Below are 144,179 nucleotides of genomic sequence, written 5' to 3' on the forward strand. Positions count from 1 at the left end.
GCCGAAAGGGGCGGAGCTGTGTTCACATTCAGAAAAAAAAAAAAAAAACTACATATAACTGAATAGGATAACTGAAGTGAGCACTAATATATATATATATATGAGTGCAAGCCAAAAATACATACTATATATAAGAATAAGGCTGCACATCAAACTTAGATAATGGTATAATGCCTCAAGCATATGGAAAAATATTGGAATATACAATGAAAAATGCTACTTGCTAATTTGAACATGTGAATAATGAATTGCATACCTGCTATGAATATTAGGAAAAAGGAGATATTTAGCAATCGCATTGATCAATGTAACTGAGCCCCAAAACCTCGTCAAGGTATATATTAGTGCTCACTTCAGTTATCCTATTCAGTTATATGTTGTTTGGGGTCATTGCCCTGTTGAAAAATAAATGATGGTCCAACTAAACGCAAACCAGATGGAATAGCACGCCGCTGCAAGATGCTGTGGTAGCCATGCTGGTTCAGTATGCCTTCAATTTTGAATAAATCCCCAACAGTGTCACCAGCAAAATACCCCCACACCATCACTCCTCCTCCATGTTTCACGGTGGGAACCAGGCATGTAGAGTCCATCCGTTCCCCTTTTCTACAAAGACACGGTGGTTGGATCCAAAGATCTCAAATTTTGGACTCATCAGACCAAAGCACAGATTTCCACTAATCTAATGTCCATTCCTTGTGTTCTTTAGCCCAAACAAGTCTCTTCTGCTTGCTGCCTGTCCTTAGCAGTGGTTTCCTAGCAGCTATTTTACCATGAAGGCTGCTGCACAAAGTCTCCTCTTAACACTTGTCCTAGAGATGTGTCTGCTGCTAGAACTGTGTGACATTGACCTGGTCTCTAATCTGAGCTGCTGTTAACCTGCGATTTCTGAGGCTGGTGACTCGGATAAACTTATCCTCCGCAGCAAAGGTGACTCTTGGTCTTCCTTTCCTGGGGCGGTCCTCATGTGAGCCAGTTTCTTTGTAGCGTTTTCAAAAAATTTACACAACAGCGAATATAAACTTGAAAGATTTATGGGTAATATAAAACACATAAAAACAGGTTTTAACAAATAATTAATTTAGTGGCCCTGCAGTTGGGCTGCCATAAACTGTTAGCATCTCCCCATGTTGACGGATGGCTTCAGATAAATGCCGGTGTGATGTCAGCATCCGCCTGTGTGAGTCCACCAGGTCCTGTCGTGTGGGGATTTCTGTGGAGGGAATGGGAAAAGTTAACCAGGCTTGTTCAAACATTGAACTGACATGTATGTGTTTGTTGTTTACCACTTACGGTTTTGGGGTTCATCAGCTTCATCCTCGGAGGGGTTGACGACCCAACCAGATCCTGAGGCTAGGGAACACACATTTATTAATATTACATGACAGCCCTCCATTTTAACACCCATGTATACTTTACAACTTTTAGGGACACCATGTTATGTGCTAAAATTACAGGAAGGGTAGCCTGCACCAAACTCACAAACTGATGCGGGGGAGAAGGCCACATCGGGAGACTGGGAATTCGGAGGAGACAGGGTATAAGATGGCGATGGGGTAGAATGTGGAGATGGGGTTGCAGCAGGTGATGGTGTAGGAGGAGGAGAGGGTGCCTCAGCAGGAGATGGTGCAGCAGGTGGAGGTGGGGGATCCGCAGCAGATGCTGGACCATGAGATGGTGGAGCAGGTTGCGGTGGTGGTGCAGCTGGAGGTGGTCCTAGGTATAGGAGAAAATGTCTATTGAGCGGATAACTCCAGGCCTCCATGACTTAAGCCTGCTTTACACCATACAATTCTGCATACGATATCGTATGCGATGTGACACGCCCCCATCGTATGTGCAACAAGTTAAATTTGTTGACCATGTCGCACCAACGTTTAGTTCCTGTCACAAGTACTTACCCTTTCATACGACCTCGATGTGGTCGTCTAACATAGACTTCCTGGAGTGGGAGGGACGTTCGGCGTCACCGCAACATCACACGGCAGCCGGCCAATAGAAGCGGAGGGGCGGAGATGAGCGGGACGTAAACATCCCGCCAACATCCTTCCCTCCGCCTAGCCGGCGGGAGCCACGGGACGCAGGTAAGCTGCAGTTCATCGTTCCCGGGGTGTCACACACTGCAATGTGTGCTGCCTCGGGAACATTGAACAACCAGACGTTCAATTTTTAGTAATTGAATGATGTATATGCGATGAACGGTTATTCATTCAATCGCAATCGCATGTAGGTTTCACGCTCTACAATATCCCTAACGATGCTGGATGTGCGTCACTTACAACGTGACCCCGCCGACACATCGGTAGATATATTGTAGCGTGTAAAGCCCGTGTAAAGCCAGCTTTTTTTTTCTGTATGTTTTAGCAAATCTTTTCTCATGGGGTACCAGACACATGGGGACTCCTTGCCTCAAAGCAGCAGACATGCTGAATTCATTGAAAAAACAAGGCACAAAAATTAATAACCAATCACTAAAATTCTTATATTTTATTCTGTTATCTAAATAGTACAACATATGGCTTGGACACAAGTCTTCTAATGTCACTCTGATATGCACCTAGATAACAACGATAGTCAGGTCAATGGACAATACTCCAAACGCGATTACACAGCATGGTTTTTGCAAAGACTTGCACAGTGTTGATCAAATGCTAATATATGCAAAGAGAAAATAATCCTATTATACCCCAGGAGCATTGAAGTTTTTAGGTAGCAGAAATTTACGTATAATCAATACCATGCATACCATACTTTACAAAGGGTAATTATCCCTTTTCTCTCACATGTAGGCTTTTTCGCCACCTTGTCCCTCTGATATGCACACTAGATATCTTGGTATAATGTGATTATTTTCTTTGGAATATATTAGCATTTTATCTACACTGTGCCTTCCAAACAACCTTGCTGTAATCGCGTTTGGAGCATTGTCCAGTTATCTGACTATCCTTGTTATCTCGGTGAAATCTGAGTGACCTAGGAGCATGTTTGGCCTGTGTAGAAGCCATATGTGTGTGTATTTCTAGTGCCTATCTTTCTGAAATCAACCCCCTCCTTTGTGTCCTCGCCAAACTACCTCATATTTTACACCATTGTATTATTATTGTTTGTACTTTTTATATAAATGAATAAAATATAGGAATTTTAGTGATTGGTCATTGGCATTTTGTGCCTTTTTTCAATTGTAATCACTGGGTCATCAGTGTCGGGGATGAATATCCCCGGTAATGTCCATGTTAGGAAAGTATGTATGCTGCATTCAATGCTGCACTTATGCATGGGTGTGGAGTGGGTGACAGGTCCTCGTTAACCCGTTCGGCACCCGGGCGTTCTACGATTTCTTTTTTGTTTTGTTTTTTCCCTTTCATTTTTTTCAACAGACATAACTTTCTGATTTTTCAGTCAATCTTCCCATATGTTTTCTGCGGGACTAGTTGTACTTTTAAAGGGAACCTGTCACCACTTTTTTGGGCTGTAAGCTGCGGCCACCACCATAGGGTCATTATATACAGCATTGTAACATGCTGTATATAAGAGCCCAGGCCGCTGTGACTACATAAAAAACACTTTTATATAACTTGCCTAACGGTCGCGCTGCAGTGGAATAGGAGGATGAAGATGGTCGAAAGAGGCAGCGCCGGCACCGAACAACGGAGACACCTTCGTGACCCTATTCCACCGCAGCGCGACCGTTAGGTAAGTTATATAAATTGTTTTTTATTTGCTCACAGCGGCCTAGGCTCTTATATACAGCATTCCAACATGCTGTATATAAGAGCCCTGTGGTGGTGGTGGCCACAGCTTACAGCCATAAAAAGTGGTGACAGGTTCCCTTTAAATGAAACCATAAGTTTAACCATATAGTGTTCTGGAAAACGGAAAAAATAAATACCTAGTGTGAAAAAGCGGGAAAAAAGTGTGATCCTACAATAGTTTTTTTTTTTTTGGGATATATTTACCATGTTCACTAAATGGTAACACCGATGTATCAGTGTGATGCCCCAGGTCGGTGTGAGTTTGGAGACACCAAACATGTATTGTTTACTTGGGGGGCCGTGACCTCCGATGGGGGCGGGGGAAGTTATCCTAATGGCGATGCGCATATAGCTCTTGCTGCCAGATTTTGTCAGAATAAAATATAAGGGGTTAATAGTCGTGGGTGGAACCCAATTCCACCCGCGACTACACATCAGTTGTTGAAATTAGCTTATATCAGTACGGATTGCCGCGTCATGCTCACGGCAGGAGGTGGCGATTTAACCACACACGATCCATGATGTACCCACTAAGTCATGGGTCGTTCAGGGGTTAAAAAAACAGAACCTTGCCAGAGCCGCCAAACAGCACTCACCACGATGCCTCTGGATCTGTGCCTGGATGCTGGCGACTAGCTCACTGGACCTGTAGCGCAGGTCCGCCAGCTTCTTCCTAATTTGGGTAATGGAGCGCTCCACCCCAAATCTTCGTGCCAGGCCCCGGCTTATCCTCTACAGCACTACCTGTTTGTGCAGCATTGGATGGTCATGATGTCCCTCACAGAAATAATCTCTGCTGTCCATGATTTTTATCAAATAACGGACCTCAGCAGGCCCCCAGGGTGAACAGCGTCTCCTGGCCGCCATGTTTCTGCCTCTGAGCACAACATAACCTGAACGCCGCCCACCAGACTTCAAAGACAACGGGAGAAACGTCCTGACGTCACGTCGCACGAGCGTCCGCAAAGCGGTCTGAACCGTGTCACAGCAGCATTCCCATGCTAGCGGTCTGAATGTCTCCTAACCCGCTTGAACAGAGTCACAGCAGTGTTCCCGTTTTCACCGCTAGCGGTCTGAATGTCTCCTAACCCACTTGAACCAAATCGCAGCAGCGTTCCTGTCAGCAAACTTAGCGGTCTGAATGCTAACTATCCTGCCTGAAACAGTCACAGCAGCGTTCTTAAAGCACCGGTTCCATGCTATAGCGTCTCCGGTCAGACTGGAGCGCTGGTGTGTGCATGGTCTATTTTAAATGTATGGATTTATGTTTATTGGATTTCTGTGTTATGGGTTTTGCGGTTGATATGCAGTCCCATATCATTACAGACTGTGGAAATGTGTGTGTTCTTTTCAGCCTGTTATATTTTTAAATGTCATTGTTATGACACCAAATAAAAGTTCCAGCATCATCACTTTGAAATGTAAAAAGGGGGTATTTACAGGGGATTAATGTTTTTGACGCGACACGTGGTTCGGGGTAAGGGGAGTACCGCCGCTGCCGATGGGAGTATCCGGGAGAGATGGAGTGGGGGCAGCTGTATGGTGTTCCCCTCCCCACGGGTAGGGGATTGGTGTCCCAGGACGTTGATAGGGTGGTTGTGCACAGTTTACTTTGTGGATTGGACCATGGAGGATTGGCGTACTCAGTATGGTTGTCGCAGATAAGGAAGACGACACCCTGACAACATTTTGCCATGGCGTCGCACTACTCTGTGATCTATGGTCCAGTACCCCCTTCCAACTCAAGTGACCAAGTCCCTCCAACCAGTCTGCCTGACCCTGCCCTGTGACACCCTGAATAGGTGAGGGGCGTCTCACAAACACATTATATCAATGCATCTGTATAGATGTGTGGCACCCCAGGGTTGCCACAGTAACAACACAAAGGGTTAACTCCCCACACACAACACCAAGACCTCCTGGCCAGAAGGGGGAGACCAAGCTGCTTCCCTGTATATTCTGGTGGGGGGAGGAAATGGTCAGTAGTTTCAGTTTGTTTGTGCAGAGAGTGCAGTTCAGTGCAGAGAACTGAGGAGACAGGATCTCTGCAGGTTGGAAGCTGGCTTTAGCTCACCTCAGGATCCACTGACCAATTCCAGGCCTAGCTGAGGGCCTGAAGAAAGGAGAAAGAGTACACAGAGGAACATTCCTGGGAGTCAGAGCATTGCTGAGTTCACCCCTGTGGAGCACACAGAACGGATGCTGGATCCGAGACTGCAGGTTACATACTGCAGTTACCACCAGAGAAGTGAAGATTCCAGATCTTTCACCTGTACCACAGACACAAGCAACATAGGAGAGTTCAGGAACATACTAGGAAGGACTCGAGTTGCCTGTCAGGTCGGTACCTAGGAGCAAAGCAGAGCCGGCTGCATAGTTCACACAGCAGCAGGGCCACAGACACACAGTGCAGGCAAGGAAGCCAAAACGGCCCGGCTGGGTGGGAGAAACCCTGAACCCCTCACAGACTCCGTGGACAGTACTCTGCTGAATACCATCATCAGTAAAAGACAAAGAAACTGCAAAACCGTGAGTCTGCCTGTTTATTGTGCTCGTGTCCTGCACCCCCCCATAAACTAACACCCTGCCCCGGGGAAAAGGCTCTACCCATGGGGAGCCGTCCCATCTCAAGCTGCCTTCCATCACCCCCGGAGGTTCTGCAGCAGCGGTGGTCATCTCTGATCACATTCCATGGGTGGCGCCACGAACATAACCCCCCTTTTTATTGTGGAACCAGGGAGCACAGACCGGGTCACGACGCCGTGATCCCCTTTCCAGAAGCAACCCCTTGGCCCGGTTCTGGGTATCCCCTTAACCCCTGGCGACACAACTTTGGCGTCACGAACAGGATCCCCCTTTTTATTGTGGAACCAGGGAGCACAGATCGGGTCACGACGCCGTGATCCCCTTTCCAGAAGCAACCCCTTGGCCCGGTTCTGGGTATCCCCTTAACCCCTGGCGACACAACTTTGGCGTCACGAACAGGATCCCCCTTTTTATTGTGGAACCAGGGAGCACAGACCGGGTCACGACGCTGTGATCCCCTTTCCAGAAGCAACCCCTTGGCCCGGTTCTGGGTATCCCCTTAACCCCTGGCGACACAACTTTGGCGTCACGAACAGGATGCGGACTGGACCCGGCTGCAACCCGGGTGACTTGTGCCTGTAAAGACTTATTGAATCGCATAAAAGACGTGCACTGTGAATTGTTGCAACAAAGAACGTACTTTAAACTTTGCAAAGATACCTGGAAAAATCCAAAAACATCATTGGTAAAATTTTCCAGGCGCCATCTTTAATCGCGCCATTTGCTGCTACGTGCGGGAAAACATCGCGCCTAAACTAAGACTCCGCCCACCGCTTGGAGAGGAGGTGCGCTCGGTGCTGCGACCCGAACGAAAACGTGGAAAAGTGTCCCAGGCTTACTGTCAAGAAGGCTGGTGAAATTAACTAAGGGGGCGCAAAGATGTCGCAGCAGGGAGACGCTGTTGTACCCGGCGGTGCAGCGGCACCAATCATGCCGTTCCTGATGCCGTACACCCCGGGTGCAGTGTGGCTGCCGCAGTACTCAGGTGAGCCCAACACACTTAATGACTTTATCGGAAAGCTAAAAATCTACTATAGCATGTACCCCCTGACAGAAGCCCAGCGTGTTGGTATGCTTATGGGACAGTTAACTGGCAATGCCCAGCGGGAGGCTACATCCTGGCCGGATGATGCAAAGGACACTGTAGAGCACATAATAGCTGGACTAAAAGCAGCTTTTGAATCCACTGCTGGCAGCCGGGCTAAAATGAGGTTCTTTGGATGCAAGCAAAAACCTAGAGAGAGCGCAAGAGACTTTGCCTTTTAAACTTGCAGGAGGCGCTCAGAGCACTTAAATTAGCAGAACCTGCCTTAGCCCCCGGAGCAGATAAGCTGCTGAAAGACCAATTCCTGGATGGACTCTCATCCCCTTCCCACCGGGGACAACTCAGCATGATGGTGATCCAGGATCCAGGACTAATATTTGCCCAGCTAAAGGATAAAGCCATCCGCCTCCAGCAGGTGGAGGAGCCGCAGGATATAGACTCTGTTCAACACCTTACAGTGGCACCCCAGCAACCAGTAGTGCCGGTGACATCGGCCATGTCAGCGGCTGCTGCTAACCACCTGGAGCCGATCACTAATGAGGCTCTCCATCAAAGGCTTGATGCCCTGACAGACACTGTTGCTTCCATGGCTAGAATCGTCCAGGAGCTGCGTGGATCCAAGTCTGCACCCAAGATTGAGCTGGCGACCAGCAAGGAGGATGTCCCGTGGATGAGGCCTAGGAGATACCAAGCGATGAGAGGACGACCCAGCGACCGCCACCAGCCGGATGGACAGCCCATTTGCCGCCGTTGCAAAGAGCCAGGTCACTTTGCCCGTGAATGTGCTTTAAATGGGGATCCCCTGGGGAGGTGGGCCGCTCCTCAGGAATGAACTCTCAAGGTCCCTCACCCTGGCATGACAAGTATGTGGGGGGACGTCCAGTCATCCCCATCGTGCTGGATGGCATTCCGCTCAACGCCTTGCTGGACACTGGTTCCCAAATAACATCCATTCCGCATGTCCTTTTATAAGAGGTACTGGGCTGATTCAGACGTTAGCAGTGGTCCATCTAATGTTGCATTGAATATTTGGGCTACCAATGGTGAATTAGTACCACAGGTTGGTTTCAGAGAAATGACCATTAAGATTGGGAGAGTAGAATTGCAGAACCAAGGTATTGTCATTGTTGATGTTGACCGGCGAGAACGTGAACCAACTATGCTGCTAGGAATGAATGTAATTGAAAATTGTTTTGCAGAGGTAATTACTGTCTTGCAGCAGATGGCCGAGACTGCCAAACCCAGGCAACAGACTCCTGCAGAAGGAAATTAAAGCCTTGATGCTGAAGCAGCAGGTAGAAATGTCAGGAGGTGAAATTGGCAGTGCAAGGGTAAGTGACCCAATACCTATTGTAATTCCTCCCAAAACAGAAATGCTGGTCTGGTGTAGAGCCGCAATAGGCATCAGAGGGCGAGACTATCAGGCCCTGGTAGAACCCGTGTACTCAGACAGTAGGCCCACTGTACTGACGGCCAGAGGAATAGTTGAGGTACATCGGGGAAGAGTGCCAATACGCCTTCTAAATTGTGGGGAAGATGAGGTCACCCTACCAAAGTATGCTACCATTGCTAAGCTATATACGGTTGATAACAATGCCATCACCACCGTTGAGCCCTTGAAGCCGTCAAGTCAGGCGGAAGACGATGGCTCAGAGGGAAAGCTGGAGGATTGGTGCCAAAAGCTACATGTAGGTACCGATTCTACACCCTCCCATCAAAAGCATGGAGTATACAGGGTAGTGAAAGAATATGAACAAATCTTCAGCAAACACCCATTAGACTTTGGGCAGATCAAAGGGGTAGAGCACACTATACCCACAGGTAACCATCCACCCATAAAGGAGAGGTATAGACCAGTACCACCAGCTCACTACCAATGCGCCAAAGACATGCTCAAAGAAATGAAAGAAGCATTCGTAATAGACAGTTGTAGCCCCTGGGCAGCCCCACTAGTGCTAGTTAGAAAAAAAGATGGGACCATGAGGATGTGCGTAGACTACTGAAAGATCAACCGCATTACACACAAGGATGCATACCCATTACCTAGGATAGAAGAGTCATTGGCTGCATTAAAATCCGCTACTTACTTTTCCACTCTAGATCTGACTAGTGGGTATTGGCAAGTTCCTGTGGCAGAGGCTGATAAGGAGAAGACAGCATTCACCATGCCGATGGGCCTCTGTGAGTTCAATTGTATGCCGTTTGGACTCTGCAATGCACCTGGAACCTTCCAGCGACTGATGGAGTGCTGTCTAGGACATAAGAACTTCGAAACTGTCCTCCTGTACCTGGATGACGTCATAGTCTACTCCAAGACCTATGAACAGCATCTACAAGACCTGGCAGAGGTGTTTTGAAGCCTTATCCGGATACGGCATGAAAATCAAGCCATCCAAGTGTCACCTTCTAAAGCCAAGGGTACAGTACCTGGGACATGTCATGAGCTCAGAAGGAGTAGCACCAGATCCTGAAAAAGTTACTGTGATAAGAGATTGGCCAAGACCCACCAGCGTGAAAGAGGTGAGGCAATTCCTGGGACTGGTGGGCTACTATAGAAGATTTATAAAAGGGTTCACGAAGCTAGCAGCACCCCTACAAGACATCCTGGTAGGACAGTCAAAGAAGTCTGCAGCCCGGAATCCTCCTTTCCAGTGGAGTGATGAGAGAGAAGAGTCCTTTAAGAAGTTGAAGTGGGCACTGACAGGAGAAGAGATCCTGGCATATCCAGATTACCATCAACCCTTCATTTTGTACACGGATGCCAGCAACGTAGGACTGGGAGCAGTATTGTCTCAAAAGCAGGAAGGCAATGAGAAAGTTACTGCCTTTGCAAGCAGGAAGCTCTGGCCTACAGAAAGAAACCCTGAGAATTACAGCTCCTTGAAGTTAGAACTACTGGCAGTAGTTTGGGCTGTAACAGAGCGTTTCAAACACTACCTGGCAGCTGCAGAATTTACCATCTTTACTGACAACAATCCGTTGACCCACCTGGACTCTGCAAAATTAGGTGCACTGGAACAGCGATGGATAGCCCGACTGTCAAACTACAACTTTGTCATCAAGTACAGGGCAGGCCACAAGAATGGGAATGCAGATGCCTTATCCCGGATGCCACACTCGGGGGACGTGGAAGAGGAACCGGAGGGTCTGGAAGAAATTGAGCTGCCGGCCTTTCACCATCCTAAGATGGGACAGTATCAACCGAGTGTCTACCAAAAACAACAGCAGGCAACTCTCAACCCATTAGCACACCACAGATGGGCTGACACACAAGACAGCGATCCAGCTGTGAAGCTAGTGAAAGAACTGCTTACACAACAAGGTGCATACCCTAATCAGAATGCCCCAGCTGAGACACAACATCTCTGGAAAGAGAGGTAAATTGTTCCTGTACCAAGGGAAGCTCTGTAGAAGGCACACCAATCCAAAAACACAAGAGTTGGTCTGGCAGATCATCGTGCCCAAGAGAGACGTCAAGATGGTTCTGGAAGCTTACCACAACGGTGCTGGTCATTTTGGTTGGAAAAAGTTGGAAGTGCTCTTAAGAGAGATTCTACTGGGTTGGCATGAGAAAATCAATTGAAGATTGGTGTAGAAAATGCGGACCGTGCAACCTCAGAAGAAAGGATCAACAGAACCAGAGAGCTCCACTCCAGTCCATAGTAACCAAGCAACCACTCGAGCTAGTCGCATTAGACCACGTCAAGTTGTCACCAAGCCGGTCCGGCTATGTTTATGCCTTAACCATCGTGGACCATTACTCACGCTTCTTAGTGGTGGTACCCGTGAAAGACCTTACAGCTAGAACAGCAGCTAAAGCATTCCAGATGTACTTTTGCAGACCCCATGGTTACCCAGAACAAGTTCTTGCAGATCAAGGTCCAGCTTTCGAATCACAGATCTTCCAAGAATTCTGCAACATGTATGGCTGTAAAAAAGATCCGCACTACAGCATACCATCCCCAAACAAATGGCTTATGTGAGAAGATGAACCATATTGTGATTGACCTGTTGAAGACCTTACCAGAGTCAGAAAGAAATCAATGGCCAGAGAAATTGCCAGACTTGGTGGACTTGTACAATCATGTCCCAGTGAGTTCTACAAACTGCACCCCCGCTTACCTCATGCGTGCAAGGCCCGGTAAACTGCCAATTGATTTAGATATGGGAATTCTGAAGCCAGATGCAGAAATTCAAGAATCCAATTGGGATACCCTACGTCAGCAACAGTATCGCCAAGTACAAGCGTGCGTAGAAAAGTCTCCAACAAGCTAGGGGAAGACAGGAGAGCACCTTCAACCGGCATGCTCTAGCAACCCTATTGCAACCTGGTGACCAAGTTCTCAAGAGGAAGCGACGCACGAACAAATTGGATAATCAGTGGGAAACTACCCCATATACAGTCTTACCATCAAGTATGGATAATCCTAAAGTGTGTCTCATCAGTAAGGATGAAGGAAGGACATCAGCTGTCGTGTCAAGAGATCAACTCAAACCGTGTCCTGAAACCATGAAGACACAAAAAGTCACCTTACCCATACAGGTACAACCTGTCAAGGAGGAAGATGTGTTCCATACAGTCTTAGAAGATTTCCCAAAAACATAGCCAAATTACTATGGAGCAGTAGTAGTCCCAATGATCGCCTTCCCTCAAGTGGTGGAACCAACATCAGAACTTGTACCACAAGAAGTCTCAAGACAAGAAGAACTGGAAGTCGAAACCGTAGAGGAAGAACAGATTCCTGGTCCCAGTGAGCTTGCCAGTCCTACAGTCAGCCCCCCATCTTCACAATTACCAGAAACACCAAATAGGTACACTTCCACCCACACCATTATGCTAAGTATACCAGCAGTACGCAGGTCACAGCGTAGTACTCAGGGTCAGATACCAGCAAGATATAAAGACTAATGTGGAATTGCATATAAAATGTACATATGTTATAATGTTTATATGAAAAACCGTAACAGTTTAGTGTACAGAAAAGGTGAGAGAAGAGTGGTGTAAGGTGGCAGCACGGAGAGTTACAACTTGATCACATTGTTGGTGGCCCGAGGGCCGTGAGGCCTACTGCACTTACGACCAGAGTAGAGACACCTGTAAGAAGCGCTTGGTTGTTTAAATGTTTATATAATTGCAACGTTAAGACCAAAAGCCCAGTACCTACAGAGACTATACTGTATGAACACTTACATATTTTTGAACATTTTGGACTCTTTTTGAGCTTTAAGGTTTTTGTATTTTTTCCTTTCGAAACTCTGTATATATATAATTGTTGTGATAACTTGTTTGTTTGTTTCACAGTCCCGGAGTACTGATCTTCACTAAGGGGGAATGTGGCACCCCAGGGTTGCCACAGTAACAACACAAAAGGGTTAACTCCCCACACACAACACCAAGACCTCCTGGCCAGAAGGGGGAGACCAAGCTGCTTCCCTGTATATTCTGGTGGGGGGGAGGAAATGGTCAGTAGTTTCAGTTTGTTTGTTTGTGCAGAGAGTGCAGTTCAGTGCAGAGAACTGAGGAGAAAGGATCTCTGCAGGTTGTAAGCTGGCTTTAGCTCACCTCAGGATCCACTGACCAATTCCAGGCCTAGCTGAGGGCCTGAGGAAAGGAGAAAGAGTACACAGAGGAACATTCCTGGGAGACAGAGCATTGCACAGCTCACCCCAGTGGAGCACACAGAACGGATGCTGGATCCGAGACTGCAGGTTACATACTGTACAGTTACCACCAGAGAAGTGAAGATTCCAGATCTTTCACCTGTACCACAGACACAAGCAACATAGGAGAGTTCAGGAACATACTAGGAAGGACTCGAGTTGCCTGTCAGGTCGGTACCTAGGAGCAGAGCAGAGCCGGCTGCATAGTTCACACAGCAGCAGGGCCACAGACACACAGTGCAGGCAAGGAAGCCAAAACGGCCCGGCTGGGTGGGAGAAACCCTGAACCCCTCACAGACTCCGTGGACAGTACTCTGCTGAATACCATCATCAGTAAAGGACAAAGAAACTGCAAAACCGTGAGTCTGCCTGTTTATTGTGCTCGTGTCCTGCACTTCCCCCATAGACTATCACACTGCCCTGGGGAAAAGGCTCTACCCGTGGGGAGCCGTCCCATCTCAAGCTGCCTTCCATCACCACCGGAGGTTCTGCAGCAGCGGTGGTCATCTCTGATCACATTCCACGGGTGGCGTCACGAACATAACCCCCCTTTTTATTGTGGAACCAGGGAACACAGACCGGGTCACAACGCCGTGATCCCCTTTCCAGAGGCAACCCCTTTGGCCCGGTTCTGGGTACCCCCTTAACCCCTGGTGACACACATGAACAACAGGAAACTCCCCAGTGACATCACACACAGAGCTAGACATGAGCAACAGGGAACTCCCCAGTGACATCACACACAGAGCTAGACATGACCAACAGAGAACTCCCCAGTGACATCACACACAGAGCTAGACATGAGCAACAGGGAACTCCCCAGTGACATCACACACAGAGCTAGACATGATCAACAGAGAACTCCCCAGTGACATCACACACAGAGCTAGACATGAGCAACAGGGAACTCCCCAGTGACATCACACACAGAGCTAGACATGAGCAACAGGGAACTCCCCAGTGACATCACACACAGAGCTAGACATGAGCAACAGGGAACTCCCCAGTGACATCACACACAGAGCTAGACATGATCAACAGGTAACTCCCCAGTGACATCACACACAGAGCTAGACATGAACAACAGAGAACTCCCCAGTGACATCACACACAGAGCTAGACATGAACAACAGAGAACTCCCCAGTGACATCACACACAGAGCTAGACATGAGCAACAGAGAACTCCCCAGTGACATCACACACAGAGCTAGACATGAGCAACAGGGAACTCCTCAGTGACATCCCACACAGAGCTAGACATGAGCAACAGGGAACTCCCCAGTGACATCACACACAGAGCTAGACATGAGCAACAGGGAACTCCCCAGTGACATCACACACAGAGCTAGACATGAGCAACAGGGAACTCCCCAGTGACATCACACACAGAGCTAGACATGAACAACAGAGAAATCCCCAGTGACATCACACACAGAGCTAGACATGAACAACAGAGAAATCCCCAGTGACATCACACACAGAGCTAGACATGAGCAACAGGGAACTCCCCAGTGACATCACACACAGAGCTAGACATGAGCAACAGAGAACTCCCCAGTGACATCACACACAGAGCTAGACATGAACAACAGAGAACTCCCCAGTGACATCACACACAGAGCAAGACATGATCAACAGGAAACTCCCCAGTGACATCACACACAGAACTAGACATGAGTAACAGGAATCTCCCCAGTGACATCACACACAGAGCTAGACATGAGCAACAGAGAACTCCCCAGTGACATCACACACAGAGCTAGACATGAACAACAGAGAACTCCCCAGTGACATCACACACAGAGCAAGACATGATCAACAGGAAACTCCCCAGTGACATCACACACAGAACAAGACATGAGTAACAGGAATCTCCCCAGTGACATCACACACAGAGCTAGACATGAGTAACAGGAATCTCCCCAGTGACATCACACACAGAGCTAGACATGAGTAACAGGAATCTCCCCAGTGACATCACACACAGAGCTAGACATGAGCAACAGAGAACTCCCCAGTGACATCACACACAGAGCTAGACATGAGCAACAGAGAACTCCCCAGTGACATCACACACAGAGCTAGACATGACCAACAGAGAACTCCCCAGTGACATCACACACAGAGCTAGACATGAGTAACAGGAATCTCCCCAGTGACATCACACACAGAGCTAGACATGAGCAACAGGGAACTCCCCAGTGACATCACACACAGAGCTAGACATGAGCAACAGAGAACTCCCCAGTGACATCACACACAGAGCTAGACATGATCAACAGAGAACTCCCCAGTGACATCACACACAGAGCTAGACATGAGCAACAGAGAACTCCCCAGTGACATCACACACAGAGCTAGACATGACCAACAGAGAACTCCCCAGTGACATCACACACAGAGCTAGACATGATCAACAGAAAACTCCCCAGTGACATCACACACAGAGCTAGACATGACCAACAGAGAACTCCCCAGTGACATCACACACAGAGCTAGACATGATCAACAGAAAACTCCCCAGTGACATCACACACAGAGCTAGACATGACCAACAGGGAACTCCCCAGTGACATCACACACAGAGCTAGACATGAACAACAGAGAACTCCCCAGTGACATCACACACAGAGCTAGACATGACCAACAGAGAACTCCCCAGTGACATCACACACAGAGCTAGACATGAACAACAGGGAACTCCCCAGTGACATCACACACAGAGCTAGACATGAACAACAGAGAACTCCCCAGTGACATCACACACAGAGCTAGACATGAGCAACAGGGAACTCCCCAGTGACATCACACACAGAGCTAGACATAAACAACAGAGAACTCCCCAGTGACATCACACACAGAGCTAGACATGACCAACAGAGAACTCCCCAGTGACATCACACACAGAGCTAGACATGAGCAACAGGGAACTCCCCAGTGACATCACACACAGAGCTAGACATGATCAACAGAGAACTCCCCAGTGACATCACACACAGAGCTAGACATGATCAACAGAGAACTCCCCAGTGACATCACACACAGAGCTAGACATGAACAACAGGGAACTCCCCAGTGACATCACACACAGAGCTAGACATGACCAACAGAGAACTCCCCAGTGACATCACACACAGAGCTAGACATGAGTAACAGGAATCTCCCCAGTGACATCACACACAGAGCTAGACATGAGCAACAGGGAACTCCCCAGTGACATCACACACAGAGCTAGACATGACCAACAGAGAACTCCCCAGTGACATCACACACAGAGCTAGACATGAACAACAGAGAACTCCCCAGTGACATCACACACAGAGCTAGACATGAGCAACAGGGAACTCCCCAGTGACATCACACACAGAGCTAGACATGAACAACAGAGAACTCCCCAGTGACATCACACACAGAGCTAGACATGATCAACAGAGAACTCCCCAGTGACATCACACACAGAGCTAGACATGATCAACAGAGAACTCCCCAGTGACATCACACACAGAGCTAGACATGATCAACAGGGAACTCCCCAGTGACATCACACACAGAGCTAGACATGACCAACAGAGAACTCCCCAGTGACATCACACACAGAGCTAGACATGATCAACAGAGAACTCCCCAGTGACATCACACACAGAGCTAGACATGAACAACAGAGAACTCCCCAGTGACATCACACACAGAGCTAGACATGAGCAACAGAGAACTCCCCAGTGACATCACACACAGAGCTAGACATGAACAACAGAGAACTCCCCAGTGACATCACACACAGAGCTAGACATGAGCAACAGGGAACTCCCCAGTGACATCACACACAGAGCTAGACATGAGCAACAGAAAACTCCCCAGTGACATCACACACAGAGCTAGACATGAACAACAGAGAACTCCCCAGTGACATCACACACAGAGCTAGACATGAGCAACAGAGAACTCCCCAGTGACATCACACACAGAGCTAGACATGAACAACAGAGAACTCCCCAGTGACATCACACACAGAGCTAGACATGAGCAACAGAGAACTCCCCAGTGACATCACACACAGAGCTAGACATGAGCAACAGGGAACTCCCCAGTGACATCACACACAGAGCTAGACATGAACAACAGAGAACTCCCCAGTGACATCACACACAGAGCTAGACATGAACAACAGGGAACTCCCCAGTGACATCACACACAGAGCTAGACATGACCAACAGGGAACTCCCCAGTGACATCACACACAGAGCTAGACATGAGCAACAGAGAACTCCCCAGTGACATCACACACAGAGCTAGACATGATCAACAGAGAACTCCCCAGTGACATCACACACAGAGCTAGACATGACCAACAGAGAACTCCCCAGTGACATCACACACAGAGCTAGACATGAGCAACAGGGAACTCCCCAGTGACATCACACACAGAGCTAGACATGACCAACAGAGAACTCCCCAGTGACATCACACACAGAGCTAGACATGAACAACAGAGAACTCCCCAGTGACATCACACACAGAGCTAGACATGATCAACAGGAAACTCCCCAGTGACATCACACACAGAGCTAGACATGATCACAGAGTACTCCCCAGTGACATCACACACAGAGCTAGACATGAACAACAGGGAACTCCCCAGTGACATCACACACAGAGCTAGACATGACCAACAGGGAACTCCCCAGTGACATCACACACAGAGCTAGACATGAGCAACAGAGAACTCCCCAGTGACATCACACACAGAGCTAGACATGACCAACAGAGAACTCCCCAGTGACATCACACACAGAGCTAGACATGAGCAACAGAGAACTCCCCAGTGACATCACACACAGAGCTAGACATGACCAACAGAGAACTCCCCAGTGACATCACACACAGAGCTAGACATGAACAACAGAGAACTCCCCAGTGACATCACACACAGAGCTAGACATGAGCAACAGAGAACTCCCCAGTGACATCACACACAGAGCTAGACATGAACAACAGAGAACTCCCCAGTGACATCACACACAGAGCTAGACATGAACAACAGGGAACTCCCCAGTGACATCACACACAGAGCTAGACATGAACAACAGGGAACTCCCCAGTGACATCACACACAGAGCTAGATATGATCAACAGGGAACTCCCCAGTGACATCACACACAGAGCTAGACATGATCAACAGAGAACTCCCCAGTGACATCACACACAGAGCTAGACATGAGCAACAGAGAACTCCCCAGTGACATCACACACAGAGCTAGACATGATCAACAGAGAACTCCCCAGTGACATCACACACAGAACTAGACATGAGCAACAGGGAACTCCCCAGTGACATCACACACAGAGCTAGACATGAGCAACAGGGAACTCTCCAGTGACATCACACACAGAGCTAGACATGAACAACAGAGAACTCCCCAGTGACATCACACACAGAGCTAGACATGAGCAACAGGGAACTCCCCAGTGACATCACACACAGAGCTAGACATGAGCAACAGAGAACTCCCCAGTGACATCACACACAGAGCTAGACATGAGCAACAGGGAACTCCCCAGTGACATCACACACAGAACTAGACATGAGCAACAGAGAACTCCCCAGTGACATCACACACAGAGCTAGACATGAGCAACAGAGAACTCCCCAGTGACATCACACACAGAGCTAGACATGAGCAACAGGGAACTCCCCAGTGACATCACACACAGAACTAGACATGAGCAACAGGGAACTCCCCAGTGACATCACACACAGAGCTAGACATGAGCAACAGAGAACTCCCCAGTGATATCACACACAGAGCTAGACATGAACAACAGGGAACTCCCCAGTGACATCACACACAGAGCTAGACATGAGCAACAGAGAACTCCCCAGTGACATCACACACAGAGCTAGACATGAACAACAGAGAACTCCCCAGTGACATCACACACAGAGCTAGACATGATCAACAGAAAACTCCCCAGTGACATCACACACAGAGCTAGACATGAACAACAGGGAACTCCCCAGTGACATCACACACAGAGCTAGACATGAACAACAGAGAACTCCCCAGTGATATCACACACAGAGCTAGACATGAACAACAGGGAACTCCCCAGTGACATCACACACAGAGCTAGACATGAGCAACAGAGAACTCCCCAGTGACATCACACACAGAGCTAGACATGACCAACAGGGAACTCCCCAGTGACATCACACACAGAGCTAGACATGAACAACAGGGAACTCCCCAGTGATATCACACACAGAGCTAGACATGAACAACAGGGAACTCCCCAGTGACATCACACACAGAGCTAGACATGAGCAACAGGGAACTCTCCAGAGACATCACACACAGAGCTAGACATGACCAACAGGGAACTCCCCAGTGACATCACACACAGAGCTAGACATGAACAACAGGGAACTCCCCAGTGACATCACACACAGAGCTAGACATGAGCAACAGGGAACTCCCCAGTGACATCACACACAGAGCTAGACATGAACAACAGGGAACTCCCCAGTGACATCACACACAGAGCTAGACATGACCAACAGGAAACTCCCCAGTGACATCACACACAGAGCTAGACATGACCAACAGAGAACTCCCCAGTGACATCACACACAGAGCTAGACATGAGCAACAGGGAACTCCCCAGTGACATCACACACAGAGCTAGACATGAGCAACAGAGAACTCCCCAGTGACATCACACACAGAGCTAGACATGACCAACAGAGAACTCCCCAGTGACATCACACACAGAGCTAGACATGAACAACAGGAAACTCCCCAGTGACATCACACACAGAGCTAGACATGAGCAACAGAGAACTCCCCAGTGACATCACACACAGAGCTAGACATGATCAACAGAGAACTCCTCAGTGACATCACACACAGAGCTAGACATGAACAACAGGAAACTCCCCAGTGACATCACACACAGAGCTAGACATGACCAACAGAGAACTCCCCAGTGACATCACACACAGAGCTAGACATGAGGAATATATATATCTCTAAATGGCTTATATGCATGTAGGTGTTTTTTCCACAGATTTGTGCCCTGCAGTTAGTGACCTGTTATAATGATTTTTCTTTTCTATGTAGATTTTTTCCCTGTCTCTTGTTCCTGTTCAATGGACTGTGGATTTTGCGTCATCGAAAATCAGAACAGCTGCCACTGCCAGTGTGATAACATCGACTGGACATCAGCCAAATGCTGCAAGATGATTTCTTTTTAATGATGTATCCGTTCTTCACGCTACGAGTCATCCAACTTTGTATAAATATATGGCTGACGTCTGTGTACATTAATTGTGATGTGGTGAGCTCATGACATTCTTCATAGAAATGGTGGTGGTCATACGAGGTCTGTCTACAAGTTAAGATTATGTCTGGCTGTCATTGTGAAGTAATTCTGCCATTGCTGATTAAAAAGGTTTCCTATTTGATAAATATTCATTGGTTTATAAAGAAAATGTTCCATTGGTGATCTGTCCAGAAATTATCAGGGTGAGGTAGTCTGTACGCTGCAGAATAGCATTGCCATCAAGAGTGGTGACCAAAAGAGGATGACAAGCTATGCACTGTAGGGCTGGACCAGGACTAACATTTTGCTATAACATGTGACAGTACATAGACCCATGAGCCCCAACCCCTCTTCCGTAGAAAGGGGTCTCTGTAACACCCCACCTACTGTCTCCTCCCCAAAATCCTATAGAATGTAAGCCCGCAAGGGCGGGGCCCTCTTCCTTCTGTACTAGTCTGTCTACTGTAACTTGTATGTATATTCTGTATGTAACCCCTTCTCATGTACAGCACCATGGAATCAATGGTGCTCTATAAATAAATAATAATAATAATAATCACTCTCTGGAGGAAATCAATATGTACAATACCAATATAATTGTACCGCCCCGCGGGCTCGGCTGCGACCGCCGAGCCGCTCGGATCCGTGCTCGTATGCTGGGTGGTGGCTCGAGCTCCTCACGGACCCGGGGGTCACGTCGCTCTGCAAGGGGGTTGGCGCTACACGCAGGGACTTCGGTGGGGATTTTTACGGCCGGGGCTGCGGTGATTTGGAAGGGATGTAAGTTCGTGACGCCACCCACGGGTTGTGGTGAATAGATGGACACCACCGCTGCCGTTAACTAGGCCTCTCGGGGATGGTGTTGCTCAGCTTGGTGTTGACCCCTCCGTGAATAGGGGCGTTATGGTCCCAGGGGCCCGAGGGAGGTGCTGAGGCGTGGGAACGGGTGCGGGCGTATTCTCGTGTGGTGCGGCGCAGTGCACGGCCCGAAGGCACTAATGTACTCACTATGACACAATACATGGGAGTCTCTGGTAAACCAAGCGGGATGATGAACTGGGCCCGCAGCCAGCTGCAGCTTCTCCCTTGTCAGGTTGGTGGTTTCCGCCTTTCTCCTGCACCTTTTTTATATGAATGTTTGACTCCTATGCCTAAGCAACGGTAGTCCGCTCCCCGGCTTGCTGGTTGTCGGAAGAGCCCTATTTGCCCGCAGACGCTGGCCCCTTGGGTCTCTATGCCTTGGCGGTGGCTTTACCCTAATGGTTGGGCTGTTGTCTTCTAATGTGTCTTGTGTGAAATAGGTCCTAAAGTCCAGTCCTCAATCAGTTGTTTTGACTCTGCCCTGTCGGTTCAGGGCCTCGTACTGGGTCGGAGTACCCCTCCTGGTGCTCCGGTCTCCAATCGGCTCCCTGGTTCGGCACCGGCGGGCCACCGCCCGACCCCGGTCCCTACGGTTCCACTGGCTGTAATCCCAGCTCCTGCAGGCGTCCACCACAGTCTGCCTCCTTGCCAGAGGTGACTGGGCTTCGACCTAGTCACCTGAGTAGATCATTGGCAGGCCTGGTCACAGGTCTGCCCTTGAACTCAACACCTCTCCTTCACTGTCAAGACTACTCTCTTTTCACTACTCCCAGAACTCTACTGCTTTTTCCCGCCTCCAGGCCTGTGAACTCCTCGGTGGGTGGAGCCATATGCCTGGCTCCGGCCCCCTGGTGTGGACATCTGGAGGGTGGTGACAAGGGTTTCTTGGTTGGCTGCTGTTACCTTTTTAGGGAGGGGGTGTGTGTGCATGGGACTACCTGGGGCGACCTGACTAGTCCAGGGCGTCACATAATCATTTTCTGGCTTCATATCTTACTAACACCACTATTGTCCTGCTGCACCATCTTGTTCCCAAAACGTCTGACTGGCTGGAGGTCAGATATTACATCACAACTGCTCAATGCAAGTCTAACAACCAGAACAAGACCAGGACGAGGTTGTAGCAGGGCCAGAATGAGGCTCTCGTACAGATATATTGGAAAGTGACTTCCAGCTCCTCCACGAAACACTAGAGCTGCCGGATGATCAGTTTCACTGCAGACCAAACTGAGCGCTGCTAGAAAATGATGAAAGCAGTGGACAATAAGTATCAGATCTCAGGGGAATTGTATTTAAAGCATCACCACAGTAGTGCAATAAAAAAAAGTGCTACAGGGGTGCTATAAATATGACCCCATACCTCCTTATTATAGATGAGTGAACCTTTCAAGGTTCGGTTTACCTAGCCCAACTGAATGAGTGGTACGTTCGTCGAACCGAACTTTGAACCTTTATCAAATGTTTCCGAACCATATTGAATTCAATGGGAGGCCAAACATATGGCAGAGGTCTGATGGTGGAATATGGGGGGTTGTATATAATTTTCTGTAGGTTTGTATTTTAGGCATGGTGCTCTGTTCACTCTGTGTATATCTTGTGTGACATTGTCCTATTTGCTGGTTAATCACCCCCTGTCTGGCTTTTGTCCCTAAGTCTGGGGTAGGGGAGCCTGGGATCTACCTAAACTCTGTTTACCTGGGGGATTATTCAGTTTCGCTGGGAAGGACAAGAGACAAGCAGGAAGATTTATCATCTGGGGGAGAAGCTGTGGCTACAGGTAGCGCTCGGAGAGCCGTTAAGAAACCCCGATTTCCCTGGAAAAGGACTGCTGGAGGATTGTGACTGATCCCCAGGACATGTGTGGTGGATTATTTTTATGAACCTGCTGACTTGCTTGGAATAAATGTTCTTTGGATTTTTCACTCCTCTCTCGCTCTGTTCATTGTGTGATATCGGAGAAGGATGCCGTGACAAGAGGAAACACCTTTGGGCTGTTTGAAAAACTTCTGAAACAGCAAAAATACATTTTATAGTGCAGCAACACTGTTTTGGCCTAGCTATTAACTTCCTAGGCTAATGACAGAAGAAATCTAGAGGTGGATGAGAGACAGGGGAATGGGAGCATCAGCCCTATTCCTATCAGGGCAGACAAAACACAACTTTGAGACCCATTTTGAAGTCTATAAATTTAAAAACATTTCAGGCAGACAGCAGGACAGGGGCATTAATGAGTGATCACACAGTGACTGTGCCTTCTGCATCAGCGCATCTAGGCAGGAAGTGTCCTAGAAATTTCTGTACAACCAGGTTGAGCTTGTGAGTCATGCAATGCACATGTGATGTCGCCCAGGCATAGTGTCGTCACCAGGTTTACACAATTATCACACACCGCCTTCCCAAGATCCTGGTTCAGTGGAGACAGCTATTTATCAAACTGGGCCTGGATAGTGGTCCACAACTTTGCAGCTGTGTGACTGCATTCTCCAATGCATATTAATTTTAAGCACTGCCTGATTGTGTTGACTTACATACAGGATGTGGCCTGGCATTTTCATTTGAAAAAAACAAATAGATGCATGAGTGACAGTAGTAGGGCTGGTGCTCCCATACCCCTGGTACTACAGACAAAAGCCATCTTAGAGACCCTAATTGGAGTCTCCAAATTTCCAAAAGGTCAGGTAATAGGAAATGTGGCAACAATTTGCACGCACTACAAATAGGCCAAATAAGCAACATGGCTGTGTGGGAACGGCCAGGAACAAGGCCTGAACGATCATGTCTACTTTCCCCAGAGACAGCAAGATAAAAGACAGGCATAGGGCTGGTGCTCCCAAACCAGTGAAACTGCAGTCAAGAGAATGTTGAAAACAGACTTAGGTTTTTAAATCTCAATACTCTTTCAGGCTTAAGACACATATCTGTGCCTCCGGTACGTGTTTGGCAGTTTTTTCACGTACCGGCACGGAGACACGTGGACCTATGTTTTCATTATTGTTTTAACACACGTAAGTATTTTGGAACGGAACGTGTGTCCGTTCCGTACTTGCGTGTGTCCGTGATTTTCTCACGCTGACATGGCCATGTATTCTCCGGCAGCATGGGTGTCACACGGTCCCACACCCGTACCACACGGATGTAGTGTGGTTGCGGTTTCGTGTGACACGTGCCGAAGAACACGTGTCATTAATTTAAAAATAAAAACACATACTCACCTCCACCAGCCCCACAGATTCTTCTGCTGCAAAATATTCCTGCCGGCCGCCACTCATTATGAGCGTGTAAAGGAGGTGGGCGTGCTGTCATGGTCGCTAATCTCCGCCCCTCTGCTCAGCGGGGAGTGGGCGGGTCTGGAGCCAAAGATCAGAACCCTGGACAGCAGCGCGGACCACGTGAGTCTGCAAATTACCGGTTCTCCATGTGCTATCGCGGATAGCACACGGAGAACACACCTGGACCACACGTACCCGAGACAAGTACTTGCCACACGCAACACGCAGGGAAAATACATGTCTCGTGGCACGTGCATGTTTTTAACGGAAGTGTGTTGAAGGCCTCAGGCAGACAGCAGTACAGTAGCATCAATTGCCCCCCTCCCCATAGGGCTTTAAAAGAGCTGGGCAAAACGGTCCATGCAATGCACAGGTTGTGGCCCGGCATTTTAATCTTAAAAAGTGAGCACTCCGCGACTGTGCCTTTTGCAGCAGGACATATTGCCCTAGAAATTGCTATACAACCAGGTTGGTCCATGCAGTGCATAAGTGATGTTGCCAAGCCGTAGTGCCGCCATAAGGGTGGCATCCTACTCGCACATGATCTTCCCTAGCTCCAGGTTCAGTGGAGACAATCTTTAATCAAACTCTGCCTGGATAGTGGTCCACAACTCTGCAGCTGTGTGACAGCGTTCTCTGATGCATATTAATGTAAGCAATGCTTAATTGAGTTGACTTAACCCTTTAACGACCACGGGCAGTAAATTTACGTTCTAATGGTCGTGTTAAGCCCCGCTGGCTGCTGCAGGCAGCCTGCAGTGATCCGCATCCATGTCAGCTGATTTGTACAGCAGACATATGTGCCTTGCAAATGTGACGCCCTGGCGCTGCCAGGTGGTCACCGAGAAACAGTACGCCCCACACAACACCATCCCACATCAGGTACCATCTGCCACAAAACCCTGACGACCCCCCTCAGGGTAGGAAGGACACACCAGTGGGCGGGACCAGGCGGATTGGGAGCGCCCACCTAGGGGTCTTGAGGATCCGGGGGTGAAAACCAGTTAGTTCAAGTTAGAGTTCAAGTGAGAGTTCAAGTAAAATGGAGTGAAGTCTGAGCCTAGTGAAGGGTAGCCAGGTTAGTGGCCCTGGTCTACTGGCTAGGTGGCAAGCAGTGGACCGTGTCCAAAGGCGACGGGAGTCCGGTCGCGGGAGATCCAAAGTGGAACGGGACAGGGTTGGAGCCCACCGATAGTCAGCGGAGATCCGGTCCGATAACTGTGCACAGGCGGGGTACCTGGATCCTAGTTAGAAGATGGGTGCAAGCCCCTTCTCTAATTAACCAGGCCAGGGACAAGGTTCCAGACTATGTTCCAGTGTGTTAGCCCAGAGAGCGCGAAACGGCAGCCCTACGCGGGGGATAGGGTATCCGCAACAACCCATTGAGATCCCACGGGTCAGTTTTCGTGGGCACATCTCCCAACCAAAACAGAACCGGGAGAGGACTTCCCCGTTACACATGAGGTTGTCCAAAGGAGAAGAAAAGTACATAGTGCCGGAGGAAGGGACATCGGTACACCAGCCGGGTGTGGGACCTGTATGCACCCGGACGCGGAAGCCGGCCTCTGACACCTTGGTTTACCAGCGGACTTGTGTGCAATCATTTAATCAGATCCGTCACCGTCCGTTGTTTGGTATAATAGCCTATGGGCGCAGGATCCGTCGTAATCCGTCAATTGACGGAATCAGGCGACAGATTTCATTTTTTTTAACTGAGCATGCTCAGATGGGGTGTAAAAACACTGTTGAGCTGAAAAAACTGATGCGACGGATCCGTTTTTCAATACCACAGGGAATGTGATGTAGATAATTCCACTGTGCTGCAAAAATATTTATGATCTTTATGTACAAATGACAAAAATAGATTTCTCCTGTCATGTGACTGAAATATAAAATCACCAGATATGGTAGAAACCATCACCCTAACAAAATACAATGATGATAGACCCGAATGTAGGATATAAATAGCAGGACATCATTTATAAGTGAATACTGCCACCTAGTGGAGACAAAAGTGCTGTAGTGATTAAAAATGATCTCACAACTATGTCCTTCTGCTATTTATATCCTACATTCGGGTTTATCATCATTGCATTTTGTTAGGTGTGAGGATTTCTACCATCTGCGTCATTTGGGGACTTTATATTTCAGTCACATGACAGAAGAAATCTATTTATTGCCATTTATACATAAAGATCATAGTAAATATTTTGCAGCACAGCAGATTATCTATATCAAATTCCCTGTGGTGTTTTGGATGGAATAAAGAAAATATATATATTTATATATATATATATATATATATATATATATATATATATATATATATATATATATATATATATATATATATATATATATATATATATATATATATATATATATATATATATATATATATATATATATATATATATATATATATATATATATATATATATATATATATATATATATATATATATATATATACACACACATATGTATGTATATGTGTATATATGTGTGTATGGTTAGGTCCAGAAATATTTGGACAGTGACACAAGTTTTGTTATTTTAGCTGTTTACAAAAACATGTTCAGAAATATATATATATATATATATATATATATATATATATATATATATATATATATATATATATATATATAATAATATGGGCTGAAAGTGCACACTCCCAGCTGCAATATGAGTTTTCACATCCAAATCGGAGAAAGGGTTTAGGAATCATAGCTCTGTAATGCATAGCCTCCTCTTTTTCAAGGGACCAAAAGTAATTGGACAAGGGACTCTGAGGGCTGCAATTAACTCTGAAGGCGTCTCCCTCGTTAACCTGTAATCAATGAAGTAGTTAAAAGGTCTGGGGTTGATTACAGGTGTGTGGTTTTGCATTTGGAAGCTGTTGCTGTGACCAGACAACATGCGGTCTAAGGAACTCTCAATTGAGGTGAAGCAGAACATCCTGAGGCTGAAAAAAAAGAAAAAATCCATCAGAGAGATAGCAGACATGCTTGGAGTAGCAAAATCAACAGTCGGGTACATTCTGAGAAAAAAGGAATTGACTGGTGAGCTTGGGAACTCAAAAAGGCTTGGGCGTCCACGGATGACAACAGTGGTGGATGATCGCCGCATACTTTCTTTGGTGAAGAAGAACCCGTTCACAACATCAACTGAAGTCCAGAACACTCTCAGTGAAGTAGGTGTATCTGTCTCTAAGTCAACAGTAAACAGAAGACTCCATGAAAGTAAATACAAAGGGTTCACATCTAGATGCAAACCATTCATCAATTCCAAAAATAGACAGGCCAGAGTTAAATTTGCTGAAAAACACCTCATGAAGCCAGCTCAGTTCTGGAAAAGTATTCTATGGACAGATGAGACCAAGATCAACCTGTACCAGAATGATGGGAAGAAAAAAGTTTGGAGAAGAAAGGGAACGGCACATGATCCAAGGCACACTACATCCTCTGTAAAACATGGTGGAGGCAACGTGATGGCATGGGCATGCATGGCTTTCAATGGCACTGGGTCACTTGTGTTTATTGATGACATAACAGCAGACAAGAGTAGCCGGATGAATTCTGAAGTGTACAGGGATATACTTTCAGCCCAGATTCATCCAAATGCCGCAAAGTTGATCGGACGGCGCTTCATAGTGCAGATGGACAATGACCCCAAGCATACAGCCAAAGCTACCCAGGAGTTCATGAGTGCAAAAAAGTGGAACATTCTGCAATGGCCAAGTCAATCACCAGATCTTAACCCAATTGAGCATGCATTTCACTTGCTCAAATCCAGACTTAAGACGGAAAGACCCACAAACAAGCAAGACCTGAAGGCTGCGGCTGTAAAGGCCTGGCAAAGCATTAAGAAGGAGGAAACCCAGCGTTTGGTGATGTCCATGGATTCCAGACTTAAGGCAGTGATTGCCTCCAAAGGATTCGCAACAAAATATTGAAACTAAAAATTTTTGTTTGGGTTTGGTTTATTTGTCCAATTACTTTTGACCTCCTAAAATGTGGAGTGTTTGTAAAGAAATGTGACAATTCCTACAATTTCTATCAGATATTTTTGTTCAAACCTTCAAATTAAACGTTACAATCTGCACTTGAATTCTGTTGTAGAGATTTCATTTCAAATCCAATGTGGTGGCATGCAGAGCCCAACTCGCCAAAATTGTGTCACTGTCCAAATATTTCTGGACCTAACTGTATATATGTATATATGTATATATGTACAATTATAGTTTCAGTTTTTCTTTTTGGAATAGTCATAAGAATAGTGAAAGGGAACGACAGAATCCGCATCATGGAACGAAGTGAGATAAGCGAGAAGGAAAGAAGATACAACATGAAAAAGTGTATGAGAAGGAAAGCCACATTCAGAAGAAAGGAGACTCCGCTGTCACCAGCCCCTCAGGGATCCAGAGTGCGGAGAAAATGGAACTTTTATTTACATTTTACAATATTTTTTTTACTTATAAAATAGTCCCAATGTTTGTATTCTGATCGGAGGGGACTCATACTCAATTTTTAGTCCTTATGTAAATGCTGAACAGGGTTGTATGATTTGTGTATATATATTGTAAGGATGCAAACGGCAGTGTGGCAGATGGCCGGTATGTGTCAGAGGTGGAAATCCTCTGCGATCTGAACCTGGAATGTTTCTCTGGAACTTGTAGTTCCATGAGGATTGTTGTACACATTCAGGGCTGGGTTCATGGGATGGTCAGAAGTGATGGGCGGGACTGACCATCCACGTACCTCCCATACGTAGGTGTGTCTCATTGGATTTAATGGAGTTGTCGTTTGTCACATGGTCTCTGTGTGCTGGTGGCAGCCATCTTGGTTGGAGCACATGTTCAGGAGATCCTGTGCATACAGAGCTAGTGAGGGCTCTGAAATGTCAGGGAGCTGCAGAATTCACTGAGGCTTTGAGGAATTGGAGCGTGTACAAGGGCCGGGATGGTGAGTCCAGTGTGAGAGTCTCCCTGGACTGGATGGAGGCAGACTGACAGCCTGCAAACCTACTGGCAGGTAACACCCCAGAAAGGGGACTATACTGACTGATGCCAGAGAATGAACTGTATGAACAATCGGCAGTTTAAACAGACGGTGAGACGTTGTCCTGCGGGAAAGTGGCTGTGGCCCATTACACTGCGTGGTTTATGAGGATGTGAATAAATCACCGAGATTGTTTAAGTGACAAAGTGCTCGTGTGTGTCTTGATCCCGCTGCCAGACGTGTGCCCCAAGACGTTCAGGGCCCAGGTCGTCACAAATATATATATATATATATAAATATATATATATATATATATATATATATATATATATATATATATATATATATATAATATATATATATATATATATATATAATATAATGTATATAACTACCACACCAAAGGCTGTCGCAAAGTCCTAAGTGTTGGGCAGGCGGAACTGGAAGTAACTCGTGTTACACATATAGTGTGCATCGTTGGTAACATATAGTAGTCAGGGACGCACTTCCCAGGTGATCGCTGCACCGGAAGTTGTCACGGGTCAGAAGAGGTTCAGCCTCCCATATCCAATGGTGAGATACGATGGATGATGCGCGCCGCCACCAGTTACAACCTGTGTTTAGTGACGTAAGTATACCGCGATGCGCCACCAGGCCGGAGGGCCCCACATGATTCAGGGGATGCGTCAGCCCCGTAACCACGCCCCGCCACTCCTAGTCAGGCTGGGTAGAGGGCGTGCAAAGGGAAAACACACCCCATCCCACGTGCCATATGACGCAGGCGTGCCCACATGACCCGAGGGACGCGTTGCCCCGGGAACAATGCGGGCGCACACAGCGACACAGTCACAGGCGCAGGAGGTAGTAAACTAATCATAGCGTCAGATCAGGCATCAGAGGAAGTGGCACAGACTACTCAAGGGCATCCCAATCAATAAAACTGCCATATCTAAATAAATCGCACAAATAAGAATACTAAAGGCTAAATCAGCATGGGAGATGGTGCTGTTACAGCCATCAATAAGACGGCAAAAAAGTGCTCATAATTGACAACACCCAATTAGGGAATCCAATAATTTAGCATATAATATAATCATAAATTAACAGTCCAAGGAAAAAAGGAGAGGAAGGCTTCATCCAGATCTTCAAAATTATGTTGAAGGTATGCCGAGGGTCTCCATCAGTATGGTAAGACGCAGTTCCGGAGAGTCACAGAAAGGGGCCACACCAATAGTAAACTAATATAAAAAAAGGAGGGAGTTAGTATGCAAGGAAGACAGCCGGTCTATGATCACCACCAATGAGCTAGAGGGTTAATAGTGGTGGTACCAGCAACAGAGGATGCAATACAACACAATCAATTTAAAAAAAAAAAAAAAACAACTTATTAAAAAAAGGAGTATGCCAAGGAGTAATACAAGAAAAAGTGGAGGAATCAGTGCGCAAGTTACAAAAAGGAAACAAAACTGATGTTCTCATTAAGCCCCTTAGGGGCTAAAGTGTCCAAAACAGAAATCCATCTGGCCTCGACCTGAGCCAGTCGCTTTTTTAAATCTCCTCCACGGGATCCACCGCGAACAATGTCGATCCCTCGTATCTTTAAGCCAGATGGATTGCTACCATGGAATTTCAAAAAGTGCCGAGGGAGTGTCTTGAGTAATGTTACATCCACGGCATCCCTGGCGGCGCTTATATCCCGCACATGCTCCCTCGTGCGCACTCGCAGCTCACGCGAGGTGAGGCCGATGTACACGAGGGAGCACGGGCAGGTGGCATAATAGATCACGTGTGTCGTGGCATGTGTGATATGGCATCGGATGTTTAGAGTCCTGGTTCCGTCAGAGGAGGTAAAAGAAGAGGCACGAAGAATGTTCGGACAGGCCAGGCATCGGCCACAAGGAAAGCAACCCACCAGTGGACCACGAGTACTGAAGGGATTATGAATTGGCGGTACGTAGTGACTTCTTACCAGAATGTCGCGGAGATTTTTGGAACGACGGGCCGTCATGAGAGGACCAGGGGGAAGCATATCCGCCAGGATCGGGTCTGATCGAAGAACAGGCCAGCGCCTCATCAGAATCTGTCGCATGGTTTGAAAATGGCTGTTGTACGTGCCTATAAAGCAGACAGGAGGATCAGATTGTTGGTGTTTAGGAATATAATGCAATAGTTGTTGACGTGGGGTCCGCTTTGCACGTAAGTACCCCCTCCTAATGCACCGTTTACTATAGCCCTGATCTCTAAAGCGGCATCCAAGATCGGCCGATTGCTGTTCAAAAGAATCGTTGGAGGAACAAATCCGCCTTGTCCTCAAGAATTAGCCGGTCGGGATGGCGCGTATCGTAGATGGTGTATGGGCCGATAAAGCATGCAGCAGGGCATTGACAGAGGTGGATTTCCGATGGATATTCGTGTGTAAAGTTGACATAGAATCTACCTCAATGTTAATATCTAGAAAGTCAATGCACCTGCTGCTATGCTTATAAGTCAATTTGATGTTCAAATTGTTAGTATTCAAATGTCCCATAAATTCGTCAAGCTGCTCCACTGTGCCCTGCCAAAAGAAAAGAACATCGGCAATGTATCTGAGCCAACACTGCACATGGGAGCTAAGCCCACTGCCACCCTCGCCGAAAACCAACCTCTCCCACATACCGAGGAAGAGGTTGGCGTATGAGGGGGCACACGCCGCTCCCATGGCAGTGCCACGTTGCTGCAGATAAAATTGATCCTTGAAAATAAATTATGAGTAAAGGCAAAGTGGAGCAGCTCAAGGATAAATCTATTGAGTTCACCATCCCGACCGCCCATCTCGAGGAAAAGGCGGGTAGCCTCCAACCCATCAGTGTGGGAGATACAGGTATACAGGCTCTCCACATCGGCCGTAACAATCAGCATGTCCTGGTCCATAATGATGCCGTCAATCCGCCGGAGCACATCAGTCGTGTCGCGGACATAGGAGGGCAAGGTTTCCACTAATGGTTTGAGATGGTAGTCGATAAATTTACAAATAGGGTCACACAAGCCTCCCATGCCTGACACGATGGGGCGCCCCGGAGGACTGAGAGCATCTTTATGGATCTTGGGTAGTAAATAAAAGGTAGGTACCTTGGGATATTTGGTGTAGAGCCCTTCTACCATCTTGTTGTTAATCACGCCAATCTCAGATGCCACCTCCAAGATCTTTGACAAACCATGCGAGAAAGTCTGTACAGGTGATTGGTGGCGGCGCGCATCATCCATCGTATCTCACCATTGGAAATGGGAGGTTGAACCTCTTCTGACCCGTGACAACTTCCGGTGCAGCGATCACCTGGTAAGTGCGTCCCTGACTACCATATCTATGTTACCAACGATGCACACTATATGTGTAACACGAGTTACTTCCGGTTCCGCCTGCCCGACACTTAGGACTTTGCGACAGCCTTCGGTGTGGTGGTGGTTACCAGGGAAATGCGTCCCTGACTACCACACTGATGTTGTTAGTAATGTTTATCTACTTTCCACATGGTATGTGTCACTTCCGGTTTCGGCGGTTCTGGCCGCTGTAAAATGATTAAAATTAATACATCTAGTTATCAAATATTTCATAGTAAGACATATACGTTCATAGTTCTGTTTATGTTGGAGGGCATAGGTTATTAATAAAGTTTATAAGGGTAAATATGCCCATATTGAATATACTTGAGTGCTGTGCATGGAGGGATATATTTAAATCCTTCCCGAAGCTTTTCGAAGTTTCCAGAAGGTTACGTAATATGGAACTATATTCAACTGTGTTACACTAGAATGCCCTATATGGTTTGAACAGCTGGTATATAATGCACGATGGAGGGGGCTACTGTTCGCTCTCCACACTGCCTGCTGTGAGAAGACTCCAGTGCTGCAAGATATGACACGCTGAGATGACATCCCCTGCATTGCCGTTCAGGAGCCAAAGAGAGATGGGTAAAGACTTCCCATTGTTCAGTATGGACTAAATGAACTCTTTTTACATAAGCTATCAAAGTATATTATTTTTTTCCTTTCTGTAACTGAACCCTGGCAACCATTTTTAAATAGATAAAATACATTTATTTTTTACATTTTTGAGGTCTTTTCATTCATGCGCCTTTACGTATTTGAAGGAAAATATATTTAAGAGTATATTTTTTAACATTTTGGTGAGCCACCCATTCGTAATTTTTTGCATTTTTTTGTTGTTCCTTCACTTTGCATAAGGGGGGTATCTCAAGTACGCAAGTATCTCCTGCAAAGGATCAGGAATCGACAATTTATAAAAAAATCACGCAGAACCTAGGAAATACGTATAAGTCAAGTAGCATGAATGTTTTTTTAAATGAACTTTAAAGACTTTATAAAGCCACAGAAGTTAACTTTTGACGCATTTTTGAGCAAGAAAGATGGTGTCAGTCCATAAGAAGTATTGGACGGGTTGAACAAGGTGAATCAAGTCTTACAGGATCATCCATCAGATCATCTGATCATTTCAGGTAAGAAAATGGATTTTATCTCTTCATATGTTAAGCAAAGTAAACTTCAGTTCACTTATCCAGATATTTCTAATGTAGAAGAGATTTGGTTACGCTTATATGAGGAGTGTGAACTTGAGAATTCACGTATAGAATGTGTAAGGTCTTTTAATAGAGAGAAACAGAAAATCAGAAATGTCTGTCATTTAGTCTATGATTTTCACAGGTTAATCGTAGAAAAGTGTAAAAATGGTGGAAATAGACAACCTGAATTGTCAGGAGAGTTAGTGACAGAGAAATCCAAAGACTGCTTAGAACTTGGAATGTCAGTCAGTAATATTGTGAATTCTGACTGTAATGTTGTAAATGATCAGTCAGATGATTTAGACTGTAATTTTGTAAATCAGAATTTTGATAATGGCGACAGACACGTGTTACCTAATCAAGGTGCCTTTCAAGATACTGAGAAAGAAGCAGGAAATGACGTAGTGAAGCCAGAAGGGGGAGGAGCCAGAATGGGACACAGGCAGAAAGCCGTCAGAGAAGGACACGTGGAGAGAGAAAATGGCGACGATCAGTTTCTAAAAATAGAACAGGCTAAGTTAGGGATTACACTTAGAAAAAATTTATTGGACATATGCAAATTAATTCCCGCATATAATCCTAAAATACATGTTTGCAGAAATTCAGAGATATTTGAAAGTTCCATCGAGAGGTTAAATTTAACCAATAGTGAGACGAATCAGTTATTCCGTATGTGGTTACCTCAGCATTTCTTTAGACAATTGGCATTAAAAAAGTCTTCTGACAATGAGACATTTGATTGTTCAAATGATAACGATCTCATAAGGCTGAAATATCTCATCTTCTGTGCAAGGAATGAATCTGATCCAAACTACGAGATGTTGAAGGAATTACAATTTGAACAGAATGAGAGTACGTTCTCATTTATGTCCGTTTTTGAACGTTTGTATAGGGCGGTCATTCCAAATGTCAGATTGGATGGAATGATACGTTTATTTATCAAGAAATTTAATTTCCTTGATAATGCCGCCTGTGCGGTGGCATTAAATAAAAAGTCCCTATTCGAATGTACGACATTTATCAATTTTGTTAGAAGTCGCCAAAGTCAATCAAGACAGAAATTAATTAATTCTGAAAAACCAACACGGAAAAGGGAGAGTTTCCGTGAAAAACCAACAGTGTCTCCCAGATCCAGATATTTCTGTGACAGGGTATATGCAATTCGGAGGAAGATGCATACGTGTTACAAACCATACAATCCACCCCAATTTTTATCATCTAAAAGTCTTTTTTCACAGGAAAAACCCCTGTCACCAGTGGCGGGATCGATCACTGGGATTGAGGATCCCAGACAAATGATGAGTAAAAGCTTTGAAAGACAGAAACAGGTGTCTTGTGCAGACTCTTTCCCTGGATTAGGGTTTGATAGTCAGCAACAGCTGGGTGGTTTTTCAGAGAGAGACATTCTCTCAAATAAGAGAAAACCTTGAATTACATAAGTTCCGAGATTCCGATAAGTTCAAAGGGAATCTAATAAATCGAATCTTTGAAGAAAAAATTAGGTATGGTCTTCAGTTAAATAAAGTGGATTTCTGGGTAAATTCATTTTATTGTTTGATAAATATGTTTATTCATATACAGTGAATCTATGCATATATATATATATATATATATATATATATATATATATATATATATATATATATATATATATATATATATATATATATATATATATATATATATATATATATATATATATATATTAAAGGTAGTGATAGTAAACCAAGGTCATATTTTCATTTAGTCAAATGATAGTTTAATGTTATAAATTAATAATTTGATCTCTGTATATGAATAATAATATTTAAAATAAAATAATAAGAGAAAGTAACGGATTTTAAGTGTTTCATTTTTATCATAAATATGATAATAATTTTATTCTTTTATTTCCCTCAGAATTTATCAGTAAAACAGATTGATGAAGTATTAACTTTTTATTTTTACATATGTTCTTGTCCTCAATCAGGTAACATATATTTTCTTGTGTAAGGTTAATTCGCGAAAGCATGATTGGATAATAATTATTATTTTCTCAGGTACCAATGGTCAGAGAAGTATACTTGAACGTTTTTTTTTATGAATATATATATCTCCTTTAGAGTTATTAGAAATGTAATCTGAGCTTTGGAAGTGTAGTAAAACTGCTTGCTGTTTTGGAATGGTGTTCCTGGCACGTAACCAGAGCATGACTTGGTACTAAAGCTAAAAATAAATGTTTGTTCCATGGTCATATGTACAGTGTGTAATACATTGGAATTTGTTTTTTCGAGAAGTACTTCAAATTAGTAACATAATCTTTGAAATGCGCATAGAATAATTGGGAATACAGGGATTTGTGTCCGTCAATGTTTTTATGTGAAAGTATATGTTACAGTCTTGTGTGCATAGATGTGTCTATGAATGATTGATTGTTTGAGCAGCTGCAAATGCTAAAGTCAGAGTACTTGGATCCAGAAAAAAAAAAAAAAAAAAAAAAAGGGGAATTTTTGTTTTAACTTAGAAGTTATAAGATATATATGTATATTATCTAGAATAAATAAGTTATAGTACATAAGTATTAATAATGAAGGAAGTTATACAAGATATATATTTTAAATTCTTAGACATATGTCTTTAGTATAGAGATATTAGGATTTTTTTTTTATTATTAAGGGTTTATTCTGAAGAGTTACATTCTAGAATAAGGTTATAACGTTTTGATTTTCTTATCTTTTTGTGTTAGTCACTTCTTTTACTGATACACAGATTGGTAATCATTTTTTCTTTTCAAATATGGAAGTGATATTTATAATATGGTCTTGAAGATATACCACACAAATTTTAATTTAATTTAATCTAAACATATTAATTTTTATAATATCATATTTCATGATATTGAAAGGGGGAGGTTTGGTCTCAATCACACACATTTATATTTGATAAATATATGTGTTTACAGGATACTTTAATAATTAATATTTCAAGTACAAAGGAAGAATTGGGAATAAAAAAATATATTTGAAGCATATCATAATGCATTTATATACTAAGAGAAGTGTATTATTTGCAAGGTTACATGACTTAATTATTTTTATTGGTTATTGATAGGTTTGGTAATTTTATAAGATACTGGTAATATTAAGGTTATCTGGTAACATTAAGGTTATGTATTATTAAAGACATAGGTGTTATATACATAGAAGGCCTTATTTTTATTTCAAGTTTTATTTTTATTCCGATTTTCATTTTTCTTTTTATTCCTATTTATATTAATTATTAATTTTATATTCACATTTTTAATTAAAATCTTAATTCTACAATTTTTATTTTTTTCTTCAGATTTTAAATATCTCAATTGAGAAAACACTTCAATATTTAGTTCAGTAATATCTAATATAAGAATATTACTTTATTAAATATGAATCATATTAAAAGGGAAAAGTTCCATTTTTTGGAAGAAAAGATACTTTTTTCATCAATATATACAATTGTTTACTTTCTGGTAATACATTATTTTTATATTAGTATGTTAACTCAATAAGGGTGAAATATCACTTATAGTTACACATTTTCTTATAGTAGGTTATTTAATAAATAATAGACAAATCAAATAAATTAAATTAGAGTAATAAAGATGGAAGATCGAGGTACATCTAGGTTTACCTTCCTATATTTACAAATAATATATATTATATTTTTAATCAATAATAATTTATAATGGGTATTATTGTGTTTTGATGGTATCATCCAGTCTTTTCTAAAAGGTTATTTGCTTTGATTTATAATTTACAAATGATCTAACTAAAAGCCACATTGTTGCCTTTCATATTTATAATATGATACATGTTATAGGTACATATTATATTATTTCATACTTTATATTATATTTTGGTTACATTCAACACATTGCCACCTATGGGTTTGGAAGGGTAATGCACCAACGACAAAAAGATCATTACAAGAAAATACTATCGTCTATACCATTATGCAGTATTTTATCATTCTGAGTATCAATTACATTAATACTTCTACGATAATAATAATGACATGGTATTATAGTATTAGAGTTATGATACGCTGTGACATTTATTAGTGATAGTTATTGCCATATTTGGTATTTAGATTAGGGAATGAAGTCAATCAAGATTACAAAAGATAAAAAGACTTTATAATTTTCCTAAAGTTAAAAGGGATTCTGCAAAAAGGTCCAAAAGGTAACGTCTCAAATAAGACTGTGAAACATACAATACACTTACCGTGCTTGCATCTCAGAAACGTAATATCTTTTGGTCCAAGGATGGACAATGACACATGGTCTGTGCATTAAGACCTCCCTAAAGTTACTAAGAAGAGCAATGACGTGTTAAAGTTAACCCCTGTCGTGCTGACCAAGAACGTCTTAACATCTGTCCAAAAGGATTTGACAACAGGCAGCATGGAGGATAAAAGGTGACTAATGTAAATTGCACTGCACAGACATCAAAGACTTTTGCTATTCTTCTACAAGTCATGAACTGTGGTTTATCAACATTGGCTATGGACTTTGCAATAAAAAATAAAGTTTATGGACTTTGATCTAACAATGATAAACGCAATATGGGACTGTATGAATTGGTAACCATTCATTTTTATCAAAGGATTTATTTCTAAGAGACTGTGTTTATGCCGGATTACATCGGAGATAAGAAGACATCAACTCAGAGGACATCATATGGTGACCGGATTTGGTTTTTGCATTTCTTTTTAGGTCTAGCGAAGTATAGTTATATATTTTTATATGATTGATCAGTCACAGCCTGTCATAACATGAATCCACATTATTATATTATTGAACTTACATGAACAATGCAAATTAATTATTCTTCATCATTATTATTGATATTAATCCGCTATTGACAAATAAGGAAAGAAGATTTGTTATTTTAATGATGTATTAATTAATTTTCGGGGTTGCTCCACCCACTTCAAGGGGGAATTGTAAAATGATTAAAATTAATACATCTAGTTATCAAATATTTCATAGTAAGACATATACGTTCATAGTTCTGTTTATGTTGGAGGGCATAGGTTATTAATAAAGTTTATAAGGGTAAATATGCCCATATTGAATATACTTGAGTGCTGTGCATGGAGGGATATATTTAAATCCTTCCCGAAGCTTTCCGAAGTTTCCAGAAGGTTACGTAATATGGAACTATATTCAACTGTGTTACACTAGAATGCCCTATATGGTTTGAACAGCTGGTATATAATGCACGATGGAGGGGGCTACTGTTCGCTCTCCACACTGCCTGCTGTGAGAAGACTCCAGTGCTGCAAGATATGACACGCTGAGATGATATCCCCTGCATTGCCGTTCAGGAGCCAAAGAGAGATGGGTAAAGACTTCCCATTGTTCAGTATGGACTAAATGAACTCTTTTTACATAAGCTATCAAAGTATATTATTTTTTTCCTTTCTGTAACTGAACCCTGGCAACCATTTTTAAATAGATAAAATACATTTATTTTTTACATTTTTGAGGTCTTTTCATTCATGCGCCTTTACGTATTTGAAGGAAAATATATTTAAGAGTATATTTTTTAACAGCCGCACACCTGCAATGTATTATCTTAGTTTAGGAGGGGTATTTAAGGAGACCGCTGATACTGTGGCTCATCACTTTGAAAAAGCTGACACCCCGCAAAACGCGCGTCAGATGGAGACCCTGGGCGTTTTATAGGGACCCCACTATGACCTAGAACTGTACCTGGGCCATCAGCACTTGGAGTACACTTTGGAATTCTCCATTGCACTAGCACTTTAGGTAAGGAAGCGAAGCAAAACCCTTTTGTGTGCTCCCTCTTGATTGTCTTTTACCTCTATTGGATTTGCACCCTTTACCTGGTTACTTAACCCTTTATCATCATGGTCTCTCCCTCTCCCTGATGGAGATTCCATGATGATATTTATGTGCTGTACTCACATCTACAGTTCCCTTCTTTATAGAAATACTATTTACCTTCTGTCCTGAGCTAAATCCCTTGACAGCCGCTAACTATATAGCTATTTGCTCCCATATATTGATATACTTGCAGGCTGTTATTATTTTTTCATTATACCAGGACTGTTGGTTCTTGTTCCCTCTTGATATGGCAGCGTACCATTTTAACTTTTAACCTTCTGTGTTGTGTATGTCTCAATAAAGTATATGAATTTTTGCACTTTACTCCTGTTCTCCTGTATATTATATATATATATATTATTGTGATGACACGAACTCTGAAGTTTAGCCAATAAGAGCCCAGTCATATCCACCAATCATGAAGACCCCAATGGTCTGAATGGAGAGCTCAGGGGTATAAGAAGGAGGACTGTCCATTGCCGGGGGAGACTCTTGCTACATGCTACCAATCTAGGCTCTGCAAGCCATAACCAAACCTGGATTATAACACTACATGGACTTCAGTATCGAATGCAAAGATTCGGATGAGCTATCAAGGACTACCTAAGGAAGGAATCCAGCTTGGGACAATCTAGTCACCTGGTACAGACTTTGCAGACCTCAGCTAGATTCCTAAATCTGGCGTTATTCCTTTCTCGGTGGGTGCCCGCCAAAAGCGGGGTGCTGCTGGATTGGAGTAAGTAACCCTGGAAGCTCTGAGACACGGACATTCAAATCCCTGGTGAGCCAGCGGAAGGGTGAGACTCTGTAGCCTGTTACATTTGTGTGTTTTGCTGGTTATGTGTTATGTGCCGTTAATTGTTTGGGGATCAAAAAAAAGGCTGCCTCACCCTGTGTTGTCTGAGTAATGTTCCGCCCACAGTTAAGGAGGCCGGCGTTCAGTTGGGATGAGCCCCCAGGCCATGTTTTCTTTCTAAAGGCGGCCTGGCCAGCGGACAAGAGCACCCACTGACCCCTGTGTCTCCACAATTGGTGACAGCGGTGGGATACTACTCAGCCTGGTTTATCCAAGGAAGCTGCAGAGGACTAGTGTTCGTGGACACCGTCCAGGGCTCAACAACCAGGGAGGCACATAAGTGTGCCGCCCCCGCGACAGCCGACGGGCTGCTCAGATCCGGATCCACAGTGGCTCGAGGGGTCTCCGGATCCAAGGCGGGGTCTGGTGTCTCGGGGCCCGGTGATGGGATGGAGTGGGGAACCCGTCAGGGGTGAAGGGATATCTGGTACTCACACAGTCCAAAGTCACTGACGCTGACACCAGGTAAACCAAACTCTTGAATGCTGTTTCTCTTGGTTGAGCACGCTGAGTCTGTGCCCCTTTGGTGTTGCAGGTTGGTCTGAAGCCTTGTCCCTTGGTACTGTGTGTCCTACATGTGGATCCCTTACACTTGAAGCATTTCGGGTCCCGCTCAGCTGCGTGGCTAGCAGGGTGAGCCTGCTAGCAGGGTGAGCCTGCTCTCAGGGTTCACGCTTGGGATTTTTTGGACGATTTTGGGAAGTCCTATCCCCTTTGTGCTAGTACCCCAATTCTCGAGCAGGTGGGGAACGGTTCCTGAAGACTCCATTCCCGTCGGGTGAATTACTGGCCTGCGTGAAGCTACTTCCCAGCTTAGGGTCCGCGTACCCCATCGTGCCCTGGCCCCTGCCCGGTTGTAGCACAAGGCAGCCGGCCTACTCTCTTTAGCAGCACCGTACCCCCTGTCACTACCTCCTGTCACTACCTCCTGCGACCAGGGTTCCAGCTCCTTCTGGCCAGGCCAACGTCTGGCACCTGGGACGGGTACAGGAGCCCAGCTCTACTGCGTGACCTGCACTGTCATCGCTGTCTCACTGCTCAACTCTACTCAAGTCAACTACTAACATCTCTGCCCTCCCTCTTCCATCCCCCCATCTGGGTGGCCCTATTCCCCTCAGGCTGCCCAATATGTGGTTGGTGGGTTTGGTGCAGAGTGTTCCTCAGGATTTATGTATACCTGTTGGTTTTGGGTCCTGTCAATTTGGTGTTGCTACCAAGGAGGAGCGGGTACCATGCAGAAGGGCAGATTGCACGGCACCCTTATGACGATCTGATAGGCCAGGACGTCACATTCCCCCTTGGTTAAAAGTAGCTCGTCCGCAAGCTACTGAAAACCAAGCATTTATTTTTTTAAAGGAAGAAAAGGGGTTAACATAAACATTTATTTAACAGATTCATCCCACATAAGGGAGGCACTTTCTTAAACCATTTCTAACATTATGAGTTCACCTGCCAACAGGGGACGCCCCCAGTTTTAGTGGTAGCGGGGAACCAACCTTTCACGTTGCGGTCCCTCCCTGCGACAGTCCAGTCCCAACGTCCCGGATCCCAATAACCCCCCTCCCAAACAACCTGGTTCCTCTGGAAACCTAGATGGGTCCTTGGGCCGGGTTAAGTTCCCGGGGTGTGTCAAACGACTCTGGTTGGCACAACAGGTGCAGTCTTTTTACAAGACACAAGTTTGTGTTGGTCCCACCAGTCCTGTGACCGTGGTCCATTTTTAACTATAAAAATGTGGAAGTCTTTGCAAAAACACAATAAGAGTCCCTGTACCGTAGTACAACTGCTGTCAATCTAGGAGAAATTCAGGTTACTTTCACATGCAATTAGCTTTCATTAATACGCTTATTTTCTAACATTTTTCTATATGAAAAATAACAAACTGTGGAAAATAACAAATGGAAAACACAGATAAATAACTGTTACGAGGGGGACCCGGGGAAGCGTGCCAAGATGGCATAGAGACAGCTTCCGCCGGTCAAGGTCCACTGTGCGGTGTAGGGGACCGCTGCTATGGTTATTGAAGAGTGAGCGGGTTGCTGCTGACTATTATCTGCTACGTCACAGACTATCTGCGTACACCGGCCCGCCCTAACCTGTGAGGGTTGTATGGCATGGGGCTCACAGCTTGGTGTACTTGTTGCACGAGGAAGCACAGCGGTGCCCACGCACGTGTGCCAAGAGGAAAGTCACGGAAAAGTGGCACGAGGGTAGCACAGCGGTGCCCACGCATGTGTGCTTCAAGAACCAGGTGAGTCTGAAGGAGCCCGAGGAGCTCAGCTAGGGCAGGAACACGGCCTGCAAACAAGGTACTGCCGGGGCAGTAAGGGCAGGAACACTGCCTGCAAACAAGATACTGCCGGAGCAGCAAGGGCAAAGCCCACAAGTAGACAAAAAATGCCTGTACAGCGGCGTAGCAGCACGCTGCCAGTCATCCAACAATAGAGGATGGTCGCGCGCCGCCATATTGGCAGGAGGAGCTTTTAAGGAGGCGCAGCTCCATCCAAGGGCGGGCGCGAGGCGGAGATAACGGCCTTGGCCCAAACAGGGTCCACGACGTCCCAGCCTGGCCAGTCAGGGTTCACCACATCACCAGCCTCGTCATCAAGCCGTGTGACATCAGTGGGCGATTTAGAACATGCCACGTAGTGCACATGCTCATCTTCCCGCCTCTGGGACATAGAAGCGGGATCCTCAGTTTCACAATGTGCAAGGATAACGGCAGTCTTGCTGCTTCCCTGAGCAGTTAGGCTCTGCACATTGCGTGGTCTCCCAGACCTTCAGCGATGCTGAGCAGGAGAGCTCGCGGCAGGTAAAGAATGGGAGACCGCCTCATTCCCTGCAACAGGAGAACTACGAGGTGCAACACTCCTGCTGCCTCTCTGAGCAGGCATCCCCTTTATATTGCGCAGTCTCCCAGACCTTTGGCGCTGCTGAGCAGGAGAGCTTGTGGCAGGCAAGGAATGGGAGACCACATCATTCCTTGCAACAGGGGAGCCACGAGGTGTAACATTACCTCCCCGTCTAGGGCCCCCCTCTTGCCTGTGCTCGAAGGCCGCTACCAAACCCGGGGTGCGGATATGATCCTCCAATTCCCAGGATCTATGCTCCGGGCCACGATCGGCCCACTCCACTAGGTAGTACCTCCTGCCCCGTATGACTTTTGTCTCCACATGCTTCACTACCTCAGGGTCGTTGGACGAGGAGCCTGATTGGGATGGCAGAGACCCTGAGAATTTATTAAGTCGTACGGGTTTCAGAAGGGACACATGAAAGGTATTGGCTATAGCCCAGCGTGGAGGGAGCTGGAGTCGATATGCCACCGGGTTTACCTGCTACAAGACTTTAAATGGGCCCAGGTACCTAGGGGCGAACTTGGCTGCCTGTACCCGTAGGTTGATATTCTTAGAGGACAGCCACACTAGGTCACCAGGGGTGAAAGATGGTAAAGGGCTGCGGTGTTCATCAGCCGTCACCATCCGGTCTTTAGCCCTCTTAAGGGTCTCCTGGGTGTTATCCCAGAACTCCCAGGCCTCGGTCGCCCAATCCTCCACTCTAGGATTGGGTGACGTAATGGGCATCGGGACCGAGATTCTGGGATGTTGTCCGTTGTTAAGCAGGAACGGGGTCTGGCCAGAGGACTCGTGGACCGCATTATTTATGGCAAATTTGGCCCAAGGAAGGAGGTTAGCCCAGTTGTCGTGGTGCGCGGAGATGAAGTGGCGGAGGTACGTTACCAGGGTCTGATTGGTTCTCTCCACCAGTCCATTGGTCTCGGGCTGGTATGCGGAGGAGATGTTAACCTCTATCTGCAAGAGCTTACAGAGTTCTCTCCAGAAGTGAGACGCGAACTGGGGACCCCGGTCACTCACCACCTTTTCAGGCATGCCATGCAGCCTAAATAGATGCCGAATGAAGAAGGTAGCGAGGGCACGTGACGTCGGGAGTCGTGGGAGAGGCACCAAGTGGACCATTTTAGAAAAGTGATCCGTGATGACCCATACGACCCTGTGCCCTGCTGACTTGGGCAGATCTCCCAGGAAGTCCATCCCCACCACTTCCCAGGGAGGATCTGGCACCGGCAGTGGGTGAAACCCGCAGGTCTCTGCCGTGACGGCTTATTCCGTGCACACGACATACAGGCTCCCACATACTCCTGTATGTCCTGGGCTACTCTCGGCCACCAATAATGCCTGGCCACTAGGTCTCTGGTCCTTTTAACCCCGAAGTGACCCCCGACCTTGGAGGCATAGGCCCAGGATAGCACCTCGTTCCATAGCTCAGGGGGAGCGAGGGTCTTGCCAGGTGGCACCTGGTCCAGAGAAGTGGGGGTGACCATCCTCAAGCTGTCCCGGGGTAATATAAGATGAGGCTCCTCCTCTTCTTCCTCCAGCACGACCATACAACGCGACAAGGCATCGGCCCGTACGTTCTTCTCACCGGCCACATGGCAGATAATAAAGCAGAACCGGGAGAAGAACAGAGACCAACGAGCCTGCTTGGGTTCAGGCGTTGTGCACTCTAGAGGTATGTGAGGTTTTTATGGTCGGAAAATACCTCAAATGGATGCTTCGCACACTCCAGGAGATGCCGCCACTCCTACAGTACCGGCCCAGCGCCCAGCTGAGCGCCCTGACACGCCGGCGGCCGAGCGCCCAGCTGAGCGCCCTGACACACCGGCGGCCGAGCGCTCAGCTGAGCACCCTGACATGCCGGCAGCCGAGCGCTCAGCTGAGAGCTGTCACATGCCGGCGGTCGGGTGCCCAGCCGAGTGCCTTGACACGCCGGCGGCCGAGCGCTCAGCTGAGTGCCCTGACATGCCAGTGGCCGAGCGCCCAGCTGAGAGCCGTCACATGCCGGCGGCCGGGCGCCGGCGGCCGGGCGCCCAGCCGAGCGCCCTGACATGCGGCGGCCGAGCGCCCAGCTGAGCGCCCTTACATGCCAGCGGCCTAGCGCTCAGCTGAGCACCCTGACATGCCGGTGGCCGAGTGCCCAGTTCTTCTTTACAGTGCCGGCCAAGCGCCCAGCTGAGCGCCCTGACACGCCGGCGGCTGAGCGCTCAGCTGAGCACCCTGACATGCCGGCAGCCGAGCGCTCAGCTGAGAGCTGTCACATGCCGGCGGTCGGGTGCCCAGCCGAGCGCCTTGACGCGCCGGCAGCCGAGCGCTCAGCTGAGTGCCCTGACACGCCGGCGGCCGAGTGCCCAGACGAGCACCCTGACACGCCGGCGGCCGAGTGCCCAGCCGAGCGCCCTGACACGCCGGCGGCCGAGTGCCCAGCCGAGCGCCCTGACACGCCGGCGGCCGAGTGCCCAGCCGAGCGCCCTGACACGCCGGCGGCCGAGCGCCCAGCTGAGTGCCCTGACACGCCGGCGGCCGAGCACCCAGCTGAGTGCCCTGACATGCCGGCGGCCGAGCGCCCAGCTGAGAGCCGTCACATGCCGGCGGTCGGGCTCCCAGCCGAGCGCCCTGACATGCCGGCGGCCGAGCACTCAGCTGAGTGCCCTGACATGCCGGCGGCCGAGCGCCCAGCTGAGAGCCGTCACATACCGGCGGTTGGGCGCCCAGCCGAGCGCCCTGACACGCCGGCGGCCGAGCGCTCAGCTGAGTGCCCTGACATGCAGGCGGCCGAGCGCCCAGCTGAGAGCCATCACATGCCGGCGGTCGGGCGCCCAGCTGAGCGCCCTGTCACGCCGGTGGCCGAGCGCCCAGCTGAGCGCCCTGACATGCCGGCGGCCGAGCGCCCAGCTGAGAGCCGTCACATGCCGGCGGTCGGGCTCCCAGCCGAGCGCCCTGACATGCCGGCGGCCTAGCGCTCAGCTGAGTGCCCTGACATGCCGGCGGCCGAGCGCCCAGATGAGAGCCGTCACATGCCGGCGGTTGGGCGCCCAGCCGAACGCCCTGACACGCCAGCGGCCGAGCGCTCAGCTGAGTGCCCTGACATGCAGGCGGCCGAGCGCCCAGCTGAGAGCCATCACATGCCGGCGGTCGGGCGCCCAGCTGAGCGCCCTGACATGCCGGTGGCTGAGCGCCCAGCTGAGCGCCCTGACATGTCGGCGGCCGAGCGCCCAGCTGAGCGCCCTGACATGCCGGCGGCCGAGCGCCCACTGAGCGCCCTGACATGCCGGCGGCCGAGCGCTCAGCTGAGAGCTGTCACATGCCGGCGGTCGGGCGCTCAGCCGAATGCTCGGCCACCGAGAAATGTTGCAGTAATGTTGTCCGTGGTCCATCAGGACCACGGACAACATACAAAAACACGCAGCCTCAGTACCCTCATGTGCAGCAATCGCGGCAAGTCCCCATACGGTACGTTGCATGGAGACTTGCTGCGATTGCTGTGGGATTTTTTTCCAATAATAAGACATACCCCGAAAGTAAGACATAGTGGGACTTTTGGGGGTAAAAATGTAAGACACTGTCTTACTTTCAGGGAAACACGGTATGTGTCCCCTCTGCCCACAGGAAAAGCAGATGACAGAAGACCGAGGACCTGTGGTAGAGGAGGCCGCTTTGGACACCTCCATTGACTCCACGGAGTCGTCTACAGAGCTGGCTGGGAGACCTGTCCGGTGGAAGATAGGGACCAGACGCTTTTTAGGCCGGGTAGACGTGGGTGCCGAAGAGACCTCGAGCCTCCGTTCTGCCTGGTGGATATCTATGCGAGAAGCAACTTGAATCAAGGACTCTAAGGTGGCAGGCACCTCACTCGTGGCCAGTGCGTCTTTCACGAACCCTGCCAGGCCCTCCCAGAACACAGGGACAGGGACCTTATCCGGCCAGTCCAGCACTGCGGCGAGTGTCCTGAAGTGCACCGCAAAGTCCCCGACCGAAGCAGACGCTTGCCGAAGTCGTAGGAGCCGCAGCGCGGAGTCGTGGGTGTCTTGAGGCCCGAGGAACACCATTCTCATCTCCCCAAGATAAGCTGCAAGGTTATTCACCACCCGAGCTCCGCGCTCCCACAACGGCGTGGACCACTTCAGCGCTCTTCCTGTGAGCAGGGACTGGACGAAGGCTACCCTCGCCATCTCAGTAGCATAATGAGTGATGGACAGCTCCAAGTAGGTGGTGACCTGATTTATAAAACCACGGCACTCTGAGCTGTCCCCGCTAAAGCGCTCTGGAAACGCAAGGCGAGGTGACCTTCCGCCCAATACCACAGCCTGAGTAGCCGCCTGGGTGGCGACTGTTGCCAGAGCAGCCTTATCGGAGGAGGACTGCTCCACTGCTGCCAACCGTGACTCCAACTGCTGCACATAACGCAGCAACTGCTGCTGCTCTTCAGCCATAGCCAGACCTTTGGCGCGACCGTAATATTATGAGGGGGACCCGGGGAAGCGTGCCAAGATGGTATAGAGACAGCTTCCACCGGTCAAGGTCCACTGTGCGGTGTAGGGGACCGCTGCTATGGTTATTGAAGAGTGAGCGGGTTGCTGCTGACGATCGTCTGCTACGTCACAGACGATCTGCGTACACCGGACCGCCCTAACCCGTGAGGGTTGTATGGCACGGGGCTCACAGTTCGGTGTACTTGTTGCACGAGGAAGCACAGCGGTGCCCACGCACGTGTGCCCAGAGGAAAGTCACGGAAAAGTGGCACGAGGGTAGCACAGCGGTGCCCATGCACGTGTGCTTCAAGAACCAGGTGAGTCCGAAGGAGTCCCGAGGAGCTCACCGAGGGCAGGAACATGGCCTGCAAACAAGGTACTGCCGGGGCAGTAAGGGCAGGAACACTGCCTGCAAACAAGGTACTGCCGGAGCAGCAAGGGCAAAGCCCACAAGTAGACAAAAATGCCTGTACAGCGGCGTAGCAACACGCTGCCAGTCATCCAACAATAGAGGACGGTCGCGCGCCGCCATATTGGCAGGAGGAGCTTTTAAGGAGGCGCAGCTCCATCCAAGGGTGGGCGCAAGGCGGAGATGACTGCCTTGGCCCAAACAGGGTCCACGACGTCCCAGCCTGGCCAGTCAGGGTTCACCACATCACCAGCCTCGTCATCAAGCCGTGTGACATCAGTGGGCGATTTAGAACATGCCACGTAGTGCACATGCTCATCTTCCCGCCTCTGGGACATAGAAGCGGGATCCCCGGTTTCACAATGTGCAAGGATAACGGCAGTCTTGCTGCTTCCCTGAGCAGTTAAGCTCTGCACATTGCGTAGTCTCCCAGACCTTCGGTGCTGCTGAGCAGGAGGGCTCGTGGCAGGCAAGGAATAGGAGACCGCCTCATTCCCTGCAACAGGAGAACTACGAGGTGCAAAACTCCTGCTGCCTCTCTGAGCAGGCATCCCCTGTATATTGTGTAGTCTCCCAGACCTTTGGCGCTGCTGAGCAGGAGGGCTTGTGGCAGGCAAGGAATGGGAGACCACATCATTCCTTCCAACAGGGGAGCCACGAGGTGTAACACCTAACAATGTTACGGTACCACAACTTTTGTATTAGCATTTTTCTTAGTAGACATTTTTGGTCACTTCCAGGGCATACCAGCCCCTCTCCCCCCAGTGGCTGGTGTAGCTGACCATTTCTTCAGGCTCCAGATTGCTTCTAGGATGCTTCCAAGGAAGGTGCGGGGACACGTCCCGCCGGGACACATCTACCCCCGCTGCGAGGTCTGCTTCACAGATGAAACCCCATCCCTGCTCGGGGTCAAAGCGATCCACCAGACCGCGGCACCGTGGCAATTTTACATGTGAAGCAACGCTCCTCACTTGCTCCTTCTCTACCCGGTTGCGAGCGGCCAGCTCCTGTCGTCGCCTTTCTCTGGTAGCGATTTCCTGTTGCAATTCCTGACTGTGTCGCTCCCAGTAGGGGGCGTCGGCGTCCGGCCTCAACTCCCTAGCTGGTTCTGGCTTTGAAGGTACTACTGCGGCCCCAACAGCTGTCGGGATGCCACGCGGTAATGGAACCAGAAAATTGGAAGGTTCCACTCCCGCTGCTGGAAGTAGTGGGCCCGACTGCTCCGCAGCCGGGGTTGCAGGGTCCGGGTGCTCCGCCTCTAAGGACGGGCCCGGTGATACAGCCGGGTCTGATCTGTCCGGGCTCTAGGGACTCGCTGACGTGACTGGGACGACAGGAGACTTTGGGGCTGCTGCTGGAGCTTCATATGAAAATGCTGCAGGTTTTGCTGCCGGGATGGGTGATGGCAGCTCGGCATCTGCCGAGGACTGGGTAGGTGACAGTAGAGTGGTTGCCGCAAGCGGGTGCGGACTGGATCCCTCAGCCGCCATGGCCGGATTAAGGTAATCATCAGGGACTGGGTAACCGCTTACCCTTTCTTCACGTGGGAATTCGATCTCACGGGCTTGCACCGCTACCGCCAGACTCTTCATCTCTTCCCTCCAGTGATTCAGTGCATTCTCCTGCACAGCTGCTCTGTCTCTTCTTCAATCCAAGTCACGGTCCCGGGAACAGCACGTTCCGGTGACCAGCTCCGCTTCGCCATCTTGCCTCTGCGTTGTCCAGGAACAGTATGGCAGAGTCCTGGCGTCCCTGCTTCTTTTCCGCTTTCGCTACATTCAGGCACACCCCCCTCGGTTTTCTACCAGCACTCTTTCGCACGCTGTGGTCCTCTGGGAACTTCCGGTTTCTGTTTCAGGCTGAAGACTAAGGGCGGGGCTTCGGCTTTGCACGCTTTCCGAGGAAGATGGCGTTTTTGGCGCGAAAACAGCGGAAAAATGGCGAACATCACGGGAAAAAGAGTTTGGACTCCCGGACTTCACTTTTCAAGGCGCACGTCACCCAGGTTAGTGGGTCCTGCTCGCATCCTGTTCGTGATGCCAAGTTTTTTGGCGGTGTGCCGCCCCCGCGACAGCCGACGCTCTGCTCAGATCCAGATCCCAAACAAATTTACAACCAATATCAATTAAATAACCAGAAGGAGAGAATTCTGTGGTCAATCAGATTGAAAGATAGTACCACCACCCCATGATTATAATAAATGGATATACAACTGATTCAAGGATAGATATACCACCAATTCACACACAAACGAATCAGAGAGCAAGTTAGTAAAAGGTAAATCTTTATTGAAACCAAAGTAAAATAAGGAACAAGGGGTGTAATTACAAGACAGTGCACAAGGTGGCGTGCCTGAGCGGTGAAGGAAAAATCATAGTGTCCGATTGATAAATAATAAAACTCAATACAGCCTCAGGGAAAAGCCCAACACACAGGAGTAAGTTAAAGTATACAACCCCGTGGTGGGTAGTGATACCCAGGGTGACTGTAAATAAAGAGAAGTATAGAACTGGAGATCACTTTACTCACTGCTGAGATGACGCCAGGTCCCGCCTACGCACGTTTCGGCGCTAGCCTTCGTCAGGGTGGTTAGCGCCGAAACGTGCGTAGGCGGGACCTGGCGTCATCTCAGCGGTGAGTAAAGTGATCTCCGGTTCTATATTTCTATTTATTTACAGTCACTCTGGGTATCACTACCCACCACGGGGTTGTATACTTTAACTTATTCCTGTGTGTTGGACTTTTCCCTGAGGCTGTATTGAGTTTTATTATTTATCAATCGGACACTATGATTTTTCCTTCACCGCTCAGGCACGCCACCTTGTGCACTGTCTTGTAATTACACCCCTTGTTCCTTATTTTACTTTGGTTTCAATAAAGATTTACCTTTTACTAACTTGCTCTCTGATTCGTTTGTGTGTGAATTGGTGGTATATCAGATCCAGATCCGCAGTGGCTCGAGGGGTCTCCGGACCCGACGCGGGGTCGCGCGGCCTCTCGAAAATAAAAGGGGTGTTAAAAGGGTGGATTGAATAATGTTTGTGACGCCACCCACGGTTCGTGGTAAAGATTGGGATACCACCGCTGCTGCGTTTAGGGGAGAGGGGAGCGCCCGGGAGCGATGGAATGGCAGCTATTGATGTTAACCCCTCCGTGGGCAGGGGAAGGTGTCCCGGGGGCTCTGCGCTGGCAGGCTGGGGACTCGTTTTGAGCAAAGGGGCACAACGTACTCACACAGTCCAGAGATGCTGACACTGACACCAGGTAAACCAAAGTCTTGAACGCCCTGCAGCCTTAGTCCGAACACGTTGGGTCTGTGCCCTTTTGGCATTGCTGGTTGGTCTGAAGCCTTGTCCCTTGGCACCGTGTTTACACTTGGTGGATCCCTTTCACCTAGAACTACTCGGGTCCCGCTCACCTGCGTGGCTAGCAGGGTGAGCTTGCTCTCAGGGTTCATGCTAGCAGTGTGTCATGATGGAGGTTCCCCACTCTGGCTGGTGGCATTTGTTAGTGGGACTCCTGAACGGAAGCCTGGCAGAGGCTTATTGCACCATTGACTCACAGCAGAACCGGGATTACAACATTGTAAAGCGGACTATCCTGGATTACCATGCCATCACCCCAGACTCACATAGGGCACAGTTCCGAGACCTCCCATGCACCATGGGGGGATCGTTTAGGATGTATGCTTATAAGATGTCCCAGGCATGTCGGAGATGGCTGGAAGCGGAAGTCTCCTTCACTGTGGAAGACATTATACAGGTATTTCTTATAGAATAATTTCTTTACAAGTGTCCTTCAGAAATACGGGAATGGGTCAGAGAGCGCACGCCGTGCACCTTGGATGGAGCTGCAGCCCTGGCTGATGAGGCCCTTACTATCCGACCGCAATGGAGGGGGCTTATGGACAATACAGTCATATGAAAAAGTTTGGGCACCCCTATTAATGTTAGCCTTTTTTCTTTATAACAATTTGGGTTTTTGCTATTTCAGTGTCATATATCTAATAACTGATGGACTGAGTAATATTTCTGGATTGAAATGAGGTTTTTTGTACTAACAGAAAATGTGCAATCCACATTTAAACAAAATTTGACCGGTGCAAAAGTATGGGCACCCTTATCAATTTCTTGATTTGAACCCTCCTAACTACTTTTTACTGACTTACTAAAGCACTAAATTGGTTTTTTAACCTCATTGAGCTTTGAACTTCATAGGCAGGTGTATCCAATCATGAGAAAAGGTATTTAAGGTGGCCACTTGCAGGTTGTTCTCCTATTTGAATCTCCTATGAAGAGTGGCATCATGGGCTCCTCAAATCAACTCTCAAATGATCTGAAAACAAAGATTATTCAACATAGTTGTTCAGGGGAAGGATACAAAAAGTTGTCTCAGAGATTTAAACTGTCAGTTTCCACTGTGAGGAACATAGTAAGGAAATGGAAGAACACAGGTACAGTTCTTGTTAAGCCCAGAAGTGGCAGGCCAAGAAAAATATCAGAAAGGCAGAGAAGAAGAATGGTGAGAACAGTCAAGGACAATCCACAGACCACCTCCAAAGACCTGCAGCTTCATCTTGCTGCAGATGGTGTCAATGTGCATCGGTCAACAATACAGCGCACATTGCACAAGGAGAAGCTGTATGGGAGAGTGATGCAAAAGAAGCCGTTTCTGCAAGCACGCCACAAACAGTTGCCTGAGGTATGCAAAAGCACATTTGGACAAGCCAGTTACATTTTGGAAGAAGGTCCTGTGGACTGATGAAACAAAGATTGAGTTGTTTGGTCATACAAAAAGGCGTTATACATGGAGGCAAAAAAACAAGGTATTCCAAGAAAAGCACTTGCTACCCACAGTAAAATTTGGTGGAGGTTCCATCATGCTTTGGGGCTGTGTGGCCAATGCCGGCACCGTGAATCTTGTTAAAGTTGAGGGTCGCATGGATTCAACTCAGTATCAGCAGATTCTTGATAATAATGTGCAAGAATCAGTGACGAAGTTGAAGTTATGCAGGGGATGGATATTTCAGCAAGACAATGATCCAAAACACCGCTCCAAATCTACTCAGGCATTCATGCAGAGGAACAATTACAATGTTCTGGAATGGCCATCCCAGTCCCCAGACCTGAATATCATTGAACATCTGTGGGATGATGTGAAGCGGCTGTCCATGCTCGGAGACCATCAAACTTAACTGAACTGGAATTGTTTTGTAAATAGGAATGGTCAAATCCACCTTCATCCAGGCTCCAGGAACTCATTAAAAGTTACAGGAAGCGACTAGAGGCTGTGATTTTTGCAAAAGGAGGATCTACAAAATATTAATGTCACTTTTATGTTGAGGTGCCGATACTTATGCTCCGGTCAAATTTTGTTTAAATGCGGATTGCACATTTTCTGTTAGTACAATAAACCTCATTCAATCCAGAAATATTACTCAGTCCATCAGTTATTAGATATATGAAACTGAAATGGCAAAAACCCAAATTGTTATACAGAAAAAAGGTTAACATTAATAGGGGTGCCCAAACTTTTTCATATGACTGTAAGACACAGCCTGCTCCTGCTACTCGGCCCTCTCCAGTTATATCTGCCCTTCCAACCAGCCACAGGCTGATGACAACCACAGCTCACAATCCTGGGCTACAACAGTTCTGACCACGCCCTGGGGGAATCACAGGAGATGTTATGGGTTCGGGCAACCTGGGCACCTGCAATCCACTTGTCCCACAAAGACTCGGAGGGATCCCCACGCACCTCCATCTTGTCCGGTGCATTTTGTGCATTCTATCCTGCCTGAGGAAGAGTTACCACCACCTCCACCAGAATGTACCGCTGACCCCTGCACCATAGATGCCCCTGTTGGAGTGTATGGACTCCGGTCTTTGTCGCCAGGTTCTCCTATTTCCTTCTCCAGAATGCACCTTCAAAGGAGTACAATGCAGAGAAAATGTTATCGATGTGGACAGCCTGGGCATTTGCAAAACACTTGCCTTGCTGGTCGATTCAGGAATGATTTTGCACCAAATCGACCTGTTGGTTCTCTACACCTGAATACAAGGTGGGAAGAGTTCTCACCCCTTCAAATTGACTTGCCTAATGACCACTAGGTGTTTATGGGGTGCGAGCCACAACCCCGAGTTCCTCTTACCATCAAAGTAAGCACTTACAGGAGGTTGTGCTGGATGGACAGAGAGTCATTGGATTTTGTAACTCTGGGGCATGTCTCACAATATCTGATCCCCTGGTGGTTCGGCCAGAGGCGATACATCATGGACCAGGGATTGTTATTGAATTGGCTGGAGGACAAAAAAGGAATATTCCAAAGGCGACTGTGAATCTGGACTTTGGCTTTGGAGTCAAGCAATGTGTGGTTGGGGTGATGAGCGGCCTGCCTGCAGATATTCTCCTAGGAAATGATGTGGGAGATCTACAATGTTGATTTGTGGGTGCAGGAAACACAGTTTGAGTGAAGGACACAAAGAGAAGCTTGTCCTTCCAACCCTACTGCTGTACAAGAGACTATCTACAGCTTCTCCATCCAATACAAACGTGGAAGTCAACACCAGAAAGCTGATGGACTGGACTGTCCCGGCAAGAAGACCCATAGACTATTTACAGCTGAGCAACATGGACTTAAGTGAGATGGCCAGAGGTCTGTGGAGACCTCATGGCATACTCACTTATTCAAAAGGAGGGAGAGGTTGTGATGGTGGGATATGGGGGGAGGTGTATCTTGCTGTACAGATTCCTATTTTAAGCTTTATTTGTACTGCTTCTGTGTACATTTCTATTGTTTGTAAGTAATCACCCCCTATAGTGCAAGGTTATAGCCTCTTGAGGCATGTCCGTTCCTGGGTGTAGGGCGAGGTGGGCCTAGAGTCCAGCCAACTGTAAACCTTTTGCTTGCCTGGGAGATTCAGTCAATCTGTTGGGAACTTGAAGTGAGAAGGAAGAAGATTGATCCTCTGAGAGAAGCTGGGGCTTCTTCGGGAGACCTCGACATTTATTTATCGCTTAACGGACTATATTCGTGTTGCTACACTATTTTACCCTCTATATGGTGGATTGTTAAGGACCATTTGATTTGCTTGGAATAAATGCTCTTTGGATTGTGCCATCTCTCGCTCTGTTGATTGTGTGATATGGGAGAAGGACCCCGTGACAATTCCCAACAAACACCATGTTACAGTCTTGCTGATCCGACACCACCATGAAAAAACTAAACACCAAGGTAGGCAAATTATTGAGGGCATGTTACGGTCTGCAGGCCTCTGGATTATTGGAATGAAGAGATGTGTAGCACAAATACTGTACGACTGTGTGCACTGCCGTAAATGAGGGGAAAACAACTGTACCAACAAATGGCTGACTTGCCTAAAGACAGACGGTCTACAGAGCCACCCTTCACTTAAGTTGGCCTAGATATCTTCGGGACATGGATGGTGTCTACATGCAGAACTTGCAGCTGCCACACAAACAGAGAGCGTTGCGCTGTTGCCCGTCGAGAGCGTTCCTATGGATGAACGCTACCAGACCTGAACTTCGGGTCATCCTTCTTGTTTTGACTCAATTGATGTTTGTTTTTGCATTTAACATGCCTTTCCTTTCAGGTTATATTATGGACTCAATAGTGAAATCCCCAAAAGTGAATTTCAGACTGGGAGTGTTCTGTTCCTACCTGTTTTCTTTAAAACCTTTACTGATATATCTACTGTTATTTAATTAATGTTCATGCTTGTCCTTTGCTGCCATCTACTGGTCAGACCATTCTGTTCTCCTAGTTCCTTTTAGTCCAGCCTGTGGGAGTGCTTTCAGCCCTACATGTGACCTCACATCCTGGCTCCAAGTTACTTTCACTTTGAGTCAGTGCATCATGAGGAGCACATCTCTGTCCTTTGGGCTTCAGAAAGGAAAAGTTTTTGACCAGTAGCGGTCTAAGACAACCATCACAAGACTACCACATTGACAGCCACTTGAACCACTGTATTGCTGCACATTTTCGTTCATGGAGGAAAAAATAAACCACCGTTGCTTCACCTCAGCGTGTGTACATTTGAATCCATCCACCCTGGAGAGCTCTGGTCATGTCTGCCCCACCTAGTGGAAACGAAGGTAAGACTCCTCACATCTCTACCCAACTACCTGCCTTCAATTGCCTCTAAGTGGGGACATAATATATACTGCACAGTACCACTTCTCCTGTCCTGTATACTGGGTGTAATCCTCAGTATCCGTATTATTCTGTATATATACACTGCACAGTACCACTTCTCCTATTGTACCATACACCCATAGCCATCACATGATCAGCATTTTTGGATTGATCACTATTGAAATATTTTCTGTGAAGACGATTGAATATTGATCAAATATGAAGCCTTTTTAATCAGTAATAGAAGCATTAGTACAGACACAGGTACAGTATATAGACAGATGATTCCCTCCATGGATTATACATAGAATGAAATTACAAACCATAAGCTACAGTGTATAAAGCGGTCAGCCATATTGTTATACGTGGCTGGGGGACTCGTGGCTTCCAGGATGATACATGATTAGCCCTAGGCTATCTTGCAGCATCTGGCTGATGTCCAGTCGATGATACTGCACTGACAGTGGCAGCTTCTCTGATTTCGGATGTCCCATGACCCACACGCCATCCCACAGGAACAAGAGAAAGGGATGAAATCTACATGGAAAAAGAAAGATCATTATACACAAGGTCATATATCAACTGCAGAAATCTGTGGAATAAAGAAATTACAAGCAGGAGAACACCGAGCAGATCCGTGTTGCACATGTCTACATCTGTGTGATGTTACTAGAGAATATATGCTATGCATTCTGTGGAGACACGGGGCTCAGTGGGTGCTCTCGTCCGCTAAAACCCGCCGCCTTTAGAAAGACAGCGTGGCTCAGGGCTCATCCCAACTGAACGCCGGCCTCCTTAACCATGGGCGGAACACTACTCAGACAACACAGGGTGAGGGAACCACAATAATTAGACTTTATTGGATCCCCAAACAATTAACGGCACATAACACATAACCAGCAAAACCACAGAATGTTACAGGGAACAGAGTCTCACCCTTCCGTTGGCTCACCAGGGATTTAGAATGTCCATGCCTCAGCTGTTCCAGGGCTAATTACTTCAATCCAGCAGCACCCCGCTTTTGGCGGGCACCCACCGAGAAAGGAATAATGCCAGATTTACGAAGCTGTGTGAGCTCTGCAAAGTCTGTAACAGGTGACTGAACTGGCCCAACCTGAGTGTCCTCCTTAGGTAGTCCTGGTATGATGATACAATCCTGGCAGCCGGAGTCGAAACCCCTAGACTGTGTGGATATGGTCTCCAACCGGAACTGGAGTCCCTAGATTGAAGCCATAGGATATCCTAGATCCATCAGCATCCATCAACCTTCATCTACCTGGTGGCTTAAAGAAATCCTCTCTTATAGCCACAGCCCTCCCTCTGGGCACACTGCGTCCTCATCGATTGGATGGACAAGATCGCCTCTCCCATTGCATGCATCTCAAGCTGCATGGACAATGTTCATCCAAATGATGACTACAGAAAGACTGAGGGTATCTACATGTAGTCTGGAATGCATAGACTAGATAATGGCTACTAAGGTAATCACAATAGCAATACACAACTACAATACAATGATTACTGGAAGAGTCTGGAGAAACAATAGCTAAGCAAACATGACTTAGCACACATAAGAACAATACGTCTGGCTGAATGTTAAGAAACTTTATCCCATGAGTGGCATTGGGTGTCCATGTCGTCACATCTAGCTCTGTGTGTGATGTCACTGGGGAGTTCTCTGTTGCTCATGTCTAGCTCTGTGTGTAATGTCACTGGGGAGTTCCCTGTTGCTCATGTCTAGCTCTGTGTGTGATGTCACTGGGGAGTTCCCTGTTGCTCATGTCTAGCTCTGTGTGTGATGTCACTGGGGAGTTTCCTGTTCATGTCTAGCTCTGTGTGTGATGTCACTGGGGAGTTTCCTGTTGTTCATGTCTAGCTCTGTGTGTGATGTCACTGGGGAGTTTCCTGTTGCTCATGTCTAGCTCTGTGTGTGATGTCACTGGGGAGTTCCCTGTTGCTCATGTCTAGCTCTGTGTGTGATGTCACTGGGGAGTTCTCTGTTGGTCATGTCTAGCTCTGTGTGTGATGTCACTGGGGAGTTCTCTGTTGCTCATGTCTAGCTCTGTGTGTAATGTCACTGGGGAGTTCCCTGTTGCTCATGTCTAGCTATGTGTGTGATGTCACTGGGGAGTTCCCTGTTGCTCATGTCTAGCTCTGTGTGTGATGTCACTGGGGAGTTTCCTGTTCATGTCTAGCTCTGTGTGTGATGTCACTGGGGAGTTTCCTGTTGTTCATGTCTAGCTCTGTGTGTGATGTCACTGGGGAGTTTCCTGTTGCTCATGTCTAGCTCTGTGTGTGATGTCACTGGGGAGTTCTCTGTTGATCATGTCTAGCTCTGTGTGTGATGTCACTGGGGAGTTCTCTGTTGTTCATGTCTAGCTCTGTGTGTGATGTCACTGGGGAGTTATCTGTTGCTCATGTCTAGCTCTGTGTGTGATGTCACTGGGGAGTTCCCTGTTGTTCATGTCTAGCTCTGTGTGTGATGTCACTGGGGAGTTCTCTGTTGCTCATGTCTAGCTCTGTGTGTGATGTCACTGGGGAGTTCTCTGTTGCTCATGTCTAGCTCTGTGTGTGATGTCACTGGGGAGTTCTCTGTTGTTCATGTCTAGCTCTGTGTGTGATGTCACTGGGGAGTTCTCTGTTGCTCATGTCTAGCTCTGTGTGTGATGTCACTGGGGAGTTCTCTGTTGTTCATGTCTAGCTCTGTGTGTGATGTCACTGGGGAGTTCTCTGTTGCTCATGTCTAGCTCTGTGTGTGATGTCACTGGGGAGTTCTCTGTTGCTCATGTCTAGCTCTGTGTGTGATGTCACTGGGGAGTTCTCTGTTGGTCATGTCTAGCTCTGTGTCTGATGTCACTGGGGAGTTCTCTGTTGTTCATGTCTAGCTCTGTGTGTGATGTCACTGGGGAGTTCTCTGTTGTTCATGTCTAGCTCTGTGTGTGATGTCACTGGGGAGTTCTCTGTTGCTCATGTCTAGCTCTGTGTCTGATGTCACTGGGGAGTTCTCTGTTGTTCATGTCTAGCTCTGTGTGTGATGTCACTGGGGAGTTCTCTGTTGCTCATGTCTAGCTCTGTGTGTGATGTCACTGGGGAGTTCTCTGTTGGTCATGTCTAGCTCTGTGTGTGATGTCACTGGGGAGTTCTCTGTTGCTCATGTCTAGCTCTGTGTGTGATGTCACTGGGGAGATTCCTGTTGCTCATGTCTAGCTCTGTGTGTGATGTCACTGGGGAGTTTCCTGTTGCTCATGTCTAGCTCTGTGTGTGATGTCACTGGGGAGTTTCCTGTTGCTCATGTCTAGCTCTGTGTGTGATGTCACTGGGGAGTTTCCTGTTGCTGATGTCTATCTATGATGTGTGATGTCACTGGGGAGGGCACATATATCATGCCTCTAATAATTCTTCATCCCCTATGTTGAGCAGGGGTAGGAGCAGAATGTGTAATATGAATATCTGAAAAATCCTGCCAGGTAAGGACTGAGGAGTCTGGTGCTGTGACCTGATTCCTCCTACACATGGGGTCACTGCAGATGGTTTGTGCATTGTACCTCGTGGGCAGGGGGCCAGGGATCCTTTCTTGTGAACATTAATGCACACAATGTTACTTTTCTCCTTGGGTTTCGCAGCTGAAATAAAGAAGAACATTGAAATTAGGTTCCATGTTAAAAAGCAGCGCATCAAGGAGGGTGGAGGAGATTAATTTACTTGAGTAGTACGGTGGCTCACTGGTTAGCCCAGTGTCATGGCTGAGTGATTAGCACTGTATCTTTACAGCAACAACTTTACAACATTTACCAGTGTGTTACAAATCTGTTTACTGTATAAAAACACATATATATTTTATATATATATATATATATATATATATCCCACCCACAATAATAGTTACCGTATATTATATACATAATAAATTAGGTGAAAAATATGGATATATATGTAGACCATGTTCTTGATCAAGCACCACATAACAGATAACCATAAAAAAAAGTGCACTCGAGACTAGTGTTAAGCCACCTCGTAGTGTTCGAGTTCGGTTCGGTTCGTCGAATGGCGGCTTAGTTCGGCGAACGTTCAACGAACACGTTCGAACCCCATTGAAAACAATGGGAGACAAACACATTTATACATATACACATACAGTTAATAAACATTGCCATTACACTTACAGGTCCCCGCGACGCGTCCTACAGACTCTGTCTCCCGCCGCTTCTCCTTCCGATCATCGCTGCGCCCTCCCGGTATCCAGCACTGATGATAGGACCTTCCATGACGTCGTCATAGCATGTGACCAGTCACATGTCTATTATCTCATTAGATACAGACTGGTCACATGGCTAGACGTCATGCTAGGTCCTGTCAGTACATCTCTCTGGTACGCGGTACTCGTTTGAGCATCTCTGTGTACCGGCGAGACGCTTGGACACATGCTTGACTCCTCGATCCTACATGTCGGCGCTCTTTACAGAGTCCGCCCACATGCAGGAACTGGATGCCACAGCCGGTGAATAGCGGCACCGGAAAAAAGGTGATCGGAGATCACCATTGCTATAGTAATCCGCCTGTCAGATTACTATAGCAACGGTGGCAGTGGTGACGTCACCGCTTACAACCCGCAGCCTCTGCTCACTCACTGAGTGATTAGACTGCACAGGAGCACCAGCGGCTTCCTCCCATGCAGTGCTGTTTGATGTAGCAGAGCTGCATGGGTTGAAGGAGGAAGAAGACAAAAGACCAGGATCGTGGAGGGGTGAGAGGGAGTAATAAACATGGAGTCTCTAAGTGTGTCTGTGTATTTTTCTATTAAAGTATTTTTTCTCTGTGTGGTTTCTTTTTTTTTTTTAACCCTTTATTGGAGATTCTAAATGGCCGGGTCAAACTTGCCTGACATTAAGAATCTGTGGCTTAATACTAGTTAGTAAAACAAAGCTAGTATTAACCCATTATTACCTAGCGAGCCACCCGTCACCAGGGCAGCTGGAGGAGTTGGATTCAGCACCAGATGATGGCTCTTCTATTAAAGCGCCATTTTCCGGGGAGGCTGCGGACTGCAATTCGCAGCAGAGGGGCCCAGAAAGCTCGGGCCAACCTGTGCTGCGGATTCCAATCCCCAGCTGCCTAATTGTACCTGGCTGGACACAAAAATGGGGCGAAGCCCATGTCGTTTGTCTTTTTAATTATTTCATGAAATTCCCTATATTTTTTAGTTCCCAGCGGGGTACAAATAGGCAGCTGGGAGTTGGGGGCAGCCGTACCTGCCTGCTGTACCTGGCTAGCATACAAAAATATGGCAAAGTCCACGTCATTTTTTTGGTGGGCAAAAAACTCCTGCATACAGTCCTGGATGGAGTTTGGTGAGCCTCGTTGTGTGTGTTTATTTACTTTCACTTACAGGTTAATCATGGAAGGTATCTCGGTATTGCACCCCGATTGCCACCGCACCAGGGCAATTCGGGATGAGCCTGGTAGAGTCCTGGGACTGTCGCATCTAATGGATGCGGCAATTCCGGATGGCTGCTGGCTGATATTGTTAGGGTGGTGGGCTCCCCATAACGTGGCGCTCCCCATCATGACAATACCAGCCTTCAGCCGTGTGGCTTTATCTTGGCTGGTATCAAAATTGGGGTGGGACTGCAGGTTGTTTTTTTTTTAAATTATTTATTTATTTTATTTTACTGCACGATATAGACACGCCAACCAGCGGCTGTGATTGGTTGCAGTGAGACAGCTTTCACTCAGCGTGGGGGCATGTCTGAATGCAACCAATCATGGGTGCCGGTGGGCGGGGAAAGCAGGGAATACCAGATTGAATAATGAGCGGCAGCCATTTTCAAATGTGCCGAGACGCGCGTAGGGAAGGTTTGTGGTTCCACGTTCAATGTATTAGTTCAATGTATTGTGAGGTTTGCAATTGGTGTATATTTACTTCTCATCTCCCTTTTTATATAATTGATAAATTTTTCTTCACGAGAGAGAAAACAAAAAAATGAATCCGGATGATTTGATTCAGGTAATAAGTACAGATTTATGAATTCATTTCTGGATAATTATTTGGATTCCACTGATTTTATACCTTTTTGCGAGTAATTTATATATATTTCTAGATTTGATAAATCAGCCAATTTATGTAATTTATTCATGGTTATCCTTGGGCATGGTGCATAATAATTGTATATTACATTTTTTGCTACTAGTTAACATATTATAATTCTATATTTATATATTTATTCTTGTTTTTGGGCAAATTGAGTGAAAACTATTTAAACAGTAGATCATATTTAATTTTGTATCCATTAGTGTGGAGCCATTGTGTTTTTTGTGATTTATATTGATATTTTACATTTTAATAAATTCAAAAACTATTTTAAATTTTCAATAAAATATTTTATTACAATTTATGGTCTGGAGTGCACTTTTTTGTTTTTATGGTTATTTACCAGTGTGTGCATAGGTTTCCTTTTACAGGTAAAAGACAAGCGTGGAGAATGTACAGTCTTAAGGGAATTTAGATTGTGAGCTCTTTGGGGACAGTGGTGGTGATTTTGTCTGTACTGCGCTGCGGAACTGATGGCGCTATATGAGTGAGTAAAATGAATAAATACATGTACTGACCCATTGAACTCATGAGATTCTTGAGGGTGGGATCATCTTTGCTAACACATTCTGCTGGACAGTAGCTGTGGACAGAGACCACCACTATGGACAGGATGATGAGGGTCAGACTCTGCTTCATTCTCAGCATTTCCGACTGAAGTGTCAGCTCTGGGGTCCTGCGAGTGGGAAAACCTAGAAACATAGAACCCGAGTATATGAGAACACGATGTAGCCTCGTCCTTCTAACAGCTATGTAGACATTGAGTTAAGAAAGAAAAATATATATAACACTAAAAACAGATGTAATAAAGTGCAATGGCAAGGGTAAAAAAAAGTGACTGCAAAGTGCAAAAGGAGCTCTACATATAGTATACTGCGGTCGGTGGCATAAGTGTCCGCGTCTTCCTCATAAGCACATAATGGCTGAGCAGGTCCTGATGTGTCCACATAATAGCCCACACAGGGACAAATGAGAAGAAACAGTAAATGACAAAGATAGATCAAACAATCCACATCACCTCAGATGCTTGCACCCAACGAGCGTTTCGCCATCGCTTCAACAGGGAGTAGATACATTGTACAATTGTAGAAAAACAAAATGTATTCTAGGAACGTCCCCATTGTGTGCACAACACATCATTCATGCCAATCTGATTCATTTACAAATTGACTGCAGCTTAACATTGTTTGATAAAGGCCACAAGGTGTGAATGAACCTAGTGTGTATGCGAGTCCAGCACTGCTCATGCAATCCCCCGCCAACATATATGTAAGTCAAGCCAACATTCTTGCAAGCCCCCAGCCAGCATGTATGCGAGTCTAGCCAATGGGCATGCAAGCCCCTAGCCAGGGTGTATGCGAGTCTAGCCAATGGGCGTGCAAGCCCCCAGCGAGCGTGGATGAGAGTCCAGCCAACATTCATTCAAGCCCTCAGCCAGCGCGTATGCGAGTCCAGCCAACATTCATGTAAGCCCGCAGTCAGCGTGTGTGGGAGTCCAGCCAATGAGCATTCAAAACCCCAGCACAATTGATATGTAAGACTCCAGCCAGTGTGTATGCAAGTCTAGCCGATAGGCATGCAAGCCGCCAATGAGCGTGGATGAGAGTCCAGCCAACATTTATGCAAGCCCCCAGCCAGCAGGTATGCAAGTCCAGCCAACATTCATGCAAATGGTCATTTAACATGTATGGAAGCCCAACCAACAGAAATATAAATTCCCAATGAATGTCTCCCCAAGCAAACCTGTGACCAACCCCAGAACATGTGTATGCAAATCCACAGCCAAGGTGTGAAAAACCCCAGCTACATACAGATGCATCTCAATAAATTAGCATATCTAAACGTTAATTTCTTTCAGTAATTCAATACAAACAAACGCATATATTATAGAGTCATTACACACAGAGGGCTCTATTTCACGTGTGTATTATATATTATATAGAGTCATTACACACAGAGGGATCTATTTCACATGTTTATTATATATTATATATAGTCATTACACACAGAGGGCTCTATTTCACGTGTGTATTATATATTATATAGCGTCATTACACACAGAGGGCTCTATTTCACGTGTGTATTATATATTATATATAGTCATTACACACAGAGGGGTCTATTTCACGTGTGTATTATATGTTATATAGAGTCATTACACACAGAGGGATCTATTTCACGTGTGTATTATATATTATATAGAGAGTCATTACACACAGAGGGATCTATTTCATGTGTGTATTATATATTATATAGAGTCATTACACACAGAGGGCTCTATGTCACGTGTGTATTATATATTATATAGCGTCATTACACACAGAGGGCTCTATTTCACGTGTGTATTATATATTATATAGAGTCATTACACACAGAGGGATCTATTTCACGTGTGTATTATATATTATATAGAGTCATTACACACAGAGGGGTCTATTTCACGTGTGTATTATATGTTATATAGAGTCATTACACACAGAGGGATCTATTTCACGTGTGTATTATGTTATATAGTCATTACACACGGAGGGATCTATTTCACGTGTTTATTATATGTTATATAGAGTCATTACACCCAGAGGGATTTATTTCACGTGTGTATTATATGTTATATAGTCATTACACACGGAGGGACCTATTTCACGTGTGTATTATGTTATATAGAGTCATTACACACAGAGGGATCTATTTCATGTGTGTATTATATATATTATAGAGAGTCATTACACACAGAGGGATCTATTTCATGTGTGTATTATATATTATATAGAGAGTCATTACACACAGAGTGATCTATTTCATGTGTGTATTATATATTATATAGAGTCATTACACACAGAGGGATCTATTTCATGTGTGTATTATATATTATATAGAGTCATTACACACAGAGGGATCTATTTCACGTGTTTACTATATATTATATAGAGTCATTACACACAGAGGGATCTATTTCATGTGTGTATTATATATTATATAGTCATTACACACAGAAGGATCTATTTCATGTGTGTATTATATATTATATAGTCATTACACACAGAGGGATCTATTTCATGTGTGTATTATATATTATATAGAGTCATTACACACAGAGGGATCTATTTCATGTGTGTATTATATATTATATAGAGTCATTACACACAGAGGGATCTATTTCATGTGTGTATTATATATTATATAGAGTCATTACACACAGAGGGATCTATTTCACATGTTTATTATATATTATATAGAGTCATTACACACAGAGTGATCTATTTCACATGTTTATTATATATTATATAGAGTCATTACACACAGAGGGATCTATTTTTCGTGTTTATTTCTGTTAATATTGAGGATTGTGGCTTGCAGACAACGAAAACCCGAAAGTAATTATCTCAGAAAATTAGGAAGCCTTTGTAGGTGTTTTGTGGTAAATGTTGTAAGCGTTTAAAAGGCTCACTTAGTCCTGTTTCACATATCAGTGAAAAACACGGACATTTTTCACTGACGTGTAAGAAACGCCTATGTCCCTCTGTGTTCTGTGATTCATGGCACACGTGTGTTCTCCATGTGCTATCCGTGATCCGCGTCCGTCATCCATGATTGCACATGGAGATATACTCACCTGTCCCCGCTCCTGCTGTCCATGGTGCTGAACTCTTCGGCTCTGCTGTGTTTCCACCTCCGCTGCAGCTACTTCCGGGTCGGCTGTGGCTGCATACATGAATATGCATGACCATAATGAGCCGGATCTGAAGCAGAGGCAGCAGAGGCCGGAGACAGCGGCGCTGGAGAAGGGGAGTTTAAAATGTTTCTTATTTTCAATGTTTTTATTTTTCTGGTACGTGTTTCACGGATCACACCATAGTGGTCTGTGTGACATCAGTGATGCCAGAAATAAACGGAAATACTGCAATCACAGGCACGCATGTACACCGCATGGAAACGCGGTCCGTGAAAAATCACTGGTATGTGCACAGACCCATTGATTGTAATGGTCTCTGTTTGTCCGTGATTGTAGTACATATAATAGCTAGCACATACCTACCAAAATGACTGACGTGTGAAGGGAGCCTTAGTCTGGTTCAGTAGGCTATACAATCATGAGGAAGACTGCTGACTGGAAAGATGTCCAGAAGGCAGTCACTGACACTCCACAAGGAGGGTAAGCCACAAAAAGGTCATTGTTAAAGAAGCTGGCTGTTCAGAGTGATGTGCCCAAGCAGATTAATGAAAGTTGAGTGGAAGGAAAAAGTGTGGTAGGAAAAGGTGCAGAAGCAACCGGGATAACAGAAGTCTTGATAGGATTGTTAAGAAAAGGCCATTAAAATATTTGGGTGATATTCACAAGGAGTGAAAGCTGCTGGAGTCAGTGCTTCTAGAGTCACCGCACACAGACGTATCCAGGACATGGGCCACAAGTGTCGCATTCCTTGTGTCACCGCTCATGACCAATAGACAACGCCAGAAGCGTCTTACCTGGGCCAAGGAGAAAAGCACTGGACTATTCTCAGTGTCCGAGGTGCTGTTTTCAGATGAAAGTAAATGTTACATTTCATGTGGAAATCGCGGTCCCAGAGTCTGGAGGAAGAGTGGAGGCCACAATCCAAGCTGCTGAGGTCTAGTGTGAGGTCTCCACAATCAGCGATGGTTTGGGCCATGTCCTCTGCTGGTGTAGCTCCACTGTGTGTTATCAAGACCAAGGTCAGTGCAGCGTCTACCAGGACATTTTATACCACTTCATGCTTCCCTCGGCTGACAAGCTTTCTGGAGATAAAATGCCATTTTACAGCAGGAGTTGTCCCCTGTCCACACTGCCAAAAGTACCAATATCTGGCTTACTAACCACAGTATCACTGTGCTCAATTGGCCAGCAAACTCTCCTGACCTAAACCCCATAGAGAACCTATGAGACACCAGAGCCAGCAATGCAGACGAGCTGAAGACAGCTATCAAAGCAACCTGTGCTTCCATAACACCTCAGCAGTGCCACAGGCTGATCACCTCCAGGCCACATTGCCGCATTGATGCAGGAATTCATGCAAAAGGAGCCGCGACCAAGTATTGAGGCATTTACTGGACAGACTTTTCAGGAGGCGTCAACATTTCTGAGGGTAACATCATTTATTCAGTTGGTCTTATATAATATTCTAATTTTCTGAGATAACGACTTTTCGGTTTTCATTGGCTGTAACCCATAACCATCAACATTACCAGAAATAAACACATGAAATAGATCCCTCTGTGCGTAATGACTCTATATAATATATAGGAATAGATCCCTCTTTGTGTAATGACTCTATATAATATATAGGAATAGATCCCTCTGTGTGTAATGACTCTATATAATATATAGGAATAGATCCCTCTGTGTGTAATGACTCTATATATAATATATAGGAATAGAGCCTTCTGTGTGTAATGACTATATAATATATAGGAATAGATCCCTCTGTGTGTAATGACTCCATATAATATATAGTAATAGATCCCTCTGTGTGTAATGACTCTATATAATATGTAGGAATAGATCCCTCTGTGTGTAATGACTTTATACAATATATAGGAATAGATCCCTCTGTGTGTAATGACTCTATATATAATATATAGAAATAGATTCCTCTGTGTGTAATGACTCTATATAATATATAGGAATAGATTCCTCTTTGTGTAATGACTATATAATATATAGGAATATATCCCTTTGTGTGTAATGACTTTATACAATATATAGGAATAGATCCCTCTGTGTGTAATGACTCTATATATAATATATAGGATTAGATCCCTCTGTGTGTAATGACTTTATATAATATATAGGAATAGAGCCTTTTTTGTAATGCCTATATAATGTATAGGAATAGATCCCTCTCTGTGTGTAATGACTCTAAATAATATATAGGAATAGATCCCTCTGTGTGTAATGAATCTACATAATATATAGAATAGATCCCTCTGTGTGTAACGACTCTATATAATATATAGGAATAGATTCCTCTTTGTGTAATGACTCTATATAATATATAGGAATAGATCCCTCTGTGTGTAATGACTCTATATAATATATAGGAATAGATCCCTCTGTGTGTAATGACGCTATATAATATATAGGAATAGATCCCTCTGTGTGTAATGACTCTATATAATATATAGGAATAGATCCCTCTGTGTGTAATGACTGTATATAATATATAGGAATAGATCCCTCTGTGTGTAATGACTCTATATATAATATATAGGAATAGAGCCTTCTGTGTGTAATGACGCTATATAATATATAGGAATAGATCCCTCTGTGTGTAATGACTCTATATAATATATAGGAATAGATCCCTCTGTGTGTAATGACTCTATATAATATATAGGAATAGATCCCTCTGTGTGTAATGACGCTATATAATATATAGGAATAGATCCCTCTGTGTGTAATGACGCTATATAATATATAGGAATAGAGCCATCTGTGTGTAATGACGCTATATAATATATAGGAATAGATCCCTCTGTGTGTAATGACTCTATATAATATATAGGAATAGATCCCTCTGTGTGTAATGACTGTATATAATATATAGGAATAGATCCCTCTGTGTGTAATGACTCTATATATAATATATAGGAATAGATCCCTCTGTGTGTAATGACGCTATATAATATATAGGAATAGATCCCTCTGTGTGTAATGACTCTATATAATATATAGGAATAGATCCCTCTGTGTGTAATGACTCTATATAATATATAGGAATAGATCCCTCTGTGTGTAATGACTCCATATAATATATAGTAATAGATCCCTCTGTGTGTAATGACTCTATATAATATGTAGGAATAGATCCCTCTGTGTGTAATGACTCTATATATAATATATAGAAATAGATTCCTCTGTGTGTAATGACTCTATATAATATATAGGAATAGATTCCTCTTTGTGTAATGACTATATAATATATAGGAATATATCCCTTTGTGTGTAATGACTTTATACAATATATAGGAATAGATCCCTCTGTGTGTAATGACTCTATATATAATATATAGGATTAGATCCCTCTGTGTGTAATGACTTTATATAATATATAGGAATAGAGCCTTTTTTGTAATGCCTATATAATGTATAGGAATAGATCCCTCTCTGTGTGTAATGACTCTAAATAATATATAGGAATAGATCCCTCTGTGTGTAATGAATCTACATAATATATAGGAATAGATCCCTCTGTGTGTAATGACTCTATATAATATATAGGAATAGATCCCTCTGTGTGTAATGACGCTATATAATATATAGGAATAGATCCCTCTGTGTGTAATGACTCTATATAATATATAGGAATAGATCCCTCTGTGTGTAATGACTTTATACAATATTTAGGAATAGATCCCTCTGTGTGTAATGACTCTAATATATAGGAATAGATCCCTCTGTGTGTAATGAATCTACATAATATATAGGAATAGATCCCTCTGTGTGTAATGACTCTATATAATCTATAGGAATAGATCCCTCTGTGTGTAATGACTCTATATAATCTATAGGAATAGATCCCTCTGTGTGTAATGACGCTATATAATATATAGGAATAGATCCCTCTGTGTGTAATGACTCTATATAATATATAGGAATAGATCCCTCTGTGTGTAATGACTCTATATAATATATAGGAATAGATCCCTCTTTGTGTAATGGCTCTATATAATATATAGGAATAGATCCCTCTGTGTGTAATGGCTCTATATAATATATAGGAATAGATCCCTCTGTGTGTAATGACTCTATATAGTATTTAGGAATAGATCCCTCTGTGTGTAATGACTCTATATAATATATAAGAATAGATCCCTCTGTGTGCAATGACTATATAATATATAGGAATAGATCCCTCTGTGTGTAATGACTCTATATAATATATAGGAATAGATCCCTCTTTGTGTAATGACTCTATATAATATATAGGAATAGATCCCTCTGTGTGTAATGGCTCTATATAATATATAGGAATAGATCCCTCTGTGTGTAATGACTCTATATAGTATTTAGGAATAGATCCCTCTGTGTGTAATGACTCTATATAATATATAAGAATAGATCCCTCTGTGTGCAATGACTATATAATATATAGGAATAGATCCCTCTGTGTGTAATGACTCTATATAATATATAGGAATAGATCCCTCTTTGTGTAATGACTCTATATAATATATAGGAATAGATCCCTCTGTGTGTAATGGCTCTATATAATATATAGGAATAGATCCCTCTGTGTGTAATGACTCTATATAGTATTTAGGAATAGATCCCTCTGTGTGTAATGACTCTAATAGATGCGTTTCCCTTTTTATATTGAATTACTGAAATATATTAACTTTTTGATGATATTCTAATTTATTGAGATGCAACATATACAATATATATATATAATATTAGTCTAGCCAACAAGTATGTAAGCGGACTCCCCTGCAGCACTGGAGGAGTCCGCTCCACACTGCACAGCACAGTCACCCGGACAGTGAATAACATGACAGTTACCCAACACCAGCAGGAGCGACCCTATGACAGCTCTTCTGGGCTGATTCCAGAACCTCAGCTCTAGGTCTATTCTGTGCAATGCATAAGGCTGATCACTCACCTGCTGCTCCTGAGGAAGAGGTGCGATGCTCTGCACTGAGAGGACAGGACAATGATCTCCTCCCAGAGGTGACAGCCTTATATATAAATACCATCCACATACAGGAGGAGGCGCCTGGAGGAAGAAAACAGGAGAAACACTCCCCACACCGAAAGCTGCAATGCTCTGCACAGGGAGAGAGGAGAGATGCTCTGCACAGGGACAGAGGAGAGATGCTCTGCACAGGGAGAGAGGAGAGATGCTCTGCACAGGGGGAGAGGAGAGATGCTCTGCACAGGGAGAAAGAGGAGAGATGCTCTGCACAGACAGGAGAGATGCTCTGCACAGGGAGAGAGGAGAGATGCTCTGCACAGGGAGAGAGGAGATGCTCTGCACAGGGAGAGAGGAGAGATGCTCTGCACAAGGAGAGAGGAGAGATGCTCTGCACAGGGAGAAAGAGGAGAGATGCTCTGCACAGGGAGAAAGAGGAGAGATGCTCTGCACAGGGAGAAAGAGTAGAGATGCTCTGCACAGGGAGAAAGAGGAGAGATGCTCTGCACAGGGAGAGAGGAGAGATGCTCTGCACAGGGAGAGAGGAGATGCTCTGCACAGGGAGAGAGGAGAGATGCTCTGCACAGGGAGAGAGGAGAGATGCTCTGCACAGGGAGAAAGAGGAGAGATGCTCTGCACAGGGAGAAAGAGGAGAGATGCTCTGCACAGGGAGAGAGGAGAGATGCTCTGCACAGGGAGAGAGGAGAGATGCTCTGCACAGGGAGAGAGGAGAGATGCTCTGCACAGGGAGAAAGAGGAGAGATGCTCTGCACAGGGAGAGAGGAGAGATGCTCTGCACAGGGAGAGAGGAGAGATGCTCTGCACAGGGAGAAAGAGGAGAGATGCTCTGCACAGGGAGAAAGAGGAGAGATGCTCTGCACAGGGAGAGAGGAGAGATGCTCTGCACAGGGAGAGAGGAGAGATGCTCTGCACAGGGAGAGAGGAGATGCTCTGCACAGGGAGAGAGGAGAGATGCTCTGCACAAGGAGAGAGGAGAGATGCTCTGCACAGGGAGAGAGGAGAGATGCTCTGCACAGGGAGAGAGGAGCGATGCTCTGCACAGACAGGAGAGATGCTCTGCACAGGGAGAGAGGAGAGATGCTCTGCACAGGGAGAGAGGAGAGATGCTCTGCACAGGGAGAGAGGAGAGATGCTCTGCACAGGGAGAGAGGAGAGATGCTCTGCACAGGGAGAGAGGAGAGATGCTCTGCACAGGGAGAAAGAGGAGCGATGCTCTGCACAGGTAGAAAGAGGAGAGATGCAACATTATGGGTGAGCTGCCTTCCTCCTCTTTATTTGTATCAGTGATGATTACCCCAGCAGAAGTGACCTGTCGCTCTGACCTGTCGCTCTGACGTGGCGCTCTGACGTGGCGCTCTGACCTCGTGCTCTGACGTGGCGCTCTGACGTGGCGCTCTGACGTGGCGCTCTGACGTGGCGCTCTGACCTGGCGCTCTGACCTCGTGCTCTGACGTGGCGCTCTGACCTCGCGCTCTGACCTGGCGCTCTGACCTGGCGCTCTGACCTCGCGCTGCAGCCGGGCAGCCAGAGCTGAAAGCTTCCTCTTTGAGTACTGCACACTGCTGCGTCTGGTGAAACAATCACTGCATATTCTCAAAGTTATCAAGAACCTCCCAAATGTCAGCGATTTGTGCCCACTTATGTGCGGTGGCTGACTCTGACGGGCATGTTGGAGCTGGTATTCAGCTACTGCCCTCTTCTGCTCACTAATCCTCGCCAACATGTAGAATGCAGAGGTCCACCGCGTGGGCAGGTTACACATGAGTCAATGACTTGGACAATTCATGCGCTGTTGCAACGCTGTGAGATCAGCAAAAGCGGTAGCGGAATGGTGGAAATGGGCACTAACATACGTCAGGGTATGTTTATCATAAATTTCTGAACACTAGGTTCAGGACGTGAGCCATGCATGGCACGTGTACCAGTTTAAAGTTTAGCAAAGCTGCCACCAGGTTACGCCCATTGTTGCAAATGACCAGACCGGAGGAGCAGCGGGGGAGCCACTGATCGCTCTGCTGTTTTATACCTCGCTCTGCTGCAGTGTGTGGTTTCTGACCTAAACAGATCAGCTTCAGCAGAGCGTTTCGCCACTTTTCCGATGCGCTGCTGCACAGCTCCCAGCTTGGCAGTGATGGGGAAGGTAATTCAGCAGAGGATGAGGAGGAGGAGGAGGAGGGGGGACAGGAAGTGGCATATGATGAGGCGGAAACGCTGGTAGAAGTTGGGCCCGCTATTCTTGGCGTGGGTAGGATGTGTGATGTTACAGTTTGCGAGTTTGTCCTAGCCTCCACCAGGGTCACCCAGTGTGCCATGACAGATATGTCACATCCCTGGCCACAACAGCTTGTCCACGTGTCTGTTGTTAGGTGGACCTTCCCGGTTATGGCGTTGGTCAGACCACGGTTGAGATTGTTTAACACGTGCTTGTATAACGCGGGACAGCACAATAGAGGTAGCTTGAAACACTGTATTGTGGGCCAGCCACAGCCAAGAGATCACGGAAACACGCTGCTCCCACAAGCCTAAGCGGCAACATCCCCACAGCTAACAATTTGGCAATGTACGAGTTTAGGTTTTGTGCCTGTGCGTGCGTGGCTGGGTATTTACGCTTCCTTGCCAAGATCTCAGACACTGACAACTGGACGCTTCCCTGGGACAAGGAAGTGGATGTGTAATTGCACCTCGTGGGCAGGATGTATGAGCGCCTGCTTCCTGGACAGCAGATTGTGAAGGACGTAGCACAGGTGACATGGCAGTGGTTTGACCTGCAGAGACAAATTTGGTATCCTGGTGTTCTGCCCACCTACTGGGGTACTTGGCTGCCATGTGGTTCTGCATACTGGTGGGGTTCAGGTTGCCTTGCCCTGGCCTCTGCTCAACTTGGTATGGCAGATGCTACAGATTATAATGTTTTTCTCTGAAGGACTTTGAGCCAAATACTTACAGCGGCTGAATGCCCCCCCCTGCCCTGACTTGGGCCACAGAGGGGGTGCTCTTGGGAACAGTTGACACAGTTCTGACTCTGGGCAAACCACTACCCCTTGGTGCCTGTGTTGGTGCTACATATCAGTCGTCCTCTGTGATGCTGTGCTGGCTATGCTCGTCAACAGTCTAGGTCAGATCAGTGAACTCATTATCGACCACCTCGTCTTCCATCTCATCCTTCTTCCCAGTTGAGATTGTAGGCTGACCTGATGGTAACTGTGTCTCATCATCTTCAGCCTCCACCTTTTGTGGACAGTAAACCATGTTCCTCAAAATGGCTTTCTTCTGGCCGTAGGTCCTCAAATGCTTGTGTGGCACTCCTGAGGCTCCAATCGCCACAGAGTATTGCACCTGATTTAAGGTGTAATGCTGCACCCAGATCCAGAGGAGGTCGGTACTGGTTTCACCACTTCCCCAGTCAAATACACAACCAGCTTCCCCTTCCCGATGGGGACCGAGCTAGGGTAGAGTCTTAAGGTTGCCTTCAAACATGGGGGACACCACCCACTAGTGACAGGGACCCGGGGAGGAGCAGCCACTTAGCGGGAGTTAGGAGCTAACACAACAGTTAGAGAGAAGTTCTCCGGCAGGAGAAGAAAGGAGCAAACATGTCTTACTGCTGCTCTGGTGGGACTCAGGAGTTCATGCGGTTGCAGAGGGGACAGCTTCATTGCTCCCTCAGAACCGGCGCCACGCAAGGTGCAGGACCCTTGGGAAGATCATTCTTCAAGTTGGTTTTCCAGAATCTGCCGGAACAGGGAGCTTTCAAGCTTCCCTGGCCACAAAGAGCCCAAAAGCGCAGTGCCAGATAGCATCCGGGGCCTTGAACAGCACCAGGTTCCAGTGTGGAGCCGCGGCACCTGCAAAAAGGGACAAGAGTACTACTCGAGACGAAATGGGGTCCCCAAGTAGCTTTGAGCCACAGAGATCCAACACACATGGCGCTAGGAGGAAGGGACTTACCGAGCATCACACCGGACTGACCTCTGAATGAATCCGGGTTCGACGGGGCCCATCACAGCGGGTGACCGGTACTACCTAGGCAAGCGGCACTAAAGATTGAGTAAAACACCTGGAACCGCAGCAACTGGTATGGACTCATTACCGGCACCATCGCCCCGCACATCGGCGCTGAAGGCCATCACTACTCCCCTCATCATCCTCCCCGGGGCCTGCTCCACCTGTGGGGCACAATACCATCTCTGGCTGCTACTACCATCCGCCCCGGATGACAGCGACAGCAGCGGCGGTGGCTAATTCCCTGGACGTAGACCACAGGTGGCGTCACTACATTCATCCTACTACTACCCCCATCATCTACTCTCCTTATTGGTGTACACCTCGGTGCATGAAGCCGGGCAGGCCACCGCGACATCCCAGATCATCACACCAACCTGGTGACGAGTAACGCAGGTTCATGATCCTCCGTGCCTGACAACCCCTGTCCTCTGGGTGCTACACTTGTGCATCAACGCATGCTGACTCTTCACATTCCTTTTCAATGCTGCATGGCGAGAAGCCAGACCTAACTAAAGTATACTTACAAAACAGATCCTGCACTTATGGATATTCCTCCCTGTACCACCACTGATCACACCACCGGCGCATGCGCAGAGACCTGCCCGAACTGATGGAGCAGCCACAGGGGGCACAAAGAGGACGCTGCACATTATATGGGACAATAACACATAGGATAAACCGCCACGCCACGCCGGAGACTTAGCCACATTCAACACTGTTTCATATTCACCATCACATTATAATACAAAATATTACACGATTATATCACCAATTGTGAATGCAGTTATATAAATACGTGACTACTCATTCAGCAGCATCATACAAGGATCACTATTCACCTGAAAATATATATCAAGGAATAAAAATAATTGTTTTCTTTCTTTAATTGATTATCACATGAGCAATTTAATCATTCATTCCCTGGTGCTGCTGAAGGGGTCAAAAACATTCATTTTCTCATCAAATTACCAAATTTACATTTTTACACATCAAATTATTATTAGTATTATTATTATTATTATTAATATATTGTATTTCTTCTTATTTTTTTCTTATTTTTCTTCCTTTTTCATAACATTTGCATCTTTTATGGATATTCTTATTTCTTTTCCATTTTTCACAAGCATGTGAAGACAAATGCATGGCTCCTTCCATATTTCATTGAAGAAATACTGGATGAATGAAGAGAGGGGATATCACTATAATAAGGAAAGAATATACCATGTTAAAAACCACCCTCCCTCTCCCAATCCTCTAAGTGTCGGGATCGGTGTCTATCACGGCATTTAGGGGGTTAATCAGCCACGGACGGCACAGGCACCATACCTGGCTGGAGCTCAGCTGTCAATCGCGGGTGTACAGTACCCTGCACCCCCCGCGATTGCCAGGACATACTGGTACACCCTTGGTTGTTAAGTCACCTAGATTGAGAGTCGCTGGTGGGATGAGACCGCAACAGACATGCGCCAATGGCCTGCCGTGATTGGCTGCTGGGCAACATGTGACCTGCAGGTCCTATACATAAGGTATAGGCTTTATGGTTGTGGCCACACCACCTAAGGAAGCGATCATTGTGAAATATGCGCAGGTGCGAGGAGTGTGCGACTCCCTTCATCCCACTGTGTCGTCCAGGGATATGGGGTACTCGGTCCCTGTCGGTGTATTGCTGGGGAAATGTCACTTGGTGGCCATTGCCCAGTTCTGTGCCCTGGGTGCTTTTTGAAACGGGAATATTTACAGGGGAGTTTTGAATAGCGTTCACATGTGACGCCACTGGCAGTTTCGCGGCTATGGGGATGGAGCCACCGCTGCACAATGTTCACTACTGGGGCTGGTGTTAAGGGCAGCCTGGATGTTAGACCCTCCGCAAGCAGAGCCGGGCCCCAGAGGATAGGCAAGGTAGACAGGTGCAGAAAGAAGGTAGGCCACACAAGGGGTTGCAGTGTAACTGGTTCCTTTACTCAGTTAGCTGGAAACTGGTCACCCGAGGCTGGCTGGTCTCAACCGCAGGTCCCCTTAGTCCCAGTGTCGCTTTGGTGACCTGGTGGCTTCTTTCCCCTGCACCTGTCTTTGGTTGGTGGGTCCACGTGGCTTGGAGCGGCTGGGAGTCCCCTCCTGGTTGTCTTCTACAGCAGTCCATATGACTTGAACCCTGTGGGGTTGGAGTCTCTGGTCCTGTCCCCGGTTCTCCCGTTGCTACTTTCCCGAACTTCAAGATCATTGAGGTCCTTGATGGTCCCCTCACTATGCAGATTTTCAGGTCTGCCTGGAGCATTTTCCTGATCTAGGATTCTGTACCCTGTTGGTGCGTAGTTCCGGGAGTACTCCACCGTACTCCACCAGCAACCAACCGCCTGGGCCCTCAGGTCACTGTTCCACTTTCGACAGTCCTTCCTTTCTCCTTCACAGTCACCAACTAACTGTCTCACTGTCCACTGACCGCCCTTCTCACCTGGTCGTCTAGTGGACTGGATTGGCTCCACCTCTAGGTGGCCATCCATTTGTCCAACCCTAGCCTGGTACCATTCTATGGTGGATATCTGGAGAAAAACAGGGATTATCTGGAGTGTTTGGTTGTTACCGATACTGGTCTTCTGGGTCCCTAGGGGGTAGGTCCTGCATCCTGGTGGGGATGCAGTACCTTGTAGATCCCTGATGGCTTCAGGGGTGCTACATTCCCCCTTGGTTAATTCCAGCATGTCCTCGGGCTGCAACATGATCCAGGTTAACATTTTTCATTTTGCACATATAAACATAACACTCTTCCCATGTAGGGGAGGTTCAGACTTTAACGTTGCAACTGGAGTAACCCTCTCCCTTTACCCACCACCCAAATATCCTGGTCCCAGAACCCCCTAGGAGGCAGGTCACTGGTTTCTTTAGTGACCAGGTCTCGGCCGCTTCTGCTGCAGACCTTTCCTGTACCTGGCCTCTCCTTGGTGGCGGTGTTGAACAGGGTCCACTGGTTGTACTCTGGTGATGCACAACTAGTGCAACTATCTACAAGTACATTTTGTGGCTGCTGCCAGTCCTGCAGCCTGGGTCCATTTTTATATCAAAAGTTAAAACTGGTTAATGCAAAAGTCAACATTTCCTTCCTATTGTCCATTTTTATCAAATATTAAAAATCAGATTAAATTAACATTTACATTTTTACACTTAAATTTATGTACATTTTGTTTTATACAATCCGCCCTTTTGGAAAACAGCGGAATCCGTTAACGGATTCCGCTGTTTCCCATAGACTTGTATGGGTGACGGATTGTACCAAAAGGACCTGCGTTGCTTCCGCTGGGCGACGCTCCGTTGCTTCCGCCCAGCGGGAGCAACGCAGCATGTAACGTTATTTTGAGCAGCGGAATCCTCTGGATTCCACTGCGCATGCTTTTTTTTTTTTTTTTTTTTTTTTTTTAAATCAAACTTTATTTTGGCTCGCGGTGGCCGAACGTTCAGCTGAGCCCCCGGCCGTCGGCATGCCCGGCCGCCGGCAAGTCACAGCACGCAGCTGAGCGCCCGCCGGCATGCCCGGGCGCCGGCAAGTGACAGCGCTCAGCTGAGCGCCCGCCCGCCGGCATGCCCGGGCGCCGGCAAGTGACAGCGCTCAGCTGAGCGCCCGCCCGCCGGCATGCCCGGGCGCCGGCAAGTGACAGCGCTCAGCTGATCACCCGGCGGCCGGCTGCAGGGAGCGATCAGCTGATCACCCGGCGGCCGGCTACTGGAAGCGATCAGCTGATCGTTTACAATAGTCTGCCGCTGGTAAAACTGTAAAAAAAAAAAAAAATCAAAACGAATTGCGTTGTTTTGCAGCATCCGTTGCATCCGTTGTGCCACTCTATGCAGCACATCCGTTACACAACGCAATGCAACGGATACCGTTCAATGCAAGTGTGAAAGTACCCTTAGCAAGCGGAGGTTGATCGAGCTACGACTGGATCTATGTGACCCTTTTGTGTCAACTTGTCTTTGTGGTGCTCTGGTATCTGGTGTCTGTGTCACTCTAATGTCTCTAAGTGAACTAAGGCCGGCGTCACACGGTACGGTATATCGGGCGATATGTCGTCGGGGTCACGGATTCCGTGACTCACATCCGGCATCGTTAGAGATATCGTAGCGTGTGACACATCTGAACGACTGTGAACGAGCAAAAATACTCACCTAATCATTGCTCGTTGACACGTCGTTCATTTTCAAAATGTCGTCCCTCCTTCTGTGCTCCGGTTGTTCATTGTTCCCGAGGCAGCACACATCGCTCCATGTTACACCTCGGGAACGATGAACTGCAGCTTACCTGCAGCCGCCGGCAATGCGGAAGGAAGGAGGTGGGTGGAATGCTCATCTCCACCCCTCCGCTTCTATTGGCCGGCCGCTGTGTGATGTCGCTGTGACGCCGAATGTCCCTCCCCCTTCAGGAAGTGGATGTTCACCGCCCACAGTGACGTCGCCCGGGAGGTTAGTACGTGTGACGGGCGGGTTAACGACTTTATGCACCACGGGCAACTAATTGGGGGCGGGTACGATCACTCGTGCAATCGCACGATAGATTGTACCATGTGATGATGGCCTAAGTGGTTGTCTGTCACTCTTCAATCTTCTGGTTTGATTGACAGATGTGCTGTTTGTAGGCTTCTCCTTAAGGGGGCTTTACACACTACGACATCGCTAATGGTAAGTGGGGTCACGGAATTTGTGACGCACATCCAGCCGCATTAGCGATGCCGTTGCGTGTGACACCGATGAGCGATTTTGCATCGTTGCAAAAATGTGCAAAATCGCTCATCGGTGACATGGGGGTCCATTCTTAAAAATCGTTACTGCAGCAGTAACGAAGTTGTTCCTCATTCCTGTGGCAGCAAAACATCGCTCTGTGTGACACCGCAGGAACGAGGAAGCTCTCCTTACCTGCCTCCCGGCCACAATGCGGAGGGAAGGAGGTGGGCGGGATGTTCAGGCCGCTCATCTCCGCCCCTCCGCTACTATTGGGCGGTGGTTCAGTGACGCTGCAGTGACGTCGATGTGACGCCGCATGGACCGCCCCCTTAGAAAGGAGGCGGTTCGCCGGTCACAGCGACGTCGCCGGACAGGTAAGTATGTGTGATGGCTCTGGGCGATGTTGTGTGGCACGGGCAGCGATTTGCCCGTGTCGCACAACAGATGGGGGCGGGTACCCACGCTAGCGATATTGGGACCGATATCGCAGTGTGTAAAGTAGCCTTTACTCAACTGATTTGCAGTATTTCATTATTGAGGTTACTAATTTTTTGTTAAAGAATCATTTTTTTATGTTCTTGGGAAATTTCTATATCCAAACACAAGGATGTGCGATGGGTGCGAGGTTTTCACCATTTTTTGCAAACATTTTTCTTACCTGGTGGGAGGAGGGGTATATTTTTTCAGAAAATGATCCGTTTATTATGAATATCTCTATATTCCCTAGATACCGTATGTAGACGATATCATTATTTGGAAAGGAGAAGATAAAGAGATTGATTTAATGTATCCCTTATATCAGTAACAATCCATGTATTATAAAATTCACTTTTGAGCATGATAAAAATTATATTTCTCTTTTGGATGTAACTTTTTCAGGTAATTTATGTACCCACAAAATTGATTGTAATCTTTATAGAGAATATCTGCTGGTAACGCGCTCCGCCTCGCCAATAGCTGTCATCCAATACATGTAATCAATAACATTCCTACGGGGAATGCATTCCAGCTAAAAGGGTGTTGCATCACTGAGATTGCGTTCCAAAAACAGTGCAATATTCTCCAGAAAAGATTGAAAAAAAGGGAAATTCCAACGAAGTTCTCAGTAAATCTAAGAATAAAACTAATCAGAAAACCAGGAAACAATGCCTGGACAATAGAATGGAACAGAATTCCACCGAGAAGAATTCTGTTGGCTCATCTGCATTACCGTATATTATTTCACAATTGTGTTTATAATATAGGGAGCCTCACACATCTAATTGACATCTGACTCCTATCCGTCCATAGTCAACAGTCACAGGTCCAGGTCTTAGCAACATAGGAGATGTATCCCTGTGTCTCGGGGTCCAATTAGGGTAACCTAAGTTAGGATTCAATAAGGTACACCATGTACTCAGATTACAATTCTGCTAACCTATGCCCTACTCGACCGACGCGTTTCTCCTCCATACGGGAGGTTCATCAGGGGTCGTTTACACATACAAAATAGAATATGGTGTACAATAACACTGGCTCACATATCCGCTAGCTCTGGCAGTTCTTGGTAGGATGATAAACACACGGAAATTGGTTCCACGTGAGGTCACTGAGACCTTTAACGATCTCCACATTACCCTTTGATGAGTCAAAAAATTCGGGATTTAACGTATTTCCACCTGTAAAGTTAAAATACTACTATCAGCTCATGGATACAATGCTCGAGTATACAGTGTGTCCACCCATATCCTGTATACACCGCACCTCTATACAGTGTGTCCACCCATATCCTGTATACACCGCACCTATATACAGTGTATCCACCCATATCCTGTATACACCGCACCTATATACAGTGTGTCCCCCCCCATATCCTGTATACACCGCACCTATATACAGTGTATCCACCCATATCCTGTATACACCGCACCTATATACAGTGTATCCACCCATATCCTGTATACACCGCACCTATATACAGTGTGTCCCCCCCCATATCCTGTATACACCGCACCTATATACAGTGTGTCCACCCATATCCTGCATACACCGCACCTATATACAGTGTGTCCACCCATATCCTGTATACACCGCACCTATATACAGTGTGTCCACCCATGACCAGCTGAGGGAGGATTCTCCGGTCATGATGTCTGTGTAACCAAACCCCCTTATCCTCTAAAATTAAACACACGGACTGCATGCGACTTGGTTCAAATGGCCACAGCAGCCTTTTTATTGCCTATTGTTTTACAGACTAGTACCTTAGGGACGCCGTCCAACGGGCGACCCAAAACAACCACATAACGGTAACAATAGACAATAACATTTACAATACCCCCCGGGGTAGGCCCAGTCCACTACTACTACTCCCCCTGTCCCCGGCCGCAACACACCGACCCAGAGACGAGGTGCCAATCACCCACGGATTGACCCCCACACTTTGGCAGAACCCCGTGCCTGCCACATCCCGGAAACCGAGAGCCACCATACCAAGACAATGACTCCCGGTCCAGCCACCAATCACTTCCAAACCTCTGGACCAGACCTACCCCCACCGCTACTGTGACAAAAGGTATCCCAACTACCCAAAAACATCTCCCACATGACAACACAAAGGGAGGGTGGGCGGGGATCGTTCGGCGTCCGGAAACAGAAGAGGAGGTAACTCCTTCCTCTCCCAGCTAACCCTTTCCCTGCTCCTCCTCTTCCTCCCCGGCTAAAACCATCCCCCAAAGCCATATTAGGCATATACCACCGTCCCTATTAACCCATCACTCCCTACCTCCCCCTTGGTCATGTCGCCCCTCCCCCCAAGTGGGTCCGTGGCTTTCTTGACCAGCTGAGGGAGGATTCTCCGGTCATGATGTCTGTGTAACCAAACCCCCTTATCCTCTAAAATTAAACACACGGACTGCATGCGACTTGGTTCAAATGGCCACAGCAGCCTTTTTATTGCCTATTGTTTTACAGACTAGTACCTTAGGGACGCCGTCCAACGGGCGACCCAAAACAACCACATAACGGTAACAATAGACAATAACATTTACAATACCCCCCGGGGTAGGCCCAGTCCACTACTACTACTCCCCCTGTCCCCGGCCGCAACACACCGACCCAGAGACGAGGTGCCAATCACCCACGGATTGACCCCCACACTTTGGCAGAACCCCGTGCCTGCCACATCCCGGAAACCGAGAGCCACCATACCAAGACAATGACTCCCGGTCCAGCCACCAATCACTTCCAAACCTCTGGACCAGACCTACCCCCACCGCCACAGGACAGACCACGTGACACCTTACGTGGCCTGGACCCGCCACACACCAAAAGCACGCTCCACACCATCCTGCAGACCCAACGCCCATAAATCCAGACCGACCTCGTTGAGGTGCACACCATCACCCCTCCGAAATCGCCAATCAGCCGGCTCCAAATCCCTGTGCCGTACCACAATCCCACCATTCCTGGTCACAAACCTAGCCACTACCCTATTCACCTGGGCCCTGGCCTTATTAACCTTCTCCACCGACCGAGCCCCTCTCCATGCCAACCTGGTCACTATGTCAGACCATACGACCAGCAAACCAGGATACCGCTTCCACAACTGCAGTAAATCAATCTTTATGTCTCGGATCAAATCCCGCGACGCCCTGGCACCAAGATCATTACCCCCCACATGCAATACCAGCACATCCGGGGGCCGCTCAACTTTACAATGGAAACGAAATTCCGGGACCACCCTGCCCCACTCCATGCCCCGAACTCCGATCCATCGAACAGTCGCCTGCGCACGATCCAAACCCAGCTGTCGACCATTCGGGCGGACCTCCGCCCGACGGGCACCCCAAAATACGAAGGAGTGCCCCAAGATCCAGATCAGGCACTTCCCTATAACAAATAAAACAAAACGAAAATATCAAAACCAATAACAGCACAACCACCAACACATCAAAAAACACCCCTTTCCTCAAACCTTCCGCACGTAACCAAAGTCCCATGATGCTACAACAACTGCGGTCTCACATACCGCCGAAAACAAGAAGATTCCCATCTACCAATACGCTTTACCACCTCATCTCCAAGCCCCCAACGGGCTGCCTCCGTTGCTGCACCACTTCGGAATGAATGCGACCCGAATTCCTCCGGGCGCTCCCCCGCGTTACGTAGACTTAGCCGCAGCACCGCCACAAACTGAAACCTCGACAAAAACGACCCATTCAAATGCCGCAACAACGGGCCAGGTAAGCCTCCCCTCACGGCCATAAATCTCTCGACTAAACGCACAGGGCACAATTCCTCTCCTGGAACCGCATATAACACCACCAATCTACCACGGCCCAGCTGATCCATTTTTGACCGGCGAATCCGGCACTCCACCTGACTACTGCTCACTTGCACGTCCTCAAACATCAAACCACCACCCGTCACCCTGGACGGGCTCACCAGCTCGCCTATCCGGAACGCCCCATAAAAAGCGAGACCGAAAGCCGTTGTAAATAGAACCGTCTCGTACACAGACTCACAAATGCCGCTCAGGCCACCCACCATCCGTCTCAACAAACCCAACGATACAGGGCGCCTCTTGTCCCTCTCCCGTACGCCACGGCGAAAGCCCCGCAAAGCCTGACGAACCCGAAAATCCTGTGAAACATCACGCTCCCCTCTCATTTTGAACCAAAATGCCACTGCCGACACCCGATGTGCCACAGCCGATGCCGATCGCCCGGCTGAAAAATCCGTACTCACCAATGACAACAAAGCCACCAAGTAATCCACGCTTTCCCCACCAAACATCAGACGCAACAACTCCTCCCATTCAGCCCACACCTTAGCATACCGGCACCAAGTCACCTCGGTCACCGAGTTCCGAATCAAGTCTGAGATCACCGCCTCACCAGATGCCACAAATCCTCGGGGCACTCCACTCCAACTTCGTCCGCCCACGGCAACAGCGCCCGAAACCTGCTGAACTGAAAACGAGACAAAGCATCAGCCACCTCGTTGTCAACACCCGGAACGTGCCTTGCCACTACCTGCACATTCAACTGCAGACATCTCAACACTAAATGCCGCAAATACACCACCACCGGCTCCGACTTAGCAGACAAGTTGTTAATCGCGTGCACCACCGCCTGGTTATCACAATGAAAACACACTTTCCTTCCGGCAAAGTGCGACCCCCATAGCTCCACTGCCACTACAATGGGGAATAGCTCTAACAGAGCCAAATTCCTAACCAAGCCGCTCTCCCGCCACGCCTGTGGCCACTGCCCGACACACCAATGACCTCTGAAGACAGCCCCAAACCCGGCCGACCCCGCCGCATCCGTAAACAGCTGCAACGCCCCGTTAGACGCCACCCTCTCCATCACCAGCGTCCGGCCGTTAAAATGCTGCAAAAATTGATCCCATACTTCCAAATCGTCCCTGATCGCCTTTGTGATCCGCACAAAATGCGCCGGCAACCGTACCCCGGCCGTCGCCGTCGCCAAACGCCTCGCAAACACTCTCCCCATTGGCACAATTCTGCAAGCAAAATTCAATTTTCCAAGCAAAGACTGCACCGCCTTAAGCCGCACCTTCTTCGCCGCTTTTACCCCTGACACTGCGGACCTCAAATCACGGACCTTCTCCGCCGGCAACCTGCATTCCATAGCAATGGTGTCAATTTCAATTCCCAGAAAACACATCACCGGCGCCGGGCCTTCCGTCTTATCCGGCGCCAAAGGAATCCCGAAACTGGCCGCAACTTTTTGCAACGCAAATAGCAAACCCGCACAAACCATCGAACCCGCCGGCCCGACACACAGGAAATCATCCAAGTAATGAATGATGGACGTAAGCCCGGACACGTCCCGAACCACCCACTCAACAAACGAACTAAATGCCTCAAAGTACGAACACGAAATGGAACAGCCCATTGGCAAACAACGATCAACATAATAACTGCCATCCCACCAGCAACCCAACAAATGCTGACTATCTGGATGAACCGGTAACAACCGAAACGCTGCTTCCACATCCGCCTTTGCCATCAATGCACCCCGCCCCGCCGCCCTAACCAGGTCCAACGCCTTATCGAACGACACATAATATACCGCCGACAACTCCGGCGCAATGCCATCATTCACCGATAACCCTTCCGGGTAAGACAAATGATGAATCAGCCGAAATTTATTCCGCTCCTTCTTTGGTACCACCCCCAACGGTGACACCACCAAATTCCCGCACGGCGGGGCGACATAAGGGCCGCCCATCCTGCCCAAAGCCACCTCCCTTTCCAGCTTCTCATCCACCACTTCCGGGTGATCCCGAGCGGAACGCAAATTACGATACGGCGGAACCGATGCATTAACAACCGACGGAATATGAAAACCATCCGAAAAACCAGAACTTAACAACGCCGCCGCCTCCTTGTCCGGATACCTATTTAAAAACGGAACCATCACTTCTACCTTCACCGGCGTCGTCCCTCTTACCAGCCCCATCACCAGCCTTTCCTTTTCCTTTTTTAAAACATTTGGACAAGCTATGTCCCCCCCCACATCCGGAGCATTCATGCTTAAAACGGCACGCCGCTCCAAACCTGCACTGCCCTTCATTGTACTGCCAACACAAACCTTTCTTGAAACTTGCCGGGGGCCCGGCCCCCCCCGAACCCCCGGCGCCCCCCCGAAAGGGCTGAGCCGGTGCCGACATCAATCGCATCCATAAGGAAATATCCTTATGGTCCCAACGCATATCTGGCCGCAATGCCTTCCGCTGCCTAAATTGCTCGTCGTAGCGCAGCCACGCCAGTCCGCCATAAACTCGATAAGCCTCCCCTATCGCATCCATGTAGCCGAACAAAGCCGAACAATGCTCCGGCTCCTTCTCCCCGACCACGCTCGCCAAAATCGCAAATGCCTGTAGCCAGTTGGCAAAAGTCCGAGGAATAAGCCTATAACGGCGCTTTTCCTCCTCGTCCTTCTCCTTTTTGGAATCACTCGGCTTAACCCTATCCAAATTAAATTTCTCCAGGGGAAGCAGAGAAAATATCTCCACATATTCCCCTTTCCAAATTTTTTCCCGCACCTCCTTCTTTAAATGGGCCCCCAGCGGGCCCTCAAAACAAACATAAACTTCGCTTTTAGCCCTATCATCTAAGCGCACCACCTCATCCTCCTTCTCCTTTTCCTTCTCCTTTTCCTTCTCCTTTTCCTTCTCCTTTCCCCCCCCCGTCTCACTCCCCCCTTCGCCCCCCCCTCTACTCGCACCCGCTCCGTCACCCCCCGTCGCCGCCGAGGCCCCTAAACCGGCTGCACCCACCCACGCCGCCACCGGCGCCTGGGCCCCCTCCCCCCCCGCTCCCGAAGCCGCCGCCAGCCCCTGCAACAGCCCCAACAATTGACTCCACACTGCGAAACCAGCGGGCGCTGCCGTAGCCGCAGCCGCCCCCCCCCCCCAAGCCCCCCGCCAGCGCAGCCCCTGCCGCCTCCGCGGCCGTCTCACCCGACCGCCGCTCGGCGTCTCCCGAGACCGCCGCCTCGCTGTCCTCCGTCTGTCGTCCATCCGACTCCTCCGAACCGAAAGCCTCTTCCCCCTCCTCGCCGCTGGCCTCATCTTCCATCCGACATCCGGGGGGCGCCGCCGCAGCACCCCCCCCCACCACGGCCGCCAGACAGGGCCGCCGCGTGGGCAGAGTCATCCCCGCTCCATCTCTTGCCCCGGGGTGACAACCCAGGAGACCGTCCTGTCCCCCGCGCCGGCACCCCGGGCCTCGACCTCTTGCGCCCGCCCCCCTGCCGACTGCAAGGGGCCTCTGGGCGCGGACGACCAGACGCCCGGCTCCGGATCTCAGCCGTCGTCGCCACTGGCCCTCCTGGGCTATTGCAGGCCTCCATCCGCCGAGTCCTCCCGCTCCCACGGGAGACTGCCACATCCGGGGGCTGCACAGCGGTACTGAGTGACCCGGCGGTTGCCGCAGGGCTCCCGCCGTCACTCCTTCTCTCAGCCGCACCGGGGTCAGGCACCGCAGACCCCCCCCCGGCGCCGGACCTACCGCCACGTGCAGCCCCGCGGTCCCCCCGCCGACTGCAGGGGGATCTGCTGGCCTCTCTCCTGCGCCGAGCGCGCTCCCGGCCTGGAGCCGCTGCCGTCTCAGTAACTCCAGCCCGGAGGCCGGGACCGGAAGCAGGCCCCGTGCTGGCCACTCCCACCTCCCGACCGCCGCGGCTGGAACGAAGATTCCTCCCGCCGGCCTCTGCAGCAGCCAGACGCTGCTGCTGCGCTGCACTCTGCGGAGGGTCCCTGGAGGGGCTCTTACATCTCCTCCTCGCCCCCCCCGCGCCCGGGGAATACCTGCGGGGGGGCCGCGACTGGCGCCCGCCGCTGCTGGGGGGACGAGGGGCAAGCGCCGACGGGTTAACCCCGGCAGCCCTGATGTGGGTCTGCACTGCCAGGGGCCCGTGCGCTGCGACCGCTGCCTGAATCAGACGCTGGAGCTCCTGAAGATCTGCCATGGAGGTGCACGTGCAGATCGTTCGGCGTCCGGAAACAGAAGAGGAGGTAACTCCTTCCTCTCCCAGCTAACCCTTTCCCTGCTCCTCCTCTTCCTCCCCGGCTAAAACCATCCCCCAAAGCCATATTAGGCATATACCACCGTCCCTATTAACCCATCACTCCCTACCTCCCCCTTGGTCATGTCGCCCCTCCCCCCAAGTGGGTCCGTGGCTTTCTTATCCTGTATACACCGCACCTCTATACAGTGTGTCCCCCCATATCCTGTATACAACGCACCTATATACAGCGTGTCCACCCATATCCTGTATACACCGCACCTATATACAGTGTGTCCACCCATATCCTGTATACACCGCACCTATATACAGCGTGTCCACCCATATCCTGTATACACTGCACCTCTATACAGTGTGTCCCCCCCCATATCCTGTATACACCGCACCTATATACAGTGTGTCCACCCATATCCTGTATACACCGCACCTATATACAGTGTGTTCACCATATCCTGTATGCACCGCACCTATATACAGTGTGTCCCCCCCCATATCCTGTATACACCGCACCTCTATACAGTGTGTCCCCCCCATATCCTGTATACACCGCACCTCTATACAGTGTGTCCCCCCATATCCTGTATACACCGCACCTATATACAGCGTGTCCACCCATATCCTGTATACACCGCACCTATATACAGTGTGTCCACCCATATCCTGTATACACCGCACCTATATACAGCGTGTCCACCCATATCCTGTATACACTGCACCTCTATACAGTGTGTCCCCCCCCATATCCTGTATACACCGCACCTATATACAGTGTGTCCACCCATATCCTGTATACACCGCACCTATATACAGTGTGTTCACCATATCCTGTATGCACCGCACCTATATACAGTGTGTCCCCCCCCATATCCTGTATACACCGCACCTCTATACAGTGTGTCCCCCCCATATCCTGTATACACCGCACCTCTATACAGTGTGTCCCCCCCATATCCTGTATACACCGCACCTCTATACAGTGTGTCCCCCCATATCCTGTATACACCGCACCTCTATACAGTGTGTCCCCCCATATCCTGTATACACCGCACCTCTATACAGTGTGTCCCCCCATATCCTGTATACACCGCACCTCTATACAGTGTGTCCCCCCATATCCTGTATACACCGCACCTCTATACAGTGTGTCCACCCTTATCCTGTATACACTGCACCTCTATACAGTGTGTCCCCCCCATATCCTGTATACACCGCACCTATATACAATGTGTCCCCCCATATCCTGTATACACCGCACCTCTATACAGTGTGTCCCCCCATATCCTGTATACACCGCACCTCTATACAGTGTGTCCCCCCATATCCTGTATACACCGCACCTCTATACAGTGTGTCCCCCCCATATCCTGTATACACCGCACCTCTATACAGTGTGTCCCCCCCATATCCTGTATACACCGCACCTCTATACAGTGTGTCCCCCATATCCTGTATGCACCGCACCTATATACAGTGTGTCCACCCATATCCTGTATGCACAGCACCTCTATACAGTGTGTCCCCCCATATCCTGTATGCACCGCACCTCTATACCGTGTGCCCCCCCCCATATCCTGTATGCACCGCACCTATATACAGTGTGTCCCCCCATATCCTGTGCACACTGCACCTCTATACAGCGTGTCCACCCATATCCTGTGCACACCGCACCTCTATACAGCGTGTCCACCCATATCCTGTGCACACCGCACCTCTATACAGCGTGTCCACCCATATCCTGTATACACCGCACCTCTATACAGCGTGTCCACCCATATCCTGTGCACACCGCACCTCTATACAGCGTGTCCACCCATATCCTGTGCACACCGCACCTCTATACACCGTGTCCACCCATATCCTGCATACACCGCACCTATATACAGCGCGTCCACCCATATCCTGTATACACCGCACCTCTATACAGCGTGTCCACCCATATCCTGCATACACCGCACCTCTATACAGCGTGTCCACCCATATCCTGCATACACCGCACCTATATACAGCGTGTCCACCCATATCCTGTATACACCGCACCTATATACAGTGCGTCCACCCATATCCTGTATACACCGCACCTATATACAGTGTGTCCACCCATATCCTGTATTCACTGCACCTATATACAGTGTGTCCACCCATATCCTGTATACACCGCACCTATATACAGCGTGTCCACCCATATCCTGTATATACCGCACCTATATACAGTGTGTCCACCCATATCCTGTATACACCGCCATCAACTTGAGAGCGGCGGCAGCTATAGGCATAGAAGTGGTGTCTAGGTATAGTAAAGTAGCCATGTGCTACGCAATGACCCACCTATAGCGCCACCTGGTGGAAAACAACGGAGTTAGCATTTTTATCTCGAAAACAGAACGAGATAAAGAAAAAAAGTGAATTACAAAGTTTTGGGCATCATCAATTCAATAGGAATCCACACCTCGCACAGAAATGCTGCGATTAGGACTTGTAAACCTCACAAGGCTGCGGACGTGAAGCGACACCTCATGGAGGCCTCCTACAAGTCATTAGGTATGGAGGTTGCGTGGCCTCCGCTCACCTGACCTCACCCCATTGCACTTCTTTCTGTGAGGCCACATCACACAGCAGCGACCCCTCCCCCAACATTGCAGGACCTACCACCACGTATCACAGATGTGTGCAAACGTGTCACCTACCATATTACACAACGTGCAGCAAGATACAGTATGCTGTGCAGAGTCCAGATGTGCATTGCAGCCAGATACAGTATGCTGTGCAGAGGCCAGATGTGCATTGCAGCCAGATACAGTATGCTGTGCAGAGGCCAGATGTGCATTGCAGCAAGATACAGTATGTTGTGCAGAGGCCAGATGTGCATTGCAGCCAGATACAGTATGCTGTGCAGAGGCCAGATGTGCATTGCAGCAGGATACAGTATGCTGTGCAGAGGCCAGATGTGCATTGCAGCCAGATACAGTATGCTGTGCAGAGCCCAGATGTGCATTGCAGCCAGATACAGTATGCTGTGCAGAGGCCAGATGTGCATTGCAGCCAGATACAGTATGCTGTGCAGAGGCCAGATGTGCATTGCAGCCAGATACAGTATGTTGTGCAGAGGCCAGATGTGCATTGCAGCAAGATACAGTATGCTGTGCAGAGGCCAGATGTGCATTGCAGCCAGATACAGTATGCTGTGCAGAGCCCAGATGTGCATTGCAGCCAGATACAGTATGCTGTGCAGAGGCCAGATGTGCATTGCAGCAAGATACAGTATGCTGTGCAGAGGCCAGATGTGCATTGCAGCAAGATACAGTATGTTGTGCAGAGGCCAGATGTGCATTGCAGCAGGATACAGTATGCTGTGCAGAGGCCAGATGTGCATTGCAGCAGGATACAGTATGCTGTGCAGAGGCCAGATGTGCATTGCAGCCAGATACAGTATGCTGTGCAGAGCCCAGATGTGCATTGCAGCCAGATACAGTATGCTGTGCAGAGGCCAGATGTGCATTGCAGCCAGATACAGTATGCTGTGCAGAGGCCAGATGTGCATTGCAGCAGGATACAGTATGCTGTGCAGAGGCCAGATGTGCATTGCAGCCAGATACAGTATGCTGTGCAGAGCCCAGATGTGCATTGCAGCCAGATACAGTATGCTGTGCAGAGGCCAGATGTGCATTGCAGCCAGATACAGTATGCTGTGCAGAGGCCAGATGTGCATTGCAGCCAGATACAGTATGTTGTGCAGAGGCCAGATGTGCATTGCAGCAAGATACAGTATGCTGTGCAGAGGCCAGATGTGCATTGCAGCCAGATACAGTATGCTGTGCAGAGCCCAGATGTGCATTGCAGCCAGATACAGTATGCTGTGCAGAGGCCAGATGTGCATTGCAGCAAGATACAGTATGCTGTGCAGAGGCCAGATGTGCATTGCAGCAAGATACAGTATGCTGTGCAGAGGCCAGATGTGCATTGCAGCAGGATACAGTATGCTGTGCAGAGCCCAGATGTGCATTGCAGCAAGATACAGTATGCTGTGCAGAGGCCAGATGTGCATTGCAGCCAGATACAGTATGCTGTGCAGAGCCCAGATGTGCATTGCAGCAAGATACAGTATGCTGTGCAGAGTCCAGATGTGCATTGCAGCAAGATACAGTATGTTGTGCAGAGGCCAGATGTGCATTGCAGCAAGATACAGTATGCTGTGCAGAGGCCAGATGTGCATTGCAGCCAGATACAGTATGCTGTGCAGAGGACAGATGTGCATTGCAGCCAGATACAGTATGCTGTGCAGAGCCCAGATGTGCATTGCAGCAAGATACAGTATGCTGTGCAGAGGCCAGATGTGCATTGCAGCAAGATACAGTATGCTGTGCAGAGGCCAGATGTGCATTGCAGCCAGATACAGTATTCTGTGCAGAGGCCAGATGTGCATTGCAGCAGGATACAGTATGCTGTGCAGAGCCCAGATGTGCATTGAAGCAAGATACAGTATGCTGTGCAGAGTCCAGATGTGCATTGCAGCAGGATACAGTATGCTGTGCAGAGGCCAGATGTGCATTGCAGCAAGATACAGTATGCTGTGCAGAGGCCAGATGTGCATTGCAGCAAGATACAGTATGCTGTGCAGAGGCCAGATGTGCATTGCAGCCAGATACAGTATGCTGTGCAGAGGCCAGATGTGCACTGCAGCAAGATACAGTATGCTGTGCAGAGGCCAGATGTGCACTGCAGCAGGATACAGTATGCTGTGCAGAGGCCAGATGTGCATTGCAGCCAGATACAGTATGCTGTGCAGAGGCCAGATGTGCATTGCAGCCAGATACAGTATTTTGTGCAGAGGCCAGATGTGCATTGCAGCAAGATACAGTATGCTGTGCAGAGGCCAGATGTGCATTGCAGCAAGATACAGTATGCTGTGCAGAGGCCAGATGTGCACTGCAGCCAGATACAGTATGCTGTGCAGAAGCCAGATGTGCACTGCAGCAAGATACAGTATGCTGTGCAGAGGCCAGATGTGCATTGCAGCAGGATACAGTATGCTGTGCAGAGGCCAGATGTGCATTGCAGCAGGATACAGTATGCTGTGCAGAGGCCAGATGTGCATTGCAGCAAGATACAGTATGCTGTGCAGAGGCCAGATGTGCATTGCAGCAAGATACAGTATGCTGTGCAGAGGTCAGATGTGCATTGCAGCAAGATACAGTATGCTGTGCAGAGTCCAGATGTGCATTGCAGCCAGATACAGTATGCTGTGCAGAGGCCAGATGTGCATTGCAGCAGGATACAGTATGCTGTGCAGAGTGCAGATGTGCATTGCAGCAAGACACAGTATGCTGTGCAGAGGCCAGATGTGCATTGCAGCAAGATACAGTATGCTGTGCAGAGGCCAGATGTGCATTGCAGCAAGATACAGTATGCTGTGCAGAGGCCAGATGTGCATTGCAGCAAGATACAGTATGCTGTGCAGAGGCCAGATGTGCATTGCAGCAAGATACAGTATTCTGTGCAGAGGCCAGATGTGCATTGCAGCAAGATACAGTATGCTGTGCAGAGGCCAGATGTGCATTGCAGCAGGACACAGTATGCTGTGCAGAGTGCAGATGTGCATTGCAGCAAGATACAGTATGCTGTGTAGAGGCCAGATGTGCATTGCAGCCAGATACAGTATGCTGTGCAGAGGCCAGATGTGCATTGCAGCAAGATACAGTATGCTGTGCAGAGGCCAGATGTGCATTGCAGCCAGATACAGTATGCTGTGCAGAGGCCAGATGTGCATTGCAGCAAGATACAGTATGCTGTGCAGAGCCAGATGTGCATTGCAGCAAGATACAGTATGCTGTGCAGAGTCCAGATGTGCATTGCAGCAAGATACAGTATGCTGTGCAGAGGCCAGATGTCCATTGCAGCAGGATACAGTATGCTGTGCAGAGGCCAGATGTCCATTGCAGCAGGATACAGTATGCTGTGCAGAGGCCAGATGTGCATTGCAGCAAGATACAGTATGCTGTGCAGCGTCCAGATGTGCATTGCAGCCAGATACAGTATGCTGTAAAGAGGCCAGATGTGCATTGCAGCAGGATACAGTATGCTGTGCAGAGGCCAGATGTGCATTGCAGCCAGATACAGTATGCTGTGCAGAGGCCAGATGTGCATTGCAGCCAGATACAGTATGCTGTGCAGAGGCCAGATGTGCATTGCAGCAAGATACAGTATGCTGTGCAGAGGCCAGATGTGCATTGCAGCCAGATACAGTATGCTGTGCAGAGTCCAGATGTGCATTGCAGCAAGATACAGTATGCTGTGCAGAGGCCAGATGTGCATTGCAACAGGATACAGTATGCTGTGCAGAGGCCAGATGTGCATTGCAGGAGGATACCGTATGCTGTGCAGCGTCCAGATGTGCATTGAAGCAAGATACAGTATGCTGTTCAGAGGCCAGATGTGCATTGCAGCAAGATACAGTATGCTGTGCAGAGTGCAGATGTGCATTGCAGCAAGATACAGTATGCTGTGCAGAGGCCAGATGTCCATTGCAGCAGGATACAGTATGCTGTGCAGAGGTGAGATGTGCATTGCAGCAAGATACAGTATGCTGTGCAGAGGCCAGATGTCCATTGCAGCAGGATACAGTATGCTGTGCAGAGGCGAGATGTGCATTGCAGCAAGATACAGTATGCTGTGCAGAGGCCAGATGTCCATTGCAGCAGGATACAGTATGCTGTGCAGAGGCCAGATGTGCATTGCAGCAGGATACAGTATGCTGTGCAGAGGCCAGATGTGCATTGCAGCCAGATACAGTATGCTGTGCAGAGCCCAGATGTGCATTGCAGCAATATACAGTATGCTGTGCAGAGGCCAGATGTGCATTGCAGCCAGATACAGTATGCTGTGCAGAGTCCAGATGTGCATTGCAGCAAGATACAGTATGCTGTGCAGAGGCCAGATGTGCATTGCAGCAGGATACAGTATGCTGTGCAGAGGCCAGATGTGCATTGCAGCAAGATACAGTATGCTGTGCAGAGGCCAGATGTGCATTGCAGCCAGATACAGTATGCTGTGCAGAGTCCAGATGTGCATTGCAGCAAGATACAGTATGCTGTGCAGAGGCCAGATGTGCATTGCAGCAAGATACAGTATGCTGTCCAGATGTGCATTGCAGCAGCATACAGTATGCTGTGAAGAGGCCAGATGTCCATTACAGCAGGATACAGTATGCTGTGCAGAGGCCAGATGTGCATTGCAGCAAGATACAGTATGCTGTGCAGAGTCCAGATGTGCATTGCAGCAAGATACAGTATGCTGTGCAGAGGCCAGATGTCCATTGCAGCAGGATACAGTATGCTGTTCAGAGGCCAGATGTGCATTGCAGCAAGATACAGTATGCTGTGCAGAGGCCAGATGTGCATTGCAGCAAGATACAGTATGCTGTGCAGAGGCCAGATGTGCATTGCAGCAAGATACAGTATGCTGTGCAGAGTCCAGATGTGCATTGCAGCAAGATACAGTATGCTGTGCAGAGGCCAGATGTCCATTGCAGCAGGATACAGTATGCTGTGCAGAGGCCAGATGTCCATTGCAGCAGGATACAGTATGCTGTGCAGAGGCCAGATGTGCATTGCAGGAGGATACAGTATGCTGTGCAGAGGCCAGATGTGCATTGCAGCAAGATACAGTATGCTGTGCAGCGTCCAGATGTGCATTGCAGCCAGATACAGTATGCTGTAAAGAGGCCAGATGTGCATTGCAGCAGGATACAGTATGCTGTGCAGAGGCCAGATGTGCATTGCAGCCAGATACAGTATGCTGTGCAGAGGCCAGATGTGCATTGCAGCCAGATACAGTATGCTGTGCAGAGGCCAGATGTGCATTGCAGCAAGATACAGTATGCTGTGCAGAGGCCAGATGTGCATTGCAGCCAGATACAGTATGCTGTGCAGAGTCCAGATGTGCATTGCAGCAAGATACAGTATGCTGTGCAGAGGCCAGATGTGCATTGCAACAGGATACAGTATGCTGTGCAGAGGCCAGATGTGCATTGCAGGAGGATACCGTATGCTGTGCAGCGTCCAGATGTGCATTGAAGCAAGATACAGTATGCTGTTCAGAGGCCAGATGTGCATTGCAGCAAGATACAGTATGCTGTGCAGAGTGCAGATGTGCATTGCAGCAAGATACAGTATGCTGTGCAGAGGCCAGATGTCCATTGCAGCATGATACAGTATGCTGTGCAGAGGTGAGATGTGCATTGCAGCAAGATACAGTATGCTGTGCAGAGGCCAGATGTCCATTGCAGCAGGATACAGTATGCTGTGCAGAGGCGAGATGTGCATTGCAGCAAGATACAGTATGCTGTGCAGAGGCCAGATGTCCATTGCAGCAGGATACAGTATGCTGTGCAGAGGCCAGATGTGCATTGCAGCAGGATACAGTATGCTGTGCAGAGGCCAGATGTGCATTGCAGCCAGATACAGTATGCTGTGCAGAGCCCAGATGTGCATTGCAGCAATATACAGTATGCTGTGCAGAGGCCAGATGTGCATTGCAGCCAGATACAGTATGCTGTGCAGAGTCCAGATGTGCATTGCAGCAAGATACAGTATGCTGTGCAGAGGCCAGATGTGCATTGCAGCAGGATACAGTATGCTGTGCAGAGGCCAGATGTGCATTGCAGCAAGATACAGTATGCTGTGCAGAGGCCAGATGTGCATTGCAGCCAGATACAGTATGCTGTGCAGAGTCCAGATGTGCATTGCAGCAAGATACAGTATGCTGTGCAGAGGCCAGATGTGCATTGCAGCAAGATACAGTATGCTGTCCAGATGTGCATTGCAGCAGCATACAGTATGCTGTGCAGAGGCCAGATGTCCATTGCAGCAGGATACAGTATGCTGTTCAGAGGCCAGATGTGCATTGCAGCAAGATACAGTATGCTGTGCAGAGGCCAGATGTCCATTGCAGCAGGATACAGTATGCTGTGCAGAGGCCAGATGTGCATTGCAGCCAGATACAGTATGCTGTGCAGAGTCCAGATGTGCATTGCAGCCAGATACAGTATGCTGTGCAGAGTCCAGATGTGCATTGCAGCAAGATACAGTATGCTGTGCAGAGGCCAGATGTGCATTGCAGCCAGATACAGTATGCTGTGCAGAGGCCAGATGTGCATTGCAGCCAGATACAGTATGCTGTGTAGAGTCCAGATGTGCATTGCAGCCAGATACAGTATGCTGTGTAGAGTCCAGATGTGCATTGCAGCCAGATACAGTATGCTGTGTAGAGTCCAGATGTGCATTGCAGCCAGATACAGTATTCTGTGCAGAGGCCAGATGTGCATTGCAGCAAGATACAGTATGCTGTGCAGAGGCCAGATGTGCATTGCAGCAAGATACAGTATGTTGTGCAGAGGCCAGATGTCCATTGCAGCAGGATACAGTATGCTGTGCAGAGGCCAGATGTGCATTGCAGCAAGATACAGTATGCTGTGCAGAGGCCAGATGTCCATTGCAGCAGGATACAGTATGCTGTGCAGAGGCCAGATGTGCATTGCAGCCAGATACAGTATGCTGTGCAGAGGCCAGATGTGCATTGCAGCCAGATACAGTATGCTGTGCAGAGGCCAGATGTGCATTGCAGCCAGATACAGTATGCTGTGTAGAGTCCAGATGTGCATTGCAGCCAGATACAGTATGCTGTGCAGAGGCCAGATGTGCATTGCAGCAAGATACAGTATGCTGTGCAGAGGCCAGATGTGCATTGCAGCCAGATACAGTATGCTGTGCAGAGGCCAGATGTGCATTACAGTAAGATACAGTATGCTGTGTAGAGTCCAGATGTGCATTGCAGCCAGATACAGTATGCTGTGTAGAGTCCAGATGTGCATTGCAGCCAGATACAGTATTCTGTGCAGAGGCCAGATGTGCATTGCAGCAAGATACAGTATGCTGTGTAGAGTCCAGATGTGCATTGCAGCCAGATACAGTATGCTGTGTAGAGTCCAGATGTGCATTGCAGCCAGATACAGTATGCTGTGCAGAGGCCAGATGTGCATTGCAGCAGGATACAGTATGCTGTGCAGAGTGCAGATGTGCATTGCAGCAAGACACAGTATGCTGTGCAGAGGCCAGATGTGCATTGCAGCAAGATACAGTATGCTGTGCAGAGGCCAGATGTGCATTGCAGCAAGATACAGTATGCTGTGCAGAGGCCAGATGTGCATTGCAGCAAGATACAGTATGCTGTGCAGAGGCCAGATGTGCATTGCAGCAAGATACAGTATTCTGTGCAGAGGCCAGATGTGCATTGCAGCAAGATACAGTATGCTGTGCAGAGGCCAGATGTGCATTGCAGCAGGACACAGTATGCTGTGCAGAGTGCAGATGTGCATTGCAGCAAGATACAGTATGCTGTGCAGAGGCCAGATGTGCATTGCAGCCAGATACAGTATGCTGTGCAGAGGCCAGATGTGCATTGCAGCAAGATACAGTATGCTGTGCAGAGGCCAGATGTGCATTGCAGCAAGATACAGTATGCTGTGCAGAGGCCAGATGTGCATTGCAGCCAGATACAGTATGCTGTGCAGAGTCCAGATGTGCATTGCAGCAAGATACAGTATGCTGTGCAGAGGCCAGATGTGCATTGCAGCAAGATACAGTATGCTGTCCAGATGTGCATTGCAGCAGCATACAGTATGCTGTGCAGAGGCCAGATGTCCATTGCAGCAGGATACAGTATGCTGTTCAGAGGCCAGATGTGCATTGCAGCAAGATACAGTATGCTGTGCAGAGGCCAGATGTCCATTGCAGCAGGATACAGTATGCTGTGCAGAGGCCAGATGTGCATTGCAGCCAGATACAGTATGCTGTGCAGAGTCCAGATGTGCATTGCAGCCAGATACAGTATGCTGTGCAGAGTCCAGATGTGCATTGCAGCAAGATACAGTATGCTGTGCAGAGGCCAGATGTGCATTGCAGCCAGATACAGTATGCTGTGCAGAGGCCAGATGTGCATTGCAGCCAGATACAGTATGCTGTGTAGAGTCCAGATGTGCATTACAGCCAGATACAGTATGCTGTGTAGAGTCCAGATGTGCATTGCAGCCAGATACAGTATGCTGTGTAGAGTCCAGATGTGCATTGCAGCCAGATACAGTATTCTGTGCAGAGGCCAGATGTGCATTGCAGCAAGATACAGTATGCTGTGCAGAGGCCAGATGTGCATTGCAGCCAGATACAGTATGCTGTGCAGAGGCCAGATGTGCATTACAGTAAGATACAGTATGCTGTGTAGAGTCCAGATGTGCATTGCAGCCAGATACAGTATGCTGTGTAGAGTCCAGATGTGCATTGCAGCCAGATACAGTATTCTGTGCAGAGGCCAGATGTGCATTGCAGCAAGATACAGTATGCTGTGTAGAGTCCAGATGTGCATTGCAGCCAGATACAGTATGCTGTGTAGAGTCCAGATGTGCATTGCAGCCAGATACAGTATGCTGTGCAGAGGCCAGATGTGCATTGCAGCAGGATACAGTATGCTGTGCAGAGTGCAGATGTGCATTGCAGCAAGACACAGTATGCTGTGCAGAGGCCAGATGTGCATTGCAGCAAGATACAGTATGCTGTGCAGAGGCCAGATGTGCATTGCAGCAAGATACAGTATGCTGTGCAGAGGCCAGATGTGCATTGCAGCAAGATACAGTATGCTGTGCAGAGGCCAGATGTGCATTGCAGCAAGATACAGTATTCTGTGCAGAGGCCAGATGTGCATTGCAGCAAGATACAGTATGCTGTGCAGAGGCCAGATGTGCATTGCAGCAGGACACAGTATGCTGTGCAGAGTGCAGATGTGCATTGCAGCAAGATACAGTATGCTGTGCAGAGGCCAGATGTGCATTGCAGCCAGATACAGTATGCTGTGCAGAGGCCAGATGTGCATTGCAGCAAGATACAGTATGCTGTGCAGAGGCCAGATGTGCATTGCAGCCAGATACAGTATGCTGTGCAGAGGCCAGATGTGCATTGCAGCAAGATACAGTATGCTGTGCAGAGGCCAGATGTGCATTGCAGCAAGATACAGTATGCTGTGCAGAGTCCAGATGTGCATTGCAGCAAGATACAGTATGCTGTGCAGAGGCCAGATGTCCATTGCAGCAGGATACAGTATGCTGTGCAGAGGCCAGATGTCCATTGCAGCAGGATACAGTATGCTGTGCAGAGGCCAGATGTGCATTGCAGGAGGATACAGTATGCTGTGCAGAGGCCAGATGTGCATTGCAGCCAGATACAGTATGCTGTGCAGAGGCCAGATGTGCATTGCAGCCAGATACAGTATGCTGTGCAGAGGCCAGATGTGCATTGCAGAAAGATACAGTATGCTGTGCAGAGGCCAGATGTGCATTGCAGCCAGATACAGTATGCTGTGCAGAGTCCAGATGTGCATTGCAGCAAGATACAGTATGCTGTGCAGAGGCCAGATGTGCATTGCAACAGGATACAGTATGCTGTGCAGAGGCCAGATGTGCATTGCAGGAGGATACCGTATGCTGTGCAGCGTCCAGATGTGCATTGAAGCAAGATACAGTATGCTGTGCAGAGTGCAGATGTGCATTGCAGCAAGATACAGTATGCTGTGCAGAGGCCAGATGTCCATTGCAGCAGGATACAGTATGCTGTGCAGAGGTGAGATGTGCATTGCAGCAAGATACAGTATGCTGTGCAGAGGCCAGATGTCCATTGCAGCAGGATACAGTATGCTGTGCAGAGGCGAGATGTGCATTGCAGCAAGATACAGTATGCTGTGCAGAGGCCAGATGTCCATTGCAGCAGGATACAGTATGCTGTGCAGAGGCCAGATGTGCATTGCAGCAGGATACAGTATGCTGTGCAGAGGCCAGATGTGCATTGCAGCCAGATACAGTATGCTGTGCAGAGCCCAGATGTGCATTGCAGCAATATACAGTATGCTGTGCAGAGGCCAGATGTGCATTGCAGCCAGATACAGTATGCTGTGCAGAGTCCAGATGTGCATTGCAGCAAGATACAGTATGCTGTGCAGAGGCCAGATGTGCATTGCAGCAGGATACAGTATGCTGTGCAGAGGCCAGATGTGCATTGCAGCAAGATACAGTATGCTGTGCAGAGGCCAGATGTGCATTGCAGCCAGATACAGTATGCTGTGCAGAGTCCAGATGTGCATTGCAGCAAGATACAGTATGCTGTGCAGAGTCCAGATGTGCATTGCACCAAGATACAGTATGCTGTCCAGATGTGCATTGCAGCAGCATACAGTATGCTGTGAAGAGGCCAGATGTCCATTACAGCAGGATACAGTATGCTGTGCAGAGGCCAGATGTGCATTGCAGCAAGATACAGTATGCTGTGCAGAGTCCAGATGTGCATTGCAGCAAGATACAGTATGCTGTGCAGAGGCCAGATGTCCATTGCAGCAGGATACAGTATGCTGTTCAGAGGCCAGATGTGCATTGCAGCAAGATACAGTATGCTGTGCAGAGGCCAGATGTCCATTGCAGCAGGATACAGTATGCTGTGCAGAGGCCAGATGTGCATTGCAGCCAGATACAGTATGCTGTGCAGAGTCCAGATGTGCATTGCAGCCAGATACAGTATGCTGTGCAGAGTCCAGATGTGCATTGCAGCAAGATACAGTATGCTGTGCAGAGGCCAGATGTGCATTGCAGCCAGATACAGTATGCTGTGCAGAGGCCAGATGTGCATTGCAGCCAGATACAGTATGCTGTGTAGAGTCCAGATGTGCATTGCAGCCAGATACAGTATGCTGTGTAGAGTCCAGATGTGCATTGCAGCCAGATACAGTATGCTGTGTAGAGTCCAGATGTGCATTGCAGCCAGATACAGTATGCTGTGCAGAGGCCAGATGTGCATTGCAGCAAGATACAGTATGCTGTGCAGAGGCCAGATGTGCATTGCAGCAAGATACAGTATGCTGTGCAGAGGCCAGATGTCCATTGCAGCAGGATACAGTATGCTGTGCAGAGGCCAGATGTGCATTGCAGCAAGATACAGTATGCTGTGCAGAGGCCAGATGTCCATTGCAGCAGGATACAGTATGCTGTGCAGAGGCCAGATGTGCATTGCAGCCAGATACAGTATGCTGTGCAGAGGCCAGATGTGCATTGCAGCCAGATACAGTATGCTGTGCAGAGGCCAGATGTGCATTGCAGCCAGATACAGTATGCTGTGTAGAGTCCAGATGTGCATTGCAGCCAGATACAGTATGCTGTGCAGAGGCCAGATGTGCATTGCAGCAAGATACAGTATGCTGTGCAGAGGCCAGATGTGCATTGCAGCCAGATACAGTATGCTGTGCAGAGGCCAGATGTGCATTACAGTAAGATACAGTATGCTGTGTAGAGTCCAGATGTGCATTGCAGCCAGATACAGTATGCTGTGTAGAGTCCAGATGTGCATTGCAGCCAGATACAGTATTCTGTGCAGAGGCCAGATGTGCATTGCAGCAAGATACAGTATGCTGTGTAGAGTCCAGATGTGCATTGCAGCCAGATACAGTATGCTGTGTAGAGTCCAGATGTGCATTGCAGCAAGATACAGTATGCTGTGCAGAGGCCAGATGTGCATTGCAGCAAGATACAGTATGCTGTGCAGAGGCCAGATGTCCATTGCAGCAGGATACAGTATGCTGTGCAGAGGCCAGATGTGCATTGCAGCAAGATACAGTATGCTGTGCAGAGGCCAGATGTGCATTGCAGCCAGATACAGTATGCTGTGCAGAGGCCAGATGTGCATTGCAGCAAGATACAGTATGCTGTGCAGAGGCCAGATGTCCATTGCAGCAGGATACATTATGCTGTGCAGAGGCCAGATGTGCATTGCAGCAAGATACAGTATGCTGTGCAGAGGCCAGATGTGCATTGCAGCCAGATACAGTATGCTGTGCAGAGGCCAGATGTGCATTGCAGCAAGATACAGTATGCTGTGCAGAGGCCAGATGTGCATTGCAGCAAGATACAGTATGCTGTGCAGAGTCCAGATGTGCATTGCAGCAAGATACAGTATGCTGTGCAGAGGCCAGATGTCCATTGCAGCAGGATACAGTATGCTGTGCAGAGGCCAGATGTCCATTGCAGCAGGATACAGTATGCTGTGCAGAGGCCAGATGTGCATTGCAGGAGGATACAGTATGCTGTGCAGAGGCCAGATGTGCATTGCAGCCAGATACAGTATGCTGTGCAGAGGCCAGATGTGCATTGCAGCCAGATACAGTATGCTGTGCAGAGGCCAGATGTGCATTGCAGCAAGATACAGTATGCTGTGCAGAGGCCAGATGTGCATTGCAGCCAGATACAGTATGCTGTGCAGAGTCCAGATGTGCATTGCAGCAAGATACAGTATGCTGTGCAGAGGCCAGATGTGCATTGCAACAGGATACAGTATGCTGTGCAGAGGCCAGATGTGCATTGCAGGAGGATACCGTATGCTGTGCAGCGTCCAGATGTGCATTGAAGCAAGATACAGTATGCTGTGCAGAGTGCAGATGTGCATTGCAGCAAGATACAGTATGCTGTGCAGAGGCCAGATGTCCATTGCAGCAGGATACAGTATGCTGTGCAAAGGTGAGATGTGCATTGCAGCAAGATACAGTATGCTGTGCAGAGGCCAGATGTCCATTGCAGCCAGATACAGTATGCTGTGCAGAGTCCAGATGTGCATTGCAGCAAGATACAGTATGCTGTGCAGAGGCCAGATGTGCATTGCAGCAGGATACAGTATGCTGTGCAGAGGCCAGATGTGCATTGCAGCAAGATACAGTATGCTGTGCAGAGGCCAGATGTGCATTGCAGCCAGATACAGTATGCTGTGCAGAGTCCAGATATGCATTGCAGCAAGATACAGTATGCTGTGCAGAGTCCAGATGTGCATTGCAGCAAGATACAGTATGCTGTCCAGATGTGCATTGCAGCAGCATACAGTATGCTGTGAAGAGGCCAGATGTCCATTACAGCAGGATACAGTATGCTGTGCAGAGGCCAGATGTGCATTGCAGCAAGATACAGTATGCTGTGCAGAGTCCAGATGTGCATTGCAGCAAGATACAGTATGCTGTGCAGAGGCCAGATGTCCATTGCAGCAGGATACAGTATGCTGTTCAGAGGCCAGATGTGCATTGCAGCAAGATACAGTATGCTGTGCAGAGGCCAGATGTCCATTGCAGCAGGATACAGTATGCTGTGCAGAGGCCAGATGTGCATTGCAGCCAGATACAGTATGCTGTGCAGAGTCCAGATGTGCATTGCAGCCAGATACAGTATGCTGTGCAGAGTCCAGATGTGCATTGCAGCAAGATACAGTATGCTGTGCAGAGGCCAGATGTGCATTGCAGCCAGATACAGTATGCTGTGCAGAGGCCAGATGTGCATTGCAGCCAGATACAGTATGCTGTGTAGAGTCCAGATGTGCATTGCAGCCAGATACAGTATGCTGTGTAGAGTCCAGATGTGCATTGCAGCCAGATACAGTATGCTGTGTAGAGTCCAGATGTGCATTGCAGCCAGATACAGTATTCTGTGCAGAGGCCAGATGTGCATTGCAGCAAGATACAGTATGCTGTGCAGAGGCCAGATGTGCATTGCAGCAAGATACAGTATGCTGTGCAGAGGCCAGATGTCCATTGCAGCAGGATACAGTATGCTGTGCAGAGGCCAGATGTGCATTGCAGCAAGATACAGTATGCTGTGCAGAGGCCAGATGTCCATTGCAGCAGGATACAGTATGCTGTGCAGAGGCCAGACGTGCATTGCAGCCAGATACAGTATGCTGTGCAGAGGCCAGATGTGCATTGCAGCCAGATACAGTATGCTGTGCAGAGGCCAGATGTGCATTGCAGCCAGATACAGTATGCTGTGTAGAGTCCAGATGTGCATTGCAGCCAGATACAGTATGCTGTGCAGAGGCCAGATGTGCATTGCAGCAAGATACAGTATGCTGTGCAGAGGCCAGATGTGCATTGCAGCCAGATACAGTATGCTGTGCAGAGGCCAGATGTGCATTACAGTAAGATACAGTATGCTGTGTAGAGTCCAGATGTGCATTGCAGCCAGATACAGTATGCTGTGTAGAGTCCAGATGTGCATTGCAGCCAGATACAGTATTCTGTGCAGAGGCCAGATGTGCATTGCAGCAAGATACAGTATGCTGTGTAGAGTCCAGATGTGCATTGCAGCCAGATACAGTATGCTGTGTAGAGTCCAGATGTGCATTGCAGCCAGATACAGTATGCTGTGTAGAGTCCAGATGTGCATTGCAGCCAGATACAGTATTCTGTGCAGAGGCCAGATGTGCATTGCAGCAAGATACAGTATGCTGTGCAGAGGCCAGATGTGCATTGCAGCAAGATACAGTATGCTGTGCAGAGGCCAGATGTCCATTGCAGCAGGATACAGTATGCTGTGCAGAGGCCAGATGTGCATTGCAGCAAGATACAGTATGCTGTGCAGAGGCCAGATGTCCATTGCAGCAGGATACAGTATGCTGTGCAGAGGCCAGATGTGCATTGCAGCCAGATACAGTATGCTGTGCAGAGGCCAGATGTGCATTGCAGCCAGATACAGTATGCTGTGCAGAGGCCAGATGTGCATTGCAGCCAGATACAGTATGCTGTGTAGAGTCCAGATGTGCATTGCAGCCAGATACAGTATGCTGTGCAGAGGCCAGATGTGCATTGCAGCAAGATACAGTATGCTGTGCAGAGGCCAGATGTGCATTGCAGCCAGATACAGTATGCTGTGCAGAGGCCAGATGTGCATTACAGTAAGATACAGTATGCTGTGTAGAGTCCAGATGTGCATTGCAGCCAGATACAGTATGCTGTGTAGAGTCCAGATGTGCATTGCAGCCAGATACAGTATTCTGTGCAGAGGCCAGATGTGCATTGCAGCAAGATACAGTATGCTGTGCAGAGGCCAGATGTGCATTGCAGCAGGATACAGTATGCTGTTCAGAGGCCAGATGTGCATTGCAGCAGGATACAGTATGCTGTGCAGAGTCCAGATGTGCATTGCAGCCAGATACAGTATGCTGTGCAGAGGCCAGATGTGCATTGCAGCAAGATACAGTATGCTGTGCAGAGGCCAGATGTGCATTGCAGCCAGATACAGTATGCTGTGCAGAGTCCAGATGTGCATTGCAGCAATATACAGTATGCTGTGCAGAGGCCAGATGTGCATTGCAGCCAGATACAGTATGCTGTGCAGAGTCCAGATGTGCATTGCAGCAAGATACAGTATGCTGTGCAGAGGCCAGATGTCCATTGCAGCAGGATACAGTATGCTGTGCAGAGGCCAGATGTGCATTGCAGCAGGATACAGTATGCTGTGGAGAGGCCAGATGTGCATTGCAGCCAGATACAGTATGCTGTGCAGAGTCCAGATGTGCATTGCAGCAAGATACAGTATGCTGTGCAGAGGCCAGATGTCCATTGCAGCAGGATACAGTATGCTGTGCAGAGGCCAGATGTGCATTGCAGCAGGATACAGTATGCTGTGCAGAGGCCAGATGTGCATTGCAGCAAGATACAGTATGATGTGCAGAGGCCAGATGTGCATTGCAGCCAGATACAGTATGCTGTGCAGAGTCCAGATGTGCATTGCAGCAAGATACAGTATGCTGTGCAGAGGCCAGATGTGCATTGCAGCAAGATACAGTATGCTGTCCAGATGTGCATTGCAGCAGCATACAGTATGCTGTGAAGAGGCCAGATGTCCATTACAGCAGGATACAGTATGCTGTGCAGAGGCCAGATGTGCATTGCAGCAAGATACAGTATGCTGTGCAGAGTCCAGATGTGCATTGCAGCAAGATACAGTATGCTGTGCAGAGGCCAGATGTCCATTGCAGCAGGATACAGTATGCTGTGCAGAGGCCAGATGTGCATTGCAGCAAGATACAGTATGCTGTGCAGAGGCCAGATGTGCATTGCAGCCAGATACAGTATGCTGTGCAGAGGCCAGATGTGCATTGCAGCCAGATACAGTATGCTGTGTAGAGTCCAGATGTGCATTGCAGCAAGATACAGTATGCTGTGTAGAGTCCAGATGTGCATTGCAGCCAGATACAGTATGCTGTGTAGAGTCCAGATGTGCATTGCAGCCAGATACAGTATTCTGTGCAGAGGCCAGATGTGCATTGCAGCAAGATACAGTATGCTGTGCAGAGGCCAGATGTGCATTGCAGCAAGATAAAGTATGCTGTGCAGAGGCCAGATGTCCATTGCAGCAGGATACAGTATGCTGTGCAGAGGCCAGATGTGCATTGCAGCAGGATACAGTATGCTGTGCAGAGGCCAGATGTGCATTGCAGCAAGATACAGTATGCTGTGCAGAGGCCAGATGTGCATTGCAGCCAGATACAGTATGCTGTGCAGAGTCCAGATGTGCATTGCAGGAAGATACAGTATGCTGTGCAGAGGCCAGATGTGCATTGCAGCAAGATACAGTATGCTGTGCAGAGGCCAGATGTGCATTGCAGCCAGATACACCAGATACAGTATGCTGTGCAGAGTCCAGATGTGCATTGCAGCAAGATACAGTATGCTGTGCAGAGTCCAGATGTGCATTGCAGCAAGATACAGTATGCTGTGCAGAGTCCAGATGTGCATTGCAGCTGACGGGGGACACTAATGAGCACCATATGCGTGACCAGCATTCAATGTTTTGGGGGGGGGGGTCATGGGTTTCATATCATAGCATTTCTGTATGTAAGGTGTGGATTCGTATTGAATTGATTATGCCCTGCAACTTTGTAATTCACTTTTTTTCTCTATCTCATTCCAATTTCGAGATAAAAATGCTAACTCCGTTGTTTTCCACCAGGTGGCGCTATAGGTGGTTTCATTGCGTAGCGCATGGCTACTTTACTATACCTAGACACCACTTCTATGCCTATTCTTAAGTTAATGGCGGTGGACAGGATATGGGTGGGCACACTGTATATAGGTGCGGTGTATACAGGATATGGGTGGGCACACTGTATATAGGTGCGGTGTATACAGGATGTGGGTGGACACACTGTATATAGGTGCGGTGTATACAGGATATGGGTGGACACACTGTATATAGGTGCGGTGTATACAGGATATGGGTGGACACACTGTATATAGGTGCGGTGTATACAGGATATGGGTGGACACACTGTATATAGGTGCGGTGTATACAGGATATGGGTGCACACACTGTATATAGGTGCGGTGTATACAGGATATGGGTGGACACACTGTATAGAGGTGCGGTGTATACAGGATATGGGTGGACACGCTGTATATAGATGCGGTGTATACAGGATAAGGGTGGACACACTGTATATAGGTGCGGTGTATACAGGATATGGGTGGACATGCTGTATATAGGTGCGGTTTATACAGGATATGGGTGGACACACTGTATATAGGTGCGGTGTATACAGGATATGGGTGGACACACTGTATATAGGTGCGGTGTATACAGGATATGGCTGGGCACACTGTATATAGGTGTGGTGTGTCATGATGTATGTAGTTTTCTCCATCCCATATTTTTGTATAAGATGCCATGTGATGTATTTTACCTTCTCACTGTATTTGCTGTAATGCTATGTCTTGGGATGTAAGTGACCATACCTTCCCCCAGCCTGTATCATATTGCACTCAGGCTTCAGCAGTAGCTATTGTCATTGATTTGGTGGGGGTTGCATATATGTATTGTTCTTCTCAGCATGGGACTTCTCCAATCTACAAATTGGTAAACAGAACAGAGCCAGCAGTCTAAAGTCCATTCATGCATCAAATGGCCAGGGGGAGGTGTGCCCACCTAAGGGGCTGATCCCAGGAGAGAAGAACATGTTAGTTCAGTTAGTTGGAGCCTGGCTGGAGAAGGACTAGGATCCATAGCTGAGGCTGGATCCTGGGGTCTGTGTGTGTGGACTGTTACAGACTGGAGATCCGCGGCCACTTGGGATTGTGTTTTGTTGTTCACCTGTTGGACTCAAGGAACTCATATAAGGACCATTGCCCTAATTTCCCTGGCATCGGAATACCAGGCGGTGCCCCTGGATCTTTTTCCTTTGTGTGGACTCTAAAGAACCATTTTATTATTGGATGTTTTATGCTCCCTGTCTCATTAAATCTTCTTGGATTGTTCATTGGTCTGGTGTCCCTTACTGCTCTGTCGCATACCCCGTCACAAACTGGTGGCAGCGGCGGGATCAGAGCAGAAGAAATGGAGGACAACGGCCAATCAACGTCTGAAACCAGAACCTAAGGATACAGGAACTGGACTGTGGTGAGCCTACAAACAAAGGCCCGTGAATTAGGTGTCGGCTACAAAGGACTCTCTAAGGAGCAACTAATTGAGCCATTGGAAAACGCTTGCCTGCAACATGGCACCGAGGAACAATTTCCACAGCAAAGATGGGAGCCGGAGGTAAATACCCAAAAAAGTCAATGGGTTGTGTGGTACGAGGAGGAGATGGCCTTGCTGGGAGAGGAGACCACCATAGAATATAAGATGGAGGTCATGCGTGGAGCTAAAGAGAAGGAGCGCAGGATGGAGGAGATGGCATTGGTGGATAAGCAGCTCGCTGTGGAAGCCGCGAGAGGTTCCAGACAGACTGTAACCCCAGCACCCATCATGAAGGAACTTCCCAGGGTGTCCCGCAAAGACTTCAAGCAGTTTAATGAGGCTGCTGGTGACATTGAGGGCTTCTTCCAGGACTTTGAGCATCAGTGTCGATTAATGGAAGTCCCAGAAAGGGAGCGCATTCTGCATCTGGTTGGGCTCTTAGAGGGTGGAGCTGCTGCAGCCTATAGAGCTATGGACCCTCGGTGGAACTGTGAGTATGCGGATATTAAACAGACTATTCTAGAACATTATGCTGTAACGCCAGACACTTACAGGACTCAGTTCCGTACTTTAGCATGTGATGAGGAAGTGTCCTTCAAGATGTATGCCCACAAACTCAAACATCTGTGGCATCGTTGGCTGGAGGCAGAGGAGGCCTTAACCTTGGAGACCGTCCTCCAGGTCCTCCTAAAAGAGCAGTTTTACTTCAAGTGCCCCGCTGAGATCCGGGAATGGGTGCGTGAAAGGAGACCAGCCACTGTGGAGGAAGCTGCAGCTCTAGCTGATGAGGCTCTCACCATCAAGCCTCAATAACGGAAAACAGTAGAGAGGGGTTTCACACCGCGCCAATGACCGACAACTCCTGAAATTTCAGATCAATGCTTCTTTATTTCACGCACAGGTCAAGTCAACGCGTTTCAAGAGTCTTAGCTCTCTTCATCAGGACAAGCTGGCAAAGAACATCAAATCAAGTGATTTGATGTTCTTTGCCAGCTTGTCCTGATGCAGAGAGCTAAGACTCTTGAAACGCGTTGACTTGACCTGTGCGTGAAATAAAGAAGCATTGATCTGAAATTTCAGGAGTTGTCGGTCATTGGCGCGGTGTGAAACCCCTCTCTACTGTTTTCCGTTATCTGCCAACCGGGGACTGCTGCCGTGACCTGGAGTTACATGCTTGCATAGGAGTTGTGACTTTCACAACCTGATCTGGTGAGTAGGATTACTTATCTTAAGACCCCTTATACCGGGGTAAGACCCCTATTGCGCTTCTTTTTCCACAGAAATTAATTTCATCAAGCCTCAATGGAAGAAGCTGCTAGCAGAGGGAGCAAAAAGGGCCAGCTCCCCAACACCAGAGGTTCCTTGTCCTTCAGTGTCCAATGTTCCTGGACCTAGATCACCACCTCATGTGGATACCCGTGTGTATGTGCCTCCAGTTGTTTCTACCACATTTTTTGGAATACGACGAGGAGAGAAAGTAGAAGAGCGGAGATGTTATAGCTGTGGGCATCCCGGACATCTGCGGGCCACATGCCCATCTATCCAGTGGAGTCATCCTCCAAATCGACAACCACCTCCAGCACCTGCACCTCCCTATCAGTCACCAAGGTCTCCTACCTACTTCTCCAGAAGGCAAACTGGAAGGAGGTAGATGCAGCGCAGATGTTATCAATGTGGGCAGCCTGGTCATCTGCAAGCTCACTGTCCAGGTGTTCAGAGGCAGAACAGCTGCAGACCACCTTTGCCTGTCCATTAGTGATGGGTAGTTCGTGAGTGAGTAGTTCAAAATGAACTACTCCTCAGAGTGAACTAGTTCATCTAGTCACCATCCTGACAGAGATTAGTTCATTATGAACTAAACAGCAAGTGGGAGGAGACAGTGATTCTCTACAGCTCCAGGAGGCTCCTGCTCTCACACTGGCTCTTTATAACTCCTGATGCTGGAAAAGGAGGTAGTAAAACATTAGACCACACATCACATACAAATAGAATAGTAATATAATTAATAAAACTGAAATTGCACAGTAGACAGACACAGCTCATATGTGTGTATGAGAGAGTTTCTGTGTGTGGTTCATGCCCCTCTGTGTGATAGGATCACCCTCCTGTAGAAGATCAGCCTCCTGTAGAGGATCAGCCTCCTGTAGAGGAGCAGCCTCCTGTAGCCTAGAAGATCAGTCTTGCTAAAATCTTTTCCACTGGCTACTGTTTTGTTCTGAAAATGGTGGCTGCTGAACTGCTCCTCAGCTCCCTCATACACATTCATTATGAGTCAGTACTCTACACTACCACAGGGGGCGCTGCTGGGCTCCCTCATACACATTCATTATGAGTCAGTACTCTACACTACCACAGGGGGCGCTGCTGGGCTCAGTGAGATGCATCAGACTGAACTAGGCTGTCCTGATTCATTCTCAGTACAACATTTAGTTCAGCAGCTCATATAGTTCATTTAGTTCACAGGTCACATGATGCATTTCCTGTCCGCTCCTCACAGGAGAGGGTGGAGAGAAATACTGAACTAAATGAACTAATCTTTTGAACTAAACAGCAGTGTGAGGAGACAGAGTGATCCTCTACAGCTCCAGGAGGCTCCTGCCCTCACACTGGCTCTTTATAGCCCCTGATGCTGGAAAAGAAGGTAGTAAAACACTAGACCACACATCAAATACAAATAGAATAGTAATAATAATATTAATAACTGAAATTGCACAGTAGACAGACACAGCTCATATGTGTGTATGAGAGAGAGAGTTTGTGTGTGTGGTTCATGCCCCTCACCTGTCTGTGTGATAGGATCACCCTCCTGTAGAGGATCAGCCTCCTGTAGAGGATCACCCTCCTGTAGAGAGGATCAGCCTCCTGTAGAGGATCACCCTCCTGTAGCCTAGATCAGTCTTGCTAATATCTTTACCACTGGCTCATGTTCTGTTCTCAAAATGGTGGCTGCTGAACTGCTACTCAGTTCCCTCATACACATTCATTATGAGTCAGTACTCTACACTACCACAGGGGGCGCTGCTGGGCTCCTCATACACATTCATTATGGGTCAGTACTCTTCACTACCACAGGGGGCACTGCTGGGCTCCCTCATACACATTCATTATGGGTCAGTACTCTACACTACCACAGGGGGCACTGCTGGGCTCCCTCATACACATTCATTATGAGTCAGTACTCTACACTACCACAGGGGGCGCTGCTGGGCTCCTCATACACATTCATTATGGGTCAGTACTCTACACTACCACAGGGGGCGCTGCTGGGCTCCCTCATACACATTCATTATGGGTCAGTACTCTTCACTACCACAGGGGGCGCTGCTGGGCTCCTCATACACATTCATTATGGGTCAGTACTCTACACTACCACAGGGGGCGCTGCTGGGCTCCCTCATACACATTCATTATGGGTCAGTACTCTTCACTACCACAGGGGGCGCTGCTGGGCTCCCTCATACACATTCATTATGAGTCAGTACTCTACACTACCACAGGAGGCGCTGCTGGGCTCCCTCATACACATTCATTATGAGTCAGTACTCTACATTACCACAGGGGGCGCTGCTGGGCTCCTCATACACATTCATTATGGGTCAGTACTCTACACTCTACACAGGGGGCGCTGCTGGGCTCCCTCATACACATTCATTATGGGTCAGTACTCTTCACTACCACAGGGGGCGCTGCTGGGCTCCCTCATACACATTCATTATGAGTCAGTACTCTACACTACCACAGGAGGCGCTGCTGGGCTCCCTCATACACATTCATTATGGGTCAGTACTCTACACTACCACAGGGGGCGCTGCTGGGCTCCCTCATACACATTCATTATGAGTCAGTACTCTACATTACCACAGGGGGCGCTGCTGGGCTCCTCATACACATTCATTATGGGTCAGTACTCTACACTCTACACAGGGGGCGCTGCTGGGCTCCCTCATACACATTCATTATGGGTCAGTACTCTTCACTACCACAGGGGGCGCTGCTGGGCTCCCTCATACACATTCATTATGAGTCAGTACTCTACACTCTACACATGGGGCGCTGCTGGGCTCAGTGAGATGCATCAGACTGAACTAGGCCGTCCTGATTCATTCTCAATAGAACATTTAGTTCAGCAGCTCATATAGGTCATTTAGTTCACAGGTCACATGATGCATTTCCTGTCAGCTCCTCACAGGAGAGAAATACTGAACTAAATGAACTAATCTTTTGAACTAATCTTTTCAGTGAACTAGTTCATGGTGAACTAATCACCAAAATGAACTAGATTTCCCATCACTACTGTCCATTATCTACAGACACCTTCAGCAGGAGAAGAGCTGGATTCAGGCCCTGATGATTTGCCAAGTGACCCTGATATGTTGACTTCCCTACCAGGAGTCTATGGGGTGCGAGCCACAGCCACGCGTTCTTATGATCTTCAGCATAAACATCTACAGGAGGTCGTGCTGGATGGCCAAAAAGTTGTTGGCTTTCGTGACACTGTGGCTTTTCTCACCATCGCAGATCCCCGAGTAATTCAACCAGAAGCAATTCAACAGGGACCAGGAATTGCCATTGAATTGGCTGGAGGTACTCAGAGATATATTCCAAAAGCGAGTGTGACCCTGGATTATGGCTTTGGGGCAAAACAATGCATAATCGGTGTGATGAGCGGCCTTCCTGCAGACATACTCCTAGGCAATGATGTGGGAGATATACAATGCCGATTTGTGAGTGCAGGAAGCAGAGTTTAAGTGAAGGACGATATAAACTGGACCCGAACATTCAACCCTACATCTTCATCATACACTAAAGAACCTGGAGCCAACACCCAAAATGCAGATGGACTGTCCAGGCAAGAGGAGCCTTGAGTCCTGTCAGCCATGCCTGCGTGTACTTAACTAGCGACCTGTAGAGGTCCCTAGTACGTACACAAGTTGGGAGGGGAAGGAATTGTTATGATGTATGTAGTTTTCTCCATCCCATATTTTTGTATAAGATGCCATGTGATGTATTTTACCTTCTCACTGTATTTGCTGTAATACTATGTCTTGGGATGTAAGTGACCATACCTTCCCCCAGCCTGTATCATATTGCACTCAGGCTTCAGCAGTAGCTATTGTCATTGATTTGGTGGGGGTTGCATATATATATTGTTCTTCTCAGCATGGGACTTCTCCAATCTACAAATTGGTAAACAGAACAGAGCCAGCAGTCTAAAGTCCATTCATGCATCAAATGGCCAGGGGGAGGTGTGCCCACCTAAGGAGCTGTTCCCAGGAGAGAAGAACATGTTAGTTCAGTTAGTTGGAGCTTGGCTGGAGAAGGACTAGGATCCATAGCTGAGGCTGGATCCTGGGGTCTGTGTGTGTGGACTGTTACAGACTAGAGATCCGCGGCCACTTGGGATTGTGTTTTGTTGTTCACCTGTTGGACTCAAGGAACTCATATAAGGACCATTGCCCTAATTTCCCTGGCATCGGAATACCAGGCGGTGCCCCTGGATCTTTTTCCTTTGTGTGGACTCTAAAGAACCATTTTATTATTGGATGTTTTATGCTCCCTGTCTCATTAAATCTTCTTGGATTGTTCATTGGTCTGGTGTCCCTTACTGCTCTGTCGCATACCCCGTCACACGGTGTATACAAGATATGGGTGGGCACACTGTATATAGGTGCGGTGTATACAGGATATGGGTGGACACACTGTATATAGGTGCGGTGTATACAGGATATGGGGGGACACACTGTATATAGGTGCGGTGTATACAGGCTATGGGGGGACACACTGTATATAGGTGCGGTGTATACAGGATGTGGGTGGACACGCTGTATATAGGTGCGGTGTATACAGGATAAGGGTGGACACACTGTATATAGGTGCGGTGTATACAGGATATGGGGGGACACACTGTATATAGGTGCGGTGTATACAGGCTATGGGTGGACACACTGTATATAGGTGCGGTGTATACAGGATATGGGTGGGCACACTGTATAGAGGTGCGGTGTATACAGGATATGGGTGGACACACTGTATATAGGTGCAGTGTATACAGGATATGGGTGGGCACACTGTATATAGGTGCGGTGTATACAGGATATGGGTGGGCACACTGTATATAGGTGCGGTGTATACAGGATATGGGTGGGCACACTGTATATAGGTGCGGTGTATACAGGATATGGGTGGGCACGCTGTATATAGGTGCGGTGTATACAGGATATGGGTGGGCACACTGTATATAGGTGCGGTGTATACAGGATATGGGTGGGCACGCTGTATATAGGTGCGGTGTATACAGGATATGGGTGGGCACACTGTATATCTAAGGAACCACTGTGTTATAACTTAATCAAAATCAATCACCCACACACCAGAGGATACCAGTGTTCTGCATGTAAAAGAACCATCACCTGAAAAAAGAGCATCCTGGTGCATAGTCCTACCTGTATCTTGTTTCTGATATGTCCTTAGACAGCCCGATGCTTTGAGATACTTTAATGATGTAGGCAAAACACACTAGGGTCCTATAACAGACCATTTAAGATTATTATTCTAAAGTGTCAAATACTTCCCAATGCAAATCAGATCCATAACATACCCAATGTATATTCCTTGAAGGAAAGTGGTCACAAGGTCTAATGCTTCAGAGTTCACTTTAGTAATAGAGAGGCCTGGTTGAGGTCCTAAAAAGACCATTTGAAGTTTTCTTTTTGGCGTATCTATCGAAAGTTTGAATTTTATTCACATTTTTTAGTAATAAAGTGTTTTGTATTTATTTGCCACTTTTTGTAATAAAGATCATCCTAAAAATAGTAACCTGTGGCTGTCTACGACCGGATCATACAGATGTGGTCATAAATGATGCAGCTTGTGGAAGCACATGAACAACACAAAAAATGTTTTATTGTGTTTCTAAAACAGAGTTTGACATTAAGACATTTAATAATTATGGATCTTGTAATGTTGTTTAATTGATCACTTGCACCACATGTAATCTCCAGTATGTGGGCGGTACTGGTCACACATTAAAGGCCACTTTACACGCAACAACATCGGTAACAAGATGTTGTTGGGGTCATGGAATTCGTGACTAGTGTTGAGCCACCCCCCTAGTGTTCGAGTTCAATCCGGTTCATCGAACGGCGGCTCAGTTCGGCGAACGTTCGACGAACACCTTCAAACCCCATTGAAAACAATGGCAGGCAAACACAAACACATACAAACACATAGAAAACACCTTCTAAGGTGTCCAAAAGGTGACAAACAACTCACAACACACCACAAACACATGGGAAAGTGACAAGGACAAATTCTCATGCAAAAACAGAAGAGCTGGACGAGGAAAAAGAGGAGGACACACAGATATAGGCACTCCAAGCTGAGTCTCTCTTTTTTCCAAAAATTGGGCCCCACACACACCCACCCCTTCAGTGGCAGCACTTGTTCCCCAGTTGCAACCTTGACATGTTGATTTGCATGAAGCACATTCCAAAATACGCCGGCCTTTAATGTCCCCAGGATGACACCGGGGTAGGTAGCAAACTCCTTGCTGAACCATGACTTGTTCATTTTGGAACATTTTTAAAAAAAACAGCAAGGGGACTCCAACCAGTCTTCCTTTTTTTCCAAAAATTGGGCCACACAGACACCCTTTCAGTAGCAGCACTTGTGCCCCAGTTGCAAACTTGACAGGTACATTTGCGTCAAGCACATTCCAAATCCACAAGCATTTACTCTCCCCAGGATGACACCGGGGTAGTAAATTCCTTGTGGATCCATGACTTGTTCATTTTGATGAACGTCAGTCTGTCCACATTGTCAGTGGACAGACGCATGCGCTTATCTGTCAGCACACACCCAGCAGCACTGAAGACACGTTCAGAGACAACGCTGGCAGCTGGACACGACAAAATCTCCAAGGCGTAACTGGAGAGCTCTGGCCATTTTTCAAGATTTGAAGCCCAAAATGAGCAAGGCTCCATTTGCAAAGTCATGGCATCGATGTTCATTTGGAGGTACTCCTGTATCATCCTCTCCAGCCGTTGACTATGTGTCAGACTTCTTGTCTCTGGTGGCCTTGCAATGGATGGTCTAAAAAAATTATGAAACGATTCCATAAAATTGCTGTTACCAGCACCAGATACGGTGCTACTGGTACGGTTTGACTGATGATGACGAGACCGTCCCATGTTTGGCAAGTTACAACTGGGAGATTCACTCCCTGCACCACTGGTGTTTGGTGGAAAAGCCGAGCTAAGATCGAGTAACAGCTTCTGCTAATACTCCTGCATACGTGTGTCCCTTTCTATGGCTGGAATTATTTCTCCAAATATTGACTTGTACCGGGGATCTAATAGTGTGGCAACCCAGTAGTCAGCATTACTTCTAATTCGGACAATCCGAGGGTCGTGTTGGAGGTAGTGCAGCAAGAAGGTGCTCATGTGTCTTGCGCATCCATGCCGACCAACCCCTTGCTGTGTTTGTGGCGGTGAGGTGATAACCGTGCTTCCTTCCTCTGACCTCTCTCCCCAACCTCGAACAACTGAAATTTGACCAAGGTCTCCCTCATCTGCTGAGTCTTCCATGTCCATGGACAGTTCGTCCTCCATTTCTTCATGTTCTCCTGCACTTTCCTCAACATTTTGGCTGCTACCATGCGCCCTTGTTGATCCCTGTCCCCCATGGTCCCATGCCTACTGCCTTGGTGATGCTGAACGTCTGGACCTTTTAGATCTTGGTATCCCTTCCGCATATGAATCCTCCTGTAGTTCCTCCCCTTCCTGTTGTCCCACCCCCTGACTCCGAATAGTGTTTAGCGTGTGCTCCAGCATGTAAATGACTGGAATTGTCATGCTGATAATGGCATTGTCAGCGCTAAACATATTTGTCGCCATGTCGAAACTGTGCAGAAGGGTGCATAGGTCCTTGATGTGAGACCACTCCATCAGGGTGATCTGCCCCACCTCTGCATCTTGGTTGGCCCAGGATATAAGTCATAACGTATTGCATTAGGGCTCGGCGGTGCTGCCACAGTCGCTGTAACATGTGGAGAGTCGTATTCCAGCGTGTCGCTACATCGCATTTCAGGCGATGAACCGGCAGGCCGAAAGACCCCTGGAGCGATGCAAGTCGGTCAGCTGAGCCGTTTGAACGGCAAAAGTGAGCAGATAGTGACCGTGCCCTGTGCAGAAGCCAATCTAAGCTGGGATAGTGGGTTAAAAATTGCTGGACGACAAGGTTCAACACGTGAGCCATACAAGGCACGTGTGTCACCTTGCCCCGGCGAAGGGCTGCACCCAGGTTTGCAGCATTGTCGCACACGTCCTTCCCTGGATGCAGATTGAGTGGAGACAACCATTGACGAAACTCGGTCTCCAGAGCTGACCACAACTGGGCATCTGTGTGACTCTTATTTCCCAGACATTTCAACGTAACGACCGCCTGATGCCGTTGAGCTCCGCTGCCAGCATAGTAAGGAGGTGTGCGGGATTCCTTGTGTGCAGTTACAACACGGGTGTCCTGACCAGACAGGCTTTGGGCGGAGGTGGAGGACCCAGACGAGGTTGAGGAGGCAGAAACAGTGGAGGAACTTCTACATACAGAAGATTGACAAACAGCTCGTGGGGACGGCAAGACTTGTACAGCAGACCCTTCTCCATCTCTCACCATAGTTACCCAGTGCCCAGTCATCGACATGTAACGTCCCTGTCCATGCTTACTGGTCCACGTATCAGTGGTGAAATGCACCCTGTCACACACAGAGTTTCTCAAGGAAGCGGAGATGTTGTGTGCGACATGCTGGTGTAGCGCAGGCACACTTTTCTTGGAGAAGTGGTGGCGACTGGGCATCTGGTACTGGGGCACTGCGACTGACACAAGGTCTCGAAAATCCTTTGTGTCCACCAGGCAGAAAGGCAGCTTTTCTGTAGCCAACAGCTTGCAGAGGGTGAAAGTCAACCTCTTAGCTTTGTCATGGCTAGGAGTAAATGGTCTTTTACTTGTCCACATCTGAGGGACCGAGGGCTGGCTGCTGTGCTGAGATGGCGTTGAGTAGGGTGTCCCATGAAAACTGCTCGTCTGTGAGGAAAGTCAAGGTTGAGACATAATGTTGCCTTCATCCAAAGGTGGTGCTCTCGATGTCTGAGAGAGCTCTACACCAGCAGCTGTTTCCCCTTCCAAAACAACTGACAACCTGCCAATCACACTGCCTGTTGCGGTTAAAGAGTTGGAAGGTCTGCATCACAAATCATGTGTGACTGCTGTCCCCACAGTCATAGAGGATGAAGAGTACGCGGATGCACTTGAAGGGGCAGACGGTGGTTGGCCCGCTCCGCTAGGCCGCATTTTAGCACAGTGAGCTTCCCACTGTGACTTATGCTTGATATCCATGTGACGGTTCATGGACGAAGTGATCAAACTAGTGAGGTTTTGGCTTCTACTTAGAAATTGGTGACAGATGACATGAATTGGGAGATCCTTTGCGATGTCAAAAAGGGACCAGGCTAGGCAAGGCTTAGAGCCCATGTGACCTGCAGAGCCACCACGACTTGTGCTCAGAGTGGCTGAGGATGCAGTTGTTGACGTGCTTCCAGTACTCCGTTTCTGTCCAGGAAGGTGCAAGCTAACCTCGTCATCAGTCGCATCCTCCTCCACTGCCTCTGCTGACCTTCTCGAGTGCCTGACTGTGGGTTGACAGTAAGTGGTATCTACAACCTCATCCTCAACCTGTGTGTTTGCACTCCCCTTGTCCTCAGACCTAACCTCTTCCTGCCCTGACTAAATAGTTAAGTTAAAACAATCACTGATCTCGGGGAGACCAGCCAGACAAAACACTGCCAGCAGCCAACAAAGGCGCTCAAACAGTGAAATCCTAGGTGCATTGCCCCCTGGGAAGTATGCAAATCATAAAAGGTCCGTGGAGCCTCTGTTAGGAGTCCCAACACAGAACTAGCCAGATATCCCTCCAGGAAGGACCTAGCCAAGGAGTGGCTCTTTTTAGGAGACCACCATATTAAGTGGCCCTTTTAGTCAATATCCAACTCTTTGATGAGTTTAAAGATATGACAAGGGAAATACCAAGGTCAGGTATCCATCCACAGACAGCTGTTTCGGGGTGTTGCCCTTCATCAGTGTGGAGTAGGATTCTGGCTAGGTCCTTCCCGGAGGGATATCTGGCTAGTTCTGTGTTGAGACTCCTAACAGAGGCTCCACGGACCTTTTTATGATTTGAATATTTAAGTTGTCATTCCAATCAGGTATCTGAGTCTCATCATCATCAGTATGTTCCTCATTGTCTCCACCAAGAGGAGTTACAGTTTGGGAATGAGGGTCTACATTATGCTCAGAAACGTCTTCATCAGGGCCTGACTCTGACTCACAAAGCTTCTGGGCATCACTGCAGATCATTTCCTGGTCTGGACTCACTGTAGCTTGGGAGCAGACCTCTGATTCACAGGCTATAGTGTGACTGAACAGCTCTGCAGACTCAGCCATCTCTGTTACACCATACTGTGCAGGGCGGGTGGAGACTTGAGAGCTGGGAGAAAGCAAGTGCGATTGGGGTGACAACTTAGAGGACTGGAGTTTTTTGGATGTTGAAGTTGAGGTGGAGGGGCCTCTTGATGGAGCACTTGAGATCCATTCAAGCATGTTCTTTTTTTGTGCATCATCTACCTTTGTTACAGTTGTTCGGTTCCGTAAAAAAGGGATCACATCATATTGTCCACGGAAAGTAGTAAACATCTTACTTTTGCTGGAAGATGGCCTTTCTTCAGCAGATGTTACTGTAGCTTTACCACCTACCCCACAGACACAAACTTTTTTTCCCTTTCCAACACTCCTGCTCCCCTTTCCACCAGCATCTGTCCTTTTGCCACTCATTTTGTTTGTGACCAAATTGGACACTTAAAATGTATTAGCAAAAATGGAGAGGTGGTGTAGATTGCAGAAGTGGTCTAGCTTTATTGAGAGCTGAAGGACCAACACTGACTATCCCAGACAATGAAAATATGGCCCTAAAAATGGCAGCAGTTTTTGCAATTAAAATTGCGTAGCAAAAATAGAGAGGTGGTGTACTATGCACAGGTGGTGTACCTTGCTTGACAGCAGAGGAGCACTAAGTTAGTATCCCAGACAATTTTAGTATGCCCCTAAAAGTGGCAGCAAGTTTTGCAATTAAAATTGCAAAGCAAAAATGGAGAGGTGTGTAGAATGCACAGGTGCTGTAGCTAGTTTGTCAGAAGAGGAATCCTCACTTTCTATCCCTGCCAATGAAACAATGCCCCAAGGAATTGCCTGAGCTGATATAGCCAGATGCTGTGATATAAACCCCTGCACAGCGCTGGCACAGTCCTGCCTAGCAACAATGGCTATGAACGGCTGTAATGCAGCCCTGAAAAGGGCTGAAATTACAAGTAGTCCCTAATCCCTGAAGCGATGTGTAGATTGCACTGTATATCTATAGCGCACACAGCAGCAGCAGCAGCGGGAGCAGTTACTGTCACCCACCCGCAGCAGAGAGATAATGGCGGCGACGGGGAAAATTGCCGGGTCTTATAGGGCAAAGACATGTGACATGCACAGCCAATGACACATGCCCTTGCTTGTTTGGCAAAAATCCACTTTGCTGATTGTGTGTCTTTGACTGGCTGACAGCCTGGCCCGCCCCACTGCACGCGCGGTTAGGAAAAAAAAAATGGCGATCGCCATTCTTTCAGCACTCAGCAGCACTGATCTAAACCCCGTCCTCCCCGCACACTATCCGCTGAATTTTGATAATATCATGATTCACAGTGGCTCACACTATTACAGTGAAAAGCCAGCTATTAACTAGCTACGCTTTTTGGTGATCGAACCGTTATCGAACGGTAACTCAAACTGCCGAACTTGAAGCAAATCGTTCAAGCTCATCGAACGACTCGAAAACCCCCCAAAATCACTCAAATTTGAAATTGGCGAACCGTTCGAATCGAACATAGCTCAACTCTATTCGTGATGCACATCTGGCCTCGTTAGAGACGTCGTTGCTTGTGACGTACTGTACGAGCGACCGCTAACTATCAAAATGACTAATCGTTGATTGTTGGCACGTCGTTCTAATCTCAAATATCGTTGCTGCTTTTGGATGCAGGTTTTTCCTCATTCCTGAGGCAGCACACATCGCTACGTGTGACACCCCAGGAAGGACGAACAGCACCGTACCTGTGTCCTCCAGCAACGAGGTGGGCGTGTCTATCATGCGACTGCTCTCCGCTCCTATTGGACGCTTGCCGTGTGACGTCGCTGTGACGCTGCTCAAACCACCCCCTTAGAAAAGAGGCTGTTCGCCGGCCACAGCGACGTCGCTAGGAAGGTAAGTCCGTTTGACGGGTACTATCGATTTTGTGCGCCACGGGCAGCGATTTGTCAGTGGACACCCGTCTGAACAATCTCCAGGCAACAGCCACATCCCTGTCGGATCAGAACACGGCAGCGGCTTCCATAGTGGCTTCCTCTTCAGCCTCGAGACTCCGTCTTGCTTCTCCGCCCCGATATGCCAGGGACCCCAAGACCTGTAGAGGTTTCCTGAATCAATGCTCGCTGCATTTCAAGTTGCTCCCACACCTCTTCATCTCTGATCAAGCAAAGGTGGCCTTCCTGATGTCCCATCTGGAGGGTGAAGCATTGGCCTGGATAAATCCCTTGTGCAAAAAAGAAGATCCGGTGACCACCAACATCCAGGGATTTCTAGAGGCCTTCTGCAACACCTTTGATGAACCGGGACGTACCAACACGGCCGCCTCTTCATTCCTTTGGCTGCGCCAAGGGTCCCTAACGGTTGGCCAGTATGCCATCCGTTTCCGCACTCTTGCCTCTGAGTTAGGATGGAACAAAGAGGCATTAACTGCAGCCTTCTGGGAGGGTCTCTTCGGCCGCATTAAGGACAAGTTGGCCGGTCGTGATGTCCCTTCTTCCCTGGATGGCCTGATCTCTATGGCCACCCGGATTGATCTCCATTTCCAGGAACGGTCCAAGGAAGTACTCTGGGAGAAGAGACCGACACATCATGCCCCTACTCCGCAGAGGCCCGCAGTTCCTCAGTCGATACCACCTAACTATTCTACTCCCGAACCTATGCAAACAGACCGTCTGGGACAAGCTGAGCAATGCCAGGCAGAGCGGCTCGCCAAGGGTCTGTGCCTCTACTGCGGAGGTGATACACACCTGATTCGCTCCTGGCCTGGGAAGCCGGGAAACTCCAAGGCCTTGGGTTGGTAGGAGAGGCCACACTGGGCACCGAAGCCCTCTCATCCCCGGAAACGCTGACCATCCAAGTGACAACGGAGGAGACCCAGTTCACGGTGGAGGCGTACCTTGATTCAGGGGCAGCAGGCAATTTCATCCAACAGGCTACGGTGGGCAAATACCGGATACCCGTCATGCCGCTCTCTAAACCCCTTGTGATCACTTCCGTGGATGGGAAACCCCTCTCCGAACCCATATTGTTTGTCTCCAAACCAGTGGAACTCCGTATTGGTGCCCTGCATACCGAAAGGATTGCCTTATATGTTCTTCCGAGGCTGGCTCACTCACTCCTGCTGGGGCTACCCTGGTTGCGAGCACATGAACCTGTAGTCAGTTGGCGCTCCGGTGAGATTACACATTGGGGCCAGTCTTGTCACGAGAACTGTCTGCAGTCAGTCCGGCACCGGAGTCCCTACCAGGACTGCCGTCCGCATATTGGTCCTTTGTGGATGTCGTCAACAAAAAGGAGGCAGAGATATTGCTGCCACACAAACCATACGACTGTGCCATAGAACTGCTGCCAGGAACCACTCCACCCTGTGGATGTATCTATCCCTTGTCACCAGCCGAGACGCAGGCCATGTTGGACTACATTGTGGAGAACCTGGCAAGGGGGTTCATCAGGAGATCCTCGTCCCCTGCAGGAACCAGGTTTTTCTTCATTAAGAAGAAAGGAGACCTGCGACCCTGCATTGACTACAGGGGCTTGAACCAGATCACTGTAAAATACAAATATCCCCTTCCTCTGATCCTGGAGCTATTCGATCGGCTGAGGGGGGCCCGCATCTTCACCAAACTTGATCTTCGCGGAGCTTACAACCTGGTCCGTATCCGCCCGGGAGATGAATGGAAGACGGCATTCAACACCAGAGATGGGCACTACAAATACTGTGAGAAGCCGTTCGGTCTCTGTAATGCCACGTCTGATCTCCGACACGGGTCTGCAGATGGATCCCGAGAAAGTGTCTTCCATTCTCAAATAGATAATAAAACAAGCGCACTATGAGAAGCACCTGTGGAATCCTTTTAGCGTTTAAAAAATTAGAATTGCTCACCTTTGTTGGTTGTGCGCCCCCGCACAACTTCAGTGAAGGCTAATCAGTCTGGAGTTCCTCCGAACAGATCCTATGTCCAGGCTTCCAACATCCAGATTGTGGGTATCGTTGTCGGCTACTGATTTCCACCGCCACCATGGAAATCAGGTTCTTGTTCCTCTCTCCTCCAGCTAACCAGCTGGATTTTTTGATATGTCAGCAGGTCCTTTGCTGCTAATACCGATTCCCAACAGGGAGGGGGTAAATGGATAATTCTTTCGGTCTAATATAGCGCAAAAAGGATATTTGCTGATATTAATTATTTGAACTTTATTGAATAGGCACTCCTATTATTACAACGCGTTTCAGCAGAGTTGCTTTCATCAGGTAAAATACCTGATGAAAGCAACTCTGCTGAAACGCGTTGTAATAATAGGAGTGCCTATTCAATAAAGTTCAAATAATTAATATCAGCAAATATCCTTTTTGCGCTATATTAGACCGAAAGAATTTTCCATTCTCAAATGGCCTCCTCCCTCCGGGTTGAAAGCCATCCAATGCTTCCTAGGCTTCGCCAATTATTACTGTCAGTTCATCCCTCACTTCTCTGCTCTGATGGCGCCTCTCTCCGCCTTGACGAAAAAGGGGGCAAACCCGAAAGACTGGTCACCTGAGGCCGACAATGCCTTCTGCGTCCTGAAACAGGCCTTTGCCTCCGCTCCCATTCTCCACAGACCGGAGTTGAACAGACAGTTCACCTTGGAGGTGGATGCCTCCTCATCGGGAGTCAGAGCCATGCTCATGCAGAAGCCGTCCTCCGGAAAAATGGTTACCTGCGGGTTCTTCTCCAAGGTCTTTTCTGTACCGAACGCAATTATACCATTGGTGATCGGGAGCTCCTGGCTATCAAGTTGGCCCTGGAGGAATGGAGCTACTTACTGGAGGGGCGGTATACCCGGTTATCATCTACATCGACCATAAGAACCTGGCGTATCTGCAGTCCGCCCGGAGACTCAACCCACGACAAGCCCGCTGGTCCCTGTTCTTAGCCCGGTTCCACTTCCAACTACATTTCCGGCCTGCGGACAAGAATGTGCGGGCTGATGCCTTGTCCCGGTCCTTTGTACCGGCAGAGCTAGAGGAAGAGACTGACCAGTCCATCATCTGTCCCAGTAAGGTCATCCCGGTGGCCCCTGTCACCCTGGCACAGATACCCCCTGAGAAGACCTTCGTCGCGGAGACCGACAGACTAAAGGTTCTTCAATGGGGGCATTCTTTGAAAGTGGCTGGACACGCAGGTCAGAAGACTTGGGACGCAATTCTTCGTCACTATTGGTGGCTGTCTCTCCGTAAGGATGTCGTCTCTTTTGTCTCCGCTTGTCCATCCTGTGTCCGCAACAAGACGCCCAAGCACCTGCCCTTTGGTAGTCTCCTGCCTCTGTCCATTCCCTCCATTCCATGGCAACACATTGCCATGGATTTCATCACGGACTTGCCTTCATCTTCTGGTTGTACAGTCATTTGGGTCGTGGTGGACCGATTCTCCAAGATGGCCCATTTTGTTCCCATAGTCGGCCTACCCTCAGCCGCGGCACTTGCCGACGTCTTCATTCAACATATATTCTGGCTTCACGGCTTCCCCCTGCATATAGTGTCTGACAGCGGGACTCAGTTCACCTAGCGCTTCTGGAGGGCGCTCTGTACACATCTGGGAGTAACCCTGAAGTTCTCCTCAGCCTACCATCCCCAGTCTAATGGTGAGGTCGAACGGGTCAACCAGGTTCTGACCTCCTTCCTTCGGCACTTCATCAAAGCCCATCATGACGACCGGTCCACGCTACTCCCTTGGGCTGAGTTCTCCTATAATCATCACGTCAGTGAATCCTCTGCCACCTCTCCCTTCCATGTTGTCTATGGTCTCCAGCCTTCCGTTCCACTACCGGTACCCTCTACCTCTGATGTTCCAGCCGCAGATGCCCTGTCCAGGGACTTCTGCAACATATGGAGCGCTGTCAAGTCGTCTCTGGAACACGCTTCCGCTCGCATGAAGAAACATGCTGACAGGAGACGCCTGATCCTCCTCACTTTTCTCCTGGGGATATGGTGTGGCTTTCCTCCAAGTACGTCCAGCTGAAGATTCCATCTTACAAGTTGGGTCCTCGATACATTGGTCCTTTCAAGGTCATCAACAGGATCAACGAGGCCCTTTCAAACTTCAGCTTCCGGCCACGATGTGCATCCCTAACTCCTTTCATGTATCCTTCCTCAAGCCAGTCATCCTGAGTCCCTACTTCTGATACCGGTACTTCTCCTCCTCCTCTTGCCGATGATGATGTATATGAGGTAAGAGACATCTTGGCCATGAAGAGAGTGAGGGGTAAGCAGTTCTTTCTTGTTGATTGGGAAGATTACGGTCCTGAGGAACGGTCCTGGGAACCCCGGGAGAACATCGCTGCTCCTCTTCTTCGCGAATTCCTGTCCCGGTTGCGGGGAGAGGGGGCGTGAGGGAGGGGGTACTGTCACGCTCCCGGGATCCCGGCACCGCCCGTCACTCACCGATCCGGTCCCCGGGCACCCTGGTCGCGGCTGCTGTCCCCGCTCTTCTCCTGTGCGTCCTCCATGCTCCCCGCCCGCCGGTCCTGGCGTCCCGCTGCGGACTGGGACTCTGCTCCAGGCTCCCCTGCATCTCCTCCACCTCCTCTGCATCCTGCACTGGTCTCCGGCATTCGAGCCTCGCACATGCGCACTAGGGAGCGGGCGTGCTCACTCACCTCTTCTTAAAGGGCCAGCGTCCCTAAAACAGGATATGGCTGATTACAGGTACAGGGTATATAAGACTTCCGTTTCTTGTGGGTGGTGTCTGTTTCATGTGTTCTTGTAGTCTATCTCTTGCACTAGATGTTCAGGTCCCTCTGTGCTTAGTACCCAGGTTAACCCTGTCTCTGCCCACAGTGTCCAACTGCCGATCCGAGTGTGTCCAGCCTGCCACTTCCCAGGAGTTGCCCTGGTGACCTTCAGCTGTGGATCCCGACATCATCTGCCAGCCCGTAACCATCACCGGCTCTGGATTTCATCTGGCCACATCAGCCTGCACTCCTAGCTGGATCCGGACTCCGTCTGCTGATTCCACTCGGCACCTGTACCCGGTTCCTGTCATCCGTCCTGCCCACGGCTATCGTTGGACTAAGTCGCCATATCCCGTACGGACATCTGAAGGACACGAAACCCAAACTCACTTGTGTCCTGGCTGCTGTGCATCTAGGCCCTCTGGGGAGGCCGCCAGACAGTCCCTGTATAGGGGTTCGCTCCTGGTTGTCTTTCTGGGGGAGTCCGGTGCACGGTCCCGTGGATCCACCTCTGGACTGAACGTTACAGCACAGAGGTGAGTATGCTATTATTTTTTTTCTACTGTTCACTTTTCATTTCACTTAGCAGCGAATGTACAGGCAGAGAGAAGCTGCCGCACATATGCTACAAAGCGAAAGTGCATGTCACATGGGGGGGGAGGAACACAGGATTCTTTCTCCCCCTAATACAAAGACAACATTGCTCACAACAGTGACCTTGGGAGTCAGAAATGCTTACAGGGGTGTTCCACATGCTGCTCCCATATCATTTGAGCACTGTTATACATTTGTGCCATTTTTGAGCTTTCTCCAGACCGCCGGAGGTGCCGCCGGAAAACTGTTTGTTTCCCTTAGGCTAACATTGGGAAAGAATAATAAAGAATCTTCCTCTTATTGCTATCAGAGACAACAAATTACTGACTACAATCCACTACACCAAGACCAATAATACCACATACCATGGAGAAATACCACCACACCATGACCAGACCACATCATATCACCACATAGTGACTGAATACTATCATACACAAGGGAGAAATTTTGCCATGCCATGACCAGACCACATCTTATCACCACAAAGTGCCTAAAAAATAGTACAATAGTGAAAAAAAACAAAACAACTAATATTACCACTGGTGACATTATACACAGGAGCTCATTATATAGTGTCAGTGTACAGGTCTAAATCCTATCCCCAGATGGCTGATATTGGGGAAGAGTCAGGTTTTCATACAATAGAATCCTACAGATCCTACAGATATGGATTAGTTTCCCTGGTATATATCTAAAATATTAGAATAAAACTGGTAACCCACATTAAGCAAGGTCTCAAAAAGTATAGTATGACACAGAGATCCACCCTAAGCCTCTCAAAACCAACACTATATACCAGGGGTGCACAACATCTTTTGTTCCAAGGGTTGCATTGCCATACTGAACCAATCCTAAGGGCCGCAAAAAAATGTAAAGAGATACTTGTATGAAAACATCAACAGAACAACCATCAGTACATTAATACATCACACGAATCAAGTTTTGAGTACTTGAGGAAGATTTGGAGAGATTATGCATACATAATTGATTTTTTGGATAACAACTTGAACAATTCTTCCTTATAATCTCAAAACTCTATGTTTTGAGGATTTTTAAGTTTTAAGTCTATGGGTGCATGTGAAACATCGCACTGCACTCGGATGTCATCAGAGTGCAGTGCAATATACAGTTAGGTCCAGAAATATTTGGACAGTGACACAAGTTTTGTTATTTTAGCTGTTTCCAAAAACATGTTCAGAAATACAATTATATATATAATATGGGCTGAAAGTGCACACTCCCAGCTGCAATATGAGAGTTTTCACATCCAAATCGGAGAAAGGGTTTAGGAATCATAGCTCTGTAATGCATAACCTCCTCTTTTTCAAGGGACCAAAAGTAATTGGACAAGGGACTCTAAGGGCTGCAATTAACTCTGAAGGCGTCTCCCTCATTAACCTGTAATCAATGAAGTAGTTAAAAGGTCTGGGGTTGATTACAGGTGTGTGGTTTTGCATTTGGAAGCTGTTGCTGTGACCAGACAACATGCGGTCTAAGGAACTCTCAATTGAGGTGAAGCAGAACATCCCGAGGCTGAAAAAAAAGAAAAAATCCATCAGAGAGATAGCAGACATGCTTGGAGTAGCAAAATCAACAGTCGGGTACATTCTGAGAAAAAAGGAATTGACTGGTGAGCTTGGGAACTCAAAAAGGCCTGGGCGTCCACGGATGACAACAGTGGTGGATGATCGCCGCATACTTTCTTTGGTGAAGAAGAACCCGTTCACAACATCAACTGAAGTCCAGAACACTCTCAGTGAAGTAGGTGTATCTGTCTCTAAGTCAACAGTAAAGAGAAGACTCCATGAAAGTAAATACAAAGGGTTCACATCTAGATGCAAACCATTCATCAATTCCAAAAATAGACAGGCCAGAGTTAAATTTGCTGAAAAACACCTCATGAAGCCAGCTCAGTTCTGGAAAAGTATTCTATGGACAGATGAGACCAAGATCAACCTGTACCAGAATGATGGGAAGAAAAAAGTTTGGAGAAGAAAGGGAACGGCACATGATCCAAGGCACACCACATCCTCTGTAAAACATGGTGGAGGCAACGTGATGGCATGGGCATGCATGGCTTTCAATGGGTCACTTGTGTTTATTGATGACATAACAGCAGACAAGAGTAGCCGGATGAATTCTGAAGTGTACCGGGATATACTTTCAGCCCAGATTCAGCCAAATGACGCAAAGTTGATCGGACGGCGTTTCATAGTACAGATGGACAATGACCCCAAGCATACAGCCAAAGCTCCCCAGGAGTTCATGAGTGCAAAAAAGTGGAACCTTCTGCAATGGCCAAGTCAATCACCAGATCTTAACCCAATTGAGCATGCATTTCACTTGCTCAAATCCAGACTTAAGACGGAAAGACCCACAAACAAGCAAGACCTGAAGGCTGCGGCTGTAAAGGCCTGGCAAAGCATTAAGAAGGAGGAAACCCAGCGTTTGGTGATGTCCATGGGTTCCAGACTTAAGGCAGTGATTACCTCCAAAGGATTCGCAACAAAATATTGAAAATAAAAATATTTTGTTTGGGTTTGGTTTATTTGTCCAATTACTTTTGACCTCCTAAAATGTGGAGTGTTTGTAAAGAAATGTGACAATTCCTACAATTTCTATCAGATATTTTTGTTCAAACCTTCAAATTAAACGTTACAATCTGCACTTGAATTCTGTTGTAGAGATTTCATTTCAAATCCAATGTGGTGGCATGCGGAGCCCAACTCGCGAAAATTGTGTCACTGTCCAAATATTTCTGGACCTAACTGTATGTACAGACACAGACAGGCTGTGGAGGAGTTGGAGAGATTAGTCTCTCCCTGTTCTACGCACCTATGATACGATCACGAGACTGCAGCAGAGAGCCTGAGGATCATTAGCATATCAAATCCTATGCTATCGCATCGGATATGATGCGCAAGTGAAAACGAGGCTAATGTGGGCGTCACACGGTACAATATATCGGGCGATGTGTCTTCGGTGTCACGTCGGTAGTGACGCACATCCGGCATCGTTTCATATATCTTAGCATGTGACAGCGGTGAACGCGCTGAAATTCTCACCTTCTCGTTTATCGTTGACACGTCGCTCACTTTTAAAAAATCGTCCGTCAGGTTGTTCATCGTTCCCATGGGAGCACACGTCGCTCCGTGTGACACCCCGGGAAAGACGAACACAGCTTACCTGCGTCCCGCCGGCAATGCGGAAGGAAAGAGGTGGGCGGGATGTTTACGTCCCGCTCATCTCCGCCCCTCCGCTTCTATTGGCCAGCTGCCGTGTGACGTCGCTGTGACGCCGAACGTCCCTCCCCCTTCAGGAAGTGGATGTTCAGCGACGTCGCCCAGGAGGTAATTACGTGTGACGGGGGTTAATGACTTTGTACGACACGGGCAACTAATTGCCCGTGACGCACAAACAACGGGGGCGGGTACGATCGCTCGTGCAATTGCACAATAGATCGTACCGTGTGAAGCCCGCATAAAAGTCCCCTCTGGGACACATAGCGCAGCGTGTTCCTGGGAGTCTGGAGAGGGTTGACATTACTAAGAAGAGGAGGCCAGCGCTGGACACCGGACATTCTGGAGAGAGGTGACGTCACTAAAAAGAGGAAGCCAACGCTGGACACCGGACATTCTGGAGAGAGGTGTCGTCACTAAAAAGAGGAAGCCTACGCTGGACACCGGAGAGTCTTGAGAGAGGTGACGTCACTAAGAAGAGGAGGCCGGCGCTGAACACCGGAGAGTCTGGAGAGGGGTGATGTCACTAAGAAGAGGAGGCCGGCGCTGGACACCGGAGAGTCTGGAGAGGGGTGACGTCACTAAAAAGAGGAAGCCAACGCTGGACACCGGAGAGTCTGGCGAGGGGTGATGTCACTAAGAAGAGGAGGCCGGCGCTCGACACCGGAGAGTCTGGAGAGGGGTGACTTCACTAAGAAGAGGAGGTCAGCGCTGGACACCGGAGAGTCTGGAGAGGGGTGACTTCACTAAGAAGAGGAGGCCGGCGCTGGACACCGGAGAGTCTGGAGAGAGGTGACGTCACTAAAAAGAGGAAGCCAACGCTGGACACCGGAGAGTCTAGAGAGGGGTGACGTCACTAAGAAGAGGAGGCCAGCGCTGGACACCGGAGAGTCTAGAGAGGGGTGACTTCACTAAGAAGAGGAGGCCGGCGCTGGACACCGGAGAGTCTGGAGAGGGGTGACGTCACTAAGAAGAGGAGGCCAGCGCTGGACACTGAAAGTAGCGGTAGTTGAATGTATTATAACACTCACACAACATCACATGCACATACACACATTTAATGAGTACAAAATTCAATGAGAGGCTTCTTTAAAAATGGTAAGGCTGTTACCAGAAATCATCAAATTTACCTTGCCACACTGTCCCCCCTCAGCTCCCACTACTGTTCCTCCTCTGGTCCCACTTCTCCATACTGCCCCTCTATGCTCCCACTTCTCCATACTGCCCCTCCATGCTCCAACTTATCCATACTGATCCCCCAATGCTCCCAATTATCCTTGCTGATCCCTCTATGCTCCCACTTATCCATACTGATCCCTCTATGCTCCCACTTATCCATACTGATCCCTCTATGCTCCCACTACTGTTCCTCCTCTGGTCCCACTTATCCATACTGATCCCTCTATGCTCCCACTACTGTTCCTCCTCTGGTCCCACTTATCCATACTGATCCCTCTATGCTCCCACTTATCCATACTGATCCCTCTATGCTCCCACTACTGTTCCTCCTCTGGTCCCACTTATCCATACTGATCCCCCTATGCTCCTGTAACGCCCTGGACCCCAGGGGTCACAGAATAACACCACATACACACACACCCCCTCCTCCGGTAGGGAACACTTGTCAAAAAAAAACCCTTGTTGCCTCCCTCCAGGGTCTGATGTCCACACCAGGTGGGGAGGAGCCAGGCGGTTGGCCCCACCCACCGAGGAGTTCACAGGCCTGGAGGCGGGAAAAGTTAGAGAGTTGAGTTGTGGAGTGGAGTGGAGAAGTCAAGTGGAGAGTTAGGCGGTTAAAGTGGAGACTGTGTGTGTCTGGGTCGGAGCCCAGGCACGATCAGCAAGGTCGGCAGACGGTGGTGGCCGTCTGCAGGAGTTAGTGGAAGTCTACGGAACCGTAGGACCGGGGTCGGGCGTTGGCCCGCCGGTACCGAACTGGGGAGCGCAGTGAAGCTAAGCACCAAGGAAGGGTACACAGACCCCGACTAGGCTCGGAAGCCGCCGTAACGGTCAAATTCTCTGATTGCGGTCTGGACCTCAGGGGTTCATTCCCACCCAAGTCCCGTCAGAAGGCAACAGCCCAACCCGTCCGGATAAGAGCCACTGCCAATGGCCAGAGATCCAAGGGCCAGCGCCTGCAGGCAAAGCGGGCTCTCCCGACACGTACAAGCCAGGGAGCGGACCACCCGTGGGAATCCATAGGGGTCAAACACTTACACACAGGTGCAGGGAAAGACAGCCGCCATCAACCCGTCCGGGGAGAGTGAAGACGCCGCAGCTGACTGCGGGCTCCGTCCATCCAGCCGTTTGGTTTACCAGAGACTCTGTTATTGACTACCTCAGTGAGTACACCAGTGCCATTCGGCACAGCGCTGCACCGTAATGCTGCCCCGCTTCCGCGCTGCCTCCCCGCATCGGCACCTGCACCTATCCCCTAGGTCCGGCCCCGTGCTCAAACCACCGAGGAGCAGAAGCACCGGACCTGAGCGCCAGCAATCCACAGACGAGCGGCGTTCCCAAAACCCCTCTCCGCCCGCGACAGCCCCACTTATCCATGCTGATCCCTGTATGCTCCCACTTATCCATGCTGATCCCTCTATGCTCCCACTTATCCATACTGATCCCCCTATGCTCCCACTTATCCATGCTGATCCCTCTAATCTCCCACTTATCCATGCTGATCCCTCTAAGCTCCCACTTATCCATACTGATCCCCCTATGCTCCCACTTATCCATGCTGATCCCTCTATGCTCCCACTTATCCATTCTGATCCCCCTATGCTTCCACTTATCCATACTGATCCACCTATGCTCCCACTTATCCATGCTGATCCCTCTATGCTCCCACTTATCCATGCTGATCCCCCTATGCTCCCCCTTATCCATACTGATCCCTGTATGCTCCCACTTATCCATGCTGATCCCTCTATGCTCCCACTTATCCATACTGATCCCCCTATGCTCCCACGTATCCATGCTGATCCCTCTATGCTCCCACTTATCCATGCTGATCCCCCTATGCTCCCCCTTATCCATACTGATCCCTGTATGCTCCCACTTATCCATGCTGATCCCTCTATGCTCCCACTTATCCATGCTGATCCCCCTATGCTCCCACTTATCCATACTGATCCCGCTATGCTCCCCCTTATCCATACTGATCCCTGTATGCTCCCACTTATCCATGCTGATCCCTCTATGCTCCCACTTATCCATACTGATCCCCCTATGTTCCCACTTATCCATGCTGATCCCTCTATGCTCCCACTTATCCATACTGATCCCCCTATGCTCCCATTTATCCATACTGATCCCCCTATGTTGCCACTTATCCATGCTGATCCCTCTATGCTCCCACTTATCCATACTGATCCCCCTATGCTCCCACTTATCCATGCTGATCCCCCTATGCTCCCACTTACCCATACTGATCCCCCTATGCTCCCACTTATCCATGCTGATCCCTCTACGCTCCCACTTATCCATACTGATCCCCCTATGTTCCCACTTATCCATGCTGATCCCACTATGCTCCCACTTATCCATACTGATCCCCCTATGCTCCCATTTATCCATACTGATCCCCCTATGCTCCCACTTATCCATGCTGATCCCTCTATGCTCCCACTTATCCATACTGATCCCCCTATGCTCTCACTTATCCATGCTGATCCCTGTATGCTCCCACTTATCCATGCAGATCCCTCTATGCTCCCACTTATCCATGCTGATCCCTCTATGCTCCCACTTATCCATGCTGATCCCCCTATGCTCCCCCTTATCCATACTGATCCCTGTATGTTCCCACTTATCCATGCTGATCCCTCTATGCTCCCACTTATCCATGCTGATCCCCCTATGCTCCCACTTATCAATGCTGATCCCTCTATGCTCCCACTTATCCATACTGATCCCTCTATGCTCCCACTTATCCATACTGATCCCTCTATGCTCCCCCTTATCCATGCTGATCCCTCTATGCTCCCCCTTATCCATGCTGATCCCCCTATGCTCCCACTTATCCATACTGATTCCTCTATGCTCCCCCTTATCCATGCTGATCCCTCTATGCTCCCCCTTATCCATACTGATCCCTCTATGCTCCCACTTATCCATACTGATCCCTCTATGCTCCCACGTATCCATACTGATCCCTCCATGCTCCCACTTATCCATGCTGATCCCTCTATGCTCCCCCTTATCCATGCTGATCCCCCTATGCTCCCACTTATCCATACTGATTCCTCTATGCTCCCCCTTATCCATGCTGATCCCTCTATGCTCCCACTTATCCATACTGATCCCTCTATGCTCCCCCTTATCCATGCTGATCCCTCTATGCTCTCACTTATCCATACTGATTCCTCTATGCTCCCCCTTATCCATGCTGATCCCTCTATGCTCCCGCTTATCCATGCTGATCCCTCTATGCTCCCACCTATTCTTACTGATCCCCCTATGCTCCCACTTATCCATACTGATCCCCCTATGCTCCCACTTATCCATACTGATCCCTCTATGCTCCCACTTATCCATACTGATCCCCCTATGCTCCCACTTATCCATACTGATCCCTCTATGCTCCCACTTAGCCATACTGATCCCTCTATGCTCCCACGTATCCATACTGATCCCTCCATGCTCCCACTTATCCATGCTGATCCCTCTATGCTCCCCCTTATCCATGCTGATCCCCCTATGCTCCCACTTATCCATACTGATTCCTCTATGCTCCCCCTTATCCATGCTGATCCCTCTATGCTCCCACTTATCCATACTGATCCCTCTATGCTCCCCCTTATCCATGCTGATCCCTCTATGCTCCCACTTATCCATACTGATTCCTCTATGCTCCCCCTTATCCATGCTGATCCCTCTATGCTCCCCCTTATCCATACTGATCCCCCTATGCTCCCACTTATCCATACTGATCCACCTATGATCCCACTTATCTATGCTGATCCCTCTATGCTCCCACTTATCCATACTGATCCCCCTATGCTCCCACTTATCTATACTGATCCCTCTATGCTCCCACTTATCCATACTGATCCCCCTATGCTCCCACTTATCCATACTGATCCCTCTATGCTCCCACTTATCCATACTGATCCCTCTATGCTCCCACTTACCCATACTGATCCCCTATGCTCCCACTTATCCATGCTGATTCCTCTATGCTCCCACTTATCCATACTGATCCCCCTATGCTCCCACTTATCCATGCTGATCCCTCTATGCTCCCACTTATCCATACTGATCCCCCTATGCTCCCACTTATCCATACTGATCCCCCTATGCTCCCACTTATCCATACTGATCCCTCTATGCTCCCACTTATCTATACTGATCCCCCTATGCTCCCACTTATCCATGCTGATCCCTCTATGCTCCCACTTATCCATACTGATCCCCCTATGCTCCCACTTATCCATACTGATCCCTCCATGCTCCTACTTATCCATGCTGATCCCTCTATGCTCCCACTTACCCATACTGCCCACTCTTTGCTTTCACTTATCTATATTGCCCCCCTATGCTCCCACTTATCCATACTGATCCCCCTATGCTCCCACTTATCCATGCTGATCCCTCTATGCTCCCACTTACCCATACTGATCCCCCTATGCTCCCACTTATCCATACTGATCCCCCTATGCTCCCACTTATCCATGCTGATCCCTCTATGCTCCCACTTACCCATACTGATCCCCCTATGCTCCTACTTATCCATGCTGATCCCTCTATGCTCCCACTTATCCATACTGATCCCCCTATGCTTCTACTTATCCATGCTGATCCCTCTATGCTCCCACTTACCCATACTGATCCCCCTATGCTCCCACTTATCCATACTGATCCCCCTATGCTCCCACTTATCCATGCTGATCCCTCTATGCTCCCACTTACCCATACTGATCCCCCTATGCTCCCACTTATCCATACTGATCCTCCTATGCTCCCACTTATCCATGCTGATCCTTCTATGCTCCCACTTATCCATACTGATCCCCCTATGCTCCTACTTATCCATGCTGATCCCTCTATGCTCCTACTTATCCATGCTGATCCCTCTATGCTCCCACTTATCCATACTGATCCCCCTATGCTCCCACGTATCCATGCTGATCCCTCTATGCTCCCACTTATCCATGCTGATCCCCCTATGCTCCCCCTTATCCATACTGATCCCTGTATGCTCCCACTTATCCATGCTGATCCCTCTATGCTCCCACTTATCCATGCTGATCCCCCTATGCTCCCACTTATCCATACTGATCCCGCTATGCTCCCCCTTATCCATACTGATCCCTGTATGCTCCCACTTATCCATGCTGATCCCTCTATGCTCCCACTTATCCATACTGATCCCCCTATGTTCCCACTTATCCATGCTGATCCCTCTATGCTCCCACTTATCCATACTGATCCCCCTATGCTCCCATTTATCCATACTGATCCCCCTATGTTGCCACTTATCCATGCTGATCCCTCTATGCTCCCACTTATCCATACTGATCCCCCTATGCTCCCACTTATCCATGCTGATCCCCCTATGCTCCCACTTACCCATACTGATCCCCCTATGCTCCCACTTATCCATGCTGATCCCTCTACGCTCCCACTTATCCATACTGATCCCCCTATGTTCCCACTTATCCATGCTGATCCCACTATGCTCCCACTTATCCATACTGATCCCCCTATGCTCCCATTTATCCATACTGATCCCCCTATGCTCCCACTTATCCATGCTGATCCCTCTATGCTCCCACTTATCCATACTGATCCCCCTATGCTCTCACTTATCCATGCTGATCCCTGTATGCTCCCACTTATCCATGCAGATCCCTCTATGCTCCCACTTATCCATGCTGATCCCTCTATGCTCCCACTTATCCATGCTGATCCCCCTATGCTCCCCCTTATCCATACTGATCCCTGTATGTTCCCACTTATCCATGCTGATCCCTCTATGCTCCCACTTATCCATGCTGATCCCCCTATGCTCCCACTTATCAATGCTGATCCCTCTATGCTCCCACTTATCCATACTGATCCCTCTATGCTCCCACTTATCCATACTGATCCCTCTATGCTCCCCCTTATCCATGCTGATCCCTCTATGCTCCCCCTTATCCATGCTGATCCCCCTATGCTCCCACTTATCCATACTGATTCCTCTATGCTCCCCCTTATCCATGCTGATCCCTCTATGCTCCCCCTTATCCATACTGATCCCTCTATGCTCCCACTTATCCATACTGATCCCTCTATGCTCCCACGTATCCATACTGATCCCTCCATGCTCCCACTTATCCATGCTGATCCCTCTATGCTCCCCCTTATCCATGCTGATCCCCCTATGCTCCCACTTATCCATACTGATTCCTCTATGCTCCCCCTTATCCATGCTGATCCCTCTATGCTCCCACTTATCCATACTGATCCCTCTATGCTCCCCCTTATCCATGCTGATCCCTCTATGCTCTCACTTATCCATACTGATTCCTCTATGCTCCCCCTTATCCATGCTGATCCCTCTATGCTCCCGCTTATCCATGCTGATCCCTCTATGCTCCCACCTATTCTTACTGATCCCCCTATGCTCCCACTTATCCATACTGATCCCCCTATGCTCCCACTTATCCATACTGATCCCTCTATGCTCCCACTTATCCATACTGATCCCCCTATGCTCCCACTTATCCATACTGATCCCTCTATGCTCCCACTTAGCCATACTGATCCCTCTATGCTCCCACGTATCCATACTGATCCCTCCATGCTCCCACTTATCCATGCTGATCCCTCTATGCTCCCCCTTATCCATGCTGATCCCCCTATGCTCCCACTTATCCATACTGATTCCTCTATGCTCCCCCTTATCCATGCTGATCCCTCTATGCTCCCACTTATCCATACTGATCCCTCTATGCTCCCCCTTATCCATGCTGATCCCTCTATGCTCCCACTTATCCATACTGATTCCTCTATGCTCCCCCTTATCCATGCTGATCCCTCTATGCTCCCCCTTATCCATACTGATCCCCCTATGCTCCCACTTATCCATACTGATCCACCTATGATCCCACTTATCTATGCTGATCCCTCTATGCTCCCACTTATCCATACTGATCCCCCTATGCTCCCACTTATCTATACTGATCCCTCTATGCTCCCACTTATCCATACTGATCCCCCTATGCTCCCACTTATCCATACTGATCCCTCTATGCTCCCACTTATCCATACTGATCCCTCTATGCTCCCACTTACCCATACTGATCCCCTATGCTCCCACTTATCCATGCTGATTCCTCTATGCTCCCACTTATCCATACTGATCCCCCTATGCTCCCACTTATCCATGCTGATCCCTCTATGCTCCCACTTATCCATACTGATCCCCCTATGCTCCCACTTATCCATACTGATCCCCCTATGCTCCCACTTATCCATACTGATCCCTCTATGCTCCCACTTATCTATACTGATCCCCCTATGCTCCCACTTATCCATGCTGATCCCTCTATGCTCCCACTTATCCATACTGATCCCCCTATGCTCCCACTTATCCATACTGATCCCTCCATGCTCCTACTTATCCATGCTGATCCCTCTATGCTCCCACTTACCCATACTGCCCACTCTTTGCTTTCACTTATCTATATTGCCCCCCTATGCTCCCACTTATCCATACTGATCCCCCTATGCTCCCACTTATCCATGCTGATCCCTCTATGCTCCCACTTACCCATACTGATCCCCCTATGCTCCCACTTATCCATACTGATCCCCCTATGCTCCCACTTATCCATGCTGATCCCTCTATGCTCCCACTTACCCATACTGATCCCCCTATGCTCCTACTTATCCATGCTGATCCCTCTATGCTCCCACTTATCCATACTGATCCCCCTATGCTTCTACTTATCCATGCTGATCCCTCTATGCTCCCACTTACCTATACTGATCCCCCTATGCTCCCACTTATCCATACTGATCCCCCTATGCTCCCACTTATCCATGCTGATCCCTCTATGCTCCCACTTACCCATACTGATCCCCCTATGCTCCCACTTATCCATACTGATCCCCCTATGCTCCCACTTATCCATGCTGATCCTTCTATGCTCCCACTTATCCATACTGATCCCCCTATGCTCCTACTTATCCATGCTGATCCCTCTATGCTCCTACTTATCCATGCTGATCCCTCTATGCTCCCACTTATCCATACTGATCCCCCTATGCTCCCACTTATCCATACTGATCCCTCTATGCTCCCACTTATCCATACTGATCCCCCTATGCTCCCCCTTATCCATACTGATTCCTCTATGCTCCCCCTTATCCATACTGATCCCTCTATGCTCCCACTTATCCATTGTTAAAAATATACTCTTAAATATATTTTTCTTCAAATACGTAAAAGCGCATGAAAATGTAAAAAATAAATGTATTTTATCTATTTAAAAATGGTTGCCAAGGTTCAGTTACAGAAAGGAAAAATAATATACTGTGTTAGCTTACGCAAAGAGTTCATTTAGTCCATACTGATCAATGGGAAGTCTTCATCCATCTCTCTTTGGGTTCTGAATGGCAAAGCAGGGGATATACCGTAGGCTGGACAGCATGTGTTCATCTTGCAGCCTCGAGCCTTCTGACAGCTGACAACGTGTAAGAGCAAGCAGTAGCCCCCTCCATCGTGTGTTATATACCAACTGTTCAATCCATATAGGGTGTTTTAGTTGAATATAGTTCCATATGACATAATCTTCCAGAAGCTTCTGGAAGGATTTATATATATCCTTCCATGTCAGTACTCAAGTATATTCAATATGGATATTTTAATACTTATTCCTTATAGAAACTTAATTAATAAACTATGCCCTCCAACATAAACAGAACTGTGAACTTATATGTCCTACTATGAAATATTTGATAACTAGATGTATTAATTTTAATGTTTTTACAAACCCCCCTTGAAGCGGGTGGAGTAACCCCGAAAATTAATTAATAAATCATTAAAACAACGAATCTTCTTTCCTTATTTGGCGATAATAGATTAATATCAATAATAATGATGAATAATAATTAATTTGCATTATTCATGTTGTAAGTTCAATAATATAATAATGTGGATTCATGTTATGGTAGGCCGTGACTGATCAATCATATAAAAATATATAACTATACTTCGCTAGACCTAAAAAGAAATGCAAAAAACCAAATCCGGTCACCATATGATGTCCTCTGAGTTGATGTCTTCTTATCTCCGATGTAATCTGGCATAAACACAGTCTCTTAGAAATAAATCCTTTGATAAAAATGAATGGTTACCAATTTATACAGTCCCGTATTGTGTTTATCATCGTTAGATCAAAGTCCATAAACCTTATTCTTTATTACAAAGTCCATAGCCAATGTTGATAAACCACAGTTCATGAGTGTAGAAGAATAGCAAAAGTTTTTGATGTCTGTGCAGTGTAATTTACATTAGTCACCTTTATCCTCCATGCTGCCTGTTGTCAAATCCTGGAACAGATGTTAAGAGGTTCTTGGTCAGCACGACAGGGGTTAACTTTAACACGTCATTGTTCTTCTTAGTATCTGTAGGGAGGTCTTAATGCACAGACCATGTGTCATTGTCCATCCTTGAACCATAAGATCACTGTGTTTCTGAGGTGCAAATGCGGTAAGTGTATTTTGTATGTTTCACAGTCTTATTTGAGACGTTACCTTTTCGACCTTTTTGCAGAATCCCTTTTAACTTTAGGAAAATTATAAAGTCTTTTTATCTTCTGTAATCTTGATTGAAGACTTCATTCCCTAATCTAAATACCAAATATGGCAATAACTATCACTAATAAATGTCACAGCGTATCATAACTCTAATACTATAATACCATGTCATTATTATTATCGTAGAAGTATTAATATAATTGATACTTAGAATGATGTAATAATACTGCATAATGGTATAAACAATAGTATTCTCATGTAATGACCTTTTTTATCATTGGTGTATTACCCTTCCAAACCCATAGGTGGCAATGTGTTGAATGTAACCAAAATATAATATAAAATATGAAATAATATAATGTGTATCTATAACATGTATCATATTATAAATATGAAAGGCAACAATGTGGCTTTTTAGTTAGATCATGTGTAAAATTATAAACTAAAGCAAATAACCTTTTAGAGAAGACTGGATGATTCCATCAAAACACAATAATACCCATTATAAATTATTATTGATTAAAAATATAATTATTATTTGTAAATATAGGAAGGTAAACCTAGATGTACCTCGATCTTCCATCTTTATTACTCCAATTTAATTTATTTGTTTTGTCTATTATTTATTAAATAACCTACTATAAGAAAATGTGTAACTATAAGTAATATTTCATCCTTATTGTGTTAACATACTAATATAAAAATAATGTATTACTAGGAAGTAGACAATTGTATATATTGATGAAGGAAGAATTCTTTTCTTCCAAAAAAAATGGAACTTTTCCCTTTTATTATGATTCATATTTAATAAAGTAATATTCTTATATTAGATATTACTGAACTAAATATTGAAGTGTTTTCTCAATTGAGATATTTAAAATCTGAAGGAAAAATACAAATTGTAGAATTAAGATTTTGATTAAAAATGTGAATATTAAATAATAATAATTAATATAAAAAATAGGAATAAAAGGAAAAATGTAAATCGGAATAAAAATAAAAATTGAAATAAAAATAAGGCCTTCTATATATATAACACCTATGTCTTTAATAATACATAACCTTAATGTTACCAGTATCTTATAGGATTTCCATACCTATCATATCAGTAACCTATAAAAATAATTAAGTCATGTAACCTTGCAAATAATACACTTCTCTTAGTATATAAATGCATTATGATATACTTCGAATATATTTTTTTTTTATTCCCAATTCTTCCTTTGTACTTGAAATATTAATTATTAAAGTATCCTGTAAACACATATATTTATCAAATATAAATGTGTGATTGAGACCAAACCTCTCCCTTTCAAAATCATGAAATATGATATTATAAAAATTAATATGTTTAGATTAAACTAAATTAAAATTTGTGTTGTATATCTTCAAGACCATATTATAATTAT

General features: G+C 47.8%; 1 protein-coding gene across 1 annotated transcript; it reads right to left on the reverse strand.

Moving 5' to 3' along the window:
- Positions 1–56,873: 56,873 nt before the first annotated feature.
- On the reverse strand, positions 56,874–71,413 carry LOC142302908 (resistin-like beta). The gene is made up of 4 exons (XM_075344016.1): positions 71,371–71,413; positions 63,271–63,444; positions 60,210–60,287; positions 56,874–57,201 (listed from the first exon to the last, which is right to left on the reverse strand). Exons 2-4 carry the CDS (start codon positions 63,398–63,400, stop codon positions 57,074–57,076), a joined length of 336 nt encoding a protein of 111 aa, XP_075200131.1. The 5' UTR covers positions 63,401–63,444; positions 71,371–71,413; the 3' UTR covers positions 56,874–57,073.
- Positions 71,414–144,179: the final 72,766 nt, after the last annotated feature.

This window comes from Anomaloglossus baeobatrachus, chromosome 1, assembly GCF_048569485.1.
Source record: "Anomaloglossus baeobatrachus isolate aAnoBae1 chromosome 1, aAnoBae1.hap1, whole genome shotgun sequence".
NCBI lineage: Eukaryota > Metazoa > Chordata > Amphibia > Anura > Aromobatidae > Anomaloglossus > Anomaloglossus baeobatrachus.

Coding starts and splice junctions, on each gene's coding strand:
- LOC142302908 (XM_075344016.1), bottom strand. CDS start 63,400: ATGCTGAGAATGAAGCAGAGTCTGACCCTCATCATCCTGTCCATAGTG. Junction 60,288..63,270: donor GAATCTCATGAGTTCAATGG/GTCAGTACATGT, acceptor TCTTTATTTCAG/CTGCGAAACCCAAGGAGAAA. Junction 57,202..60,209: donor CCTGGCCCCCTGCCCACGAG/GTACAATGCACA, acceptor TTTTCCATGTAG/ATTTCATCCCTTTCTCTTGT.